Source organism: Desmodus rotundus, chromosome 7, assembly GCF_022682495.2.
Source record: "Desmodus rotundus isolate HL8 chromosome 7, HLdesRot8A.1, whole genome shotgun sequence".
Lineage (NCBI taxonomy): Eukaryota > Metazoa > Chordata > Mammalia > Chiroptera > Phyllostomidae > Desmodus > Desmodus rotundus.
This window is the reverse complement of record NC_071393.1, coordinates 79,248,676-79,392,854: the sequence shown is the minus strand read 5'-3', so window position 1 is coordinate 79,392,854 and position 144,179 is coordinate 79,248,676. Positions and strand designations below refer to the sequence as shown.

At 37.5% G+C, this 144,179-nt stretch overlaps 1 pseudogene; it reads right to left on the bottom strand.

Moving 5' to 3' along the window:
* Nucleotides 1-23,226: 23,226 nt before the first annotated feature.
* LOC112311293 (olfactory receptor 1f45-like) lies at nucleotides 23,227-24,018 on the bottom strand (annotated as a pseudogene).
* Between the last annotated feature and the right edge of the window lie 120,161 nt (nucleotides 24,019-144,179).

The following is a 144,179-nucleotide window of genomic DNA, read 5'->3' as shown; positions in this document are numbered from 1 at the left end:
CTATAAAAAGTAAAGTTTTTAATGTAAACAACATAACGTAACTATTACTTAAGTAGCAGTGGTCTCTATTGGGCTATAAATGAAATTGGACAAAGATGGTAATGGAGAATCTAAAGAAGTTTATTGACATGACAAATGGGAAGCTCTTGGAGCAAGGTACACTGCGTGTACAAACATTTGAGAAGGTGGTAGGTATGTGTGTGATTCATAGTAGCCTCTTGGCCTAGCCACCTTTGAGTTTATACCTAAGTTTCATGAAATTAGATTTTTGTAAGCAAAAAAGACAAAATTCTGTAAAATGTCAGTCTTAAACTAGAGTATTCAGAGTGCACTTTAATGTATGAACTTAAGAAGGTGGAAGCAGCCTTTACCTTTTTGCAAAAGAACACCATGACCACAGATATTTATCCTCTTGGTGGTGCCAATGACTAGGCTGTGGAAGGACATCACAGCATCTGGTGGACTAGGAGGTACTCAGTGATGACTGACAAGAGATGATAGGATCTTAGCAAATATATTGGCACCCTGATGATGCCAAGGAACTCAGCATCTGAATAATAAAATAGGACCTATTTCTGAGATCATATGACAGCTCTGGAATTCTCCCAGAAGCATGGAGAGAACTTTTTCATGGGGATGGAGCTCCTTTGCAAGAGAGGCAAGTAGGAACAACATTGGAATCATTGCTATTAATGTGATTTTATCTCTACTCAGAGGCTCTTTTGGCCGGAAAAAACTTGGGATATGTTTGCTTGGGATATAAAACTTGGGATAGTATTTTATATTATAAATATAACTTTTATTTTGAAATAAATACATATTTTTAATGTTGGAAAGTCAGCGCATGGTTAAAAGACAAATGCCTATGTGCAGTTAGATACCTTTTTCAAGTAGTTAATTTGGTTGTTTTCAAAATTTCTAACTCTCTCTAGCTTGTGATCTTTTGTCTTAAGTTCCAGATCAATATTACTGAATTTAATGTTTGTATTGACTATATCTAAGTAAGTTTCCTACATGGTATCTGTATGATGAAATTTCTGCCTCCTATTCTTAAAGCCAACAGAATCATTTTTATACAGTTTATTTTCTTCTAAAAAAAGAGTTCTACATGTCTACTTCTCATGTAGTGTAGAACAATTGACCAGTATAATTCCCCTTTACTGCACTTCTTTATTCGTGAGATTTTCATTGCGTATAGCTAACCACTTCTGTATTTGGGCCAGTTTTCTGTACTGTGAAGCTAGAACTATTTAAGTTTTAAATTACAGATAATTGTTTGTTATACACATTGGTTATTGCTTGCCTTTTCCCCCTTTAGCAAATGTGTATTCTCTCTGGCAGTGTTCCTTGAAGTGTGACACCCAGACCACCTGCGTCAGAGTCACTTCAGTTGCTTGTTAAATGCAGCTTTCTGACCCTATCACAGACTTCATAAATCAAGTTCCCTTTGGTTTTGCACACCAAAGTCTGAACCACTCCTGTTGTCTTCACTCTGAAGCTTCTGCTCCTACTGCTTTTAAAAGAGATTTTCCCCCTTTTGAAAAAAATACAATTTAAATCAGCCAATGCATTTGTTTTTCAAAGGATACAATGCTGAATGTTAAAATCTTATAGCCTAGTGGAAATTAGCAAGAAGCTCATATATAATATAAAGGCAAAAGGTGGAGTATGAAAAATGCAAGAAAGTCAATATTAATAAAGCAACATGAGGATTCAGCAAAGAGAGAGATACAGCACACACTAAGGAAGAATGAACAAGGATTTGTGAAGTAGGTGACTTTGACACAGGACTTGAATTGACTTGGAAATTTAGAGGTGAGCATGAGGAGAGTTTACCACAACAGCAGCAGCGCAAAGGCGCAGATGTGAAAAGATGAGGACAATAATCTATGTATGCCAACTCATAATTTAGCCCAGTTGAAGCATAAAATACACCTATGGGAGTTGTGGGTGATGAGACTGGAGATGTAGGGTAGAATGGTATTATGGAGCATCTTAAAGGTCATACTGAATAACTGGTATTTATTTTGACATCTTCTGAATGTCTGTAATATCTTAAGTGGGCTGTAGATTTAAAGTAGAAAGTCACACATTTGTGTATTGCAAGATGACATTTCTGATTTAATTAGCCATACATGCAAAGTCAAATCAGAAGTGAAGTGGCCACATATAGTAGAAAGTTGCAGCAAATCTTGTTGTAAATTCTTGGTCTCCAGAAAACTTAATGGGACACACAGCATGTGGGCAACATTCTCTCTACCATATAGGATCTTACAAGTCCTGATAAGTTCAATTCTTACTGTGTAACATTTATTCTCTACTTTGACATTATAGCATAATACAGCAAGAACATATATAATCTATGTGTTTCCATTAAATAGTACAGGTGAGACACAGAATATCTTCTTCTGAGTCAAAATAAGGGTCAGCAAGGCCATGTTGTCATCCTGGGTCCATAAAAGGAATGCTTCATAGGGAGAAAGCCAGCTAAGGCACAGGATGTCTGAAAATATCTCTGCTTACCACCTTCCCACATGATGGAAAACAAATTTCTGTTTGGCCCATTGCCTAACACATTTAACAACTTATCTGTGATTTGTGATCCTGACTTTAGTCAAAGATCTGTAGTAGAGCCACTTACCTATAATGTGTTATGAGATATCTGGGACCAGTGGGATATTTAGGGAGCTGGTTAGGAGGAACAGAGAAGTAGGGCAGGTCATCCTTTCCTGGGAGACAGTGCTACAGTCCAGAGGGGCTGGCTGAGGACTTCAGAATGCTTGTTAAGCACTGAATAAACAAACATCAGCCAGCCAAGAGGGAAGCATCTAAGAAAACCTCAAGTTGCTGCCCGTCACTCAGGAGTGGGGTTCATCTTTGAAAGATAGGCACAGAATCCTATTGGGGATATTGAGACCTTAAAGTCACAAAGAGAACTCAAATACAGGTGTAAGAACAACAGCTAGAGTGTGAGCTCAGAGCAAGGAAGATCTGTTTTTAAGCTTAGCTGGAATTTGCACATTTTAAAGTTCAGTCTGGGCTGACTTGCTCTCTCACAGGTCAGAGGTAATATAGACCTGAGTTAGAATGAAAATTATAAAGTGATTGTTAAAGGACACATTTTCTAATCGGGTGTACATATGTCAAGGGCTGGGAGGGAGAAGTGGAATTCAGTGAGCACACTGATTTTGAATATTTTTTAGAGGAGCTAGGTACTGGGAGAGAGATTTGGACTACAGATATAAACTTGTAATGAAATCTCTAAATTGTAAAATACACTGAAACCTGTCATCTTCTGTTTATAAAAAGTCAAAAAGGTAATAATTTTTAGATCACTGTAGGTAAAAATACCATACTGTCTACCCTAAATATAACCATATTTGTGGGGGTGGGGGGTTATTCTGTGGATAATCCATAACACAGGACATTTGTTGTTTTTTCTAAAACTAAAACCATAATAAATGATTCCTCCTCATCAGAATGCTGTACCTGAAGGCAGGGCAGAGTGCTGCTGGAACACAACTCCCTGTTAATGGCTGAGAGCTGTCACCTTGGCCTGTACTCCTAGTCACAGTAAACGAATTTGGTATCCCTCTCACAGCTACATTTCTTTCCATGATCCCCTCACACAGTGAGAAAATGATGAGTAAACTTCCCTGACAGCCAGTCTCTCATAGGATTCCTTATACACTGATGTATTTGACAGCATCAACCACCTCACTGAAGTTCAAATACACAATCCACTGATCACCATGTTCTGCCTGTCACTGCTCCATTGCTGTCTAAGGGAGGTTCTCTAGCTGCCATGGAAGTATTTCTGCATTGGCCAATGCGGGCCACTGGAATGATGACTTAATACTTTGCTGCAATCAGAAGGCAGAAATGAAGGATACACTAACTGACATGAAGAATAATTTACAGTGAATCAACAATAGGGTAGATGAAGCTGAAAATCAATAATTTGGATTATAAGGAAGCAAAAAACACCCAATCAGAACTGAAAATAAAAGAATTTAGAAAGATGAGGATGAGTCCCTGGTCTAGCTGGAGAGGTGGGCTATGTGAGAGGACAGGCCCTTCCTTGTTTGAAGTGGCAGGATTGAGCAGTAGGATTTTCTCAAACAGAAAAAGACACTTGGTGGCACCTCAGGGAATTCTCCTGTAGCAGCAACTCCAGTCTCCTCTCCACATGACCACCCACCCGGCACTCCCGTGGAGGTGTGGGGGGCAGCGAGGCCAAATCTGAAGCACAGGGAGAGTGCAACTCGGAGAGACCTGAGACCACAGGCACTACAGACAGTGCAAAAAATGAAAGGCCCCACACACGCACCCATAGCCTGGAGGAGGAGTAGGTAGAAGCTGTGAACACCAGGATACCTCCTGGAAGAGGAAACCCACCAACAAAGGATCCACCAAGAGCTAAGAACAGAAGAAGGTGAAAGAGGGAGTGGAAGTCACACTAACTCAACCCAGGACCTATCTGGAAATACAACTAAATAGTGAAGAAGTTACTCAGAACAAACAACTGAACAAGGACAAGAGAAAAGCCTCAAAACCTTGTACACACAGAAGGACCAGCTCCAACACAACCTGCCCACACCTGAACAACAGAAAACAAGAGGTGGAGGACAGACTGACCCTCAGCTAACAAGCTGGTGGGAAGGACCCACCAAAGAAAGACCCAACAAAACCAAAAACCAAAGACATATACAGAGCCAACATAAACCACAGCCCAACATCATTAAGCTCAGGAGATCAAGGAGACTGTACCACTGAATCTCACAGGTATTCTACCACAGAAGTTTACACCATACACTCAGGGGGTCAGAACAGAGCAACTTAAAAGGCAGAGGATAACAAGAATATTCTCACAAACAATGGAAGACAAAGAAACAATCCCCAAATGAAAGGAAAGGAGGAAGTCTCAGAAACAATGCTAAATGAAAAAGAGGCAAGTCAACTATCAGATGTTGAGATCAAAGAATTGGTTATCAGAAAGCTCAATGAGCTCACAGAAAATTACCAGAAACTACAGGGAAACTACAAAGAACTCACTGGGAACTATATCAACATGAAAAAGGAAATAGAAACTATCAACAAGGGCCAAGAGAAAATGAAGAATACAATTTCTAAACCGAAGAACACAGTAGAAGGAATCAAAAGTAGGCTCCATGAAGCAGAGGATCAGATCAGTGAACTGGAGGGCAAGGTAGAAAAAACCACCCAGAATGAGCAAGAAAAGGAAAAGAGGCTCAGAAAGAATGAAGAGGGGTTAAGGGAAATGCAGGACAACATGAAACGTAGTAATATCCGTAAAATAGGGATACCAGAAGGAGAAGAAGAAGAGCAAGGGATAGAAAATCTGTTTGAAAAAGTAATGATGGAAAATTTCCCTAATTTGATGAGAGAAAAAGTCACATAAATCCAGGAAACACAGACAGTCCCAAGCAAGAGGAACCCAAACAGGCCCACTTCAAGACACATCAAAATTAAAATGGCAAAATTCCAAGACAAAGAGAGGATCTTAAAGGCAGCAAGGGAGAAAAAGGAAGTAACACACAAGGGAGCCCCAATAAGGTTAGCAACTGACTTCTCAATGGAAACGCTCCAAGCCAGAAAGAAGAGAATGGCAAAAAATACTCCAAGTAATGAGAACCAGAGGCCTGCAACCAAGGCTACTTACCCAGCAAGGCTCTCAATCAAGATACAAGGCCAAATAAGGAGCTTCCCAGACAAAAGAAATCTAAAAAATATACCTCCACCAAACCAGCTCTGCAAGAGATGCTAAAGGGACTGCTTTAAGGAAAGGAAGGAAAAGAGAGAGAGAGAGAGAGGAATGTAGGTACCAAAAAATGGCAAGGGATAAGTACCTATCAATAATAACCTTAAATGTAAATGGATTAAATGCTCCAATCAAAAGACATAGAATAGCTGAATGGATAAGAATGCATGACCCATACATATGCTGCCTACAAGGGACACACCTCAGGACAAAAGACCTACACAGATTGAAAGTGAAGGCCTGGAAACAAATTTTCCAAGCAAATGGACAGGAAAAAAATAGCTGGGGTAGCAATACCCACATCAGACAAAATAGACTTCAAAAAAACGGGCCATAAAGAGAGACCTAGAAGGTCACTTCATAATACTCAAAGGAAGAATCCACCAAGAAGACATAAACATTGTAAATATATATGCACCCAATGTAGGAGCACCCAAATACATAAAGAAAATCTTGGAGGATTTCAAGAAAGATATTGACAGCAACACAATTACAGTAGGGGATTTTAACACCCCACTGTCAAAAATGGACAGATCTTCCAAACAAATGTCAACAAAGATATGTGGCATTGAACAATGCCCTGGATGAAATGGACTTAACTGATATATAGAGAGAGCCTTTCATCCCAAAGAAGCAAATGACACATTCTTTTCAAATGCACATGGAACATTTTCAAAGATAGACAACATGATAGGACACAAAACAAGCCTCTCAAGTTCAAGAAAATTGAAATCATATCAAGCATTTTCTCTGAACACAAGGGACTGAAACTAGAAACAAATTTGTAGGAAAAATACCCCAAAACACTGGAATCATGGAGATTGAATAGCATGCTATTAAAAAATGAACAAGTCAAGAATGAGATTAGGGAAGAAATCAAAAACTTTCTGGAAACAAATGAAAATGAACTCACAACAATCCAAAACCTATGGGACACAGCAAAGGCAGCCCTGAAAGGGAAGTTCATAGTGATACAGGCCTACCTAAAATGAATAGCAACATTTCAAATAAACAACCTAACCCTACACCTACAAGAACTTGAGGAACAACAACAAAGACAACCCAGAGCAAGTACAAGGAAGGAAATAACCAAGATCAGAGAGGAATTAAATGACATAGAGACTAAAAGCACAATTTTAAGGATCAGTGATTCCAGGAGCTGGTTCTTTGAAAAGATAAACAACATTGACAAGCCCTTAAGCAGGCTCATCAAGAAAAAAAGAGAGAAGATCCAACTAAACATAATCAGAAATGAAAGAAGAGAGATTACAACTGATACCACAGAAATACAAAGGATCGTAATAAATTACTATGAAAAACTACATGCCAAGAAATATGAAAACCTAGATGAAATGGACATGTTTCTAGAAATATATAGTCTTCCAAAACTCAATGAAGCAGAAGCAGAAAACCTGAACAGACAAATAACACCTGATGAAACCAAAACAGTCATCAAAAACTTTCTGACACACAAAAGCCCTGACCAGACAGTTTCACAGGAGAATTCTACAGAGCATTTAAGGGAGAGCTAGCCCCCATCCTCCACGGATTATTTCAAAAAATTTCAGGAGGATGGAAGACTCCCAAACTGGTTTTATGAAGCCAACATCATCCTAATCCCAAAACCAGATAAAGACACAACAAAGAAAGAAAACTTCAGGCCAATATCACTGATGAACATAGATGCTAAAATCCTCAACAAAATATTGGCAAATGGCATTCAGCAATACATTAAAAAGATCATACACCATGATCAAGTGGGGTTCATCCCAGGGATGCAAGGATGGTACAATATTCACAAATCAATAAACATAATACACCACATAAACAAAAGCAAAGACAAAAACCATTTGATAATATCAATAGATGTGGAAAAAGCATTTTATAAGGTACAGCGCCCATTTATGATAAAAACACTCAGCAAAGTGCTAATAGAGGGAGCATTCCTCAACATAATAAAGGCCATATATGAGAGACCTACAGCCAACATCATACTCAATGGACAAAAACTTAGAGCATTCCCACCAAGATCAGGAACAAGACAAGGATGCCCTCTCTCACCACTCCTATTCACCATAGTATCGGAAGTCCTAGCCACAGCAATCAGATAAGAAAAAGACATAAAAGGCGTCCAAATTGGAAAGGAGGAAATGAAACTATCATTGTTTGCAGATGACATGATAGTGTACATGGAAAGTCATATAGACTCCACCAAAAAAGATCTAATTATTACTTGATCTAATAAATGAATTTGTCAAAACATCTGGATACAATGTCAATACTCAGAAATCAAAGGCATTCCTGTACACCAACAATGAAACATCAGAAACAGAAGTCAGGAAAAAAATCCCATTTGATATAGCAACAAAAAAAATAAAGTACCTAGGAATAAACCTAACCAAGGAGGTAAAAGACCTGTACTCAGAAATCTACACAACACTGAAGAAAGAAATTAAGGAAGACACAAACAAATGGAAGCATGCACCATGCTCATGGATTGGAAGAATTAACATCATCAAAATGGCCATACTGCCCAAAGTGATTTATAGATTCAATGCAATCCCTATTAAAGTACCCATGACATATTTCACAGATATAGAACAAACATTTCAGAAATTCATATGGAACCATAAATGACCCTGAATAGCCGCAGTGATTTTGAGAAACAAGAACAGAGCAGGAGGGATCACAACACCTGATATCTAACTGTACTACAAGTCCACTGTAATCAAAACAGCCTGGTACTGGCATAAAAACAGGCACATAGACAGACCAATGGAACAGAACAGAGAGCCCAGAAATAAACCCAAGTCTCTACAGTCCATTAATATTTGACAAAGGAGGCAGGAGCATAAAATGGAGCAAAAATAGCCTCTTCAACCAATGGTGTTGGGAGATCTGGACAGCTATGTGCAAAGAAAGTGACACTTGTTCACCAACTTACACCATACACAAAAATAAACTCAAGATGGATAAAAGACTTAAATATAAGTTGTAACACCATAAAAGTCCTTGAGGAAAACATTGGCAGGAAAATCTCAGACATTCCACGCAGCAACATCCTCACAGACATGTCCCCTAAAGCAAGATACATAAAGGAAAGAATAAACAAATGGGACCTCATCAAAATAAAAAGCTTCAGCATGGCTAAAGAAAACAGCACCAAATTACAAAGAGAACCAACAGTATGGGAAAACATATTTACCAATGATACCTCAAACAAGGGTCTGACCTCCAAAATATATAAAGAAATCACACGACTCCACTCCAGGAAGACAAACAACCCAATTAAAACATGGGCAAAGGACTTGAACAGACACTTCTCCAAGGAAGATATACAGAGGGCCCAGAGACATATGAAAAGATGCTCAGCATCACTAGCCATCAGAGAGATGCAAATTAAAACCACAGTGAGGTACCATCTCACACCGGTCAGAGTGGCCAACATAAGCAAATCAACAAACAAGTGTTGGAAAGGATGTGGAGAAAAGGGAACCCTAGCTCATTGTTGGTGGGAATGCAGACTGGTGAGGCCACTGTGGAAAACAGTATGGAATTTCCTCAGAAAACTAAAAATGGAACTGCCCTTTGACACAGCAGTTCCACTGCTGGGATTTTTTACCCTAGGAGCCCTGAAACACCAATCCAAAAGAAACTATACTCCCCAATGTTCATAGCAGCACAATTACAATAGCCAAGTACTGGAAGCAACCTAAGTACCCATCAGCAAATGAGTGGATCAAAAAACTATGGTACATTTACACAATGGAATTCTACACAGCAGAGAGAAAGAAGGAGCTTATACCCTTTGCAACAGCATGGATGGAACTGGAGAGCATTATGCTAAATGAAATAGGCCAGGCAGTGAGGGACAAGTACCGTATGATCTCACCTTTAACTGGAACATAATCAATAGAAGAAAAAAGCAAACAAAATATAACCAGAGACATTGAAGTTAAGAACAATCTAACAATGGCCAGATGGGAGGGTGGAAGGGATAGTTTGGAGAAGAGTTTTCAGGAACTACTATAAAGGACACATGGACAAACCAAGGGCGAGGGTGGAAGCAGGGGAGGGAGGTGGTTTTGGCTGGGGTGGCATAGAGAGGTGGGGAGAAAATGCAGACAACTGTAATTGAACAACAATAAAATAATTTAAAAATTGAAATAAGAAAGATGAGGATAATGTAAGGAGCCTCTGGGAAAAATTCAAGTGTACCAATATTTGATCATGTGGGTGCTGGAAAGAGAAGAGGAAGGGCACAGAATTGAAAACCTGGTTGAAAAAATAATGACAGAAAACTTTCCTAAAATACAAGTCCAGAAAGCACAGAGAGTCCAAAACAAGATGAACCCAAAGAAGCCCATACCAAGACTCATAGTAATTAAAATACAAAAGTTTAAGTACAAAGAGATAATCTTAAAAGCAGCAATAGAGAAGCAGTGAGTTACTTACAAGGGAGTTCCCATAAGACCATCATATGATATTTCAACAACTTTGCAGACCAGAAGGGATTGGTAAAAAATGCTCATCCTGGTTAGGTGACTCAATGGCTTGGAGCATTGTCCTATACACCAAAAGGTTCAAGCCCCAGTCAGGGCACATACCTAGGTTGTGGGTCTGATCCCTGCTTGGGGGCATGTATGGGAGACAACAGGTCTATTTTTTTCTTACATTGATATATATATATCTCCACCGCCTCCCACATACACCATTCCTCTCTCTCTAAAAATCAATAAACATATCCTCAGATAAGGGTTAAAAAAAGAATAGAATAGAGAAAAGAAAGGAAATATTCAAAGTGATGAAAAGCAAGGGCCTACAACCAAGATTACTTCACCCAGCAAAGCTATTAGAATTGCAGGACAGATAAAGAGCTTCCCAGACAAGAAAAACCTAAAGGAGTTCATCGCCATCAAAACAGTATTACATGAAATGTTAAAGGGTTTTCTGAAGAAGAAGAAGGAGAAGGAGGAGGAGGAGAGGAAGAAGAAGAAGGAGAAGAAGGAAGAAGAGGAGGAGAAGGAGAAGAAAATGAACAATAAAATAGCAATGAATACATATTAACAACTGAATCTAAAAAACAATATAAACCAACAAGCAGAAGAGAAATAGACTCATAGATACAGAGAACATATTGATGGTTGCCAGGTGGAAGTGGGGTTGGGGAAACGGGGATAAAAGGTGAAAGGATTAAGAAGTACAATTGGTTGTTACAGAATAGTCATGAGGATGTAAAGTACAGCATAGGGAATATAATCAATAACAATGTAATGACTACATATGGTGTCAAATGGATATGAGATCAGGTTGATCACTTAGGAAGTTTTATAATGTCTAATCACAGGTGTACATCTGAGACTAATATAATGTATGTTCACTGTAATTGAAAATTTTTAAAAATGATTTAAAGTAACAGTTATATAATTAAAAGGGAAAATAATAGTGATGGGTAACTTAGGATCTGATTGTTCTGCTTCCATTTTTCTTTCCTTCAGCAAGTCAAGAAGTACCCAAAGTTCTGAAAACATAGTTTAACAAAGTCTTCATTTTTAATACTCCTATGGTCTTTTGTGAGAAATGAAGTGGTCCAGAAATACAGTGTTGGAGGTTAGCAGGCAGTATAAGGGACAATGTCAGGAGGTATTTAGGAATTAAAATCAACACTGCTTTGTGTGAGCATTATGGAAAAGGCAGAAATCTGGGATGTTTTTTCAGGCCAGAGGATTAATTGATGGTGCCATTTCTTGAGAAGGTATTACAAATTGACATTATATTTGAGACTATTGAAAAGTTTTTGGCTTATTCAGGCCGTGATGTACAATGGGGCTAGAGCTCAAGAGAGAGGTCTTCTGTACAAACACTTCAGTTATTGCAAAAATTTGTCAGTTCTAGATTAGGAAGAATAGATTGAGAAGAGCTCAGGCACAAATGCTAACTCTGATAATTAGCAACATTATTGTGGTCATAAAGGCAAGGAACACTTGAGTTGCCATAAACATAGGAGAACAAGGAAAGAAGAACCAATGGGCTATAAAGAGGGGGAGTATTTCAATGAATGGCTGATTAATAGCATGAAATGTAAAGCACGACAAGGTCATAAAACATTCTTTAAATTTAACAATTATAAAATTATTGAGTAGCATATGAGGAGTAAGAGGGAAAGAGGAGTTGACTTAAGGAATAAATGAGAGGGAAGTTCATGGAGGCAGTGAGTGCTTTGTGAAGGAGAATAATAAGAGACAAGAGATACAAAGGGATGTGGAGTAAAGGACATGATTTTTTAAGGCAGCAACTTGTAGATAATTAAAGATAATTTATTGCATATTAATCTCAGTATTTTATTTTCATAATTCATATTGCATTACATCTATTAATAAATATGTCCTCTGATATTTTCCTGTCTTCTTAAATAGAGGAAAACTCTTTCTTTATAGCTACAAAGTATTATATTCAAACCTGTAAAGTACAGCACATATTGACCTTGCCCTTAAGTTGTGCCACTTACTAAAGTGAAACTGGGCTCCTCAATGTCCATAGCTCCTGCAGGTCCCATACTTAATGACCTCAGTTCCCAACTGTGGTTGCCCTCCCTTTCTAGCCCCTGCTCCTGGGCTCCATATTTTCCTTCATTGAGTGAGCTAGCTAGGGATTTTTCTAGAATGTGGCACCTGGTTACCAGGGTTCCAAGTTCTGTTGGGTTCTATTGTCAGGAAGTGAGGAGACACTAGCGGTAGAGGCACCAGGCAGTGACCTCACTTCCTGATGATAGAACCCAACACAACTTGGAATCCTGGTTGCCAGGCAGTCACTTGGTTGGAGACACTTGAGAGAGCAACCTGTTCTTTTGTTGCATCCCCATGTCCCACAGCTGTGGCCTCAGAAGAGCCTTCAATGACAGCATCTTTAGATGCTGAAGACACTGGGTAAGGTCTCAGCCCATCTGCCTCTGGTCCTTTTCCCATAGGGACCTAAAGGTAACACAGGAAGATCCAGGGTAGTTCTAGTTCAGGCCAGGCCACCACACGGATCCCACGTGGGCAGTCCCATATTCCTCCCAATGTGTATGTGGAAAGGGGACTCACACTTGTGGAGGAACTTCCCAGTGCAGGAACAGGCTGAAGTAGGTGAGAAGCCTGGTGGAGACCCATCATGTTCATACCCCAGGTCAAGGCTGGCTGGGTGGACATGCAGTGTGAGGGCTGCCTTCTACCCAGATTTATTCTGAGCCATGAAGGTGAATCTCATTGCCCCTAGATGGAGGTCTGTGCAGACACAGGGCCTGATCTGGGAGCAGACGGTCAAGTTGCAGAATGTTTCATGGCCCCAAAAGGAAACCCTACACCAAAAGTACTCACTCCTCATTCCTCCCACCCTAGCAACCCTGATCTGCTTCATGTCTCTGCTCCTTTACCTATTCTGGACATTTCCTATAAATGGAACCTTATAATACATGCATTTTGTATCTGCTCACATATATTTGTTTGGTTTTATTTGAAATGGAATTTCTGTTATTTGAAAGGAAAATACTTTCCTTTACATGAAAAAACACAGTTTGAAAACAAACAACCAAAGACATACCATTATTATTTTTTCTTTTTCCGATTTTATAAAGGGTGAGTTCTTGATGCCATCTTTAAAATGATCACTTAACATTCATCTATTTCACATTAGACACTCTGCTTTTGTATTTTTATCTCATTACAACAACCCCATATAAGAGGTATTATTTTAGCATTTTTATAGAAGGTGAATGAGTCTCAAAGTCGTTAAGATTTCAAATATACAAAATTTACAAATATCAATACAAGAATTAAAATTCACTAGTTATAATAATGTTAGCACAATGTCTGGCACATACCAAGCCTTGGAGACCATGTTTTATTGTTAATACCATTTCAAATATTTTTTATAATCCTTATCCAGTGTTCTTATATTATGACACAGTTTTATCCTGTTCCCACACAATTAATTCAAAAGGATACTGAAGAATCACATGATATCACCACATAATAATGCAGTTAACTAATAATCTGAAATTAACACAATTGAATGACAAAATGTCCGGCATCACAAAGAATGTCTGGGATAGGATAAAAAAAAATAGTATTGGGACATAGTGATAGATGCCCTTCATACCAGGACTAAAATTGAGTTAGAGGTTAGTTACCTGTAGTAGATTTAATATGAAATCGACTACTTCTCACCTTTGGTTGATGGATGGTGATGAATTTTGTGGTAATGTATTTAAGAAAATATGAGAAAAACAGGCTTTTGAAATTTCTCTAATCATTTCCTGAATGTGAGGGGTCTCAATTCAATTGCTTTTAAAACCCTTTGTCTACAAGATTTCTTCTAGGTATTTTGTTTGTATTTGAAGGAAAAAATGAGAAAAGAATAGAGAGGCAAAGAAAGGAAACAAGGTGTTAAAACACATTATAATGTTGTATATTATGAATGGATGAAAAAGGTTTAGGAAGAGACTCTAGATTTTCAAGATATTTTAACTGTTACATGGAGGAAATGATTTTGATCAATTCTGTCAGGATATATAATGCATTTCAAGCACATCTCTGAAAACAAAAGAACATAAAACATAATAGTTTTAAGATTTCACAATCAGTAAATAAAAGGCACAATGCTCTATGACTGGAATCCAGTTCGTTTGATTCTGAGGATGGCTGTGGACCATTACTGCCCTGCGTTTTCAGTCCTTCAACAATCAATTCTGAGACAGCAATCACCTTCTGGCTCCCTATTAATTATCGTTTTAGCGGCCGTAGACAGGAGCAGTATGCCGTTATGGTTTTCACAGCACGCATGATTGCCTTGATGCTTTCTGTCCTGAGCAGTTCTTTATCCTGCAGCAGATTCTTTTCTTCCATCTGCAGCTGAGTGGTTTTAGAAATCCCCACGAGAACTGTTGGCCACAGGATTTGTGGATGTCAGTAATTAAGCCATCTACTCCAGCTGCAAGCTGTTGGACGATGCCGGTAGTAGAAGGGCACAGGCCTGCTGCAAAGCCAGCTTTCAGAGAACACAGACCAGTGATCTCTGGTTAGTTAGCCATGCACTGGGAGCCCGTTTTTCCTGGGTTCACCCATGATTTTTTCATCAGTCTTGCATCATTTTTACAACAGGGTGGTATTTGCCACAAGCCACCTGGCCTGCAAGTTGCTTTTTAGGATTTTATAGTGTCTAAAGAACAACAGTTTTCTGTCTCAGCCATCAAGTAGTCCATGCCATAGAATTACACTGGGCACATGCTGATTCTATAGAATATTATAGGCCTGAAATTTTATAGCGTGTCCCTGACATGGACTGTGGTTGGTTTCATGTCACTCATAATTAATTATGCAGTTCCATGGTTTCTGGCAAAATCATTTGTCTGTACTTTTTGCAATAAAGAGCATTTGTTGCACATTTTCAAATTCCTGCTCTGCTTAATCATTGAAGCATAGCTACAGGTGACACTTTACTTTCTGTAAAGTATCACCTAGAATTATTTCACAGTGTATGAGCCTGCCTGCATGCATCCTGTTCGCCTATTCGTTTTAGGTGATTTTGATCATGTACTCCTCAGTCACAGTTGCAATGTGCTGATTTGACTAGCAACCAGAGCTGATTGTGTCTTATTATCATTGTTTCTCCAACATCTAGTATATATCTACATATGTGCATATAGTAGGTGCTAAATAATGTATACTGGATGAATGAATGAATGAATGAATTGATCCAATATCACTGTTTTTATGATGCCTTTCTTTCTAAGTAGTACTGACTTTCTGGTCTTTTCATTTTGCCATTTAGATCCTTCTTTCATTTATTGAAAAAAATGTATTTTGTATTTATTATGTGACAGTAAATTCCTCAAAGGGATCACATGGCATCTAGTGTGTGTGTGTGTGTGTGTGTGTGTGTGTAAGAGAGAGTGTGTGTGAGAGAGAGAGAGAGAGAAAGTATTGAAAATAAGCACAGACAGGATATCAAATGCAAACCCAGGCCTATGGATGACTTCCTATCAGAGATGATTCTTTAACTATGCTCTTTAAAGAGGTGACCTGTCTAGGATAGGGCATGTGGAGGAAAGAAATTACCAGCATAGCATGCAAGTAGTGAGGCATGGCTGGTGGAGGATAGGTGTTGAGTGAGGCCTGAGTATTGCCAATTCTTAACATTACTGATTCCACCATATACCAAAACACTATCATTTCCTTGGCTATAATAAATAGCCTCCTACGTGGTCCCTCTGCTTCCTAATAGTCTCTTAGCACAACGGCTGCCTTAGAGACCTTTTTAAAATGCAAATCATGTCACCACTCTGCTCAAAACTTTAAGTGGCTGACCATCTCATTGGAAAGAAATCAAATGTCCTTAAAATATCCTATAAATCTCTAAATGCTCTGGTTCCTGGCTTGCCCTCTGCTCTTGCTTTCTGTCAATCTTCCCATGTTTCTTTCCAGCCACACAAGGGATTCCTATTCACTCTTAAGAGCATCGAATGCTCTCCCACTTCTGGATTTTTGTAGTTGTTACTCCCTCTTTTTAGAATATTCTTTCCCAAAATATTACCAAGACCATGTTTCATGCTCAGGTGTCACTCATAGAAGTCTTTCCTGACCATATTGTCTAAAATCATACCTATCTCCTCCCCTTCATCTTCTTTGAAAGCCTACCGGCATACCACTACCTGAACTGCACTCAGTACGTACTTGTTTATCGTCTGCACTGCCCAGCTAGAAGTATGGCGCATAAGGATAGGCAGTCCACGTGCTTTGCTCGTCATCTTTACCTGCACGCTGTCCTGGAACAGTGTTTGCCATATAGTAGACCCTCACCACATATTTGTTGAATTAATAAACCCATGTGTATTGGGAATTTGTTTTTTAAAGAACCTCTCCATATATGATTACTTCTATGTTGACTAAACAGTAAATGTTCAATTAATAAGCATGTGTATGGAATATGTTATACTGTGTTCTGTTTAGTAATTATAAATAGGCCAAGTATTACTTACCAATTGTCAAAATACATTAACAAATATAGGAAAAGTATAATAATCACAACTTAAACCTCACTGGTAAAAATAGAAGGCAAGATGAACAAAATTTTTTTAATGTGTTGAGTATCCACAGCTTTGTGGACAGTGCGCTAGACAGTTTTGACACAGAGGGTCCTAAAGGGGTTTAAGTTGTGACAAAACAGTGATAAATTCTTCACTCTTTTAACTGTATGAAACTGACATTTCTCTACAAATGTCAACAAGAGATTTTTCTGAAATAGTAAAATAATACTGAAGGAAACTGGTGACTTCCCAAAAGCATCTCAGTGGCTTGGATGATTTGGAACGTTCAAGTCCAAATGCCCTTCCCATGGACAGCATTGGCTTTTTACACAGAGCGGTTGGGTTGGGCAGGAGTTCAACAGAGAATGCTGACTCTCCGATGTCATGTAGAGAAAAGCATGATAAAATGGAAGATCTTAGAAGCAAAATGTCTTTGGCTGTGTACAGAGTTTTCAGACAGTGTTTTGCCTTCTTTGTCCCCAGGCTAATTTCTTAGAAGCACAGACACATTTCTGTCAAGGTAATGGCTCAAATTCATGAGTCACTCAACACATACTCATTGAATGTCACTATGGGCGGCACACAGCACATCACTGCTGTCGCGATGCCGCACAGGAAACCAACTGTCACGTTTTTTGGCCGTGTGTTCATTTTCTTTTCTGGGAAGAGAAACATAATTCTATATGAAAAATTTACCTACATAGCTCTAAGCTATGTAATACACTCCATTACTAATTTTCAGTTTCCTCAGTGAAATGAGGTATTAAAGGTAAACATTAATTACATAGCAGCTGAATTTTTTTATTTTGGCCTGGAGGAGCTGAAAAAAAATCCAGAGAAATCCATATACTATATAGTGAAAATGTCAATCCAATGTTTTCAAATATTTACAATCTTTTTTTTAAGGAAATGATTAGAGTGGAAATACCTGAGGCACTTAAAGAAGTCTTAAAATTGCAGGCAAAAATACAGGACTAAAAACAATGCTGTCTCAAAGGCAATGTGAGAATATAAAGCAAGTTTTCTACCATTACCTAATTAGATTCATAATTTTTTCCCAGATTGATTCAAGGCTCCTTTGTTGTCCAAGCATGAAGGTCAATTTTAGGACTTGGCAATGAGAGCTCTTACATAAGATTGTTCCAGAAACACAAAGGTGTTACTCCAGGAACCAGGGTGTGGTAGAGAGAGTCAAAATATTTAAAAATAGGTTTTCATGGTAGTTTTCTCCATTTGTAACTATCAAGATCCCTGCTTCTGTTTACATTAAGCTAGGATGTTATTTTTAGGGGAATACAACAAAAGTGTATCATTTTCTTTGTATATGTGTTTTGCTGATTAACTAACAACCTTACTGAAAACTATTTGTTTTCAAAGACTCCCTTTCTCCCCTGTACAATTCACAATATTTTCATCATTCAAAAATAGATCTCAAATATCATTACTTTTATGAAGATCTGGAACGTCTCCAATGTTCCATCAATACACTGTCCCACTAAGCTCCTATAACATTCTGCATCCATCTCTACCAAAGCTAACTCACTGTATTGTACATACAAGACTGTCTCCCCTCATATACTGGGTGGCCCTGCAAGTCAAGAACCACTAGAGCAGTCACCTAAAACTATATGATGCTACACAAACGGAAGTGAACTTATCACCCAGTTCATTAGTTCATTGCACGTATGTTCTTATATCTCCCTTAAATTGGGCTTTCTCTCAAAGGCTCTGCTTCCTAGGCTGCACATGGTTTATCACATACATCAGGAAATTAGATACATTAGCAGGTGACAAATATCAACAATGAACTGGGATTTATTGTAATCAACCAATATGCTCAGCCTTGTAATTGCTCAGAGCTTTTTGCTCCATAATTATATGGTTGCCTCATTGTAGCCATTTAATGATGTTATAATTAGTGAGTAATTAACTAAAGCTTTTGCTGAGATGCTGCTAAGCACGATACATGTGTGCAGGTTGAAAACATGAGGATTGATAAAGTACTTAGTCAACAATTTTCAGAGAACACTTCAGCAGATCCTCTTCAAACCTCAGTAATTGTAAACCATTTCCCAGCTTACAGAGTCAGCGCCTTACTCCTTAGGTTGTTTTGCAGGCCCTCCCAAGTCTGGAACGGGAGCTCTAAGCCCTGCCATACTGCCTCTCCCACCCCACCCTTCCGCACTTCCACACATTCCCTTTTCCATTTCCACCATGCCTTAAATTTAAAGCAATTGCCAGTTTACATTTGTGACTGTATTTGATGTGTGAGGTGGGTTATGAAGAGCATAGTGTTCAACTTAGAGATGGAAAATGCCTTAGTTTAAAAGGCTGTTAGTAAAACAGACTTGTCTCAGAGTTGAGTCTCTTAAGACTCCATATCAAGTGCTCTTTACAACCTAGTTTGTGTAAATGGGGCGTCAGAAGCAGAACAGAATGCATTTGGGAGAGAAATACAGGGGTAGAATAAAAAGTAAAAGTGAGAGTCAATGTTGAATGAAATGATAGGATGTGCTGTTGATACCTAAGAAAATACTCCAAACCACTAACCAATACATAAAAAAAAAAATGGTGGAATACCCTCTTACACAGCAGCTTCCCTCTGGAAGAGGGCAATGCTACTAGTGCCTAAGTCACAAGGCCACTTGGAAGATTAACTAAGAAGATAAAGCATGTTAAGCTCTTTGGCAATGTGCCAGATGCACAGTAACCACCTATGACTGGGAGTTATTAGGGAGAGACAGACAGACAGACAGGAGTCTGAGGAGTTTGAGAGCAGAAACGGGCCTGGCCTCAGTGCTGCCCAGGGGAAGCATGACTGGACTCCCCAGCTCAGCAAGGCAAGGGGCCAGGGTGCGTATTCTCTGGTGTGCAGATGGTTCCCCTGCTTGCCCAGCCTGAAGTCATTCTATATTGGAATCCAATGGGTCAGGTGCCCTCTTGTTCTGATCCATCTTTACTAAGTAATCTTTTACGATTTGTTTTCCCTCAGAGTCAGTGAGACAGTATCCTCCAAAGGCCAACACATGCATCTCAGTCCAGAAGAACTCAATTTCACCGCTGTAAATTTTTAAAATATCATTCTGGATTGTGCATTATCCACAGCAGTAACTGGTTCTATCACTTTCCCTTCATTGCCTTCCTTTTCTTCCCTGGGTCACTATCACACTCCCCTATGGGTGTTCCTTTTACTTGCCAAATAAACCAGCTTCCCTGGCATCCTGGTCTCAGGGTCTGTCCCTGGGGGAACCCAATATGTTGGTTACTCTGCATGGTAGGAAGCGTAACCACCAGTGCAACTCAGTTCGTGTATGTATAGGTCAGATGTCTGGGAAGAATAGAGGCCACCCACTCAATTCTAATTCTGGAAAGTCTTGGGAAGAATCCTTGCCTGTCATAGGGTAGGTATCAAGGGAGGTGTAGTGTTTTGCTTTTCCCCTCTGAGCGCTAAGCCTAGACAGGAGACAGGCTACTATGACTAGCAGCCCTGTCGGAAACGTGGAGAGTCAATGAGGGGCAATTCCCAAAAGGAAGGAAAAGAGAACTACTGCTTCTCAGAGAAAAGATCAAGTGTGCTAAGCAGGCAGAAACAATCCATGCACAGTAAAGATATATATTAACAAGTCTCACTCACCAAATATAAATCAGCAGTAATAATATCATGTCCCTCTACCACACCAAGAGGAGCAACTGCCCAGACAGTCCGTCCATTCCCACTGTACTGCTTGCTAGATGAGTCCCCAAACCCTGGCCTCCAGTCATCCTCCTCCTGGGCCTTGACCCAGAGCATCAGCATGAAATGCAGCCCTGCGGTCAGTCCTCATTTCTGCCTAATTGGCAGGTGCTGTTGGTGAAAGAGCACTGGATCAGGAGTCACGAACACTGGTTATTATCTCCTGCTCATCTTGAAGCCACGACTTTACCCCTTTAGGCTTTAGCCTCCTGTTTGTAAAGATGTTCCAATTGGATCTCTAAAATCTCAGCCTTAATATGCTTTCATTCCTGGGAACTTTGTAATGCCCGTGTGGTAGAAATCAAAACTAACCCCATTGAGGACCAGATATGTAAAAATCTTCGTGTTGTCATTTTTAAAAAATAGTTTATTTCTATTGTCTGTCTTCCCAACTCCACATTCCCTATTGTAGTAAGAGTGATCTTTTAACAAGTAAATAAAAGTGCCTTTGGCTGGTGTGGCTCAGTGGATTGAGTGATGGCCTGTGAACGGAAAGGTAGCAACCTTAATTCCCAGTCCAGATATATGCCTGGGTTGTAGGCCAGGTCCCCAGCTGGGGGCGTGCGAGGGGCAACCGATCTATGTATCTCTTGTACATCGATGTTTCTCTCCCTCTCCTCCTCCCTTTCTTCCCCTCTCTCTAAAAATAAATAAATGAAATCTTTTAAAAAAGTAAAAAGGCTTTAAAATTTTTTTTTAAATAAAAGTGAAACTAAGAAATAGTCATACTGTTTTCCTACTGAAACCCACTCTGCCTATTTGGTTCCAGAATAGAAAATAACCTTGCTAGCTCGTCATTAAAAATAACAAAAACAAATAAATAAAACCTTCACGAACTGACCCCAAGCTGCCTCTCCAGACTCCTACACTCCCTTAACCAAGCTTCCCCTAATGTTTACATCTTACTTAACCACGATACATTTATCACAATTTAAAAAATTAATATTTGTACAATACTATTAACTAAACCACAGACTTTATTCAGATTTTGCCATGTTTCCCCCTAATGTTCTTTCTGTGCTCCAGAATCCAATCCAGGAGACTACGTATTGAATTTACTCATCCTGTCTCTTTAGCATCCTCCATTCTTACACTTGCGGTCTTTCCTTGCCTTTCATGATCTTGGCACTTTTAAATGTACTTAAAAATGTATTTAACAATACATTCAATCACTAAAAATGTATTTTACAGACACTTTTCCCCACTTTTGCTTATAATATCTTGGCAAAACAAGGGTTTTCAAAGTGTTTTATGTCACCTCCTTTCTTCTCACCGTCTTCAGGGAGGTTATGTCATACATTTATAATACAGGCACATTTAAACAATCTGCATCTGATTCTGGCTTCTTCCAACACCTTATGGGATTTTTTCAAATTTTGTATATAGGGAAGGTTGCTCTTAGTGACGTGCAGTTCTGCAGATTTTGATATTGAGAGGCAAGCGTGCGCCACCACCGCAGTACCATGTGGAACAGTTCCATTACCCTGAAAATTTGCAACAGCCAATATGTTTCCCATCAGTATCGTTTTTCCTTTTCCAGAATTCCATACAAATAGAATCATATAAAATTTAGGTGTATATGTCTGTGTTCTTTTACTAATAAAAACCACTTAAGATTCACCTATTTTGGTACATGAATCAATAGTCGGTTCTTTTTTATTCTAAGTAGCAGGGCATGAGGTGGGAGTACCATAGTTTATCAATTTTCCTGTTCAGGGATATTTGAGTTGTTTTTAGTTATTGGCAGTTATAATAATGGTGCTAAAAAACATTGGTGTATAAGTTTTTGTGCCAACATAAATCTCCAGTTCATGTAGGTAATTTTCTAATAGAAGAAATGCTCAATTATGTAGTAAGTGTAACCTTAAATTTATAAGAAACTGGCAGCAATATTTTGTGTTCTGATCAGCAGTGGATGGGAGGTCCTATTGCTCTATTTTCTTACTACCACCTAAAATTATCAGATTATTTATTTTAGCAATTCTAATAAGTGTATGAGATCTGTGCCAGAAAAGTCAAGCCATTGTTAATATAATGAGGGCAGTTTGTGCAAATTGATGTGACTTGGCAGCCAAGGGGAGTAGACTGGAATGAGCAGGTGTGAACAATGACGACTTCACTGTACCAGTCAGTGGGGGTGGTAGATGCCACTGAGTGAACTTGTGTACTGTGTGTATGTAGCGTTCAGAATGACTGAGCAAGTATAGCACAAATCTGTATCAAATTTTGTGTTAAGCTTGAACATTCCTCCACGGAAACTATTTGTGTGATTCAGAAGGCCGCAGCTGTGGGCAACTGGTGATTGGCAGCTTCATCACGACAAGGTGCCTGCTCATGCATCACATCTTGTGCAGTTTTTTTTGTGAAACATCAAATCACCCAGGTGTCTCAGCCCCCCTACAGCCCAGATTTGGTGCCCTGTGACTTCTGGCTTTTCCCCAAACTAAAATCACCTTTGAAAGGGAAGACATTTCAGACCATCGATGAGATTCAGGAAAATACAATAGGGCAGCTGATGGTGATTGGGAGAACTGTGTGAGGTCCCAAGGTGCCTACATTGAAGGGATCTGAGGAGTCATTGTTCTATGTACAATGTTTCTTAATTCTTCTTCAATAAATGTCTCTATTTTCAGATTACATGGCTGGATACCTTCTGGACAGGCCTCATGTAGTGGTATATAATAATTCTATTTACAGAGAGACCACAGAAAAATGGGAGGTACAGTTGGCAAAGGCCCTTTGCTTACCCTTTGGGGACTCAATTCTTAGAACAGCCAATGCAATGTAAAAGTAAGATGTAAGGATGCAGACAGAGGGTCCAATTAGCAGTGTTCCTGACACAAGGAGGAGCATCAGGTTATTGACGTAAGTCTGGAGAAGGCCAGCTTCGGGAGGGGGACCAGATCACAGTAGAATGGGGGATGATATCGGGGCCACAGAAGGAAAGCCTGGTCACTAGGAGGGCATGCACTAGGGCATGGAGGGTAGTGACCACCCATGACCCAGCTACCAACAGGATACAGCACTGGGAGTTCACGGGCATGGCATAATGGAGGGGGTGGCTGACGGCCACAAAGCAGTCAAGTGCCATCACAGCCAGGATAAAGTTGTCCAGATCTGCAAATAGGTCAAAGAAGTAGAGTTGTGTAAGACCATCATAAGAAGTCAGTTTACTTCCTGAGCCAATGTTATCTAGCATCTTGAGAATTATTGTAGAGATGAAGCCAATGTCAGAGAAGGACAAGTTGACCAGGAAGATATGCCTGGGGGTGTGGAAGTGCATGTCAGAGCCAATGGCCAGGATGATGAGCAGGTTTTCCAGCATAGTGACCGGGGACCTGCCCAGAAAGAGCGCAAATAGGAGAGGCTGCTCCTCTGGCCACTCAGAGAGGCCCATGAGAAGAACTCATAGATGTTGGTCTGGTTTCTTCTGTCCATGTCTGGAATTCTGTATGAAATAAATTATATTAACTATAAATAGCAAAAATAATGATAATTCTGTTTTAAATTTGTGATTTTTAGTAACTAATGATTAGTGCATCTTTTCATGTGTTTATTTTCAAATTATATATCTTTTTGGTGGTTAGCCAATTCAGATTTACAGTTTTATTAGGTTGTTTTCTATTGTTGAGTTTTAAGTATTCTTTATATTTTCTGGATATACGTCTTTCAGCAGATGTGTAATTTACAAACACTTTCTTAATGCCTGTGTCTTGTCTTTTTGTTCTCTTAAAAATGTCTTTCACAGATCAAAGCTTTGGTAAAGTATAATTAATTACTATGTTCTTTTATGAATATGCTTTTGAAATGATATCTAAAAACTTGTAGATTTTCTGCTGTTTTCTTCCAGAGGTGTTTCAGTATTACATTTTACCCTTAGGGCTATAATCTGTATTGACTCTGTATTAATTAAGGTGTGAGACATATCTCAAGGGTTATTCTTTTGTAAATGGTGTCCAATATTTTTAGCACAATTAGGTGGAAAGATTATTCTGGCTGTATTAAATTATATTTTTACTTTTGTAAGAAGATCAGTTCACTGTATTTGATTTTTTTTATTGTGGTCAATGTTTCTCAAATATTTTTTTTATTTCCATCTCTCCCTCTACTTTGGGGATTTCACTTCAAGGTGCATCAGGACATTAGAAGTTGTCATACAGCTGAACTCAATGAACGACACTCTTGATTTCATTAGTTGGTTTTTCTCTGTGTGTGCTTCCTACTGAATAGTTCCCATATTATACTTTAAAGTTTATTATCCTTTATTTATGCAATGTATAATCTGCCATCAGTTCCATCCAGTGTAATTTTCATCTTAAACATTGTAGTTCTCATCTCTCAAATTTTGATTTATTTTATATCTTTGATGTATCTACTTAAGTTTTTAAACGTATGAAACACAATTATTGTAACTTTTGAAATGTTCTCTAGTAATTCTGATGTCTGCTTTAGTTCTACATTAGTTTTGATTTGTTAATTATTCTTGTTATGGGTTATGCTTGGTTGCCTCTCTGGCATGACTAGTAAACTTTGATTGGATGTCAGACATAATGAATTTTACCTGCTGGTGTCATGTTTTTTTATGTATTCTTATGAATCTTCTTGAGCTTTGATATAGGATGCAGTTAAGTTCCTTGGAAAAGTTTTTTTTTTTTTTTTCCCAAGTCTGTGGTACTTTTTTAATACAATTATTTTACAGATAATTATTTCTCACTACTGAAGCAAGATTCTTCTTTGCATTTCCCACTGTCCCATTAATCTTCAAGTTATCCAGTATGGCTTATAGGAATAGGTGCTGTTTTTGACTCCGTGGGCACCAGGCACTGTTACCTTTGCCCTCTTTTAAAATTTTTTTTCTTTGTTAATGTTCAGTTACAGTTGCCGCACCTTTTTCCCCATTGCTCTCCCATGACCCATTCCCCCTACTCCCACAGTTAATCCATCCCATTCTCTGTGCCCAGGAGTCCTCTATTCATGTTCTTTAGCTTGCCCCTTCACCTTCTTTCCCCCGTTACCCACCTCCCTTACCCCCCTCTGATTACTGTCAGTTTGTTCTTTATTTCCAAGTCTCTGATTCTATTTTGTTCATTTGTTTGTTTTGTGGATTAGTTTCCACTTATAGGTGAGATCATATGGTATTTTTCTTTCACTGCCTGGTTTATTTCACTTAACATAATGCTCTCCAGTTCCACCCATGCTGTTGTGAAGGGTAGGAGTTCCTTCTTTCTTTCTGCTGCATAGTATTCCACTGTGAAAATGTACAACAATTTTTTGATCCACTTATTTAGTGATGGGCATTTAGGCTGTTGCCAACACTTGGCTATTATAAAAAACGCTGCTTTAAACATTGAGGTATATAGGATTTTTTGAATTGGTGGCTCAGGATTCTTAGAGTATAAACCCAGCAGTAGGATTGCTGGATCAAAAGGCAGTTCCATCTTTAGTTTTTGAGGAAATTCCATACTGTTTTCCACAGTGGCTGCACCAGTCTGCATTCCCTCCAACAGTGTACTAGGGTTCCCTTTTCTCTACAACCTAAACAACACTTGTTGTTTACTGATTTATTAGTGATGGCCATTCTGACTGGTGTGGAGTGGTATCTCATTGTGGCTTTAATTTTCATCTCTCTAATGGCTAATGATGTTGAGCATTTTTTTCATGTGTCTATGGGCCCTCTGTATGTCCTCCTTAGAGAAGTGTCTGTTCAGGTCCTTTGCCCATTTTTTAATTGGATTGTTTGTTTTCCTGGTGGGCACTTGTGTGAGTTCTTTATATATCTTGAAGATCGAACCCTTTTCTGAGGTATCAATTGCAAATATGTTTTCCCATATGGTTTGTTCCTTTTCTATTTTGTTAATGTTTTCTTTAGCAGTGCAGAAGCTTTTTGAATTGTTGTAGTCCCATTAGTTTATTCTTTCCTTTATATCCTAGCCTCATAAAAAGAATTTGGGAGACTTTCCTCTTCTTGGATTTTTTGGAATAATTTGAGAAGGATAGGGATTAGCTCTTCCCTAAATATTTGGTAGAATACTCCTGTGAAGCCTTCTGGCCCAGGTATTTTTTGTGCTGGGAAGTTTTTGATTACTGCTTCAATTTCACTAGCTGATATTCAGGCTTTCTGCTTCTCCTTGACTCAGTTTTGGAGGATTATGTTTCTAAAAATTTGCCCATTTCACTCAGGTTTTCTTATGATCCTTTGTATTTCTGTAGTATCAGTTGTAATTTCTCTTTCATTTCTGATTTTATTGATTTGGGTCCTCTCTTTTTTTCCTGATGAGTCTGCTTAAAGGCTTGTTGATTTTGTTTATCTTTTCAAAGGATCAGCTCCTGGATTTATTGATTCTTTGAATTGTTCTTTTAATCTCTATGTCATTTAATTCTTCTCTGATCTGGATTATTTCCTTCCTCCTACTCATTCCAGGCTTTTTGTTGTTGTTGTTGTTGTTGTTTCTCTAGTTTTTGAATATGTAAGGTTAGGTCATTTATTTGAAATTTTTCTGTCTTCTTTAGGTAGGCCTGTATTGTTATGAACTTCTCTCTCAGGACTGCCTTGCTATGTCCCATAGGTTTTAGGTTGTTTGTTCATTCTCATTTGTTTCCAGAAACATTTTGACTTCTTCCATTAATTGTTATTCAGTTTCAATGGATTTGGTTGTTTTTGAGATTTTTCCTTGAGGTTGGTTTCTTGTTTCAAGCCATTGTGATCTGAGAAAATGCTTGATATGATTTCAATATCAATATTCAATATTTGAATTTGTTGGGGCTGCTTTTGTGTCCTATCTTGTGGTCTATCTTTCCATAACTCTTAATTATGTGGTCCTTTGTCTGCCTCTAAGTGGTTTTCTCACACACATGGGCCAATTAATACTCTGCTGATTACTTGAGGACACTTATCTAACAGATTTCCAGAGTTTTCTCTCTGTGTTGTGCTTTCTTCTATATTACTGTATTCTGTAAACCCTGGCCTCCTGTTCTCCCTAAAATCTCAGCTCCATCTTGTCAAGCCAGGTAATCTTGTCACTCTACCTGAGTGCCTCTTCCATGCACTGCAGCCTGGAAACTCTCTCAAGGCTGTAAGGTATAGCAATCACAGTAGCTGTGCTCATCTCTTTTGTTTCCAGTGAGTGCAAACTCTTATTTGTTGTTTTTTTGTGCTTTTTAAAACTTTTTATTGTTATTCAATTACAGTTGTATGCCTTTTCTCCCCATCCCTCCACCCCACCCCAGCCGAACCCCCCTCCCTCCCCCACCTCCACCCTCCCCCATGATTTTGTCCATGTGTCCTTTATAGTAATGTCATCTTCCTGCCTCCCTCTCTCCCCTTCTTCCTTCTCTCTCTTTTTTCTTTTGTAGTTTCATTAGGGAATTAGTCTATCTTTGTCAGAAGTAAACTTGCAAGAAACCACTATCAATTATTACGTTTGAAATGTACCACATGATGACTTGATAATACGTGCACATAGTGATGTGATTACTGTAGCCTGGAGATCATTGTGCTAAGTGAAATAAGCCAGATGCAGAGAGAAAAACACTGCATGATCTCACTCATATGTGAAATCTTACAAATGTCTAATACAAAGAAGCAGAGAGGAGAACTAGGATTCTAACAGAGGTGAGAATGTAGAGGAAATGGGAGCTCTTGATCAAAGGGCAAAAAGTTGCAGTTACGTAGGATGAATAAGTCCAGGGATCTCATATACAGCATGGTGACTATAGTTAATAATACTGTATTGAATATTGGGACTTTGCCAAGAGAGTATATTGCAGGAGATAACACACACACAAAAATAATTGTTATTATTTGTTTTTGATCTTCTCTAATGTGTATTATTGTTTTTAAGATTTTATTTATTTTTAGACAGAGGGGGAGGGAGGGAAGAAGGGAGGGAGAGAAACATCAATGGGTGGTTGCCTCTTGTGTACTCTGCACTGGGGAACCCCATCTGCACTCAGGCATGTGCCCTAACTGGGAATTGAACCAGAGACCCTTTGGTTGGCAGGCTGAGGCTCAATCCACTGAGCCACACCAGCCAGGGCAAACATTGCATTATTTCTTAGGGCAGTACTTTATGCTTCTTTCTTTGTATTACTTTGGTCAGCTAATTCTCTTCTTATTTTCTTAACTTCATGACATGGATACTTGACTCATTGATCCTTAGTTTTTCTTTATTAAATGTAAGTATTCAATAATTTTAATTAGTTTTATAAACCATGTTTTAAATGCTGTTCAATACCAAATATTTTGTAATTTTTGTTTTGATTTTCTGTTTGAATAGTGAGTTATTTTGAATATTATTTTTTAATTTTCAAATATATGAGTTAAATATAGTTTTGATATTGATTTCTAATTTAAATACATTTTTAACAAAAAACAGACCACATTCTATATGATTGAAAAATTTTGGTAATGATTGAGATTTTATTTATGACCTAGTCTTGTTTTCTTTGTGGATCTTTGATAAACATTTCATTGATATGAATTATTTGGTGTTGAATATTTGGTTAAATAAAACTAAACACTGTAAACTTTAGATCATATGTTTTCATATGATACTCTGAGCTCTCATGAAACATTACATAATCATGCAGTAAGATAAATGATAAAAGAGACTGATCTCCTTATTTCAATAAAAGCACCCTTTACTTACTCTATTGAATCATTTTCAATTGTTACATTAATTTTCATTACAAAAAGCAAATTTGCCAACAGACAGAAAATAAGATACAATTATAGATACTATAATAATAGAATAACTTTAAAATTCTTACTGTATATACATTCTTACTATATATGTACTTTCTCTATTGGGCATACAGCAAATCTTTTTGGAGTAAGGGTTCAAAAAATTAAAGTTATCTTTAAAATATATCAGATTAAGTATTTAAGTTTCAGTTCACATTTATGTTAGTTTACTTAGACCCTCCTTTTCTTTCATTCCCACGAAGTCTTGAAGAACTTGAGTGACTTTTGTAGAGTCACCTATGCTTAGTGACATGAGATCTTGGACAGGTCTGTGAACTCAGAATCAGTTTCCATGTAAGAAAAATAGTTTACATTTCATAATGATAATGCCTAAAGTTTTTCTATTGTTACTATTAGGTAAAATTTAGACTTCATATCCACAGTGAGTCTGTCAGGTTGAATTTGACATGACCAGCTAGCTAGTATGATCTCCTCCAGAGCTTGAAAAATACTGCCTCTTTGAGACATGGTGAAAAATTGTGAAGAACCAAAAACTGCATCTAGGTCTTCTAAATAAAGATCTGTTCTTTTTTGGGAGGGGCATGCAAATAGTGAATGGATTGGTATTAATTCATTGTAGCATAGCAGAAAGAAATAAAAAATTCTCTTGGTTTTGGGGGGAACTAATCAGAATAAATACACTACATCTTAGCTGGCATATTGGTGCCCTGCGCAGCTTGATCCATACCACCCATCTCTTTTATTTTGGGATACAGCTAAAAAAAAAAGTTCATAAAAAAACCCTACTTTCTGAGTCGGCAACATAATTAACCAACATTTAATACTTTAGTTCTGGAGTGGACAAAAAGGAAATAACAATTAAGAAGCTACAAGTTATTTTAATGAATGATTTGAGAATAACACATTGGGTAATTAAATTCACTTTCCTATTGGGATCATATATAAATTTCATGGCTTTTCCTGGGTGGCTAGAAACTGAGTATCCAGGATGGGTAAAAGAAATGAAGACTAGAGATAGATGTTTAAATATAGCCTGCCACTGAGGTCAGAAGGAGAATGTATTCAGCTTCTCGGTAGTGGACCTGAGGATATAAAGTCTGCCCATCTTCCAGACAGATTCTCTACTTCTTAGTCTCCATGTTTGGTCCCTACTTGAGGAAAAGAAACCAAAGATCTAGCTCATATGTCATCTACCATATTGCTCTATAAGCTTCTTGAATTAAAAGATTGCCTGTTTATTTGTGGTCCCCTCATTTCCCACAATTGTTCCAGTCATAGAATAGATTTTAGCATATATGTTTTTTACCTTAAATTACTACAGCAGCCCCATACTAACATTGTCCTTAAAACAATTCTTACTGTTTACATGTGCTGTTCCTGTTCATTCAAACTCCTTAGACAAATTGATTATGAATACGTCAATTGTTTTTGCAAACTTTTCATGAGAGAAGAGGCTCCTTTAAAAAAGTATATTCAAAGGTTTCTGTCCTGGAAAGATATTTCATAGGAAAGAATAATTGCTAGATAATTATTTTTAGAATATATTAAAACACATATATCTCTGTTAAAATATTTTATGAGTTTTACTGAGCTGGACAGGCAACCTTAACTTCTCAGAGTCTCTTAATCTCATTTAGGTATATCAAAAATTACTCAAGTGTTTTATTAGAAATAATAATAACTTCCTAGACATGAATATGTCAAGCAAAAACATTGTCTCAGTCCAGGTTTGGGAAACACTCCTTTCTCATTAATTTCTTTGTAAAGTACACTAAAACAGAGGTAGGTTACCATTGCTATAGTATTCTCAAGTTAAAATGAATTCGGATATAACTTTCTTGATGGTTGGTTCCTTTCCTCTGACCAGCCCTTTTTCTTTTCTTTTTTTATATTTATTGTTATTCAGTTACAGTTGTCTGCCTTTTCTCCCCATCCCTCCACCCCACCCCAGGCTTTTCCATCCATAATCTCTAAGCAGGCAGCTACCATCTTTGGTGGAGTAGGAGAGAGGATATGTGGAGGGAAGGTCATGGGGATGCAGAATTGGTGAGCAACACCCAGGGCAACAGGAGGCAGAGCAGCGGTCCCCAAGTCCCCAGTATTTACTTACTTTTCCTTTAGTTTTGTTAATTTTATTTCATTATATGTATATGTATATACACACACATACACACATATGTATATACACACCATTAGGAGTTTATCTTTGTGGTTGGTAGTAGATAAAGATCAAATTTTGTGTTGCTTTCTTCTAATGAGTCAATGTAACCACCCTCTACAGTCTGTCTCATCCCAATTGATTAGGAACACCATCTGGGTGGTATGTTAACACCTGTACGGGTGAGTCTCGCTAAAGGCTTTCTATTTAAAAAAATAATCTATTTGTCTTTGCTGTGTTAATAAAATAATGCTTTTGTCACTATTCTTTGAATTATGTCTTAATAACTTGTGGATCAAGTCCTCATCTTTAATATTTTTAAGGGTTATCTTTATATTTAGGTCTTCTTTATTCTATATAAGTACTGGAAAAAATTTTATTGATTTTATAAAAATTATGAAATAGATGCAACAAAATGGTTGAGATTACACTGAATTTTTACACAGATTTGGAAATAATTGATTTTTTTTATAGTAGGATGCCCTAAAAATTGAGGACTTTTCCTCAAATGATTTAGATCACCTATGACTTTATTGCTGTTTCAGTTTTTTCTTCCCACAAATATTACATGTTCTGGAGTAAATTAATTTATTTAATTACTCCAAATATTACATGTTCTGGAATAATTTATTTATTCATAAAATTAATATATTTATGCCTATCTAATGTAATATGTACTTTTATTATAATTTCCTATTAGTTTATGTTGTGTGAACAAATGCAAGTTAAAATCGTATCCAGCAAATTGCTAAATTCTTCAAAAAATTTTGTTTTCTTGTTGATCTGTTCAGTGTTTAGATGATCATATCATCTGACTACAGTGACAAGTTTTCAAGTTTTCTCACAATCTCTCTCTCTCTGTCTCTGTTTCCTCTGTTTAAAAAAAAATGTATTTTCTTATAGCACTGGTTAGCACCACTGGACCTTTGGTAAAGAGTAGTAGGAAAAAATTACATCATTTTATATTTCCTGATTTTAAAAGGAATCCATCACAGGTTATTTCAGGTATTTGAGATATAACTTTACATAATTAAGAAAATACACTTGTATTCATATATTGTTGTGGTTTATCATCATAGGTGTTAAACTTTACCAAGTGATTTTTAACAGTTGAGATAATGATTAAAATTTTCCCTTTCAGTCTCTTTGAATGGTGAATTATAGGTTCTGTTCCTCTCAGCACCCAGCTCAATGTCCAGCATATCATAGGCAATGATCAGTATATATTGAATAAATTTCATAGTGCTCCAGTGGCTAACCCTCACCAAGAATGTAAAAAAAACTTAAAAAATAGTTGCATTACTACTAGGTTAATTCAATCATCACAAAAGGGAAATGTAAGTGATTATCTTTCTGACCCTTAGGTGAAGAAGGATCTCCAAAATAAACTTTAGTAGTGAAAATATAAATTAATAATAAAAATACAATGATTGCAATTATATTTGACTTCATCAAAATTAAAGATTTCTACTTAATGAACAAAGTATAGACAGTTAATTGATAAATTACAGAATGGGGAAATGCAATTTATAAATTAATAAGTGATTAATAATGCCTAGCATAAACATGAACAGAGAACTCTTACAAATAAGAGTAAAGACAACATCCCTACCAGCAAAATGGGCAAAGATATTATGAGAAATTTATAGAAGAAAAGCTCTAAAGGCTATAAAGTATAAGGAGACATGTTCAAAACCATTACTAATCAGAAAAATGAAGCTTAAATATTATTGAAATATCACTTTAAACATATTTGTCTTCTAAAAAAGTTATCTGGATACATCGAGTGTTATCCACTACAAGAACCCTCTTGAACTCGTGTCTGAAATGTTGATTGGTGTAACTATTCTGAGAAAAATGTGGCACACTTAGTTAAAATTTGTGCCTATGAAGTATACACACATACACACATACTATGACCTAGGAATCTCACTGTGAAACAAGCTTTCATACTGTTGTATAAGGGGATGGATACAAGCATATTTATTGCAATTTTTTGTTGTCTTGTTTTGGTAAAGGAGGGATATCAGAGACAGTCTAGCTATTGAGTTGGGTAAAATAATGGATGCACAACACAGAGTTCGCCTGAGAAATTAGAGGAATAGTAGACGTGCACAGCAGAGCTGAGTGAGCAAAGTAAGGAGCAGAATGAGACAGAGAACATCCATTTTATGCAGCTTTTACAATACTTACAAGCAAGTAACAGATTATTCACATGAAATATATATATATAGGGTAGGAGAATGAGAATGGAAATGGGAATAAAAATAAATAATTTATAAAAAAGAGTTCTCGTGGGACAATTGATAACAAAGTTTCATTATAACTATTACAACACCCTCTGCCATCTGAGGTCCAATAAAGAAAATTAAATAATTTGACATCAACCACATTGTCTTTTCTTTATAGGAATTCTGTTTTGCCTTCATGACTACTTTAAAGAATTCTTTCTTGTTGGTTTTCTTCAGTTTCACTATAATGTTTCTACATTGACTTTTTTTTCCTATCTTCCTCAGTCTAAGAATTGGAGCCTTTACAGTTTTCTCAGATATTACTTTTTGGCCATTTTCTCTGTTATCACAATTTGTACTTAATATGTTGGAACATCTTAGCCTTTTCTACATGTTTCTTGTATCTTTGTAATGTTTACTATCTTTTCATATCTCTAGGTTGCATTCTGAACAATTTATTCATATTTATATTCTGGTTCATAAATTCTTTTGAAATATATCCAATCTGGTGCTTAACCCAATTGTTACATTACTATTTTCTATTATTAACTCTTTTTTCAAATCTGTCTGGTCAAATTTGATAGTTCCTTGTGCCTTCATTATTCTTGCAATTCCTTTTTTATCTTGTTAGAAATATTAAAATAATTTCTTTATTTTATTTCTTTATTTTCTTTAATTCTGAATTTGAATATTCTATCATCTTTGGTATTAGGGGGTCTGATATTAAGGAGTCTGCTGCCCTGTTCTTTATGTTCTTAGTTCTTGTGACCTTCTATGCTTAGTGTTTTGTTTTTGAATTTGTACTTTAAAACATTAATGTAATTGTTTGTGGTCTTGTAGAGGATTTGTTTACTTCTTCCAAGGACCTAATATAAACCTCAACTTGGGATCAGTTAAAACTAAATTTCTGCCCTGGCTGGTGTGGCTCAGTGGAATGAGTGCCATCCTGTGAACCAAAGGGTCACAGGTTCAATTCCCCATGTAGGGCACATGCCCAGATTGTAAGCCAGGTCCCAAGTTGGGGGCACACAAGAGGCAACCACACATTGATGTTTCTCTCCCTTTCTTTCTCCTCCCCTTCCCCTCTATAAAAATAAATAAGTAAAAATCTTAAAAAGAAAAGAAAAGAAAATCCTTTTAAAAAACCTAAATTTCTTCCTTGGGCTTTACCAGAATGCAAAGGATATGTGAATTATTTCCTTAGCTCACTTAAGTGTGAGCTTGTGATCATCATTTTCAGGGGAGACTCATTTTTAATCTTACTTAGAGCAAAGGTTAACGCAGTACTTCTGTTTTCTACCCCTATGGAGTGTGTTTTAGTTCACCTGCTGACAGTGCTGCCCTTCAGGAATCTTGGCTTCATACAGATCTTTCTATTCAGACCTCTCTTCTTTCCCGAAGCTTAGAATTTGTCCCCTGTCTATGACAATAGCCAAATTGAGGCTATGGGTCATATGCATGACAGATGCCCCTAGTGCTCTGGTCCCCATTTTGGGCTCATGTAGTCTTACCATTTCTGATTGACACCAACTAACCATATTATTTATAAAAAACACACACAATATTGATTTTGTTTAGGATCACTACTTTGGAGCACTTTTTTCTAAACATCTAGTCAGCCTTATTGCTAGAAATAGAAACAATGATAATTTACTTTTATCTATTCTCAAGCATCATGTAATCTTCCTTGAGGAGCCACGCCTCCTTTGCTTTACCCAGCACTATAACCACCCCTAGCGCACAGTACCATAAAATCATTGGCAGTCTGATGGACACATTGGTGAGTGAATAGGTGAACAAATAAAAGAAAATATTGTTCTACAAGACTTATACATTATTTTTATTGATTTTACAGAGAGGAGGATAGACAAAGAGAGAGAAACATCACTTGGTTGTTACACCTACTTATGCATCCATTGGTTAATTCTTGTATGTGCCCTAAAGGGAGATAGAACCCATAACCTTGACGTACAGGACAACACTCTAACCAACTGAGCTACCCTGCCAGGGCTAGGTATATATAATTTTTGACGTAGGATACCTGAAAAAGTATTCGTGAAAGATCTGAGGTTGATGATATACATTATATTTTACTTTGATGAAGAATTTAATTAATATACTGTTTCTACTCACATGTGTGTTCTGCTGAAGTTTTCAGGAATAGGGAAATATAAATAGTCAATTCTGCAATTCCTAGAAGAAAGAAACCAAATACTCTTAGTGTTTTATCTACAGGAAGTGGTAAAGTAACTTACTATTTAGCAATGATTAGTGACATGTTGAACTTAAATTTTATATTTTGTATAGGATATAGAAAAAAGTAATCACATTAATATCAAGTGAACTATTTAATTTCAAAATTTGATATTACATAATTGGCTTTCTAATGAAATATAAATATATTATCCTCTTGCTCTTAAGTACTTCTTTCATAAAAGCCTTTTTCAACAATTTAATTTGCGAGTTTATCATTGGAAATAGAAATAATACATTATTTCTAAAATTTTATGATAATGTTACCATTGCTATTTTCTTATTTTTCTTATTTTTGTTTTACCTACAACCTTGCAATTTTATGTAACAGGTAGAGCTTAGGCTAAGCCTGGTAAAACCAATATTCATGGAAAACATCAGATTCTGCACATAAATGAAAGTTTTATTATAATTCTGGGTTGTATAACCATGCTCCACACCCTGGGTTGGGAAAGTCTGAGAGAGCTGGAAATACTTTGAAGGTGTCATGCTATTGACACATGTAAGTAGGCATTAGTGCAGGCATAATTCAGGGTATCGGGCAGCATTCGTGAGACAGAATGCAGAATGCTTTCTAGGAACGGAAGAAATGCTTTCTCTCGTTTTATTCACTATGTCTAATGCATGGAAGCATTATCGGTGTCTTATAAGAATCAAATAAAATAGGAACATTACCTTTCTTAAAAATTATGTTTGTACAAACTCAATTTTTCAGAAAAATCAAGTCATTTCATCTTTTTCTAAGGACTCATGAGCCAAGAAGTCTTGGTGCTATCCGCTTGTAGAGCCACCAATAATACTGTGTCATTCTGTCCACCAACTTTTATTAAAAATTGTACACTTGAGACATATGATTTTATTTATCAATGTAAGCCCAATAAATTTAATAAAATTAAAAATTTTAAAGAAAATTCTATATACCTAATGTCATAGTAGGGATTTAGAGAAGAAAAGCATACCTAGGTGACACTATTTGCCTGAGGAAGTTGGTAGGGAAGCAGAAAACCATTCTAAAGACAGGGTAAGATACAAGCTCTAACACGAATAGAAACAGCTCAAACAAGACATTGGAAAACCATAAAGGGCGGCATAATCCATTCTGGTGCCAGGCATAGGGAAAGCTTCAGGGAAATTGCTGAGTTTCAGCCAAGTCTTGAAATAAAACTAACATGTCATTCTGCAGGCACAAGGGTCGGGACATGGCAGGCTGAGTGCTAAGCCCAAGCAACGGCATGGAGGCTTGTGTGTAGGCAGTGCGCTTAGCATCCGCCAGGAGTCTGACACAGTGGAGGAGGGCTGTGTTTGAAAGTTAGAGCTGTAAGTGAGGAGGCCCATCTACCATCAGCCTGGAATTTTCTGTTATGCCCTAAAGTTGGCCATTGATAATGAGTGACTTCATCCCAAGACACATCTGGATCAGCCCTTCTTATTTCCAGAATGTTCCCTGATTGCACTACAGGTTCTATTTAAATTCACTGTGGAAACTAATCACTTTACAAGTAAAGAAAATGAGACTTACAGAGTTTGAGCATTCAGGTCAGCCACTTTGTCCCACTTCATTGTAGCTACACCCACAGTGGACTCAGAGTCTCCTGAGTGGCTATGAAGTCTTCAGCCGATTTGGAACACATGGAAACATTCATTACTTCTGAGGCAAAGGGCAGATCTAACACTGGGGATGAAACCAATGGCTTTTGACAACACAATGTACAGATAGGTGTGGAGAGGACAGCTCAAAATAAACCAAGCATCCTAATCTGGATCAGAATTGGGCCCTGCCATTACTATTTTTCTCTGCAGAAAACTGAATAATGAAATAGAGAGTGAGCTGTGAAATTGAGTTACACAGAGTTACAAACATCAGGACAACTTTTGGGTTAGGGCCCCATAAACGGAAAATGTGGACCCAATAGAGATGACAACATGGACTAAATATACACAGGAAGGAAAAGGCCATCCTATGTTGACATTCATCACTTACTTAAAGCCACACTTAATAGCATTTCTCTAAATACTGGAATACTGTTTTGGAAAAATATGCAGAACACACAGGTATGGAACATATATTTATTTATTCCTTATTTTAAAAATCTTTAAAAGCTATCTGAGTAGATGCTTATCATTTTTCTCAGTGTATACTTAATTACTATTTACATTAATAATAATGGAAACCATTAAAATTTAAATAAGGATTAAAACATTAATTAAATAATATGTTTACTTGCTGAAATAGTATACTATCCTTTAATGACAATATTAAAGGCAATGTACAATAGCAACGTAGATAAACATTCTTGAAAAATATGATGAAATAAAATAGAAATTGATATTTGCATTGAGATAACCAAGATGAAAGCATACAAAATAATGAAAAGAAACTAGAAAATAAAAGTTCATGTGCTATTTGACAGGAAATGGCATGCTTCATTTCCATTTTTATTTTATCCTATTTTTGCAATCAACATTGTAAAATCAATCCTTGTTTAAAATATAGTGAAAATGTCTGCATTTGATGTAGGATGTCTGAGACACTGTATCACAATTTTAATCAAACAAGATCTCCCCTTTTCTTGGAATTTAGTTTACTTTCACCTGGAAATCTGCCTAAGTAGTTGCCATGAGAGGGAGATACTAGGGTAATACAGAAAGCTATGTAAGTGGATGCTGGGTAGGCAGGGGGTGGGATCAATGCACTACAAAAGAATTCAAGAAGTTCTCTAGACAGAGGGCTTACACTACCTGTGTTAAAATGTAAATTGTAGTATTTTATAGATTTCAAGCATTGTAGTGGAAATCTATGAAGTTATTGTTTAAAATGTTGATGTATGTCATAAAGCACTGGGGGGAAAGAGAGATGATATCAAGGCTGGAGGCCAAAGGAATATTCCTCTCCATCAGATATCTGAGGTGGTGATAGCCAGGCATTAAATTGTAGAAAAAGAATGAAAAGCTTTTTTTTTTCCTTTTAAGCAGAGAAAAGCCACTGAGTTATGATTGGAAGGGGTGAAGATGCAGGGAGGGCAAGAAATGAGAAGGGGTTATCTAAATAATGGATTCCAGAAAGAAAACAGGGGCAAAACTGAAAAAGTCAATGGGGGAGAAAATAAGGAGACATACAAGAGAAAATAATAATAGCAGAATAAAGGTGAAGAATTGATTATCTGTGATTTGGGGGTGAGAAAAGAGGCCAAAATCATAGAATAAAAGAGTGAGGATAAACAGGGATCCCTAGTGCAGGAGAAACATGAGCCACAGGTCATTAAAAGTGACCACAACAAATAACCCTACACTTCCAGTGGAGAAATTTCCAAATATACTTTATGCAAATTACTGTGTTAAATGTTTTCACAGATGTGAGCTCCCAGATTCTACTGCTGCCATCCAGAAGGATAAAAAGGGTGTGGATGCATGTGAGCACATGCATGTGTGTGTTGGGAGGTTATTGCCCAACAGCAGACATGTAATTTCAGCTCTGTGACAATCATAGAGTAACACACTGTTCCTCTAAAACACTTTACAATTATGATGTTCGCTGGAATAGGAAAAATACCCCTCATATCTGTATGGTGATTCGCAGGTGAGAAAATCCCCCCAAGCCATAGGTAAATTCACTATGACTGCCCTGGAGTAAAAAATGTAGCAGTTGCTCTTTGAACACTGCTAAAAACAATGACCAAGTTCAGTGCTAGATGGAGAGTAAATATGAATTAAAAGCAGTTGTTTCATTTCAGAACTCACAATCTAGCTTCTAGAACGGTGCAATAAACTGTTGGAAGCAGCACCTGGTGGCTTTAACCTGCTATCGCTGCTGCTTCTAGTTTATGGATTGAGGTTGAACTTGCACCTGGGGCATTAGTGAGTCAACTGTACAGACATCGATTGTCCTCGTGCTCTGCTCCAAAATGTCCCTCTCGTTTGATTACAGGAAGGTTGGTTGTTTTCTTTCTTGCAGTGCTATACCTGAGACAGCTCTTACAAGGCATAGCAGGTGGCGTAGGTGCCCCTGCCAAATCCATTTAGCCCACCTGACAGCAGAGCTCCAGCAGGCATTCCATCGGGCTGCCAGCCTCCCTCAAGTGTGCTGTCTTCCACCTTTCTCTCAGGCTCTCCCCCGCTTTACTGAGACCTTTAGTGACACCAAATAGGCTATCATGCCATCTCAAACTCCAAACCTGCCCTTGGCCATTAGTCAAGCTATGAAGCAGGGTTTGAAAGTTACATCCAAAGAGACTTTGCCTTCAAAGATTATAAAATAATCAATTAGATATATGACCAAACAGGCAATAATAATATTATTATTAATAATAATATTAAAAATAATAATATATAACAGGCAATAATATCTAACCATAATGTTTGTATAATATGAATGAGGGGGGTTATAAGTAAAAACTTTATTTCTGACATAAACAAACCTGGGAAAAGCTCAGACATTTATTATTAAAAATAACACAGGTAAACAAAATAAGTTTCCATTCCCAAGTGTCAAGAGGATTCAATATTCAGAAATAAAAAGGCAGATTGTCACAAAATGATTCTTAGAATGCTTGGAATCATGAAGTAATAGTTGTATTGATGCTGAAAATAGGTATTAGAAAAATAGAAGGCAGACATCAACACAAGGGAGAAATGACCAGAATGAGAAAAATGTCAAAAGACACACAAAAATACAAGAATGGTGGGAAGATACTGAAGAAAAGGTGAAGGGAATCAAAGAGGACAAAAGAAAACAGGGAAATAGGGAAAGAAAACATTTAAGGCTATTAAAACCAAGGTTTAATTTTTTTTTAAATCTGTAAACCTACTATATTAACAGATCAGCAAGCAGCCATATGCAGCTGGTTTATTGAGCCTGGTGAACCCTGAAGGTCTCAGGCAAAAAGATTTTTTTTTTTTGGTGCAAGGTAAATGTATGTTATTTTATTTTATTTATTTTATTTTTATTCAGTTACAATTGTCTGCATTTTCTCCCCATCCCTCCACCCAACCCCAGCCAGTCCCACCTCCCTCCCCCACCTCTACCCTCCCCCTTGATCTTGTCCTTGTGTCCTTTATAGTAGCTCCTATAGACCCCTCTCCCCACGATCCCCTCCCCACTCCCCTCTGGCTATTGTTACATTGTTCTTAATTTCAATGTCTCTTTCAGTCAACGCCTGTTACACAGGCTCTGCTGACTGTTCTTCTGAACACCTGAATGAAGTCGTTAGCGAATCCCACTCTGACAGTGGTTCTGGCTCCGGCTTGATCCTAATCACCTGGAGGGCCTGTGAAAACCAGATTTCTAGGCTGTGCCCTCCAGTCTCTTATTCAGGGGACTTGGGTAGCCCTGAGAATTTATATTTCTAACAAGTTTCCAGATGATCCTGATGCTGACAGGGGGCGGGCCACTCTTTGAGAACCATTGCACTAAGGTTTCTGGTTACTCACAAGTAACAAGTAGTCACATTTTTTAGGTACTAAAATGTAAAGGATTGTCTGTAATGATAGCTTTATTTCTCCATTTGATTCATAGCTTTTTTATCCATCCCACAGCAACCTTTCCCCCTCCACCAATAAATAAATAAATAAACTGCTTTAGCTTGGGCTTTGGCATGAAAGCTTACAGCTGGGAAGAAGCACCTGTCAGTTTTCTTGTTTCTTCTGGATACAACCTTATGCTACTTATTACCTACTTTTGCCCCTTCAGTCTTGGTAAGGGAAGGGTGGAGGTAGTTTTATGTGCTAATACATTGTTAATGGAGTCTATTGTATGTTGAATGTCAGATATTGATGGCTTTTCACCTGGAAACCACAGGGGACTCTCGGAGCACATTCAGTAGTGAGTGATGTCTACATAGTGTAGCCGTATCAGCTACTCAGTTCCTGCCTCCTGCCGAGGGGACCCACTGATTTTCTTTGCTGGTCACATTTCATCTCTAGGCAGTCCTGTTTCATCGCTGGAAGGTGGGGTGAGAAATAAACTAGGGCTCAAACTGGTCCACAAGTATCTAGTCAGTCCAGTCCTGTGCTGCCTTCTAGTGTTTCAGACCCTGGGGATGCTTCTGAAACTCCAAAACATTAGGAAAAGGTGAATTTAACATCTTTTACTAAAAATATAAAATTATTACATATATTCTGTATGTTAAGGCCAACGACTCTCCAAAATTTCAATTCTGTATCTCCCATGTATTAAAATCTGGCACCAAACCTTCATTTTGCAGTTGTTGGGATTCTACTCCCTCTCAGGATGGACCAATATTTAGGAAGAACAGGAGAGTAAAACTTCTATATGAGAACAGGACTTTGAATCTCTACTTCACAAGGATTGCCGCTGATACCCTAACTGTCCGAGATCCCAGAGGCACCTTTCTTCCGGTAGTCCTTTGATTCTAGATGCCACATATTGGACAGTGAAGGGCTGTTTGACACTGTTGGGAATTTGAGGCAGCTGCTCCTTAGCAGTGATCACTTTCCTGAGACACTGCCGCATAGGAAACAGAGGCACCTTGGGCAATAAAATGACATCACAATTAGTCAAATACGAAGGGGATCCCTCAAAACAGAAATTATTCATAAAAAATGTGTGTTTATTCTTACATGTTTAAACATCAGTCACCTTCAAAGTACACTATATTTGATGCAATACACCTATTGAGATGTTTTGTCCACTGCTCAAAACAGTTTTTTAATTTGTCAATTTTGAGGCCTTTGAGTGCTTCTGCCATTTTTTGTTTCACCTCTTCCACATCGGCAAAATGTTTCCCTTTGAGGACTTTTTCCAATCTGGGGAAACAAAAATAGTTGCTCAGGGTGAAGATTGGGTGAATAGGGAGGGTGGGGCATATGGATCCTGTCATTTTTGGTCAAAAACTGCTGAACACTCAGCACAGTGTGGGCAGGTACAGTCATAAATTCCACATCACGAAATGGGCAAACGCATTGAAAGAGTCTTCACAGAAATTCACTGAAGCTGAACTCAGCCTCTCACAACACCACCAGATGATACACTGATACAGACGAGTTCCTAGAACACTCACCGAGCAGAGGAAGCCTGTACTACAAGGGGCCCACCCTCCAGAAGATAATTCTAGGTTTTTCGGGGTCTGTTCTGGTAATTGCACGTGTTAGTGGAGGATGAAGTGCTAGTGGATGGTAAGGGGCGGGGCCATCAAAGAACATGGTTCTGACAATGGTGACGATAAAGAGTTTAGGTAACTGTGACTACCCCAGAGAGCTCACCAAGTGAAAATACCAATCTAAAGTCCTTGTACTCCCAACTCAAGGATGGAGAATCAGAATGCCTCTAGGCTGTTGCTAAAGGAATCCCTTATTACCTGTAGCTGCAAGGCAGACATGGCCAAGGGTTAGATCCAGAACTTGACTGTACACGTTTCCATGTTGTAAAATCATTTAAATCTATACCCCACCAGGCCTCTTATGCCCAAATAAGATAAACAAAAAATAGTGGGATCCTGAGACTTGGGATAAAGACAAATTTGGGCATACTCAAACATGGCTGAGAAAATAAACCAAGAGGTATTACAAAATATTCCTTATCTGTGAAAGTTACTCCTCTCCTACTTAAGTGATGGAACCAGACTTCTGTTGCAGACAAATTTTTCAAGGACTTCAAATGGGTATCGAGCTTTATGAAGAGATTCAGATTGTCTTCAGGACCCACACTCACCATGTATTATTGACTCTAGACCCATAGCGACTTCTATTCCAGCAGAGCCCCATGAGAGATTATCTCAAGAAGCACAAGTTCAGGAATGGGGACAATGAAATAGGGAACTATACCATTTTAATGTGCATTAATGTGGTGAGGTTATCTCTATAAGTAGCCAGGATTCAATTTTCCTGGGAAGCCTTTGAGGGACCATATGACTTACAACTGTCCACCAGGGGATTGGGAAGCTGGTGTGTTTATCTTTGATTTCTGCCCTTCCATGATTGAGATTTGCCTTTGGTGACCTTGTCTCTGGCACATGAAGGCTGACCTATGCTTGGATTGAGCAAGTTCTCACATTCCCAGCAAAAGCACTCAGGCCGAGAAGCGGAGAGATGCATGTGTTTGACTCAGAAGCCCTGTGTCCACAAAAACTGCAGCTACATGGAACCTGAATGGAGAGAGAAGAGGATAAAATATGGGGTATGAGTAACATCTGTTACTGTTGAGGATGCCAATAAAACTTCCCCAGCCTCTGGTATGCAGCATGTATATTATGGTATAACATGGCAAATATGTTTTCTATTTCACTCAAAAAGACACTTGGGACCTAACTGATACACTAACTTCCAAGGATTTCTCCTCTTTGCTCCTCTCTCTTTTGTCCTTACTGACAATCCTGTCACTCCCCAATGACTGTTGGACACCTATACTAATCTCATCAATTTATTTAGGATTTTACAAAACAAAGCAAAACCCCAAACTCTTCTGAATTTTAGAATCTTTTGATTTTTGCCTTACAAAATAAATCAACAAGCAATTAAACACCCACAGCTCTAAAGCAAGTAATTATATGACTACCATATTTTAAAAAAATGGAAACATATTAGATGAATCTACCCAGGTTAATATATTACATGTTATTCTATTATACATTTTACCCCTAATATCCTCCTAAGAATGGTCTTCACTGATCCCTTGAGATTTGGCTGGGCACGATTTTCACATGATCAGTAGTAAATGAATAGAAAAGCCTTTGGGAAAACAGGAAAATCTCACCAGCTGAACATTGGGAACATGTTCAGGGGGGTTAATGACAGAATAAAAATAAGAGTCCCCACTTCTTAAATGTTCGCTCTGTTCCAGGCAATATACTACGAACTTTGCATGCAACTAGCTGTTTAATCCCTGCAAAAATTCTATGAGACCGCTGCTATTATTTAAGTCTAGAAAACTGCAGATCAGACTGATCAAGTAGTTCATGAAAGGCCACATAATTTGAAAGGCCACATAATTTGAAAGTGGTAGAATGGGTGCTTGGATCAAATTGTCTGTCTCCAGAATCATGTCCCTTCATTCTGCTACACCTATGCAAATGCCCACCAGTTGAAAGTGGCTGTCGGCACCAAAAATTAAGACACTTCACCAGATGGTGTTTAAGTGATGAAAAGCTTAAGGGAAGTTTAAGCTAGTGTGTGGGTGGTACTGGTGTTGTGTGTGTGTCTGTGTGTGTTTGTGAGAATCAGGAAGACATAGTCAAGCCATACAAGTTATCAGGGGCACAGGCTAGGATTCAGGCATGGGATGATTTCTTTACATACTCTTTTCCCACCCTGGCATTGGGCATGCTGGCAGTGTAAGCAGAACTGGGGGCAAGCAGATTTCTATCCTCTTCACCTATGTCTACAAGGTCTTGGGACATTCTTTTAAAGACAGAAAGAATCGATCAAAGAGACCCTGATACAGGGTAATAGAAGCCAGGATTATATAAGGAGTCACTGAACATCCTCCAAATTCACCTTACTCCAGCACACCCCAGATAAAGAAAAGGAAATGTATTAGGGCTTTAGAAACATGCAGAACATATATAAACTATATGAATTTTAGAAAATATTCTTGAACAAAATATTAATATTATAAAGAGATGAAGTCTTCCAAAATTAATTTATAAATACAGTTCAATATTATAAAATATATTTGGTAGGGAGGAGGACTTCTGGTTATGGTCATAAGAGGTTGGTAATACTGCCCCAAAAGTAAATATGTAAGTTAGCCACGATACTCCAAAGCAGTCATTCCAAGGCCCAGGAAATTGAGCATAAGCAGTCAACAAATAGAAAAATGTTTATTTTTTAAAAATTGCTGGAGCTTCAAGTCAGGACAGTGAGAATCTGTGGCATTTTGACTGGCTGATCTCCTCTGACAGCTGCTGCCTCCACATCACCCAGCACTCACCCACCTCCATGTTTGGCTGGTGAGAACGGCAATTTTACCAACATGGACTTCACCATAAAAATGAAAAACTGTATTGCCAATGAAATGGGCTAAAAACTGGAATAGAGGACAAAGACACATACTTTTGCAAGATAAAAATGGTAGAATACATATGGTAATGCTGCCGTCCCCCGTTTAGGAGAAGCACAAATCAGCCAGGTGTTTTTTAGCGGGAAAGCCTGGAAATGAAAGAGCCTCAGGAAGGCTGGTATAAGCAGCATCCCAGGCTGACTGGAAAACCACGCATACACAGGAAAGAACCAAGCAATTGCAGGGAAAGTGAAAACAAAGGCAGACCTGAAAACTGGATGCAGAATCAAATGTATTCCCCAAACCCTGCACAGGTTGTTTGGCAGAGTAAGGAAGGTTTAGAGCAGAACACAATGCACCAAAATTGTTGGCTGATTACTAAGCTATGCTCGCACGTGGTGACCCCTAGGAAGCCTCGTTAAAAAGTAAAAATAGGGCATTTTTTAAAGTAACTGAGCAGAGGCATAAGTGGCCAAATACCATGGGGGAAATAGATCCCAAAGTTTAAGTCTAGTCAGTTACCAAAACAAAACCAACAAACTTCACACAAATAAAACGCAATCCAGTGTGGCTATAATATATTCTAAAATGTCTAGCTTTCAGCAATAGCAACAACAAAAATAGTAGGCATGCTAAGAAATAGGAATTTATGTCCCATACTTGGGAAAAAATAAGTTAAATAAAAACTGACTGAATTAAAGGAAAATATATGATAATTACTCAATAAATAGGAGAGATTAATTGGAAAATTGAAGCTATAAAAAAGGATAATGTGCTGGCTTGTGTGGCTCAGTGGATTGAGTGCCAGCCTGTGAACCAAAAAAGGATAATGTGGAAATTCTAGAGTTAAAAACTACAACAACCAAAGTAAAAAATGTAGTAGATGGACTCGGCAATGAATTTTACATGTCATAAAAAATAATCAATTAATTTGAAGATGGAACACTAGAAAGTTTCCAGTACAGAAAATACAGAAAAACAATTGAAAGAAAATAAACAGAATCTCAGAAACTCATCACACAGTCATAAGAATCCCAACACACATATAAAAGGAATATCAGCATGAGAAAAGTAATTAAACGGTGCAGGAAAAACTATTTGAAGAAAAAAAAATAGCTGAAGCTTCCAAACTTGATTTTTGAAAAATTAACATTCTAATTCAAGATGTTTGAAAGAAATTCTAGTAGGAAGAACACAAAGCAAACTACATCCAGATAAATCAAAGCCATACCACTTAAAGACAAAGACAAAATGAAATTTATTAATCTGGGTTTATGCTTTAGGAAATTATAAAAAAAAGCAAATCAAATTCAAAGGAGAATAAGAAAATTAAGATCAGAATATAAATCAATAAAATAAAAAACAATCAAATTTGAAGAAAGAGTGAAACAAAAGTTGTTTCTATGATCAATGAAATTTGATAATATTTTAGCTAGTTAGAACAAGGAAGAAAAGAATGCAAAAATTGCATCTATATGAAAACTGTCAAAATTAATAGATTTGAAGGGAATGTTATAAACAACTTTATACCAACATTTTACATAACTTAGAAGAAATAGATTTCTAGAAAGACATGTTACCCAAATTAATTTCTTAAATAGAAAATTGACAGAGTAGACTTCTGTCAAGCAAAGTTATTGAAGCTTTTTATGTCTTCATTTTAAAAATGGCCAAAATGACTCTGTTGGTGAATTCTGTCAAAATAAAGGAAGTGCTAATACCAGCACTATGCAAATTTATTCAGAAATAGAGAAGGGATAATTTTCTAGCTCATTTATGAGATCAGTAGGAATCTACAATTTAAAAAAAACTAGCAATATATCACAAGAAAATAAAATATTACCCTCTATGCTTCATCAACATTGACGCCAATTTTTTTTTCTTTTTTCTTTTTTGTTTTTATTATTATTATTTTTTTTTATTGTTATTTAATTACAGTTGTATGCCTTTTCTCCCCATCCCTCTACCCCACCCCAGGTGAAACCACCTCCCTCCCCCCTCTCCACCCTCCCCCTTGGTTTTGTCCATGTGTCCTTTATAGTAGTTCCTGTAATCCCCTCTTCCCACTATCCCCGCCCCCACCCCCCACCCCCGCCCTGGCTATTGTTAGATTGTTCTTAACTTCAATGTCTCTGGTTATATTTTGTTTGCTTTTTTCTTCTATTGCTTATGTTCCAGTTAAAGGTGAGATCATATGGTACTTGTCCCTCACTTCCTGGCTTATTTCACCTAGCATAATGCTCTCCATTTCCATCCATGCTGTTGCAAAGGGTATAAGCTCCTTCTTTCTCTCTGCTGCGTAGAATTCCATTGTGTAAATATACCATAGTTTTTGGATCCACTCGTTTGCTGATGGGCACTTCGGTTGCTTCCAGTACTTGGCTATTGTAAATTGTGCTGCTATGAACATTGGGGTGCACAGATTCTTTTGGATTGGTGTTTCAGTGTTCTTAGGGTATACTCCCAGCAGCGGAATTACTGGGTCAAAGGGCAGTTCCATTTTTAGTTTTCTGAGGAAATTCCATATTGTTTTCCACAGTGGCCTCACCAGTCTGCATTCCCACCAACAGTGCACAAGGGTTCCCTTTTCTCCACATCCTCTCCAACATTTGTTTGTGGATTTGTTTATGTTGGCCATTCTGACTGGTGTGAGATGATACCTCATTGTGGTTTTAATTTGCATCTCTCTGATGGCTAGTGATGCTGAGCATCTTTTCATATGTCTCTGGGCCCTCTGTATGTCTTCCTTGGAGAAGTGTCTGTTCAGGTCCTTTGCCCATTTTTTAATTGGGTTGTTTGTCTTCCTGGAGTAGAGTCGTGTGAGTTCTTTATATATTTTGGAGATCAGGCCCTTGTCTGAGGTATCATTGGCAAATATGTTTTCCCATACTGTTGGTACTCTTTGTAATTTGGTGCTGTTTTCTTTAGCCATGCAGAAGCTTTTTATTTTGATGAGGTCCCATTTGTTTATTCTTTCCTTTATGTCCCTTGCTTTAGGGGATGTGTCTGTGAGGATGTTGCTGCGTGGAATGTCTGAGATTTTCCTGCCAATGTTTTCCTCAAGGACTTTTATGGTGTTACGGCTTATATTTAAGTCTTTTATCCATCTTGAGTTTATTTTCGTGTATGGCGTAAGTTGGTGATCGAGTTTCATTTTTTTGCACGTAGCTGTCCAGATCTCCCAACACCATCTGTTGAAGAGACTGTTTTTGCTCCATTTTATGCTCCTGCCTCCTTTGTCAAATATTAATTGATCGTATAGACTTGAGTTTATTTCTGGGCTCTCTATTCTGTTCCATTGGTCTATGTGCCTGTTTTTATGCCAGTACCAGGCTGTTTTGATTACAGTGGCCTTGTAATACAGTTTTATATCAGGTATTGTGATCCCTCCTGCTCTGTTCTTCTTTCTCAAAATTGCTGCAGCTATTTGAGGTCGTTTATGGTTCCATATGAATTTCTGCAATGTTTGTTCTATATCTGTGAAATATGTCATGGGTACTCTAATAGGGATTGCATTGAATCTATAAATTGCTTTGGGTAGTATGGCCATTTTGATAATGTTGATTCTTCCAATCCATGAACATGGTACATGCTTCCATTTGTTTGTATCTTCCTTAATTTCTTTCTTCAGTGTTGTGTAGTTTTCTGAGTACAGGTCTTTTACCTCCTTGGTTAGGTTTATTCCTAGGTACTTTATTTTTCTAGTTGCTATATCGAATGGGATTTTTTCCTGATTTCTGTTTCTGCAGTTTCGTTGCTGGTGTACAGGAATGCCTTTGATTTCTGGGTATTGACTCTGTATCCAGCTGTTTTGCCAAATTCATTTATTAGGTCGAGTAGTTTTTGAGTGGAGTCTATAGGGTTTTCCATGTACACTATCATGTCGTCTGCAAACAGTGACAGTTTCATTTCCTCCGTTCCAATTTGGATGCCTTTTATTGCTTTTTCTTGTCTGATTGCTGTGGCTAGGACTTCCAATACTATGTTGAATAGGAGTGGTGAGAGAGGGCATCCTTGTCTTGTTCCTGATCTTAGTGGGAAAGCTCTAAGTTTTTGTCCATTGAGTGTGATGTTGGCTGTAGGTCTCTCATATATGGCCTTAATTATGTTGAGGACTGCTCCCTTTATTCCCACTTTGCTGAGTGTTTTTATCAGAAATGGGTGCTGTATCTTATCAAATGCTTTTTCCGCATCTATTGATATGATCATGTGATTTTTGTCTTTGCTGTTGTTGATGTGATGTATTATGTTTATTGATTTGCGAATATTGTACCATCCTTGCATCCCTGGGATGAATCCCACTTGGTCATGGTGGATGATCTTTTTAATATATTGCTGGATGCGGTTTGCTAATATTTTGTTGAGAATTTTAGCGTCTATGTTCATCAGCGATATTGGCCTGAAGTTTTCTTTCTTCGTTGTGTCTTTATCTGGTTTTGGGATTAGGATGATGTTGGCTTCATAAAAAGAGTTTGGGAGTCTTCCATCAGTTTGGATTTTTTCGAATAGTCTGTGAAGGATAGGGGTTAGTTCTTCCTTAAATGCTTTGTAGAAATCTCCTGTGAAACCATCTGGTCCAGGGCTTTTGTGTGATGGGAGTTTCTTGATGACTGCTTCAATTTCCTTTGCTGATATTGGTCTGTTCAGGTTTTCTGCTTCTTCTTCATTCAGTTTTGGAAGATTATATTTTTCTAGAAATGTGTCCATTTCATCTAGGTTTTCAAATTTCTTAGCATACAGGTCTTCATAGTAATTTCTTACGATCCTTTGTATTTCTGTGGTATCAGTTGTAATCTCTCCACTTTCATTTCTAATTCTGTTTATTTGGATCCTCTCTCTTTTCTTTTTGATGAGCCTATTTAAAGGCTTGTCGATTTTGTTTATCTTTTCAAAGAACCAGCTCCTGGATTCATTGATCCTTACAATTGTGCTTTTAGTCTCTATGTCATTTAGTTCTGCTCTGATCTTGGTTATTTCTTCCTTCTGCTTGTTCTGGGCTGTCTTTGTTGTTGTTCCTCCAGTTCTTGTAGGCATAGGGTTAGGTTGTTTGTTTGAACTGTTTCTAACTTCTTAAGGTAGGCCTGTATTGCTATGAACTTCCCTCTCAGGACTGCCTTTGCTGTGTCCCATAGGTTTTGGGTTGTTGTGAGTTCGTTTTCATTTGTTTCCAGGAAGTTTTTGATTTCTTCCCTAATCTTGTTCTTGACCCATTCATTGTTTAATAGCATGCTATTCAGTCTCCATGATTTTGAGTGTTTTGGGTTTTTACCCTTGGCGTTGGTTTCTAGTTTCAGACCCTTGTGGTCAGAGAAGATGCTTGATATGATTTCAATTTTCTTGAATTTGTTGAGGCTTGCTTTGTGTCCTATCATGTGGTCTATCTTTGAAAAAGTTCCATGGACACTTGAAAAGAACGTGTATTTTGCTTCTTTGGGATGAAAAGCTCTGTATATATCAGTTAAGTTCATTTCCTCTAAGGTATTGTTAAGTGACACAATATCTTTGTTGATCTTTTGTTTGGAAGACCTGTCCACTTTTGATAGTGGGGTGTTAAAATCCCCTACTATAATTGTGTTGCTGTCAATATCTTTCTTGAAATCCTCCAAGATTTTCTTTATGTATTTGGGTGCTCCTATGTTGGGTGCATATATATTTACAATGTTTATGTCTTCTTGGTGGATTCTTCCTTTGAGTATTATGAAGTGACCTTCTGGGTCTCTCTTTATGGCCCTTCTTTGGAAGTCTATTTTGTCAGATATGAGTATTGCTACCCCTGCTTTTTTTTCCTGTCCGTTTGCTTGGAAAATTTGTTTCCAGCCCTTCACTTTCAGTCTGTGTAAGTCTTTTGTCCTGAGATGGGTCTCTTGTAGGCAGCATATGTGTGGGTCATGTTTTCTTATCCATTCAGCTGTTCTATGTCTTTTGATTGGAGCATTTAATCCATTTATGTTTAAGGTTATTATCGATAGGTAGTTATTCATTGCCATTATTTCCTACCTGTGTTCCTCTGTCTTTCTCTTTTCCTTCCTTTCCTTAAAGCAGTCCCTTTAGCATCTCTTGCAGAGCTGGTTTGGTGGAGCTGTATTCTTTTAGACTTCTTTTGTCTGGGAAACTCTTTATTTGGTCTTCTATCTTGATTGAGAGCCTTGCTGGGTAAAGTAGTCTTGGTTGCAGGCCTCTGGTTCTCAGTACTTGGAATATTTTTTGCCATTCTCTTCTGGCTTGGAGCGTTTCCATTGAGAAGTCAGTTGCTAACCTTATTGGGGCTCCCTTGTATGTTACTTCCTTTTTCTCCCTTGCTGCCTTTAAGATCCTCTCTTTGTCTTGGAATTTTGCCATTTTAATTATGATGTGTCTTGCAGTGGGTCTCTTTGGGTTCCTCTTGCTTGGGACTCTCTGTGTTTCCTGGATTTGGGTGACTTTTCCTCTCCTCAGATTAGGGAAATTTTCCATCATTACTTTTTCAAACAGGTTTTCTATCCCTTGCTCTTCTTCTTCTCCTTCTGGTATTCCTATTATACGGATATTGTTATGTTTCATGTTGTCCTGCATTTCCCTTATTGCCTCTTCATTCTTTCTGAGCCTCTTTTCCTTTTCTTGCTCCTTCTGGGTGTTTTTTTCTACTTTATCCTCCAGCTCGCTGATCCGATCCTCTGCTTCATCAAGTCTGCTTTTCATTCCTTCTACTGTGTTCTTCAATTCAGAAATTGTATTCTTCATTTCCTCTTGGCTCTTGTTGATATTTTCTATTTCCTTTTTCATGTTGATATAGTTTGCAGTGAGTTCATTGTAGTTTCCTTGTAGTTTCTGGTAGTTCTCTTTGAGCTCAGAGAGCTCAGTGAGCTTCCTGATGACCATTGCTTTGAACTCAGTATCTGATAGTTGACTTGCCTCTTTTTCGGTTAGTATTCTTTCTGAGACTTCCTCCTTTCCTTTCATTTGGGAATTGTTTCTTTGTCTTCCCATTGTTTGTGAGGCTCTTCTTGTTGGCCTCTGCTTCTTAAATTGCTTTGTTCTGACTCCCTGGATTTATGATATGAACTTCTATGGTAGAATGCCAATGGGATTCGGTGGTGCTGTCTCCTTACTCTCCTGTGCTCACTGGTCTTGAGCTGACGTTTATGTGTTTAACACGGTCTAACTCTAGTCTTTTCAGCACTCCAGGTTTTGTTGTCTCACCTGTGGGAAAAAGAGAAGGGGGGGCGAAAGAAAAGAAAACACACACACACACACACACACAAAACAAACCAAAAGAAAGATGGGAAGGAGGGAAAAAGGAAATAGGAAAGGAGGAAAGGAAGGAAGGAGGGAAGAAGGAATAAAGAAAGATCGGAGGCAAAATAAGAAGGAATTTTAACAAAAATTAAAACATAGAAATAGATAAAAGAAGGCAGGAAGAAGACATAAAAATGGTAAAGGATGGGAGGAAGAAGGAATGAAAAAAAAGAAAAAAAGAGAGAGGAAGAAGGAATTCAGGGGGAAAGGAAAAAAAAAGAAAAAGGATAAAAAAAAAATCTTCTGTTGGCTTTAAACCGGTCAGGTTATTTCTGCTGGTGTCCTGTCTGTGCAACGGGAGAGGGTGGTTGGAAGGATTGGTTTCACTTTTCTCCCTTCCTGGGTCACACTCTTCGCTGTTTTGTAGATGTGGTCCCTGGCAGTCAATCAGGCCGTTGATCAGCCAATCCAACAGCTTTGTTCTTGGGACACGCAAGCCGCGGCTCCAGCCGCTTTGGCTTGGGACGCGTGCGCGCGCAGCAGGGGAATCCAGCCGCTTTGGGTCTGTGACGTTATTCTGTGCCCTGAGCTCGCAGCCGGCCGACCGATCGAGCCGCCCGGGCTTGGGACGCTGGTGCGCAGGCAGCGGATTCAGCCGCCTTGGGGTTAGGACACTAGCCAGTAGCTTTGTATTTGGAAAACGCGCACCCAGCCGGCCCTGCGCTTGGTGAGCGTGCGCAGCCCGCTGAGCCAGAGGCTCTGTGCTTGGGGGCCCGATCCAGCCGCCCTGGGCTTGAGTCTCTCGGGCGGGCGGGGCCGCCCTGGGACTGAATCACACGGCACTCGGTTCCCAGGTTTTGGGCCTGTGGGTGGAGCAGCTAGTCTCTGCTCCAAATTATCTCAGAGGTTTCAGGTGTGGGCGCCCCTCCGGGGTTTCAAGTATGGGCCCCGTTCGCTAATCTGCTCGCGCGCGGGACCGGACCTCAGGTGAGCGTCGCAGTCCCGGGGCGGAGGGGGGAGGGGCGCCAGGGGCCTCGGCTACTACCGAGTGTTGTCTAATTAGCCCCTGAGTGTCTCTATTTTCTTTTTCTTTTTGAGAAATTCCACCTTTTCAAGCCCCCCCTGGTCTAATCAAGCACTTGGCTGCTCACAGCGTAGCCTGGCCCTCTCCCAAGACTCCTGCCGCAGCCCCTGCGCCAGGGTTGGCGCTGTTGGCGCTTCTGCCGCCCTTGTACCGCGCGGTCCTGGGTCCCGTGGACCTTATTGTCCTTGAGCACTCTTCTTACCATCAGATCTTTCAAAGTCCTCTATCTTTGGTCTCTGATCTTCGTATATGCTGGAGTACTGTTGGCTGTTCGCTCTGCTCCTCAGATCAGCTAGGTATTTCCCTGGTGTTGAGGGGAAGTGGACTCCGCTCCCACCTATGTTGCCGCCATCTTCCCCACATCTCCCAATTTTTTTTTAAATAGCAAACTAAATCAATCAACATATAACCAAAACAATTATTCATAATGTCCAAGAGGTGTTTAACTGAAGACTGCAAAATTTTTTAACATCTAAAAATAAACAAAACACACTATTTTAGTATAATGAAGATTAAAAGCAGTTGAATTATTGTAGATACTGAAACAGCATTGGACAAAATCAAACATTCATTTATGTTCAAAACTCAACAAAATATGAGTAGAAGGAAGTGGTTGATAGAACATCGTCTATAGGTCTCTTGTATTTCTGTATGTCTCACAAGCAAGGTATTGATAGAACTTGTGTTCCAGACTATCTTGGCGAGGATATTTGTAGAACAATAGGCTTGGAACATAGAGAAAGTGTCTCCCTTCAGAATAAACATGGAAAAATGTTATATCATTAAGTAAACAAAGAAGAATAGAAAATGATAAATTTCATCCAGAGTTAAATTTACTTGGGTTACTTACTAAAAATATAGACTACAATTCTCACCATCCAAATGCTACTAAATTAAAAATTCAGGGTACAGGGCCCAGAATTCTGTGTCATTAATAAATATTCCCAGTGACTCAGATATGTATAGATAATTCACAATAAGCTCCGGTTCTATAATAAAACACGTATGTGTGTATATATATGAAAAATTTAAAATAATACACTTCTAGAGTAGTGAATTCAATAATTTTCAATAAACTCTTTTACTCTCTGATTATCATACCTATCTCTCAATTTAACATAAGATTTGACAGGATCCTATGAATGATGTAAGGAATTCATCAAATTATTTCTACTTCAGTATTAATAGGCAATTTAAAATGTCTTTTTTAATTTATTTTTTATATTTTCTTATTTATACTATTATAGTTGTCCCAATTTGTCCCCCTTTATGCCCCTTCCCAAGTCAATCCCTATACCATGTTCATGTCCATGGGTGCTGCATACATATGTCCTTTGTCTAGTCCCTTCACCTTCTTGGAAAGAAGAAGTTGAAAATGTCTTTTAAATCTTTAATTCTTTTAAGCAGCAGCATAAGGTTGTGGTATGGGCGGGGGGGGGGGGGGCGCTGTTTTTGAATGACAGTAGTTCTGTTAATGTGAGAAAGAGATGGGCCTTGTGGGAGAGGGACTGTATTGCTGATTGAGGGTGGAATCAACAAAACTCACTTAAAACTTAAGTTCAGCTAAATAATTTGTGAGGCCCAGTGCAAAATGAAAATATGATGCTTTTTGTACAAAAGCTGTGAAGAATTTTAAGAGAGCGACAGCAGAGCCTTTGCAACACGGAGTCCCTGGAGACTGCCCAGCTTGCGCAGCTGTAAAGGCAGCTCCACACTTACTACTGTAAGAGCAAGTTACAATGGAAAACCTAAGTGTAGTCTCTCCTTTTCATGTACTCACTGTCATTTACGGGAACTATTATGCATAGAGTTCTGAGTAAGACTGCAAAAGGCAAATCTTTATAAAAGACATTCATTTTTCAAACTCTCTTTCCTCAGGTGACCTAATTACTATATTTCTTTTTCAAAAATAAGTCATTTCTTGTATAGTGATTTAAATTCAACCCATGAAGCTTTTTGCCTCTCTGAATAAATAATCTTTTAAAAATACCTTAATGTGCCTATCTAGTAAAATCCTTGTAAATAATAAATAAATACATATGAAGGTAATGACAAATATTTTAGAATGTGACTTTAAAAAAATATCTTTAGTTATTGTAGGAAACATAGAGTTTTTTGCTCCCTCAGAAATATTCATCTTAAGAGGTTAAACAAGCAGGCTCCTTTCACTATAGGATTGCTTCCAGTGAAGGGGTGCATTCCTTGTCCACTATAATGGTATTGTCGAAGTTTTGTCATTTGAACTCTCATCACTAGTAGCAAATCCTGGTGCCTTTTGAGTAATAAGGGAAATAGAATTAAAATGTTATAGTAAGGCCTTTTTTGTAATTTTATTTTTAGCCTTCTGAATTTTAGTTTGGTGGGGTTGTGGAGAAAAGGGAATCCTTGTGCACTGTTGGTGGGAATGCAGACTGGTGAGGCCACTGTGGAAAACAGTATGGAATTTCCTGAGAAAACTAAAAATGGAACTGCCCTTTGACCCAGCAATTCTGCTGCTGGGATTATACCCTAAGAACCCTGAAACACCCATCCAAAAGAACCTGTGCACCCCAATGTTCATAGCAGCACAATTTACAATAGCCAAGTACTAGAAGTAACCTAAGTGCCCATCAGCAAACGAGTGGATCCAAAAACTATGGTATATTTACACAATGGAATTCTATGCAGCAGAGAGAAAGAAGGAGCTCCTACCCTTCATGACAACATGGATGGAACTGGAGAGTATTATGCTAAATGAAGTCAGCCAGGTGGTGAAAGACAAATAAATACCATATGATCTTACCTATATGTGGAACCTAATTAACAAAACAAACTGGCCAGCAAAATATAGCCAGAGGCATTGAAATCAACAACAAACTGACAGTAACCAGAGGGGAGAGGGAAATAATATGGGAAAGAAGGGAAAGGCAGGTAAATGAACATGAATGAGGGACCCATGGCCAGAGCCAAGCAAGGGTGGGTGGGTTTGAGGGTGGGAGGTGGGACTGGGTAGGGCTAAGGCAGGGGAAAGTGGTGGTGGGAAAAATGAAGACAACTGTATTCAAATATCAATAAAAAACATAGAAAAAAAGAAAAAAAATTATTGATTTAAAAAAAAAAGGCACTCTCTCACCTACCTGCCAACCCTATCCCCAGCATATTCACTGTCAGACTAGTAGAGTCTGTTTTTTTATTGTAATGAACATTGCTGTATCCGTGAGTGTTCAAAGAGAGTCTCATCTAATGGAAATTTATGATGGAGTCCTGTAAATTATCTTAAGCCACATCTCTAAAGTCACACCATAAAAAAATTCCGGTTGTCTTGTGGTAGTGTATTACACAGCCCATTCTGTCTCTTTCTTACAAATTGTATTCAGCAATAGGAGTATTCTTTGTGTGTGTGTAATTGTTTCTATTTTCATTTGTTTACTGAATGTAGTAATGTAAAAAATGAAGGCATATATTAAGCAAAAATAAATTGTAAAATAATTCTTCAGTCATACATTTGTATCTACACAGGCAGCAAGAACTAACACTTTTAAGGCATTATATTTAAATAACATTAAAACCTCCTTGCAGTTGTCCCATGAAATGAGTATTACTCCCATTATACTGAATAGGAAGCAGGCTCAGAGAGGGCAGCATGGCCTTTGGTAAGGCAGGAATACTTTTCTTGAACATGATTCTTTAGCCTCCAAATCCCAGGATTGTTTCCACACACCACAGTAGTATAGGATCAAATTGTATAATGCTTTGTCCATATTTTTCACTAGTTCCATCACTGCTCCTTATCGACAACTTTGCTGCCCAAAGAACTGGATAGTTCACCTTAGTTTTCTTTAATTTAGTAGTCTGGCTGTTTATTTATGTCTATTAACTATTATTACCATATTCAAAGCCCAAGTAAAGTTTCACCTCTAGAAATATTCTCTAAATTCAAACCGCGTAGATTTCTAGTAACATATAAAAACATGGTTTGTATTAAGTGCTGGGCTGGCAGTCAGTTGTATGGGGAAATAAAAGGAATACAGGCACAGATACCTGGGTTTATGACTTAAAAGTTGTGTGATATTCTAAAAGAGGTGCTATATTTCAGTTTTTTCAACCTTTAATGGAGCTCATAGCTAACACATAGTTTGTGAAGATTAAATTTAAAAAATCATGTCTAAACTACCACACACAGTAATCAGTACATGGTAAGTCATTTAAAATATTATTTACTTTTTTATATTTTTCCATTGTACATCAGTGAACTCTATCTTTAATCAACACAATTGATAGATTCAAACCACCTGTTATCTTTGTCCAGCACTTTAACAATTGCTGTTCACCAAGTGCTACAGCAACACCACTAGATCCTGGAGTAATTTCAGGTGGAAAAAAAACTTACACATGTAATTTACAATAATCTCTTTCTTCTAAAACTTCATGTAAAGCAATGTCAACCTTCTTACCAAATCAATACAGCATACAGAATGGGGCAAAAGTAGATTTCCAGTTGTTTGTGTGGAAAACAGTACAATAATGAATAAATAATAATACAAGAGTAAACCCTGTATTTTGGGTACTCACAACTGTAAACTTACTTTGTCCCACCCTGTATATATTTTGTTGGGATGACAGTACTTTTAAATTTTTAACATTAATGATTAGGGTATTTCCAATTTATCTTAAAACATCTTAAAAATTTATAACACTAGTGCTGCATTCCTTTTGGGCAGAAATCAACCAGAACTTCTAAGTAGCTACTGCCCATTTGGGACATGCCTCTTCCATTTCTCTATGTTCCCACTTCTGCCTCTTTTTCTGTACCCAGGCATGTTCATTCAATTACATGCTAGATAATTCTTCCGAGTCCACAATAGCAGAATTATTAATATCCATAAATCTACTAACAGTCTGTTCGAGGCAATCTCAGTGTTTTTTCCACCATGCTCTAATATTCTTTCAGCCCCTTCACTCTGTCCAGTACAAAGCCACTTACACATTGTTAGGTAATTGTTATAGTGGCACTCCACTTTCAGGTACCAAAATCTGCATTATTTTCCTGTTGCTATTGTAAGAAATTACTACAATTTTACTGGCTTGAAATAACACAAATTTGTTATCCTTCAATACTAGACATCAGAAATTGGAAATAAGCTTCACTAAGCTAAAATCAACTTTTCAGTTGAATCACATTCCTTTTGGGAGCTCTAGTGGAAAAATTTATTTCCTTTTTCTAGTTTCTTTGATCATCCTACATTCCTTGTGTCATAGCCCAATTTCAGCAATTGAATCACTTCAACCTCTGTTTCCTTCATCGTATCTTCTCTGGGTCTGACCCTTCTGCCTCCCTCTTATAATGACCCTTGGAATTATATTGAGTCTACCTAGATAATTTAGTATAATTCCTCCATCTCAAAACCTTCAACACAATCACATCCTTTTTGCTATATAAGTAACATATTGGGTTGGCCAAAAAGTTCATATTTTTCCATAAAATAAAAGACACATTTATGTTTCACCAATAACTTTATTGATTTGGATATTTTTAGTATGTTGGCTATCTCCCGTGTGGTATAATGTTGATTGTTCTCAGTTAATGTCTACATTTGATCACTATGAACTTCAACTGGTCTACCCAACTGTGGAGCATCATCCAGCAAGAAATCTCCAGCATGAAACTTTACAAACCACTTTTGACACATTCCATCAGTCACAGTACCTTCTCTATACACTGCACAAATCATTGTTTTGCATTTCAGTTGCAATTTTACCTTTCTTGAAACAATAAAGGATAATATGCCAAAAATGCAGCTCAGGATGGCTCTGAATGCGGCCCACACAAAATTGTAAATTCACTTAAAACAGCATGAGATTTTTTTGTGATTACCTGTCACAATGTATTTAATGTGTGGCCCAAGACAACTCTTCTTCTGTTGTAGCACAGAGATACCAAAAGGTTAGACACCCCTGTTTTAAAGGGAGTATACCTCAACAAAATAAAGGCAATTCCTATCAAAATGCCAATGAATTTTTTCATTATGCAACAACTAATCCTAAAATTAGTATGGAACCAAAAAAGACCTCACATACCCCCACCAAAAAAAAAAAAAAAAAGCTTTGGTAAAGAATGATAAAAGAAGCAATAATAGAAAGCTATAATGATCAAAACACTAAGAATAATAGAAACTATAAAACAAAGCTATACTGATCAAAACAGTAAGGACTAGTATAAAAACAGATACATAGATCAATGGAATAGAATGGAGAGCCCAGATATAAAACCTCATTATATGGTCATTTAACATATAGGCAACAAAGGCAAGGATATACAGTCAGATAAAGATTGTCTCTTCAATAAATGGTGTTTGGAACAGTGGACAAATTTATGCAAAAATTAAATTAAACCAGTTTCTTATACCATATACAAAAATAAACTCATCTTTAATCATAAATGTAAAACCTGAAACCATGAAACTCCTAGAAGAAAATATAGGCAGCGAGCTCTTTGAAATCAGTCTTAGCAATATTCTTCTTGGATATGTCTCTTCAGGCAAAGACAATGAAAATAAAAATGAACAAATGGCACTACATCAAAGTGAAAAGGAAACCCACCAACAAAATGAAAAGACAACCGACTGGTAGAAGACACTTGTTAATGATGCATCTGATAAGGGGTTAATATCAAAATATATACAGAATTCATACAACACCACCAAAAACAAAGCATTTTAAAAATGGGCAGAGGACTGAATAGACAGTTCTCCAGAGAGGACATACAAATGGCCAACAGACATGAAAATATGTTCAATGTCACTAATCATCAGAGAAATGCAAATCAAAACCACAGTGAGATATCACCTTACACATGTCTGATGGCTATCATCAAAATACCAACAAATAGCAAGTGCTGGTGAGGATTTGGAGAAAAGAGAACCTTCTTACACTGCTGGTAGGATTGTAAATTAGTGCAGTCAATATGAAAAACAGTAGGGAGATTCCTCAAAAAATTAAAATGGAGCTTCTATGTGACCCAGAAATTCCACTTTAGGATATTTATCCAAAGATAACACAAGGCACTAATTTGAAAAGATATATGCATCCCTATGTTCATTGCAGCATCACTTAACAATAGTCAAGATATGGAAGTAACCTAGGTGTCCAATGATAGATGAGTGGATAAAGGAGATATATATATAACATACGTTATATATATATATATATATATATATATATATATATATATAACGTATGTTATATATAATATTACTCAGCAATAAAAAGAATGAAATATGAAATCTTGTCATTAGGTCAATATGGAAGGATGTGTAGGGTATTATGCTAAGTGAAATGACAGAGAAGGCAAGTACTGTAGGATTTCACTAGTATGTGTTATCTAAAAATATAAATATGCAAAAATGCAACAGAAACAAACCCATAGAGAACAAGGTAATGGCTGCCTAGGAGGAGGGGGTGGGGGCTTGGCAATATAGAAATAAATTTAAAAAATTTAAAAAGCAGGAAAGAAATATCAAATCTAAAATCAGATCAGTTGGCCAGAAAATAATTTTGCTTTAATTAAAAATATTGGTGCAAAATCTATTAATGAAGGTACTTTCTTAAAACACACCGCATTGAGAGATATATCACTGTTACCATTAGGAGTAAAATATACTGTAAGAGGCATGTATTGTAAGATGTGGGAATGCATTCATGTCACATGGCATGTCACACTTGCTGAAATCTCTCTAGAGAGACTGCCTGTGTCTCACAGACTTGAGGCCTTGGGGTGATCATTGGATTCCCTGACTCTAACAATTCCATTCTGTGAGATGTTCCCTCTCAGCCTCACTTTTGTCTTGGTCTAACTTCAAGAAGCATGAACTTAAGGTAATATGATTTTTTAAAGATACCTTCTCCACTTATACTAACTCAGCAGTTGAGCAGAACCTTCATTTGCCAGGACACACCATTACACATCAGGGAATATCCAAATATGAGACTGATTTTACTTTTGAAGAGAATCTGGGTGGAATTCTAAAGATTAGAAGCATAAGTGAAGCTAACCACTGAAAATATTTGTGAAGGGACTTAGTGAAAATAAATCCTTCCAAGAAAAACAATTAATACCATCAATCATGTTCTCTTTATAGCCTATGGATACAGATTTCTAATCTAGCCCATGTTTATTTAAAAGTGTTTTAGGTTTTTTAAATTTTAATTCATTAATTTTTTTGAGAAAGAGGGAGAAGTAAATAGACAGAGACAATATAAAATAATCTACCGTTAACTAACAAAGGAAATAATAACTCTGTCCAGGATTATTTCAAAATTGTGTCCTTACTAATGTTTTAATATAATAAAATCATAGCAGAAACAATAAAATTGCTCTTGGTCTAGCCACGGGATGAATTGAAAAGCATTATCTCTCTGTAGTGTAGTACAGACATTAGCACTGAAAGTTAAAAAGTAAAGAAACAATAAAACCATAACTTAAGATAATATGAGAGAACCTCAGTTGTTTTCAGCTGCTCTGTGCATTGAGATAAGGATCCTTAAGCACACCCACACGACAGTGGCAGCAGCTAAAGAGACCAGATACTTGACACATGAAAAAGTGTTTAGAATTACTTAGTAAAGAAAATTTTATAAAAGTTGTTAGGGACATGAAGAATATTATTATTTCTCTAAATACAGTGAAACAAAAGAATCTGTCTTTCTACCAGAAAAAGAATAACAATAATTTTGAGAGTAGATTTATAATATTACCTTAGTATTACTTTAAGCATAGAGAAAGTCTAGTGTTCTGGGCATCTTTCCTTTGCACCTTCAAATCTCTTTTCTATTCATTACCCAGCCCAGTGCTGACCTATAAAGATGGCATTAATAGGTTCTCTTTCTCTCTGGCTTGCAGACGGGTTTTGTGAAAGAGAATAAAGGGAGGGTCACATGTAGATAATAGGAAGAGTGATATCAGTAGATTTGTTCTCTTGGCTCCCTCCCTACATGGTTACTTTATGCTGGTTGGGTATCTCCACCATAAATCTGAGCTTCATAGTCCCTCCACCCAGCCCTCTCTCTCCTCATGTTTTGGTTACTCTCCTTTCCTTTTCCCTTCATGTCTAAGAATGATATTGGCATCTAATGTTACTAGCCTGCTAGCCCAAGAATGGAACTCTTCTTTTTTCTTTACCTATTTCCCATGAATGTTCAAATATACCCTCTATTAAACTCCCCTCATATTACCTTGAGTGTTCCATCTATTTTTTCCTGAAACTAGGTCTGATACATCAAGTATATGGTCTCAGATTCTCACAAACAATTAAAAATAAGGATGGCATGGTTCACCTTAATTGTCTGAGTCACCAGATCAGAAATTTATAAGGCCCTGGAAGGGTAGCTCAGTTGGTAGGAGTTTCATTCCCTTTGTTACAAAGGTTGCTGGTCCATCACCAGTTGAGGTGCACAAGAGAAGCAACCAATGAATGTATAAATCGGTGGAACAAACCAAATCAATTATTTCTTTCTCTGTCTTCTCTCTGTGTGTCTCTCTCTCCCTTCCTCCTTCTCCCCCTCATTCTTTTCCTCCCTCCCTTCCTCTCTCTCTCTAAGATTAATGAATAAAAAAAATACAAGAACAAGAGTGAACTGGTAAAAAGTTACTTCAACTTTTTATATAACTATTTCTACATGCTTATAGTCTAAGCAAGAATATTTGCACATATATCATATGACCTACTTAAAAATATTCCAAAGCTCCTGTCAACAATGCTGGTTGAAATATATGTGAAAAATAGCCCTGTGGCCGCTCTCAAGTATCAGGCTGGAAGTACAACCATAATTTGGTCTGAGGGGTAAGACTGATGACAACACACACATACCATGGACCTGTAGAAGGCTTATTATTACATAATTGGGGCTTTTCTCAGAAAACAAAGTAGGCCTCCCAAGAAGTTCCAAAAGTGGCTTGAGAAGGCAAAGGGAGGAGACTGGCTAGAGGTTTTTCATGTAGTTAGGAGGTGGGGCCAGGGTGAGCAGGTCCCAGGCAATCTGACAAGGGGCTTAAGTAGTTTGAGTCTTCCTTCCAGGCCAAAGCATTTCTTGATCCTGTCAGAGAACTGAGGGCTACGAACCAACCTGAAATCTGAAGAAATACAGAAAGTTTCAAGGAAGAAGGACAGAGCACTTGCTTCTGGGTTCATCAGTAGAATCCAGCTAATCTCTTCTAACACATTGGTAAAGGATAAGTGTGCTAGTCGGATAATATAGAATATCTGAGGCACACCTACTTGATGGGAATTCACTAATTTTAAACCTACTTACAAGCCATTCTTCTCATCGGGTGCTCATATGAAGCATTTGTCAATAGTCCTGAGATCACCTTCTTGAGGGTGCAGGCAGGCCTTGGAGAGGATGAGCTACCATTACAGAGAAAGCACAAAACTGCACCCAGATTCTTCTCCACTACGTCCCTTATAGAACAAGAGTTTTAACTGTCTAAGGAAGGGAAACAAACAAGTAAACAAAAACCTGTAACACTTAGGGAAATAATGAAAAAATAGCTACTGATCAAAAAAAGAATAGAATAGGATCCTCTATCTTGTGGGGGGATAGGAATGTTTGCGGGTCCCAAACCAGTAGAGGTCTACTACAGCTGAAGCGAGGATAGAACCGCTGAGAATGACCAACCTCCAAGAGCCAGGGACCCAGTGCCCTCCTGAGACTTAGACTAATCAGTATAGGAGTGGACACCCCTCCCTGCACCCCACCAGCAGGCTAACAAGCATCAAGTAATAAGACAGCAATTTTTGCTAGGCATAGGCCAGGAGCATGCGGAGACACTTTCTGGCTAAAGCACAGTACGAAGGGAAGACCTAAAGAAGAGGATGAACAGGTATTGAAATAATACCATTGGCAAACCAACTCCTAAGAAAGAGGTGATACTAATGGAATTTGAACCCTGTGCTACACTGAAGGAAACCATAGTAACAACAGAATCCTAAACACTATCAACTGCTGAGTAGTTTGACTCACTTCCCATGCTAATAGCTTAGTGGAAGGAAAGCAACACCATTTCTAATCCAATGAAGAAGAACAAAACTATTTATCTCTGTCTAATTTATTCTCTAGGACCCTATACAAGATATCCAACTATCGAAAAAATTTCCAAGGATACAACAAAAGAAAGTTGAAAACAACATGCTGTCAAATAAGACAAAAATCAATAGAACTAAACTCAGATAAGACATAAATTTTGGAACTTTCAGACAGGAAATTTAAAATCACTGAGTTTAATCTGCTAAATATGCCAATTAAAAAGACAGAGAAAATGAAATATCAGATGAGTACTGTGATAGTTCTATGTGTAAACTTGGCTAGGTTCTAGTCCCCAATTATTCAATCAAATACTACTCTAGGTATTACTATGAAGGTATGCTGTAAATGTAGATGTAAATGTTCAGGGAACACTAACCAGGATGGATATAAACAAAACAAAATACCTGGACACTAATACCTAATATCATAATCTAATTACTGAAAACCAAAGACAAAACTCTTGAAAGAAAAAGAACACATGACATACAGAGGAACAGAGAAAAGAATATAGCACACTTCTCATCAGAAACTACTCAAGTCAAATGATGTGGGAGGGATTTACTCAAAACACTGAAGGGCAAAGGAAAACTATCAAACTAAGCATAATATACCCAACAAAAAATACCTTGCAAAATTGAAAAGCAAACATTTACTTTCACAAAATCATTTAAAGGATTTAATGTCAGGTAACCTATAAGAAATGTCAAAGGGAGCTTTTCAGACAGAAGGAATTTATTCAGTGAACAAGGAAAATTTTTGGAGATACAGAAAGCTATTACATAAAAATAAATGGGTCAATGTTTGTATGGTGTATCATTTTCCATTCTTTTACTTTTAACCTACCTTTATGATTGTTCTTAAAATAAATTGCTTGTGTATACCATATAATTAGATCTTGTATTGCTTTTTAAAAAAAATACCTTTTCACATATTGTCTTTTGACATGATTATATCACTTATTTAATGTGATTATTGACATGTTTTTATTTAGGATACAATTATATTATTTACTTTGTTCCACTGCCCTCCTTTCCTATCCCTTATTATGTTAAATAAATATTTTTAGTATTCCATTGTAACATACCATTTTACCCATTGTGATTTTGACTATATTTTTGTTACCTTTTTACTGATGGCTTTAGAAATTAAACATACACTCTACTTAGAATTAATATTTTATCACTTCAAATGCAATGTAGAAACCTTACCACCACATAACTGGGAATAATCTTTACCGTCCCACATTACATTGTAGTTGTCACATATATATGTCATATATACATAGCAAAAAATATAACATTGTTTGGTAAGGTTTGATGCATACACACATTTTAGCAAAAATAGTTAATTTTACTTATCCATATATTTATAATTTCTGTTTTATTTCCTACATCCCCAAAGTTCTCCAGATCTTCCTTATTCCTGATAGGAAACCTGTCCTCTGAATCATCATACTATTTACAATGTGGCATTGTCTCTGGGTTCTCAAGTTTATTTTCTTTATCTTTAGTTTTGAATATTTACATCATGATGTATATGTAGGCATAGCATCTTTTAAAAAATTCTGCCTTGGAGTTCATTGGATTTCTTCAATCTGTAAAAGGATTTACAAATTTTTTTCAAAATTTAAGAAACATTTAGTTATTCTTTATATATTTATTTGGTACCATAGTCTTCCTCCTTATGTTTTGGGACTCTAATAACATAAATGTTAGACATGTCTTTACTGTTTAATAGACTCCTGAGTTTCTATTTACATTTTCTATAGTCTTTTCCTCTTTATTGTTCAGATTGGATAATTTATATTAATCTACATACAAGTTCAAGTTCACAGACCCTTTCCTCTGTCACCTCCATTTTACTATTGAGCCCATCCAGTGAATTTTTGTCTCAATTATTTCATTTTTTTCAGTTAAAATTTATATTTGGTAATGTTGTTCATTCCCCTGATGAGATTTTCTCTTCCTATTTATTTCGAGAATAGTCATCCTCACATCTTTTTAAAAAAAAAATATTTTATTGTTGTTCAATTACAGTTGTTTGCATTTTCTCCCCACCCCTCTACCTCACTCTAGCCAAACCCACCTCCCTCTCCTGCTTCCACCCTCCCCCTTGGTTTTGTCTATGTGTCCTTTATAGTGGTTCCTCAAAACCCTTCTCCGCAATGTCCCTTCCTCCCTACCCTCTGGCTATTGTTAGATTTTTCTTAACTTCAATGTCTCTGGTTATATTTTGTTTGCTTTTTTCTTCTATTGATTATGTTCCAGTTAAAAGTAAGATCATATGGTATTTGTCCCTCACTGCCTGGCTTATTTCACTTAGCTTAATGCTCTCCAGTTCCATCCATGCTGTCACAAAGGGCTCCTTCTTTCTCTCTGCTGTGTAGAATTCCATTGTGTAAATGTACCATAGTTTTTTGATCCACTCATTTGCTGATGGGCACTTAGGTTGCTTCCAGTACTTGGCTATTGTCAATTATGCTCTTATGACCATTGGGGTGCACAGGTTCTTTTGGATTGGTGTTTCAGGGTTCTTAGGATACAATCCTAGAAGTGGAATTGCCGAGTCAAAAGGCAGATCAATTTTTAGTTTTCTGAGGAAATTTCATACTGTTTTCCACAGTAGCCTCACCGATCTGCATTTGCACCAACATTGTACTAGGGTTCCCTTTTCTCCACATCCTCTCCAACACTTGTTTGTTGATTTGCTTATGTTGGCCACTCTGACTGGTGTGAGATGGCACCTCACTGTGGTTTTAATTTGCATCTCTCTGATGGCTAGTGATGCTGAGCATCTTTTCATATGTCTCTGGGCCCTCTGTATGTCATCCCTGGAGAAGTGTCTGTTCAAGTCCTTTGCCCATGTTTTAATTGGGTTGTTTGTCTTCCTGGAGTGGAGTCGTGTGAATTCTTTATGAAATTCACATTTTGGAGATCAGAACCTTGTCTAAGGTATCATTAGCAAATATGTTTTCCCATACTGTGGATTCTCTTTTTATTTTAATGCTGTTTTCTTTAGTCATGCAGAAGCTTTTTTATTTTGATGAGGTCCCATTTGTTTATTCTTTCCTTTATGTCCCTTGCTTTAGGGGACATGTCTGTGAGGATGTTGCTGTGTAGAATGTCTGAGATTTTCCTGCCAATGTTTTCCTCTAGGACTTTTATGGTGTCACGACTTATATTTAAGTCTCTTATCCACCTTGAATTTATTTTTGTGTATGGTGTAAGTTGGTGATTGAGTTTCATTTTTTTGCACATAGCTGTCCCGATCTCCCAACACCATTGGTTGAAGAGGCTATTTTTGCTCCATTTTATGCTCCTGCCTCCTTTGTCAAGTATTAATTGACTATAGAGACTTGGGTTTATTTCTGGCCTCTCTCTCCTGTTCCAATGGTCTCTGTGCCTGTTTTTATGCCAGCACCAGGCTGTTTTGATTACAGTGGCCTTGTAATACACTTTGATATCAGGTATTGTGATCCCTCCTGCTCTGTTCTTCTTTCTCAAAATTGCTGCAGCTATTCAGGGTCATTTATGGTTCCATATAAATTTCTGAAATGTTTGTTCTATATCTGTGAAATATGTCATGGGTACTTTAATAGGGATTGCATTGAATCTATAAATCGCTTTGGGTAGTATGGCCATTTTGATCATGTTAATTCTTCCAATCCATGAGCATGGTGCATGCTTCCATTTGTTTGTGTCTTCCTTCATTTCTTTCTTCAGTGTTGTGTAGTTTTCTGAGTACAGGTCTTTTACCTCCTTGGTTAGGTTTATTCCTAGATACTTTATTCTTCTTGTTGCTATATCAAATGGGATTTTTTTCCTGACTTCTGTTTCTGATGTTTCATTGTTGGTGTACAAGAATGCCTTTGATTTCTAAGTATTGACTTTGTATTTGCCAAATTCATTTATTAGAACGAGTAGTTTTTTGGTGGAATCTATATGATTTTCCATGTACACTATCATGTCATCTGCAAACAATGACAGTTTCGTTTCCTCCTTTCCAATTTGGATGCCTTTTATTGCTTTTTCTTGTCTGATTGCTGTGGCTAGGACTTCCGATAATATGTTGAATAGGAGTGGTGAGGGAGGGCATCCTTGTCTTGTTCCTGATCTTGGTGGGAATGCTCTAAGTTTTTGTCCATTGAGTATGATGTTGGCTGTAGGTCTCTCATATATGGCCTTTATTATGTTGAGGACTGCTCCCTTTATTCCCACTTTGCTGAGTGTTTTTATCAGAAATGGGTGCTGTATCTTATCAAATGCTTTTTCTGCATCTATTGATATGATCATGTGATTTTTGTCTTTGCTTTTGTTTATGTAGTGTATTATGGTTTTTGATTTGTGAATATTGTACCATCCTTGCATCCCTGGGATGAATCCCACTTGATCATAGTGTATGATCTTTTTGACATATTGCTGGATGCCATTTCAATATTTTCTTGAGGATTTTAGTGTCTATGTTCATCAGCAATATGGGCCTGAAATTTTCTTTCTTTGTTGTGTCTTTATCTGGTTTTGGGAATAGGATGATGTTGGCTTCATAAATGAGTTTGGGAATCTTCCATCTTCCTGAAATTTTTGAAATAATCTGTGGAGGATGGGGGTTTGTTCTGCCTTAAATGCTCTGTAGAATTCTCCTGTAAAACTGTCTGGTCTAGGGCTTTTGTGTGTTGGAAACTTTTTGATTACTATTTCAATTTCATCAGGTGTTATTTGTCTGTTCAGGCTTTCTGCTTCTTCTTCATTCAGTTTTGGAAGATTATTATATTTTTCTAGAAATTTGTCCATTTCATCTCGATTTTCACATTTCTTGGTATATAGTTCTTCATAGTAATTTATTACAATCCTTTGTATTTCTGTGGTATCAGTTGTAATCTCTCCTCTTTCATTTCTAATTGTGTTTCTTTAGATCCTCTTTTTTTCTTGATGAGCCTGCTTAAAGGCTTGTCAATTTTGTTTCTTTTGAGAGAACCAGCTCCTGGATTCACTGATCCTTAGAATTGTATTTTTAGTCTCTATGTAATTTAATTCTGCTCTGATCTTGGTTACTTCCTTCCTTGTACTTGCTCTGGGTTGTCTTTATTGTTGTTCCTCAAGTTCTTATAGGTGTATGGTTAGGTTGTTTATTTGAAATATTTCTATTCTTTTTAGGTAGGCCTGTATCACTATGAACTTCCCTCTCAGGACTGCCTTTGCTGTGTCCCATAGGTTTTGGGTTGTTGTGAGTTTACTTACTTTTTGTTTCCAGAAAGTTTTTGATTTCTTCCCTAATCTCGATCTGGACCCATTCATTGTTTAATAGCATGCTATTCAATCTCCATGATTCCAGTGTTTTGGGTTTTTTTTCCTTCAAATTTGTTTCTAGTTTCAGTCCCTTGTGTTCAGAGAAAATGCTTGATATGATTTCCATTTTCTTGAACTTGTTGAGTCTTGCTTTGTGTCCTATCATGTGGTCTATCTTTGAAAATGTTCCATGTGCACTTGAAAAGAATGTGTCTTTTGTTTCTTTGGGATGAAAGGCTCTCTATATATATCACTTAAGTCCATTGCATCTATGGTATTCTTCAATGCCACAATATCTTTGTTGATATTTTATTTGGAAAATCTGTCCATATTTGACAGTGGGGTGTTAAAATCCCCTACTATAATTGTGTTGCTGTAAATATCTTCTTGATGTCCTCCAAGATTTTCTTTCTGTATTTGGGTGCTCCTATGCTGGGTGCATATATATTTACAATGTTTATGTCTTCTTGGTGGATTCTTCCTTTGAGTATTATGAAGTCATTTTCTGGGTCTCTCTTTATGGGCCTTTTTTTGAAGTCTATTTTGTCTGATATGAGTATTGCTCTGCCTGGGTTTTTTTTTTTCCTGTCCATTAGCTTGGAATATTTGTTTCCAGCCCTTCACTTTCAGTCTGTGTAGGTCTTTTGTCCTGAGGTGGATCTCTTGTAGGCAGCATATGTGTGGGTCATGCTTTCTTATCCATTCAGCTATTCTATGTCTTTTGATTGGAGCATTTAATCCATTTACATTTAAGGTTATTATTGATAAGTACTTATACATTGCCATTTTTTCGGACCTGTGTTCCTCTCTCTCTCTCTCTTTTCCTTCCTTTCCTTAAAGCAGTCCCTTTAGCATCTCTTGCAGAGCTGGTTTGGTGGAGGTGTATTCTTTTAGACTTCTTTTGTCTGGGAAGCTCCTTATTTGGCCTTCTATCTTGATTGAGAGCCCTGCTGGGTAAAGTAGTCTTGGTTGCAGGCCTCTGGTTCTCATTACTTGGAATATTTTTTTGCCATTCTCTTCTGGCTTGGAGGGTTTGCATTAAGAAGTCAGTTGCTAACCTTATTGGGGCTCCCTTGTATGTTACTTCCTTTTTCTCCCTTGCTGCCTTTAAGATCCTCTCTTTGTCTTGGAAATTTGCCATTTTAATTATGATGTGTCTTGCAGTGGGTCTCTTTGGGTTCCTCTTGCTTGGGACTCTCTGTGTTTCCTGGATTTGGGTGACTTTTCCTCTCCTCAGATTAGGGAAATTTTCCATCATTACTTTTTCAAACAGGTTTTCTATCCCTTGCTCTTCTTCTTCTCCTTCTGGTATCCCTATTATACGGATATTATTACGTTTCATGTTGTCCTGCATTTCCCTTAACCCTCTTCATTCTTTCTGAGCCTCTTTTCCTTTTCTTGCTCATTCTGGGTGGATTTTCTACCTTGTCATCAAGTACACTGATCTGATCCTCTGCTTCATGGAGCCAGCTTTTGATTCCTTCTACTGTGTTCTTCAGTTTGGAAATTGTATTCTTCATTTTCTCTTGGCCCTTGTTGATAGTTTCTATTTCCTTTTTCATGTTGATATAGTTCCCAGTGAGTTCTTTGTAGTTTCCCTGTAGTTTCTGGTAATTCTCTGTGTTTTCATTGACCTTCCTGATAACTAATTCTTTGAACTTAACATCTGATAGTTGACTTGCCTCTTTTTCATTTGGTATTGTTTCTGACACTTCCTCCTTCCTTTATTTGGGGATTGTTTCTTTGTCTTCCATTGTTTGTGAGAATATTCTTGTTATCCTCTGCCTTTTAAGTTGCTCTGTTCTGACCCCCTGAGTTTATGGTGTAAACTTCTGTGGTAGAATACCTGTGAGATTCAGTGGTACAGTCTCCTTGATCTCCCGAGCCTACTGATATTGGGTTGTGGTTTATGTTGGCTCTGTGTATGTCTTTGGTTTTTTGTCTTGTTGGGTCTTTCTTTGGTTTCATTGGTGGGACCTTCCCACCAGCTTGTTAGCTGAGGGTCAGTCTGTCCCCCACCTCTTGTTTTCTGTTGTTCAGGTGTGGGCAGGTTGTGTTGGAGCTGGTCCTTCTGTGTGTACAAGGTTTTGAGGCTTTTCTCTTGTCCTTGTTCAGGTGTTTGTTCTGAGTAATTTCTCCATTATTTAGTTGTATTTCCTGGTAGGTCCTGGGTTGAGTTAGTGTGACTTCCACTCCCTCCTTCACCTTCTTCTGTTCTTATCTGTTGGTGGTTCATTTTTTGGTGGGTTTCCTCTTCCCAGTGGTATCCTAGTGTTCAAAGCTTCTATCTACTCTTGCCAGCCCAAACCAAAACACACCCCTCAAAAGATTGGATTCCAGTGCAGTCTCTGGGACTTGCAGTTCCTTTCCAAACTCAAACTATCCTTGGCTGTCACCATTTTCCACTGGCTGGTTTCTGCTCACCACCAAAGGCGCTTCCAAACCGGTTGTCTCATCCTCACATCTTGTGCATAATTACAGCACCTATTGTAGACTCTTTGTCTGACAATTACAACACTTAGGTTGTGCCAGAGTGTGCCTGTATTGATTTGAGAGTTCGTAAGACTTTTTCTTTTGAGAGTTAGTAAGACTTCCCCAGTTCTTTGTCATGTAAATCTAGATTACATCCTGAATATTTGAATATTATGTCATAACATTCTTGTTGTCACTTAGTTGCCAAGGAGAATGTCTTATTTTAGCTGGAAATCAATCCAGTTAGGTTAACCCACTAGTTCTCACCCATGTTCTGTAATTCTGTTTTCTGTTTGCCATATGATTTACATCTGTACTGTATGAACATCATTCAATAGTCCAGGATCTGGGTAGTCATGTTAATAACCTTCTCAACACCTTTGATATGCTGTTTAAGTCAAAAACATGCAAACAAAAACAAAGCACCCGTGAATGCTGTTGGGGATTCCAGGTGTTTTTATGTAGCATCATAGTGTCTCATTCCTGAGATCCCTCCTCTCTGTGATTTCCTGACACTTTCTAGCTTCCAGAGCCCCCTTTCTAGGTCTCATTGTCTTTTAGTTTCTTCACTCGTTCATACAATTTCTACTACTGTGTCTAACTCTAGGGCCAAGAAACAATAGTACATGTAGAGAAATAAAGCAGCCTGGCTGTCAGCACCACAGTTCCTGCAGTCACAGAAAACAAATATCCTCTCTCAGAGTTGGAGGCCCTTTGCCTAATGTGTTGCCATCATTTTGTTGCTGCATCTACCCTAGGAGGCTAATATAGAGTGGAAAAGCAAGAATAAAAAATGCAATGAAATATGTGAAAATTATTTTAACTCCAATAAAAGGAAACATTTTAAACACTCACAGAGAAGACATAATTTAGGAATAATGTTTAAATTAGAAATGATAAGAATAATATTTGTTTTTCTTTTATCACTTGCACCTTTAATTGAGCTCAAGAATCTGTGCCTTCTAAAAAATCGGGCAGACATTTATAAAAGGAAAATGTAAAATAAAGGAAAGGAACAAAAGAAGATACTTGATAAGAATACAATGCTGTAGCAAAAGACAAATTCCAAGACCAAATTAAAATTCATTTTGGAATGAATTAGAAAAGGAAATTATATCAATGCAAATCATATCAGTTAAATATTTGGCCTTAAAAAAAAATCAAGACTCAAGAAATAATGAGAGAAGATAACAGATAAGATACTAAAAGGGAACAAATATAAATATTTTGGTTCTTCAAAAGAAGAAAGTGATTGAATAACTAAACACAATCAACAATGACAGATTTATTTGAAGAAAATGTTATAAGCTGAATAGATATTTTTAAAAACCTATGCATACTGAGAAATATTAACACATTTTAATGTTAATTTCAGATAAAGTAGAATTTGAGAGAATACTACTTCATGATACAAATAAAGATCTTTTCTATGGACATCAAGTAAAATATCACAAAACAATTATCACACTATGACACACATATACAAACAGTGGCAGTAAAATGCAAAGAAAGAAAATTCTGATTTCAACCATCGATGGTATTAGATTTTTTCTCATCCTACATAGAGGTATCAAACTGGACACACTGTATAATTTTTTTCAGATATTGCATAGCAGAAAGATAAGGATTGATATACATAAGAGAAGGGAAAGCTAAAGTTGTTTTCATTACACCTTGCTTTCTGCCTGGAGGTGATTTCTAAGCCATGGAGCAGAGTGGTGGAGTCCAAAAAAATAATTTATCACATATAGTAAAAGAAACATGACATAGGCAAAGGAAGAAGGTGGAATTAAAGCCACACACACACACACACAAATTGAAATTTGTAGGACAAAGTTATTAGAAAGGAAAGAGCTCCTACAATCTGAACGGGGGGTCGCCCTCAGGTCCCGGCCAAAGCGTAAGCTGCACAATCGCAGGGCAAGACTGACTGTGTTCTAGCAAATGATGACTTCTAGAGACTTAAAGTGGAAGAAATAGGAGAGTACGCACTCACTGCTGGAGATGTATCAGAGCTTAAATCCTGCTAGAGAAGAAATAACTTTCCGAACAACTTTGGCATTCAGTTTAGGCTTCAGAAAGACCATGCATGGAGTAAGGACCGCATTGTAGATTAAGGCTATGGTGAAGAACAAAGGGCACAACAAAATAGTCCTCAAACCAGGCTTCACAAAATCAGTACGGTCCTCTATTAACAGAACAAAAGTCAGTATGCTTTCAGCAAGATAAGACAATCAAGAAGAAACTCTGCAATGAATTTGTCATACTGCCCAACATACAATCAAAATTTGAAAGATATGCAAATAAGGAAAAGTGACTCTTAATTAAGAAAAAGAAAGACAGTAAGAACAATCCCACAGATGACTCAAATATTAGAAATAAAAGGACTTTAAGTCACTCATTTGTAAGTTTAGCATATAGCAGAAAATTATGTACAGAATGTAAATAGATAAGTTTAGAAAGAAAAATGCAAGTTTTCAAATAAAGCAAGTAGAAATTCTAGAGCTAAAAAATTAAAACTTGAAATAAAAAATTTACTAAAAGCACTTAGAAGCAGACTGGCATAACAGAAAATAAATCAACATATCAGTAAACTCAAATTATACAAACTGAAACACATGAGAAAAAGAAATAAAAACTTAAAAATCATCCAAGACCTGCAGAGAAACAATTAATAGTACAATATATGTTTAATTAATATCTAGTAAAGAGACAAGAAAATAGAAAATAATGTGATAAAACTATGCAAAAATAATACACATTTTTTCATAACTGATGAAATATGTCAATCTACAGATTCCAGAAACAGCAAACTCCCAGCAACATAAAAATAAAAATGTCCAATAATGCCTAAGACAAAACTAAGTTTGAGACAAAATTAACAAATACTATCAATTCATAAACTCATGGCAAGAAAACAGATCTGCCACCATTTTCATCACATCAGGGGTTCAAAAATATTAGAAAGATTTATAAGTTTTATAGACTAAAAAAAGGAGAACTAAGATGGTCATGAATTGGCAAACAGTCTATTAAAGTGAGATTTTTAGAAATGGGGAGACTTTCCAGCTGGTCTTCAGGTACATTTGTCAATTACTATTGGCTACAAGAGGGCAAACAAATAGTTTGGGAACATTTCAAAAGAGAAAGGAATAATAATATAATACCAGGGGTGAAGGATTTGATTTTCTGTGGCTAGCCATGCCCTGGACCATGAGTGATCAGATATTTTTCCTGTAGTCAAACTGTCACTGTCATTATGGTTCTTATGTGGGGATGTCTGCCATGGCAGGCACTTTCTCAATGGAAAACTGGTGAAATCTGAAAAAAAGTCATGAGTTCAGTTAGCAGTAATTTGCCAACCTCAGTGTTGTCAAAGAGAACCGCCCTGCCTGGTTTCAGAAGCTGTAACCCCCATGGCTAAGGCTGAGTAAAAAGAGCTTGGGACCATAAACCACTGAGAGACAAAACTTATCCTCTCGGCAGAGGCACAGCCTCTGCCCCCTTTACTTCACCCTGCTTGGCCCCTGGAGGATGGCTGGATAGTCAATGATGAGTAAGATTCCTGAATGGAGGAACAACCTAAGACAGGCACAGTCACAAAGGGACCAGTCCTAAGGGAAGGACTTAGCGGACTGTAGAAAAGCAGTGATGGACCCTCACCCCTCAGCTTTGTCATAGCCTGAGTCCTCATTCTACCTCTAAAAATTCTCCTAATCTCCTGGTTGCCCAAATCCTCCACCTGATTCAGGCCTGAAACAATGTCAGAGGGTGGTGCAGGCCTGTGCAGGAATGGGTGGTTCCTGGGGGCGATCAGACCTAAGAAAGAATGCATAAAATCCTGTGAAACCCGCTTTGCTAAGAATGCCCTCAGTTTAAATGTTAAGGGTTCAAGCATAAAATGAGTTTGTTTCCCAAAGTTTTATGGCCCTTTGGCATGACTGTATCTATCTGACCCGGACACAGAATAAGCCCTTATAGTTCTTTGAATGTTATCTATTCCTTGATCACTCCTGCCTGACAATGACTGATGAGCTTTATGTATATGCACGCCCTGTATTCCTATGCAAACTAAACTCAATAAAAGCCCATTGAGAAAGAGGTTCAAGGCCTTTCTCCTCTGAAAGACTGGTCAGCCTTTCCTCCCCAAGCAGATCATGTCTTGGTAGAATTATTCTCATCCATGGCAGCCAGGGGAACTCTGCAGGATGGAGCCCTCCCCCCACCTCAGTTGGGTACATTGATGGGAGCAAGTGGGAGAAAGGGGTATGCAGGAACTCCATACTATCTCTGCAAATCTTTTGTAAATCTATAATTATTCCAAAATAAAAACTTTATTTACAAAAATGGCCTATTCTTGCTTCAGCCAAGGCACAAGAGGTATATCTAATTAGTAATTGCCTCCATCCACACTTTTCCTTATCTCACAAAAGAGTAAATCCAAGGCTTTAAATGTAAGGATTCTCTTAGGGAAGAGAATTGCATACCTTAACTCTTGAGGGGAAAGGATTGAAGACTGACAAAACTGTGTGAGGAGACACTGGCAAAGGCAATATGGGAGTGTTCCACTCGCCTCTCAGTGCAACCCACCAAACTAGCCCTAGAATTTTCTGCTCAAATTCTTCCATTTTGTACCCCCCCCAAAAAAAGAAGGAAGGATTTTTTTTTTGCTGGTTTTGTCAATCTACATGATAAAATACTAAGCAGAAGGAAATGGTCAGTAATGAAGATGAAAGGGGCAGAAGGAAAACAGAAAACCAGAAAGACTAGAAAGACTGATAGTAGAAGGAGTGGTTTTGTTGAGTGTTAGAAAAATGCAGCTGAAAAAGATTTGAAGTGTGAGAGGATACATAGAAGAGGAAAGGTATTTTGTAACAATGTCTTTTAGAAACTATATCTTTAAATCTCCCTAATGACCTAGAGCTCAGTGTTTTTTTTAAATATCCCCCAGTAATTCTAAAGTACAACCAAGACTGAGAATCACTGAATACTAGGTGGATGCAGAGGTGACAGCAAGGGATAATCCATTTCTGCTCACAAATTATTGATTGCTGTGTGTGCAGGAGGTTAGGAGTGGTCCTTGGACACCTTCTTATGAAGTAGCTGCTGTCTTGCAAAGATGAGAGAAGCAGGGCTAACAGTACATATTCCAGATTGCCTTTCCTCTGTAGCCATCTCTGTCTGCTCCCTCAGGAGTCCCACTTTCCCCCCACCAGGGTCATGCTCAGTAACACAGAGAAGGAGGGTGCTGCAATGGCAGGCAGCATGGAATTCAGGAATGTGAGGACTGACTAAATAAAGCTTTTCTTTTACCCAGCTGATGAAATAAATACTTAACAGGCGACTTCTCAAGATTGTAGCTAATACACAAAACAAGATTGAAGTATATTTCATAATTACATAGTGTTTATTTTATTACTTTAACATGGTCTGAAAATATCCAATAGCATTTTATGTGATCCTTTTGACTCTGTTTGTGGAGAAGCAATGAAACGGTGGATGTCCTGCTGACGGTCATCCAGGCCAGATGAGAAATATGTGTAAAGCTGAGAGCAGTTTCAAAGTGATGAGGGGGAGTATTCCCGCTCCTATACGCAAATAATGGAACTTGTGCGTCCTTTGTAACTACAGAGGAACCTGCCCATGTGTCTGTTTTTCACTACAGATTTCCCTTTTCATTCCTTTGAAACCTTTGGAAAGCTGAAATAGCATAAAGGGAAGACACAACTACCATTAATGTACATATAAAAACAAAGTGGAGCATTCCCTAATCCCCAAAATAACCTACTAAATCACACTGTGCTTAATTATGTCTGGTTTTACACTACGTATAACAGCATTATGAGCTCTTTCAGGCTCTTCTGATACCTTAGGACACATCTTGCTAATGGATGCGCAAAATAAATCAAGACAGACGCAGACGCTCACAGACACAGTCCAAAGCTACGGCAGCCTGATGCCCAGTGTAGCTCCCGGGGAAGGAGCCTGGAGGTGCCACCCTGGCTGCGTAGGTTTCTGCTGCCTCCACAACGGCTCATTGGAACACAAACACAATGCTTTTTTTGTTATTTGCCCTTTTTCATAAAAGTGAAAATCCTCTTCAGATATCTTTTGGTTGACAAAGCAGATACTCATACAGGGCTTTTGTAAACGTGAAGTGGTGAAATGCGACTTTCCAGAAGCAGGGGATGCCTTTACTTGTTTTCACTTAAAAGGTTGTTATCACTCTTGGAACAGAGCACATCCTCTCATTGTGCTCATTACCAGCCACGATAAATAGATTTGAGCTCAGAGACTCAGACACTCTAATTGCCACTCTGCACTTTTCTCAAGTAATAAAAAGAAAATATCAACTTTTATGGGCCCCCTTTGATATGGTCTATGTGCAGCACCGCCTCTGCAGTCCCCCAAAGACGTGCTCTCTGGAAAGGAAGTCTGGTCTGATGGTCTTCTTTGCCTTTAAAGAAAATCAATAGTCAAACTTAAAACAGTAATCTCATTTGAAATAAAACATAGTGGCCATTCCACATATAAAATAGATACACATGGGCATCAGTTTGTCTCCTTGGGTTATAAATGATGTAAGAAAGAAGTTACTGAAACAAGATGGAGAAAGGCCTAACTGTAACAGTTGAATGACTTTACCAGCCTGCTGTAGACATAACCAATGTCAGGGTTTGACTGTATTACATGGCATAAAGAGCGTACACCTTAATGTAAAGAAAATAGGAGTTTGGGTCTTGACTTCATCATTTACAAGTTGCGTGACATTGGTGTAATTACCTAACCTTTCTGTGCTCGTTTCTACAGGTCTAAAATAAGAATAACAGTATCTAGTGTACATTACTGTTATATTATTAAGGGACACCATGATTTTATTGCCTAACCTAACATACTGTAGGCACATAACAATACATAAGAGGTAAAAATTTTTGTTCTGCATCACTTTATTTCCTATATTATACAAGCAATGCCAAAGGCCTTGGGATTTGTGTGTGTTTGTGTGTCTTCAATGGCACAACTTAATTTTTTACAAGTTGTGAACTTTGAAAATGGGCTGAGTACAATAAATTCTTCCTCCATAGCCAACTTTTATATATACATTATACTTTATATACAAATTCATTAAAAGCTGTTGTCCACAGCTATTCGTCTGTCCTCCAAATCCAATAAGACTCATTTTTCAGAAAGTACCCTGGGTGCTGTTACTAGGAAAAAATAAGGACTAAAGGGTCAATAGAAGTGATTTCCATTTGAGCGAAGTGCTCAATAGTGTTCTCCCTGATTGAAAAGGAAAGGTCAGTCTGATGATTTCCATAGGACATTTCATAGGGACTATGATTTGTTATCCTGTACAGTAGACTTTAGAAGCTTAAAATGACAAAAAACATCACTTGAATTACTAGGCTTCATTCAATGTGTGATTATTATGCTTGGAATATGTTCTCAGTTGATCAATATCTGACATATCCAGCAATTTCTAGGAATATAATGCTGTGACTAAATGCTTCACTTTTGTGTATTAATAATCATTTATCAGAGTTGTGCAATAATAAAGTTAAAAGCAATGGGAATATTTGGTCCATAAAAGATAGTCATGAACCAATAAACGAGAACTGAGATAAGTGATGCACACTATAGTCTTTCTGATTGCTATTGTTTGAAGAAAAGGTCTTTTCAATTTACTTCTCTCTTAACTACAGCCCCTAAGGCAACAGCATGCTGAGGGAGGGACTAGGCTCTGCCGACTTGTATCTTGCATTTAGTTACCACTCCTTTATTATATTACTGTGTTTTAAAATTGGGATTGAATTAACTGTGTGAAGTGGACTTGGTACTAAATGAAAAGTATAATCTACTATTCATGCAATTATTAAAAACTTAAGTATGTCTACACTTGTTTGGTCTTGCATCTGGCCAGTCTTGCATCATCTGTGCAATTGACATTATGGGATGCTTCTTTTGAAAGGATAAATTTGTGTTAATGACATAACAAATAGGTCAAAGTTATCTCGATTTCCCTTTATATCTGATTGCAAATATATTACCTTGTTTGGTTACAATAACATAGCCCTAACAGTACATATTTATTGAGCCACTTACTTGTTCCTTGAAAATACAGGAACTGAACTAGATAGAAAGGAGTTCCACTGCTTTTAGAAAACCCTCAGGCTAATAGAAAATAATTACATAATGTCATATAATACATATATATCACAGTATTTATAATTATAATACATGCTATTTATGGTGTGTTTAATGTGCTATAGTACTCAATTTAATTATTTTTTTCTTTTGGTTTTTACCCTGACTCCTGAATCCTTGTTTCTCTAAAATCAACAGAATATTTTATAGCAAAAAAGGGCATCACTTCAAATTATGTTTCTAAAGGGCTCCAGGAGAGGAATGTTTTTTAGCATTTATACTACAGCTATGGATTAAGGGAAGCATTGGTCAAGTACTCCGTAGTAAATATTTGGAGTGAAATGGGCAATGCAACAAAGAAAAGCCACTGCTGTTTTATGACCATTTCTTTCTGCTTCTCTAAACTATAATTTAACTAATCTGCTATTATACTCAGTTCAGGGATGCTTAATAACTGACTCATTATCTTAAACCGACCCTCAGAATTCCTATATAATACTTTAGAGCAGTGATTTTCAAGCTTTTTTATGTCATGACACAAAATCTAATCACTAAAATTCTGCAGCACACCAAAAAATATATTTTCACCCATATGACAAAAATAAGCATAATTTTGATTCATCACCAAAGATTGCTATTTTGTTGGCTTTTGTCATTTTTTTTTTATTTGAAAGTCTAAGGGAAAAGAGGTCAGTGCTCCCAACTAAATAATCAAGTATTGCATGTTTTAAAAATTCTTGCAACACACCAGTTGAAAATCACTGCCTTAGAGGAACCAGAGTTATTTTCAAAATAGCTTGCATTTGTAAAACAAAGTCCTTTCTGTGTATCTAACTAGTCATTTGAAGTGCATATCAGGTCACTCTTCATCAAGTCTGCTACTCTATCTCCTTCATTAATAAAAACTGACATTTCAAATTTCAGCTGTTATGCACCTAAACAGATATGCATTATGCAAACAAAAGAGCAACTGCAGAAACCTCTGGGATCCATTCTTCCATGTGTGGTTTTCTAAAAACATTTTATTTTGACTTTATTTTACTTGGCTTCTCAGACATGATTATGCAGAAGTTTTTTTTTTTCATATCACCTTAAGAATATTAAAAGTAAGAAGGCAGTATTCATCTACAGATTTAAATTCTAGGGAAACATCTGTGGAGGCTGTGATCAGTAATGTGTGATCAGTGCTTGGCCTTTTGCCTTCCCTGTGGAATGGCATTAATTTGATATAGACTGGGGAGAGATCTGTTTGCAAAACTTCACACCACTCAGTGGAACTTCCTTCTTCTGCGATGTGACTTACTCTAAAGAGTTTCTTATTAATGACAGTAGGTTCATTTCATAAATAGCAAATAAAAAGTACGATAAAATAAATGAGAAAATGGCTGTAGAAATTAGTATCCAAGTTCAGAGGAAGAAGATATAAAAGTCCTATGTGGATTAGAAATGATTTAATATTCATTCATGTATTCAGTCACTACACAAATGTGAATTGCCTATAATGTGCCAGGAAACGAAGGAGTTAGGTGGGATATTCAAAGAAAAATACTTGCTTTGTGCATTAGAAAGGGGACTGCTCTAAGTATTCAGAAACCAATCAATGTGCTAAAGTCTACCAGGAGGAAAGAACCAGGAGCTTGGAGGCCTTAGGAGGAGCATGTAGTTTATAATTTTCCCGGGGGAGCCAGAGAACAAGCCCAGGAAGGAAATAAAATATTTGCAAAGGGGAGTAAGTGGTCAGAGAATGCAGTAATATAGATACAAGAGAAGACAGGGCATGTAAAAAAAAATAGAAACCATGCAGGATGATTAGAGCCATAGTATGAAACACACATATGATAAAGTTGGAACTCAAGTGATTTCAAGGCTTCATATTTCATGTTAGAATTTGCCTTAAGTCCCTGGAAACTGGTAAGAAGTTCTAAGCAGAGGTGGACTGTGATCAGATTAACACTTTAGAAAAATCACTTTGTACACTGTATGGGGAACTGACAATGGGGTGAGAGGAACTGGGTACTTAGTCAGGAGGGTATTACAGAAGTCTGGGCAAAGAGTAATGTGGAATGCAATTATGACAATGGCATCATGAATGCAATGGATGAATCAAGAGCTAAAGAATATAAAATGGTGGAGTGAAAATGGAGACAATTGCACTTGGATAACAATTAAAAAAGAATATAAGATGGTATAGAACTTGGCTTATGAAATGTACTGGACGAGATAGAAGAAAATGCCCATGCTTACATTTTGGCTAGGTAATGGGGTAGTTGGTGGAATGAGTCAATGAAATAGATAAAAAGAAAATGTAAAAATGAAGGGATACATTGTGTTTCTAGCATCAATAGAATAATCCAAAAGTGAAGTCTCGAGGCAATTAGATATTAGGGCCAAGGGCTCAGAGTGAGAACTGGGCTGGAAACCTACTTTTGAGAATCAGGAACATGGAAGAGAATATAAAATGTGTAGTGAAAAGGATGAAACTGTGGAGAACAATATGTTTTAAGAAGCAAGCCTTAGAAAAATGACTCATGATGGAAAATTAGAGGAATGTGGAATTCACAAAAGCCAAAGAAATAGCAGTAGAGAAAGTCAACTCTGCCCGATTCTAGTTAGAAGTTCTATAACATTGAGCCCAAAGCTGTCATTTTCGGTGTGAGTACTGTGAGAGCAGTTTAAGTGCAGAGATGTAAATGGCAGAAACCATAGACAGCACTTTGAATAATAGAGTCGATATACACCTTCAGGAATGGCTAACATATTTGAATATGAAATGTTCAACAGCCTAAGACTTGTGAGTAGCCTAAGCAATGCAGAGGCATTGACAGGGTGTGCTACAAGAGCAGTGAGTGTTCTTTGACTGGAACAGAATCCATGAAGGTAAAGAGAGATTCAAAGCCATCCATATTCCCATGCATGCAATTGCTTCTGCACTTGATTCCAAGCTTCAAAGAAACCATTCATTGGTAACCTTAGGAACTTCTTAGTGGGTATAATTTGAAACTGGCCAAGTATCTGGACAGCAGGGAGACACCAAAGGAAGGCAGAGTACTCCAGATTGATAGGTAGCAGGTTTAATGAGCAAGGGAAGGGACATATGAAGCTTGTCTTGGATGGTCACAAGAGGAGTAGATCTCCACATGCACCCACCAGAATCTTAAATTTTATATAATGGCTTTAACTGGGTTCATCACATGTACCATCTAAATGGTCTCAGTACCACATTCTGGTGCTAGTTCAGGGTGTGTTCTTGGGCAGCTTCTACTGTGGGGAAGGTTAAGTGGAGTGTACATTCCAAAGTGAGGAGTTTCCTATTTATTGCCTGGGTCAAGCTCGTGGGTCAAGCAGTGGCCACGCCCTCTCGATGACCTCCAACAGAAGTGCCTCTGATTGTCAAAGCCTAGGTCAGTCACATAACCACACAGAACGATGTCTGGGTAAGTGGGTGAGTTTTCTAGCTTCTCTCTCAGAAAGCAGGACTCATAATCTAGGCAATCTTCCCAAATATTCCAAGATGATGACCAAAAATATAAAAATATTCATTATAACCCCTATTATTTGAGACTACATTTGGAGTGCTATGAGCCAAATCAGAAGTAAAAACCAACTTAGAAACTATTCTTACAGAAGCTCAATTTAGTTTGGGATATGCTGAATCTGAAAGTTGAACTCAGGAAAAAATAGAGTCTCAAATATAAATTTCAGGAATATGGGGTACAGGATTAGGAGTCCTTTAGTAGAAAAGGATGATTAAAACTATGGACATGGGTGACATCAAGAAAGGAGAGAGTAGCCTTGGCTGGTGTGGCTCAGGGAATTGAGTACTGGCCTGCAAACCAAAGGGTCATTGGTTCAACTCCCAGTCAGGGCACATGCCTGGGTTGCAGGCCAGGTCTCCAGTAGGGGGCATGTGAGAGGCAACCACAAATTGATGTTTTTCTCCCTCTCTTTCTCTCTCCCTGCCCCTCTTTCTAAAAACAAATAAATATTTTTTTTTAAATAAGAGAGTAGAAAATGACAAGAAAAATATCTCAAGGTATTCCAATGCTTTTGCTTAAAGGATAAGGTGAAACAAAATAGGAATCAGGAAAATTATAGTGAGAAATATAGATAGGATAAATAGGTTCCAAACCAAAAGAGGACAGTGTTTTAGGATAGACAAATGCTTAAAGTTTGACTACTCTATACAGCAGTCAAAAGAATGAGGAGTTCATATGGTTCTCCAGAAGTTGTTGGTGACTTTAGAGAAAACATCCTGATTACAGCACTAAAGAGTAAGGACTTGGGTTATCAGGTCCTTCAAGCTGTAGACACAAACAGGATTAAATATCCATGGATTATATTTGAGGAAATATCTGTGAAAGATAATGGGGATGGAGCAAGTAAAAGCAAGTCTGACTCCAAGTGAAGGAGAAAAGGAAGCAAGGTAAGTAGATGCTCTCAGATGAATGTGCAACTTAATGAAAATTCAGAAACATCATCAGAGAGTCCTTGAGCTAAAATCAAAGGAATATTGTGTCTCCCAGGAAAGAGCCTGTCTTAGCATCCCTATTGCACTCCGTTATTGCCTGAAAGCAGCTCATAGGAAACTTGATCGCTGTGCCAGTGTGGCATTAGATTTCAGAGCATAGCAACTGGGGCCCTTGATCAGTTTTGCTGCATGTTCTTAGAGGCCTCTAAAGCAATTCTTATGAGCAGCACAGCAGCAGTAAATGAGGATACAGGGTGAAATTGGCACTACAGCACATCTAAAAGTAAAGCAAAGGGGAAAGATGAGAAGCTTGCTGAAGAAAGTTGAGCAGGCAAAGTATATTATGTGATACAAAATGATATGGTATCACATGTCTTATTCATTAGGATAACGAGGATGTGAAAATATTTATAGGTGTTTGCATATAGTCTATAGAGTGTAGTAATTGCAAACATAAGTGCTAGCAGATAATAAAATATAGTCCCATAATTGACAGGAGGGCACAATGACAAAGTTATAGATGGAGGGCTTAGTTTGGGCAAGTAAGAGAAATAGTTCAGCCTCAAAAAACAAAGTGAGAAAAATATAGAAGGGGAAATACTGAGAGGTCTTAAAAGAAGAAGAGAGAAAACAAGTTAACTTCTCTAAATTAAGAAGCAGGGTCATCTAGTAGAAGAAAAGTGAAGATGGGATCACGTTGCGGTGGGGCCCAGAGATTACAATTTGCTTTTACAATGTTGGGGGATCTACTCGGTACCAATGATCGGTTAATGAAGGAGTTTCTGTGAAGCCACATGACGTGGCCAGAAAATATTTTTCAAATGATGTGTGGCACTTCATCAAACAGTATACAATTCTCCAGTAGAGTTCAGCAGCCTGGGATTTGAAGGACAAAGAATAAAATTTTGAAGAAGCAAATAGTTGGAGAAGTTACAACGATCCCTGCAATGATATTGAACATAGGCATGAAATGATTCTAAATGTGAGAAGGCAAGTGAGAGGCAGCCAGAGGGGCGGACTCTCATCGCGTGAATTTTGGAAACTTCTATAAAATTAGAGGACTCTGACTATTCAAAATATACAACAAACAGAAGGTTCTGACTAAAAAATGCACCTTCCACTCCAGTGAGGCTCTCTGCTGCCTCCTTGACACAATGTTAGGCATAGGCAAAAACGTTGGAACTTCCATTAATTTTTAGAATTTTTTAAAATTTTACTGCAATTATTGGAATGACATCGGTTAATAAATTACATAGGTTTCGGGTGTACAGTTCCATAATGCATCATCTGTATGTTACATTGTGTGACCCCCGCCCAAAGTCAAGTCTCCTTCTGCCACCACTTATCCCCCTTTACCCTCTTCTACCTCTCTCCCCACCCCTTTCCCTCTGGTAATAACCTTATTGTTGCCTCTGTCTATGAGTTTTTTATTTGTTTGTTTGTTTATTTGTTGCTCAATCCCTTCACCTTTTTCACCCACCCCGACCCCCTCCTCTCTGACATCTGTCAGTCTGTTTTCTGTATCTATGAGTTTCCTTCTATTTTGTTTGTTTATTTATTTTGTTCACGAGATTCCATATGTAAGTGAAATCATATAGTAGTTGTCTTCCTCTGACTGGCTTATTTCACTCAGGATAATATTCTCCAAGTCCATTCATGCTAAAGTTAAGATCCCCTTCTTTTTTATGGCTGAGTAGTATTCACTTCTATAAATGTACCACAGATCTTTTATCCATTCACCTACTGATGGGCTGCTTCCAGACCAGACAACGTGAGAGACAAAGACAGACACCACACAATGAGAAAGGGAGCAGTCCCACAAGAGGACAATAAGCCTTGTAAACATGTAAGCACCCAACATAGGAGCACTTAAATATGTAAAGCAAATCTTAATGGACATAAAGGGAGAGATTGACAGTAAAAGTGTTGCAACTTTAAAACATTTTCTAGATTCCCTGTTAATCCCTCACCCTATTTTTTTATTTATAAATGTATTTTGCCTCATTACTATATCATTCTCTAACATTTTTCACTTTATGCATTCTGTTGGAAGTTATTTTAGTGAAATATCTACCAATTGTCCTCAGAAAGTTTCTGTAGCTACTGACATCCCTCAGAACATTAAGATAAGTGTTTTCCAGGAGGTCAAACTTCAAGCTTCCTCCTGTCCCCATTTCACTTAATCTCTGCCCACAATAAGGTCTAGAATCCATTATCCGAGTAGGTCACCTCTGGCAATAGTCAATGTTGTATTCAATTTTCTCCTGATCTGTTCAAATCGCCACTAAAGGATGTCATCAAAGATGGTTTGATGCAGAAGTTCCCTGATAAAAATCACTGCTACTAGTGAAAGTGATAATAATTATTATTGCTGAAATTTAGAGAGCATGGTTTATATGCCACGTTTTGTGCATTGCACTTAGAACTGGAAGAGCCAGAATTCACCCCCGGATATGTTGAATTTCATCACCTGCACTTCATGCTCCTGCCACCCGGAAGAGGACATCAAAAATAAACAGTGATGAGAATGCTGCCACACACCCTGCACTGGGAGAAAATCACTCAAGAAATACCATCTTTTGCATATCTATGCAAATCTGTTTTTTTGAAATATCATATCTTGGGGATTCTAATTAATTTTGATTTTTGAAAGGTAGAAACATGTTTAGGAAAGAAACAATTCTTATCATTCAAGTTAATGACCCTGGTAAAGAGAGGGCCCCCAGCTTCTGTGTTTTAGTTTCTTGGTCTCCCAACAAACCTGGGTTTTATTCTGTTGTAAAATCCTGTCTCAGCTCTTCTTGTCTAAACTGTCTTTATTTATTTGGAAATAGTACCATCTTAACTATCACACTTGTCTGAATTTCTATGAAAAAACCCTAGTGTATTCCTGCCTCTCCTCAAACATTTCCAATAGAGAACCCTGCATTGATGGCAACTGATACGTAGCACAATATGCTTAAACCAAGCATAGTTTTGTTGGTTTACTTGGCTGTTGACTTTTTAAGTCTTTTTGAGTCTCTGTACTCTATTTAAGCAATAAGGTTTGATAAAATGGTCATGAGGGTGACTCCTGGGGAACAACAGAGATTCACGAAGAAAAGAAAAACTGAAGTCAGGGAAGCTTTACCCCCCAAGGAGCACAACAATAACTTTCCCATACAGAATGGAGGGCTTCACAATATCATTACAGAATGGAATTCCCACTGACAAAGTGGCCAGTCAGAAAAGGGGCTTGGCGGGGTTCCAGTATGTGACCCTGATGCCCTGCTAGACCAAACGAAAGGTCTGTTTCTATCTGGATGCTCTATCTGAATTTCTATGCCACAATCTTTCAAACATTCCACCTAATGAAACAACTCTATATGATAAATTTTCTGCAGATACTGAAAATGATGCCTGTTTTCTTTCTGGCACTCACTAATGTTTTTAAAACGTTAATAACAGCATGAAAGAGAGAAAGGCCCAGCTGTGCTTTGTTTCCTTCTCAATCTTCTCCAATTCTATATGAAAATATCTCCTCGATGTCCAGGAACAATAGACTGACATCTACAGTCGGGACGAAATCAAGCAAGAAGATGGAAATAGAATTGTAAAAGAAAGGCAATATTGACCTTAAACTATTTTGTTAAAAACAAAACATTTTTCCCAGAAGTTTTCATTTAAACTACCTTATTGACAAAACTGGAAATACCTTCTTTAAAGCTATCCTTAGAACTCATGTTTAGCAGGCCTGTCACAAATCCTCTGTAATTTTGTGCAGCCCGCGCATCTCACAGCAGGGTCAGGCTCAGCAGGCCTGTCAATACAGTCCCAGCTTCGCCCGAGCCATAGCAAATTGATTTATAACTTTAAGTGTGGCCTTCAAATTTAGCTTTGAAAATAGAGATGTACAGAGATGCTTGACTCATGAATTAGTTAATAATCCTGTCTTTAGGTTTCAGCTTGTAATCCCTTTATGTGAACGTCAAAATAAAGAATAAAATAAGAAAAATAAGATAAAATCGAATATTTAGCTAAGAATAATGTAGTATGGTCATTTTCTAGAAAAAAAATATTTAGTAAATATTTAGTAATTTGGGAGGAATATTTTTGAAGAGCCAGGTAGGGGATACAAATTTTCTTTTAAGAAGGATAGCTTCAAAGTCATCTAAAGTTATTTAATTTTTAATAGGAGACTGGAGAAAGGATGGGAGAGGCTAAGGTTTAGCAACTGTCAATAAGCTGGTAAAATTGTGGCCCCATTTTTTCTTGATTTGATCTTTTTGGCGGTCTTCTACATATCAACCATGCCAAAAAGTGTTTTTCTGGTTTGTTTGTTTTTTTTAAGGACTTGGTAGCTGAGTCTGCTTAGGGAAAGGAGGGAGGTAGGTAAAAGGAAAAAAAAAAAAGAGGACTTCTGTTTTAATTTGACTCTCTGCTGAACCTACTTTGAATTCAGAAACTCAGTAACTTAAAGCAGCATTATAACTAGTTCGTTTGATATTCTTTGTTCTTATGTGGGATAGTGATTCATTCATTAAAAATACTATCTATTTCTACCAAAGCACTCCTGTGGATTTGGTAGCAAGTGTGAAGACCAATGAGAAATAGAGACAAAGTTTTTACCTCATAGGAATTTATAGTAGAATAGAGAAGTAAAGGAATAAACAAATACATAGTAGTACATGGTAGTAAGTAAAAAATGCCATCAAAGTTTGCCCCAAATGTGCTCTGAGTGTTCAGAGATCAAGAGACTAAGAGAAGTGTATAAAGAATTTATAGGGCATACCATAAGACTGAATAAAATGAAGTCAATAAAAATAATATTGTGTATGTGTGTTTACAGTAGCAGTAGTTACATGATGTATTGTCAAATAAAATACAGTTTCAAAAGTAGCAATTAGAATATAATCCAATTTGTTTAAAAAATGCACGTATTTGAATTTATTTACAAGGCATATCCAATGGGAATTTATGTATAAAATGATGTAGGTCAAGAAGAATGGTATCCAAAAGGTTAATGGTAGATGTATCTAAATAGTGGGGCTCAACCAAGGTGGCTTTTAAAAGTTCCCTCCAGCTTGACAAAACTTTAGACAGGTTTCCTTTTGAATGTAGGCCCTAGAGCTCCCTTTTCTTAGAGCACTTACCTTAGAAAATTGTAAATTCTTTCCCTCCACCCTTACGAATGTAAATTTCCTCCTAGCTTTTTACCTGTTTTACAACCCAGGCCTTTCTTCCTCGAACACCTGGGAACCATCCTTTTTTTTTTAATAGTAAAATAATCCTGACTTGAGTTTTTTGCTTTATTTTTTTTAGTATAGAGGCTAACACTTTTTATCTACCTTGTTTCTTTTCATATTCATTTCTGAATTCAAGCAGTTTTTAATAAAAAATAAAAAGGATATTTAACTTTTTTTTTCTCTTCTGTAATTTTATTGTTATTCAAGTGCAGTTCTCTGCCTTTTAAATGTAATCACCAAGGCGCTAGAGACCCTGTCTCTCAGTCTCAGCAGTAGGATTGGAGCCTCACTTCCCTACTGTCCAAACAGCAAACACAGATGGCCTGATCACACAGACCAGCCTCCCCTTAGCACCCCCAGTCCTTCCCACCGCTCAGTCCACTGCTCAGAAATTCCCTGCCTTTTGTGTCCACAACATTCGGCTCAAACTCTCCCAGCCATTGCAAAGTCTTGACCCCTATTGCAAGTCTTAAATGAAGTCTGTCTGAACTCCACATGATACAATTTTCTTTGACAGGTGTCAAATATGTATTTTTATATCTGTGCTTTATAAATTGTTATAAGTATCATGTTACAACTTTTGCAGTGAACAAAACCCCTCAAAACAGCAAAACAAACAAGCAAACCTCTCATCATTGGTGACATCATCATTGGAATTCACTGAAAATGTTCACCTTCTAAGTTTTACACAAGATTTTTCTGTTCAGTTTCTTCAAGGGTGTAACATCGGAGCACATTTTATATATATATATATATATATTTTTTTCTTTTCTAGACTTCTCTAGTACTTACTCTCCAAACTCCTCCTAGCAGTTACTTCTCCTTCCAACATGCCGTTTTCCTTGTGTTCATGTCTTGTTTGGCAATTGAAATTGTCCCTTGACAAATAATACATACCACATCTGACCTACTTTACATTTAATTTTTTAAAATTGTCTAGTCCTTTGATATATATATCCTAAAGGTATGATAAATGACAGTAAGCATTAATGCATTATTTTACTAGAATTCTTTTTTTTACTTTTATTCTTTTTTTCTAATTAAATTTATTGGGGTGACATTAGTTAATAAAACCATACAGGTTTCAAGTGTACAATTCCATAACTCATCATCTGAATACTGCATCATGTGCTCACCCCCCAAAGTCAAGTCTCTGACCACAAAATCTCAATTGCTTAATGCAGGTTCATTTTCCTTAACAATGCAATCTCATGTCTCTCTCATCGGTTATAAAAACATCTTCCAGCTATTGCTTTTCTTCCCTGGTCCGTGTCACTCACTTTGTGGTTGGTAATACTGCGAATCAAATAGCAATCAGAATAATGAGCTGCCACTTCTTGGAGTCATAGTTGGTGTTACATGTTGTCAAAGAGTGTTCACACTAATCAACTAATAATGACATTGCTGCTTCTATAGCTAAACAGAATTCCCACAGTTGTATGACACAGTTACTACTAATAACCTCGGAAACCTTTGCGTGTTTAAGGAGGCTGTTTCAGAGATCATCTGGAGACCTACCAGAGCATAAACCAGGGAAGACAGAATCTACCAGGTGAGGATTACTCTCTAGTAATTAACTAGACATTGTTCCTTTGGGTCCATAACATTTTCTAACATTGTAAGGCATTTCCTTTAGCATACTGATGCATCTATATTAATATATTAGGTTGGGAGCAGCTAGGAAATAGTGTTAAATATTAAACATTTCACACATGAATTATATTATTAATAGTCTTTCTTTAGCTTGAAAAAGGTATGCTTAAGTGGCAGTCAATAAACAATTTAGAGGCATTAATATTAAAGGGGAACCAATGAATTCAGAATCATGACAAAATGCATATTTGTTCATTTCTCAAGAGATACATACCTTCATGATTATTAATATAGCAGTTAGAGATTTACTTTGAAATGGAAAAGCTGAAAATACTTTAAGTAGAGTTAAGACAATGAGTTACATGTTCAAAGCATTAGAATTCACTATCTGAAAGAGCTATTCTGTTCCCATGTGGGTACCCGGCTGCTCAGGGGTTCGAGGTTAGATGACAAATGAGCCATGACATCCTCTGTGACACAGACATTGTACATCTTGTTTCAGAAAACATTTGGGCGGTATGTGGACCTCTCGGAGGTGGTGAGAGTTTTATTAGGTTAAAGAAGCCATGCCTCCATTTGTCACTGTTAAAAATTGTGGTGAAAAGCGTTAAAACACATTTAGGTTCAAGCTGAATGATCTCTGACAGGCTAACAGGCAGCTGTCTTTTCTGGTTTTGAAATGCAGATTCATGGTGATACAATGCGGAGTCCTACATTCAGGTCTTATAAGGCATTTTGACTAATTGACAGCCATTTGCCTCAAGGTGGTATTATTAATTGTCCAAGGAGAGGGCCTTGGTAATGCCTAAAGCTCTGCATTGCTAGTTAACCCTTAAATACTGGCAGGGAATTTGCAATATTTTAATCACAATTACTTGGAATATTTAACTGTCAAAACTATTCCACAAGTGGAAAGTTGAGACTTAAGTAAAACTGCTGCAGGGAAAATCACATTAGAGATGGTGGACAGATGTCTGAATCATGCCCCTCTCACCAAAGTATTTCTTAACCGAGGATCTGTTGCACATCAGACACTGGGGGTTTAATTGAATTACCACATTCACTTCTTTTCAGCAACACAAAGGGTGTTTCCAGTCTCTGCTAGAAACTGGAAACGGAGCCCTGGCAATCTCATGGGACTTGTCCTAGGGACTTGCAACTAGTGGCATGGGCACCGCCTGTTAGCTTGTGAGAAATGTAGAACCTCAGGGCCATCCACAAACTTACTGAGTTATAATCTGCATTTGAACAAGATTCCTAAGTGATTGGTATGCACCCAAGATTGATAATCGCTCTCTTGGGATACATAGATTTCAGATCCAGCCTGGCTCAGTAACATACAAATCCCATTCTGTTTTCAGTGTCATGCCATTTGTTACCACATGTCGTTCTGTTACTACATTTTGTTCTTGTTTTTTGTTTGTTTGTTTTAAGATTTTATCTATTTATTTTTTGAGAGAAGGAAAGGGAGGAAGAGAGAGAGGTAGAGAAACATCAATCAGTTGTCTCTTGCACATCCCAACTGGGGACATAGCCCACAACCCAGGCCTGTGCCCTGACCAGGAATGGAACTGGTGACCTTTTGGTTTGTGGGATGATACCCAACGCACTGAGCCGCACCAGTCAGGGCTGTTTCATTTTGTTTTTATGTATCTGTTGTTCAATGAGGCATGGACTAGAATCAAAGCACTTTATGCCTCCTGGAGACCAGGTTAAGTTTAGATCCTTTCAGGTCCTTTTCCCTTCTCCACTGCCAAAAATGTTTAAGTACATTTTATGGATTATGTTATTACGATTGTCCCAATTTTCCACCTTTGTGCCCCCTCTTCCCCCCTTTCCTCCAACAATCCCCCCTTAGTTCATGTCCATAGGTCTTGCATAAAAGTTCTTTGGCTTCTACATTTCCTATGCTATCCTTAACATCTCCCTATTTATTTTGTACCTATCAATTATGTGTTTTAATCCCTGAACCTTTCCCCCATTCTCCCCTTCCCCTTCCCAGCTGAGAACCCTCCAAACCATCTCCACACCTATGGATCTGTTCCTGTTCCAGATGTTTCCTTAGGTTTTGGGTGGTGTTTAGTTAGATTCAGTCGTTGATCATTGTGAACTTGTTGCCTTTTTAATGCTCATAGTTTTTATCCTCTTTTTCTTTAAAAAAAGTCCCTTTAACATTTCATGTAATAATGTATTGGTGATGATGAACTCCATTAGTTTTACCTTGTCTGGGAGGCACTTTATCTGCCCTTCCATTCTAGATGATAGCTTTGCTGGATAGAATAGTCTAGGTTCACTATCTCTGTTTCATTTAGTTCTATTCCTAGGGTTTTGTTCTGTTTTGTTTTGTTTTTTCATTTGGGCCATATTTCTTTGTCTCCTTAATTTGGCAGTTTCCCTGTGTTTGTTTCTGTGTATTAGGTAGAGCTGCTTTGACTCCCTTTGTTAGCACACCTGTTGTGTTGTAAGGGGTGGAGCCTTAGGTAATCACCAGGGTGGGGCGATCTGCTTCACCACTTTGTGGCTCTGTATGGGGAGAGGGCTTTGAGAGGGGATTGTGCCACTGCCTGTCTTCTGGGGGATTTCCAGTACTCACCCCATTTCCAGTCACTTCACCCACTCCCCATATGCAACTAGCACCCTTCTAGCTGTTGCCCTGGTGTTGAATCCCAGAGTGGGTGAGTTTGTGTACTTTTTAAGACCATGTGGGCTCTTTAAGCAGAGTTTCCTGAAAATCTAGCAGTTTCTTCTACCGCCCCAGCCCCCACTTGTTTTTAGTGCCAGAAGTTATAGAGATTATCTTCCTGGCACTGGAACCCTGGGCTGTGCAGCTGGGTCTAGGGCTGGGATCACACACTCCCAAGGTATCCTTCCTGATTTTTATCCACCACACACGAACGTGGAGCCACCCATGCTCATTCCACCGTTACCTCTGCACCACACTACATCTCCTATCCTCTCTGCCCCATCTCCACATCTCCACCCTTCCTCACCATCTGGATGAATGTGGTTTATTTAAATCCTTGGTTATCATATTTCCATACAATTTCATTTCCTGACAGTTCTGGGTGCTATTTGTTTTGAGATTTAGTTGTAATTCTTTTTGTGGTTGTGTGAGGAGGCAAAGCCTGTCTACCTATGCCTCCATCTTGACTGGAAGTCCTCCACTGCCGAATTTTCATGTTGCAGATATCTGGAATCAATGAAATACAGAGTTAGACTTAGTAACTAGAGGTTTAAAACATAGCTCTACTAAATTATTTGCCAGTTAAGATCATATGTGCATGTGTAAGTGACTCTGTATGGGTCAGGAACATAATTACAAATGCAAGGAAATTAAATGTGAATGTTAATATATATTACAATATCGAATGGGATATGGGAGATAAATATTAGTTGAAACCATTGAAAAAATTCCTGACAATCAATAAACCTTATTGTGTGCTTTATGCTTTTTTTAATGTCATCTTTTCTTTTTCTCCTTCTTTTGCCTCCCTCTCTCTCCCTAATTATGACTTATTTGTTTATAAATTTGAGAACCATTTGCCATACTTATCTACACATAGGGCCTAATAGCTCAACTAGATATAAAGGTCTGTTAAGAATCAGGCTTAAAAATGTTATGTACTTTTAAATGTGGCTTTCATGTAAAGAAAAAATGTGCATGAAGCAATGAAACATTTTATGCAACAATATCATCTTTAGAAAATCTTATATATTATAAATAAACATGAATTAAAAACTATCTGAACAGCAATTATTTAAACATTATAATTATTTGACTAGGTATATTTCAACATAAACATTTATTTGACTTGAATGAAGTATAGTAAATACTTTTAACTTGTCATTTTGTGTTATAGCCAAAACATGATTAGATATTACATATTATTACTTTTAAAAACAAATCAACTATTGTTTAAAGAAAAGAGTGCCCTTTTCTTTACAATGTTGTTATGGACTGAATGTTTGTGTCTTCCTACCCCCCAAATTACATATGTTGAAATCCTAACTCCTAAGGTGATGGGAGAAAGAGATGAGGCCTTGGGAAGTGATTTGGTCAGGACGGTGGAGCCCTGAAGAATGGGATTTGTGCTTTATAAAAGAGCATCCTAGAAAGCTCTCTCACCCTTTTCTCTGTAGGAGGACACAGCAAGAAGATGGTCCTCTAAGAATCAGGGCGCTGGCCCTTAGGAGACATATTTTAATAATGTATTTTTCTGAAAAGAAACTAAGTCCCCTAAGATCAGAAACCTTATACCTTTTTTGGTCACTCTAAGTACGGCTCATGGAGCTGGGAACTCGTAACCCACAGATATTTATTGAAAAAAGATTTCTCCAGCCATAGGGGAGCTTATAAGATGAGAATATGTTCTTTCAGTCTGTGATAATTCAGAAAACAGCTGCATCTCTCTTGTAGCCCTTTGTTATTAGTCACTTGGACAGAACATATGCTAAAAATTGTTATTAATAGCTCGAGATATTGAAAAAATGTCCTGGCCAAGTAGTATAGAGAAAAGAATGACAATTATGGCTTTGCTTCTTACCAGCTTTGTGACTTTACAAGTTTCTTAACATTTCTAATGCTCAAATGTATCATACACAATGGTGCTAATGGCAATCAATACCTTTATGATGGTTTTTGGATAGTAAATAAAGAGGCATGAACAATGACTTGGTGTAATGTCTTGTAAAGGGTGGGTACTCAATGAATATTTTTGCCGAACAGTGTGAGTGCTGTCTGTATTCAAGTCCAGGGAATACTGTAAACTGTATCTTAATCATAGTGAGAGCTCCATGTGAGCTAAAAATTGTCTAGTAGGTACTATTTATTTCACCATTATTATCACTCAGACACAGTGTTAGATAATGTAAATAATAATGTTTCTTGTAATTTTAAAAATATTTGACTCTTCATAACAATATTACAAAGCACTAATATTTAACTTTACAGATGAGGAATTAAGAGTTTGAGTAACTTGCTTAAGGCCATAAACCTCATGGAATTAATAAAGCAAAACTCACAAGGTCTAAACATAAAAAGTAATTTTATTTTGTTTCCTAATGTTTCTTTAATCTGTCTCAGTGGACATAGTCCTTGCATTGCCCCAGGAAAAAAAAAAAACTTGGATAAAAATGAGATTTTTTGGTCACTGGTAGATAGAGGACAGTCCAGGTGAATTTGTTTCACAAACAATTTAATTTATTAATTAAAAATTCCCACCTCCACATAATCATCAAAGCTTCTAACTTGATCAAAGGTAAAGCTTCTTTTCACCTTCTCTGGCTAGAGCCAATCACCTCAAGGAAGGGGCCATGTGGTCAGCTTCATCTCTTGTTCACGCCCCCCCACCATGTAGCTATAGCCTTGGACCCCTTGCAGATGACAAGGAACAAGCTGGACTGGAGAGTTAAAGGTGCAGAGGAATTTTTTTTTTGACTGGTTCTGTTGTAAACTAGCTTTCCGCTCTCTTGCCTGGGAGCTGTTTGAAGCTCCTTTTCGTCTGGCACTTCCATGGAGCCTTTGGAGATCACCTCTACCACTCCCACTTGTTGATGATTTCTTACCCACAGTTTCCTAAATCTGGGCAAGTACACTCTACGCTGAAGGTCACTTACTCCTTTCTCAGGCTCTAGGAATCCGGTCATTTAACTCATCATTAGCTGCATCAACTGTGGATTGTGCTGGCTTATCTTACCACATCAGCAACTCTCCTTCACACTGCCTTCAGAGCTGCTAGCTAGCCCACCCTCACCATGCAGATTTCCTAGGCAGGAGCAAGATGTTAATTTAGTGGGTCTTACAACTACTTGGGATACATATCAAACCTGAATGATCCCACTGAAGACTCTCTTACTAAGCTTAAAGACAAGTGCCTACTCCCACCGGTTCAGTGTGTGTGTGCGTGCAGTGGGGTGGGATGAGAGGGAGGTGTTATTAACAGTGTATCAGCAGCTGTATCCAAGATTATCTACATACAAATCCTCTCCACTACATCCATTTTACAACATCGCAACACTTTTATAATCTTAATGTGGGTGTACTATTTAAAAGCTGCTAAGCTATTTTAGTCTTTCTTTTCAAAATTTATATATGGTTAGACACTTTTTTAAAGTGGAAATTTTAAGGCAAGGAGTTTAAATTGAACACACGTATCTGTCTGTGGTCATGCTCCTTCCACTTTCTAGAGAAATCAGGTTAAAGGATAGTTTAATTATTCAGTTGAGGACCAGAATGATTTTTGAAATATATGCATCAATTAACCAGTTAGAGAAGGCAGCAAGAATCCTTTTTGTATCTTCTTTGGTCAAATTCAATTATACTTTGTTATCTCCAGTACCATTATATAACTAGAAACAATACATTCTTCAAAGAGATCAATGAAAGAAATTGCAGAAATGGAATCATCCAAAGCACAGGATTTCAGAAGTATAAGAACATCAAAACACAAAAGCCACAAGGTTTGTAAATTAAACAATAATATGGAAGAATGGGCTGCATTCCTGAGAAGATGCCATATGGGTGAATCCGTAGCTGGGACAGAAAAAAAAATAGAGAAAGAAAAAAGTAAAATAAAATACACAATGGTGCACTTAGGATAGATTTTTAAACTGTTCAGGGAAATATTTCTCCTATTATTAGGTAATCTAATTTGACATATGCCAGAGGCATTAAGAATAAGAACATAAGTGATTTAAGAATTTCACTAGATCTCCTGAAAGCTGCCAATTTACAAAGACAGCAGGTGAAAGAATAAGTAAAGGAAATGAAGAATATTGGGAGAAGAGGAAGGAAATGTGTGACATTTTGGTACACTTGTGCATATTTAAAAGGCATAATGGCACCACTTAAACTTCAAATCTGAGAGTTGGGTCATGGTCAGTCCTCCAGGTTTCCCGTTGGTGTGCTCAGATTATTCAGTGTCTGAAAAGAAGCAAATGAAAAACAGCTCCGTTTCTGTTTCTATTATAATTTTGAAGTCACTGTATTGAGCATTGCTTCAAGCTATTGTTATTATTCTTTTTTCTTCATCATCTTCTTTTTAATTGTGAAGAGAGATTTATAGATTAGGCCTACTCACAGGTTTCATAGCCAGCATCACATTTTAAAAATATTTGTGTGCAGTAACTTCATATTTTACAGTTCAGTTTTTTTATTTTTATTAAAATATATTTGTCATATAAAATTATATTAGCTTCAAGTATACAATATAATTATTTGATATTTGTACATATTTCAAAATGATCACCACAATAAATCTAATTAACATCTATCACCAAATATAGTTACAAATTTTTTTCATGGGAAGAGAACTTCTAAGGTCTACTGTCAACAACTTTCAAGTATACAACACAGGATTATTAATTATAGTCATCATGCCGTATATTACATTTCATGCCTTATTTATTTTATAACTGGAAGTTTATACCTTGTGACCCCTTTACCCACTGTGCCCACCCCTACTCCTGCCTTTGGCAAGGACCAATCTCTTGTTTTCAGCATCTCAATATCTATGAGCAATTATTTTTTATGACTTCACATATAATTGAAATCATACTGTATTTGTCTTTCTCTGACTTACTTCATTTAGCATAATACTGTTAAGGCCCATCCATGTTGTCAGAAATGTCGAGATTCTCTTCTTTATGGCTTAATAATATTTCCTTGTACCTGTGTACCACATCATTCGCATCAGTTCGCCCATCGGTGGCCTCGTGGGTTGCTTCTTCGACATTTGTGAATAATGCTGCACTAAATATAGGGGTGCATATATATTTTTGAATTAGTTTTTTTTATTTTGTTTTCTTCAGATAAGTACCCAGAAGTAAATTTACTAGGTTGTATGGTAGTTCCATTTTTAATTTTTTGAGAATCTTCATATCGTTTCCCACAGTGGCTGCACCAATTTTTAATCCCACCAACAGTGCATGAGGGGTCCTTTTTCTTTTCATTTTCACCAACACTGGTTATCTGTTATTTTGTGGATGATAGCCACATATATGAGGTGATATCTCCTTGTGAATTTGATTTGCATTTCCCTGATGATTGTGATGTTGAGCATCTTTTCATATATCTGTATGTCTTCTCTGGAGAAAAGTCTATTCATGTCCTCTGCCCACTGTTTCATGTTTGTTTTTTATATTGAGTTATGTGATTTTTAAATACGTTTTGGATATTAACCCCTTATCATATGTATTATTTGATCTGGTTAGTTTTTGGTTTGTTTGTTAGTGTTTTCTTTTTCTGTGCAAAATCTTTTTAGTTTGATGTAGTACTATTTGTTTATTTTGCTTGTGTTTTCCTTGTCTGAGGAGCCATATCCGGAAAGATAATACTCAGACTGATGTCAAAGTGCTTACTACCTATATATTTTTCAAGGAGTTACATGGTTTCTGGTCTTACATTTAAGTATTTAACCATTTTGAGCTTTTTTTTATATGCAGTGTATGAGAGTGGTTAGTTTCATTTATTCTTTTTAATTACATCAGAACTTCGTGTTGTGCCTTTTCGTTTTGTTGATAGTTTCCTTTGCTGTGCACAAACTTATTTTGTTTGATGTAGTCCCACTTGTTTAATTTTGCTTTTGTTGCCTTGGCTTTTGTTGTCAAATCCAAAAAGTCACCACTAAAGTCAATGTCAAGGAGCTTACCACCTCATTTCTTCTACAAGTTTTATGGTTTTAGGTCTGAAGTTCAAATCTTCAATGCATTTTGAGTTGATTTTCGTGTATGGTATAAGATAGTGGTCCAGTTTTATTCTTTTGCATTTGGCTTTCCAGTTTTCTCAACACTGTTTATTGAAGAGGCTGTTCTTTCTCCATCATATATTTTTGGCTCCTTTGTCATAAATTAATTGACCATAAGTGTGTGTGTTTGTTTCTGGATTCTCTCTTCTTTCCTTTGATCTATGAGTGTTTTCATGTCAATACCTACTGTTTTGACTATGACATCCCTCCAGCTTTGTTCATCTTTCTCAAGTTGGTTTTGGCTGCTTGAGTTCCTTTGTGGTTCCATATAAATTTCAGGATTGTGTGTAATGTTACCGTGAAAAATGTCATATATATTTTGATAGGGATTACATTGAATCTGCAGATATCTTTGTGTAGCACATGCATTTTAATAATATTAATCTTTCCAATCCATGAGCATGGAATATCTTTCTACTTATTTCTGTTAGCTTCAATTTCTTTCATCAATGTCTTATAGTTTTCACCACTTTGGTTAAATTTATTCCTAGGTTTTTTATTCTTTTTGATGCAACTGTGAATATCATTGTTTTCTTAACTTCTCTTTTTTATAGTTCATTTTTAGTACATAGAAATGCAATAGATTTTTGTTGATTTTGTATACTGCAACTTCATTGAATTTTTTTCATTAGTTCTAGTAGTTTTCTGATTGAGTCTTTTAAGGTGTTTTATGTATAATACATTTTCTGAAAATAATGATAGTTTTACTTCTTCTTTTCTGATTTCTTTTTCTTACCTAATTGTTGTGTCTAGGACTTCCAATGCTATGTTGGAAAACAGGGACAAGAGTGGTTACTTTTTATCTTGTTTCTGGTCTTAGAAGAAAAGTTTTCAGCTTTTCAGCATTGAATATGATATTAGTTGTGAGATTGTCATATAAGGCTTTTATTATGTTGAGGTATGTTCTCTCTATAGCCACTTTGTTGAGAGTTTTTATCATAAATAGGTATTGAATTTTGTTAAATGCTTTTTCTGCATTTGTTGAGATGGTCATATGATTTTGGTACTTTATTCTTTTAATGTCATTTATCACATTGATTGATTTATGGATATTAAACCATCCTTGCATACCTAGAATAAATCCTTCTTGATTATGGTATATGATTCTTTTAATTTATTGTTGAATTATATTTGCTAGTACTTTACTGAGAATTTTTTAATCTATGTTCATCATGGATATTGGCTTGTATTTTTTTTCTTGTGAGATTCTTGTCTGGCTTAGTGTCAAGGTATTGCTGGCCATGAAATGAATTTGTAAGTATTCCCTCCTATTCTATTTCTTTTTGAAGAGTTTAAAAAAGAATTGGTATTAACTCATCTTTAAATATTTGGTAGAATTTACTATTGACATCATCTGGTCCTGGAATTTTATGTATACATTTTTATATGCAAATCATACCTCAATAAATTGGTTTAACAAAGTTGGAAAAAAAATTTGAATAGACAGCTCACCAAAGAAGCTGAATAAATGGCAAATAAATGTATGAGATGATAATTAATGTATATGTCATTAGAAAATTATAAATTAAAACACATTATAACACTGCTATACACCTATTAGAGTGGGTATGAATCCAAAATACTGACAAGGCCATATGCTGGAGAGGGTGTGTAGCAACAAGAATTCTCGGCCATTGTTGGTGGACATGGGGCTTGGTATAGCCACTTTGTAAGATAGTTGGTATTTTCCTACAAAGCTGAAGAGGCTTATTACCCTATCATTCAGTAATTGTGTTCCTAAGAATTTATTCAATTGAATTGAAAACTTATATCCACAAAATATCTGCATACTACTGTTCATAGTAAATATATTCAAAATCACTTAATGGTATAAGTAAGCATGATGTTCTTCAAAAGATGACTGGATAACCAAACTGTGGTAAATCCATAAAATTAAATATTATTCAAGAATGAAAGACAATGAGCTATCAAGCCACCAAAAGACTGAGGAGCCTTTAATGCATTATAATAACTCAAATAAACCAGTCTGAAAGTGGAATGGCTACATACTGTATGAATCCAGTATGGCATTCTGGAAATGGCAAAAATTTAAAAACAGTAAAAAGATCAGTGGTTGCTGGTGTTCTGGGGGAAGGAGGGGAGGGATGAATAGGTGGGGTAAAGGGTATTTTTAGGGCTGTGAGACTATTATGTATGTCACGTAATGGCTGAAACATGGTATTAGGCACTTGTGAAAATCCATGGAACTGTACAACATAAAGGATAAGCCCTGAAGTAGACTACAGACTTTAGTTAATAATAATGTATCAATGTTGGTTCATCAGTGGTAACAAATATACCACATTAACGCAATGTGTTAATAATTGGGGAAACTGTGAGCAGGGGAGAGAGGGGGTATATGGCAAATCTGTTATCTGCTGCATTATTTGCAAACTTAAAACTCTCTAATGACTAAAGTCTATTAATTTAAAAAAGATTTAAAAATAGGAGATGCTGTACCAGTAAAATATTAAAAAGCCAATATAAATTCTATAAAATATTAACATACTTGTTTTCCTGCTTTATCTGCCCACAACTGATTTGAAGCAATTGATTAGAAATAAGATTTTATTACATAGGTGTAAATAAAGTTGTAGGCAATTATACACACACACATACATATTCCTATATATTGTATATGTGTATATATACATACATATATACACACATACATATACATATATACATATATACATAGAGAGAGAGACTACCGTTATGTATATATATGTAGCTACATAACACACACATGCATATGCAGATAGCAGCCCGAATGACTTAGTATAGGGAAATTAATCCTATATGCTTTTGATGGCTATTAAGAGAGTGTGCCCCTGGCTCGTGTGGCTAAGTGGGTTGAGCACCAGCCTGCAAACCAAAGGGTCACTGGTTGGATTTCCAGTTAGGGCACATGCCTGGGTTTCAGGCCAGGTCCCAAGTATGGGGCATGTGAGAGGCAATCACACATTGATGTTTCTGTCCTTCTCTTTCTCCCTCCCTTCCCCTCTCTAAAAATAAATAAATAAAATCTTTAAAAAATGGAAGAGTTTGTAATTTAGGATACTTTTTATCAGTGAGTGAAAGAATATTCAGAATTCAATCTGCCTAAAGTTTATGAAAACCTTTACTCACATAAGAAATATTAAAGGAGTATACCTATGATTTTCTTTTTTTAATATATTTATTGATTATGCTATTACAGTTGTTCCATTCCCCCCCCACTCCACTCCATCCTGCCCACCCCCTCCCTCCCATATTCCCCCCCTACAGTTCATGTCCATGGGTCATACTTATAAGTTCTTTGGCTTCTACGTTTCCTACACTATTCTTACCCTCCCCCTATTTTCCACCTATCATCTATGCTACTTATTCTCTGTACCTTTCCCCCCTCTCTCCCCCTCCCACTCCCCTATTGACAACCCTCCATGTGATCCCCATCTCTATGGCTCTGTTCCTGTTGTAGTTGTTTGCCTAGTTTGCTCTTGTTTTTGTTTTAGGTGTGGTCGTTAATAACTGTGAGTTTGCTGTCATTTTTACTGTTCCTATTTTTGATCTTCTTTTTCTTAGGTAACTCCCTTTAACATTTCATATAATAAGGGCTTGGTGATGATGAACTTCTTGAACTTGACCTTATCTGAGAAGCACTTTATCTTCCCTTCCATTCTAAATGATAGCTTTGCTGGATACAGTAATCTTGGATGTAGGTCCTTGCGTTTAATCTTGGGTAATGTAATTATGATGTGCCTTGGTGTGTTCCTCCTTGGGTCCAGCTTCTTTGGGACTCTCTGAGCTTCCTGGACTTCCCAGAAGTCTATTTCCTTTGCCAGATGAGGGAAGTTCTCCTTCATTATTTGTTCAAATAAGTTTTCAATTTTTTGTTCTTCCTCTTCTCCTTCTGGCACCCCTATAATTCGGATGTTGGAACGTTTCAAGATGTCCTGGAGGTTCCTAAGCCTCTCCTCATTTTTCTGAGTTCTTGTTTCTTCATTCTTTTCTGGTTGGATGTTTCTTTCTTCCTTCTGGTCCACACTGCTGATTTGAGTCCCAGTTTCCTTCGCATCACTATTGGTTCCCTGTACATTTTCCTTTGTTTCTCTTAGCATAGGCTTCATTTTTTCATCTGGTTTTCGAACAGATTCAACCAATTCTGTGAGCATCTTGATAACCAGTGTTTTGAACTGTGGATCTGATAGGCTGGCTATCTCTTCCTTGCTTAGTTGTATTTTTTCTGGAGCTTTGAAGTGTTCTGTCATTTGGGCCATTTTTTTTTTTTTTTGTCTTGGTGCATCTGTTACTTTAAGGGGCGGAGCCTTAGGTGTTCACCAGGGTGAGATAGCGCTGGTCGCTGCGCTGTGATGCTATACGTGGGGGAGGGGCCGAGCGGGAGCAATGGCGCCCGCCTCACTCTCCTCCGGATTCCAATCCTTCACTCTGCTACCCACAATCAAACTGGGCCCCTCTGGTGCTGGTTCCTGAGTGGGTGGGCCTGTGCACACTCTAGGCCCCTGTGGGTCTCTCCAACCACCTCTCCTGTGAGGCTGGGAGTCTCTCCTGCTGCTGCCCCAACCCCCAGGGGCGCTTTCAATCAGAGGTTTGAGGCTTTATTTCCCCCGTGCTGGAGCCCTGGGTTTCATGGTCTGCTTCGCTCCCTGCTGTTCGTCCGGTTTATCTGTGGGCGAATGTGGTGCCTTGGGGTGCTACCCACTGCTCTTCCTGCCCCACTCTCTGCCACTCTGAGTCCAGCCCTCTCGGTGTATCGGTCTGGATGAATGTTTATTTTTTATTTCCTTATTGTCGGACCCCCTTGCCCTTCGATTCTCTGTCAATCTGGTTGTGCGAGGAGGTGCAGTGTGTCTACCTACACCGCCGTCTTGGTTCTCCAGAAGTATACCTATGATTTTCACTTAGTGGTTTTCAGTTAGGAATGCTTTTGTCTCTAATGATAGAAACATCACAAAATAATGATTTCAACAAAATAAAGGTTTTAATTTTCTTCTCATAATGAAACATCTAGGGTCTAGAGTTTGGCGGTTGTTAGACATTGATTGATTCGGGGTCTCAGTGAGGTCATAGTTAAGGTCTCTGTTAATCTCTTGTCCTGTTTCTCATGTTTGCCTCTGTGTGAAACGGCTTCTCCACCTGAAGATTCCCATGACTTTTCCAGTCAGGAATAGGGACGGGCCAGAAGAAAAGGGTACATTTCGTGTGAATCTGTTTCCCTGTTAAAAAGCATTCCTGGATGCTTCACCCACCAGCCCTTCAACTTACATCTCACTTGCCACAAGAACACGGTCTTCCATTTGCAAAGAATGCCGGAGAGAATACTTTTTTTTTTTTTAGTTCATCCCATCCATGGCACAAAGTCAGTGAGTAGGGAGGGAGGAATGGACATTGTGCACCCACCTTGTGCTGGAAGTTTTCAGCACAAGATCCTCATCTCTCAGCTCTGCCACCCTCAACACCTCAACTTTGCCATTGACTTGACTCCATAATAGCAAATTCACTATAACAGTTTCCAAAATTAATCATATCCAGGCGTGAGAAATTTCAGAGTCTGAAAGAAATGTTTGCACTGGTTACAGTCTCTCTCAGAGCCAGGAAGAATTTTCCAAATGCCCCAACCCTCACCAGATTTTTATTTATTCACTAGAAGAGACTAAAATCAGCTTTCCCAGTGATTTCTCTAGCATGATTAAGATTCACAAAGATCTAAATTCTAGCATCAAAGAATTGAGGAAAATTTGCTAGATGGGTATCCAAAAATGTTTGCTAGAGTGTTACTGTACCATACAATACATAATTTTCTAAATATCAGCACTGGGTAAGTCAAACATATGACTTTTTTGATAACTTTTTTTTTTAATTTAGAAAATGTACTTCTGTGAAACTCCTCCTTCCCTGATGAAAAATGAATCCGTCACTCCCATATTTAAAAGTCCTTTTATGTTTTCTCACAAGGTTGCTCTGAGGGGAAATGACAGATGGGACATTTGGGGCACAGGGTCGTTGTCAGAATGAAACACCATCACTCATGCTGAATGGCTGCCTTTGCTGTTGTAGAATGTGCCGCTTACTCTGAGCTCCTAGGTTAGTGTAGTAAGGGCAATAATTGGTTCGTGTCATAACATAATAAAAGTCAATCTTGTATATCATTGACTGAACATTTGCTAATCATGTTACATATGTTATTGCATTTAATTTGCTTTATAAGTATGTGAGATAAGTGCCACATACTTTTTACTGCCTCAAAAATTTGTCCAAGATCATACACCTAGGGAGTGGCAAGTTCAAGATTTGAATCCAGCCTGGACTCCATATGTTTCTGTGTTCTTACACGCTTGATATCCTCCCTCCTTCATTTATGACAGGTGGTTTCTGATGCTCAGCAAAGAAGCTAGTGCATACTAAATTGATCCAAGGATCAGAGTTCCCATGTAGAGATACTACTTTGTATAATACATCAAACAAACTTTGAGTTTTAATTGATAGCAATTGTGTAATCTTTCATTTCTTCTTATCTCTTTGCCCTTTTTTTCTCTGAGGGTGTGTAAAAATAAAAATTCTTTGAAGGTAAATTGTGGAGGAGACAACTTATGCCTAGCAATGTAGTGTTTTGTTTTGCTTTGACAAGTTGCCTCCAATAGTGTGGACCTCGAGAGACATATGAAGGCAAATAACTTTCCTAGTACAGAATCAGAGTTAGGGGCAAACAAGCATATCAAAAGCTCAGCTATTTTATAAAGTGGCTGGGAAAACTGTCACCCACCAAAAGCAGCACCAAGCGCTGGTCTTACTTCAAGGCCATGAAAATCTTGCCTGAAGTTAGTAGACAAGACTTGGGAATTGATGTGTAGGGAACCTGGTTGGAAGTGAGATGTTGCAGTTTGAGGAAAGGTGGCAGGAATAAACACAAGTCGAACCAGAATTATCAGAAACAAAAACAAAATACCTAGAAAATTAGAAGAAGGTCTAATAATAAACACAGAGTAACAGCAACAAAGCAGAGGGATTAGTTAATTCCTCACAGAAAGCTTCCTCACTAGCAGAAACTTCGTCCTTCATTTGTAAATTCATCGCAGTCTTGCGGTGTGAATGGGTTGGGTCCTCCAGCATAGCCTTTGGTTAAAATAAAATATCTAATGTAATCATTTTGTTGCTTATCTGTTCTTCCTTTTCTCTCCTCCATTTTCTATTTAACACATGAATTTTAGCTTTAACACATGAATTTTAACATCTTTAAAATATTTTAATACTACAAAGTTCAAGACAATTTGCAGAATATTGAAGAAATCACCGTTGATGTTAGAATATCAAAGTAACACTGACGTCCACTGGCATATCTTTTGCTCAGACATTTTGTAAAGATATAAAATAATGACCATATCTAGTGTGGGCAAGGATCAAGAGAAATAATCATCACCATTCTTGTTCTAAAAGATATTTTGGCAATATATTTCAAAAGCCTCAAAAATTTGCCAATCCATTGATCTAAGAATTGTATTAGTAGGAGTTTAACTTAAAAAATAATCACATAAATACGTAAAAACATTTGAGTAAAGTTTAAGCACTGTGATAGTAACATTTGTGTTTTGTAATATTAACATTTTTGGTAACACATGTCCAATAATATGGCTTATTTAAAAGAATCATATATATTCAAAAATAGGAATTCTATAAAACCAGTAAACACTGAGCTTGATTCTCTTTGAGTGATGTGGAAAGATTATTGTAATAGATTAAGTGGCAATTAACATGTTTCTCCAGACTGTGGCTAGAGCTTTCACCCTATTAAAAAGGGTGATACCATTTGCAAGCTTTTCTTTATATCTTTTGTCAACCAATTTTAATCTATATTAATTGCCTTTCTTATAGTTTGGTATTATAAATTATTTCTAAACTTTTCCTACATGATTTGCCACCTTTGATTGATACCCTCTTGACTCTGAAACATTACAGAAGTGGCAATCAGCAACTTCTTTTTTGTCTCGCCTTTTTTGCCCCTTCCCAAATATTGGTTGGCTATAGCATTTCTATGGTGTCTGGGCATATAACACTTTTATTGACTCTTTCAACTTGATCTTCATTTATTCTACTCTTTGTTCTAAAATTAAATATAATTTATGCATGCCACCCATCCTTCCCTGGTAAGATTTAAAGTCACATGTTGGTTTATGAAGTTTATTCTTCAGTAATTTCCTCAAGGAAGAACTCATAAAAAAAATATTCCCTGACTTGTCACAAAGTCAAACACCTTTCCTTTAGCCTTTCTACATAAATGTTGGCTTGGGTGAATATACAATTCTTGGTTAACATTTTCTTTTCTGAAGTATTTTGAAGTTAATCTCCCCGTTTTTTTTCTGGTGTTGAATGTTGTTGTGAGGAAATCTGAACCAATTTATTTTCTTTTTAACAAAAATGTTAACTAGAACCCTCTGCTTAACCAAAAGATTCCCTTTTATTTCTTAAATTCAACAAATTGCCAGAATGTCTTGTTTTTAAAAGTTTTGTGTTGATTTTTCCTGAGATATTTTTTCATGGTCTTCACTTTTAATTTGAATAGTCAGTTTGTTTGTGTGTTTGTTTTTAGGAAAGCTTTGAAAATATTTTCTTTAAACATTTACATGGTTATATTGTTTTGATTTTCTTTTTGTAGTGTTTCATTTTTGCATTTATCTTTTTTCTGTCTAGATTTTTAACTTTGTTTTACTTTATTTTGGCCACTTTTTATACTTTATCCTAGAGGTTCCATGAGGGATATAATATCTTTTTTCTTTCCTTCAATTTTGTCATCCTTTCTGTGATTAATTTCCTACTTCTTTTCTGCATCTTGTCAACTTATACTTCCTCATCTCCTATTGCCTCATCATCTTATCTATAAATTTATTTTCTTTATTTGTAGTCCTTCACAGAAGCAGCTACTTTATAAAGGTACTGATGGTATTTTTTTGTATTTAACTTCTGTTGTTCTTTTTCTTCCTTTTTTCTTACAATATCTTTGTATTAATGCTATAGCAGTTTATTTTTTATTATTCATCATTTAATACTCATCATTTATTATTCATCATCATATTATATATTTCTAGAATAAGAATATGTAGGAGTTCCTCTGTATAAGGAGGTCCCTTTGGAGTCTTTTAGGCTTCACCTCCACAAGGACTGTTCCTTTCTTACTACCACGAGAGCACGTAGCTTCCTCCAAACATGGCTTTATTTTTTATCCTGCCTGTGTAAACTGTCCCCCTCGGCTTTTTTTTAATAAAATGGACTTACTGACAGCTTTTGCTGTTAGTCTATCCCAGTCTTGTTCCTGCCTCTATTATTACAATGAAGGATAAACTTTTGCAATCCAGAGTCCCTCACTTTCTTTTTTTCCCCTTTTTTATTTTGTTGTTGTTCAATTGCAGTTGTCCTGATTTTCCCCACTGCGGTCCTCTGCCCCCCTCCCTCAGTCAGTCCCCACCCTCAGTCAGTGCCCACCCTGTTGTCCATGACCAAGGGTCCTTTATACATGTTCCTTGACTAGGCCCTTCCCCTGCTTTCCCCATTATCCTCCTCGCCCCTGCCCTCTGGTCACTGTCAGTTTGTTCCTTATTTCCTTTTTATTTTATTTTATTTTTAAAATATTTTTTATTGTTCAAGTTCAGTTGTCTCCATTTCCCCCCATTACCCCCCCCCACCCCAGCCATCCCCACTCCCCACTCTTGATCCTACCCCGCTTTGGTTTTGTCCATGTGCCCTTTGTATGTGTTCCTGAAAATCCTTCCCCCCCCACCCCGCCCCATTATCCCTTCACTTTCAAAAAATGTAGTTGTTTTCTATCCTAGTGTTTTCTGAGATCTTCCATCACTGGAGCAACCTTTGCTCACCATCTTTTCATTTTGTCCATTCTTAACACATCCAGGTATTTAAAGTCCATAGATAAAATATTTCTGAGTTTCCCAATTCTTTAGTTCTGGGTAGATTTTTATGTAATGTCTTGTAGCAAAAGAGAAAAGATGCTGAATTATACAGGATTATTTATGCTATAATTCCTTGATAGCTTTCTGTTTAACAAGGATTTATCAACTACTTATTTAAATTTACATTTGCTGGATTTAATACAGTTGATCCACCAAAAAGCAGTTAAATACAGATTAATATTATATTCCATGAAAGATAAAATGAAAAATTTCAAGTTCCCATATTGCAAGTGGGACCGTGAGCATTTAAACGACCTAGCAAAAGCACTCCTGGCTGTAAGACGCGAGCATTGCAATATGCAGGTGAGGTGCAAACCTGACACGAGGGCTCCTCAGGTAACATGGCTCACGGATATTTCTTTATTGTTTGCAAGTCAATCTCCTCCAAAAATCCCCACCTTTTATTTTTACTAATAATCTTGTAGATGACAGAGCAGCTCCAAATAGTATGTTCTCGTAGCTCTCATGTACTTCCTGAAGAACCCACTAGTAACTGATAATTAGATATTTACAGTTTAGGGCCAGTCATGGTTAGACTAGTAGGGAGAATATAGAGTTTTTATATTTTTATTTTCTGGATGTGATTCTAAGTGCTCAGTAAAAATCTTTGGAATCACATCCCCTTCCCCCACCCCCCAAAAAAGAATACATGGTTTTTAGATATGAAAACCTCAATCAAAGAATGTAGGGTTTAAAACTTTACATTAAAAAAATTACATTTTTTTCCACCTTGGGATTGAATCCAGCAATGAATATGAATCTGGCAGAAAGAAGGAAGACCATAGTTATTATTGCTTCTATTATGTATATCGTCATCACTAGTGTCATTCAGTACGAAATAAATATAAAGGCTATTTTTTCCAAAAAAATTTTTCTGAAAATGTGAATATAGTAAAAACAAAAAAATTCATGCCAAATGTCCACAATTTTTTATAAAAAAGAAAGCTATGTATAATTAGGGTTTTTTTTTTTACTTCAAAGCTTTAGAAAATGGTAGAATTTGATAAAAACAGAATAGTGGCTGAATGAAACCAGGATCTGAGTTTAAAATAATATTTTTGATTTATATTCATTTCCAGAATATATGACACAGAATAAAGTAAAAAAGTGCTATTAGCAAACATATGTAAATTTGGAATACATGTATCTCTTCATAGCAGCCAAAATATATAGTGAGATGAGATTTGTGTGACTATTTAGGGGAGTATAAATTTTGATGTTGTCTATAAAGCAAATTGGTAAATTATGGCAAGAATCTTTAAAGTGTCCATATTACTTTGACTAGTAATGTTACATACATACATACATACATACATACATATATACATACATATATGCTCACAAAAAGGTTATGGAGAAGATGCTGATTTAAAATATTTACAATTAAAAAGTAAGAAAAAAAACTAAGTCTGAATAATAAATTCCTAAGAATATATAGCATATACATGTAATAGAATATTATGTAGTCAATGACAAAAATAATTTTAAAGCTTTTTCAGTGTCATGGATAATGTTTCATATTATAATTTTAAGTAAAATACAGTACATATAATTATTGATAGTATGTTGAAATTTAGTTAATACAGTATGTTAATTATTTATAGTATGTAAAATTTATTTACAAAGAGAAAACATATTAAAGAAAATCCAGTAAAATAGGACTGATAGTCACTTCTAGATTGTGAGAATAATTATAGTATTTTGTTTTTTATTGTGAAATTTTTCTAAAATTTCTATAATTGACATGTATTTAAATTATGATTTTAATATTTTTGTAATGATAAAATAAGTATAATTTAAATTATTTTAGACTGAAAGGAAAGTTGTCCTCGTGTTAAGCCTTCTTTCTTTATAAATATTAAGATGCTTAATATTATTAAACATTCCTTAAATGAAATTTGTATTTTTCAAATATCTCATTTAACTCTGAGATCAAATATCTCCCATTCTCTGAGTTATTAAGCTCAATCACTATCAGGTGCTGGGCAGTAAAAAAGCCATTAAAGCTGTGGTATGACCTCCTGTCCTGTAACAGTAAACAGACCTCCCGTTATCTTTGAGGCATAATCCGCCTTGCCTAGCGAACTGATCAGATTCTTACATGTAATGTATCCGCATATTAGCATCCTTAAAGTAGTACTGCATAGGAAGAGACTTTGACTTGCTCTATGCACCTTTCAACCTGCTTATCAGGGTGTATGAAGTCTTTTCCCCCATTATGTTCTTTCCCTAACATTTTCAAAATTTTTTTTATTTTTAAATATTTACTATTTTAAATTTATCCAGATATATGCAGCAAGTTATAGTGGACCCTATTTCTGCTGGAAGATTTGCCATCTCCTGACTCATCACCCGTAAAGTTCCAAGTGCTTTATTTCCTTCTCTTAAAGGGATATCAATATTATTAGTCACTTATTTATTACTTGTAAAACATTAATTACATATATTGCATAAGCACTAGTAGATTCTATAAAAACTACAAAGTGAATAAGACACAGGAGCAGATTCTCAAAAGCACATAAACCAGGAGAAACATACAGTTAACACAAATCCGAGATGAACTGTGATGGGCACTGTAATGAAAGAACCAATGAGTTGTTTTGCAAATATAGGGATGAAATGGATTATTTCTGGTGGATACATACAGACTTCTTTAATAGCCAAGATGCCTCCGGAAGGTGATCATGACACAGTGCGTCTGAGACTTAGGCTAGAGAACAGTCTGGGTATAGACCAGTTAATTTTGCTCTGCTTAGCAACCTGCATTCTAATCCTAGCAATCCCTTTAGCAAAAGATGGTTCTAGTCACAAAGAAAGAGCCTCAAGTCATCTCCACTGCTGGGAAAAAACACAAAGATCACCTTTTGTTAATTGGGGGATAGTAGCTTCAGCTCCACTATGCAGGGTGCCAGTTACTTACCAGGGCGATGGCTCCATATGTCCTGCTGTATTGGCAATATCGCATTGACCTAATTACAGTCTTTTGTAATTATATCGCTCAGAAAGTCACCATACTTAAGTTTTCTGAAAGTTAAAGTAGACAATATTCAGTAATAAATGTTACATTGAATGGACAGATCTAATTAAATTACCCTTGCTGAATAGAGGTTGTCTTTGTACTGATTAGATCATTTCTGGAGTCAGATCTCTCAGTTAATCATTATGCTGACACTGAGCAGAGACCTGAGGGTGACGACTCTTTCCCAGGTTTTTTGGAATTCATTGCTAAGGATGCATTCTCAGGTGCCCTTTTTTTCCCTTTTATTCTGCTTCACATTTAGCTCTAGGATATGTGCGTAAGAGTTTTGCTCATTTCTCCAAACATAGCTATAATCAGTTAATATAATCTGGCCAGAACCAGCTAAATGAAAGTTCAAGAAAAAAAGGAAAAAGGGGTTTCAGAAAAGAGCTGACTCCAGGAAATCTGAAGTTAAAGGAAATGCATTTATTCTGAAAAGCATCTATTAATCAGGACTCTGTCTGCTTGATTTAAAGTTCTTTCAGTAAAAAGCAACAGAAATCCATTTAATTTAACTTATGTATAAAAAGTAATTCATTATAAGAACAAGGAAGTATGTCCTGGGCTCCATGGAAAAGTCACACCAGGACTGATCCCAGGAAATGGGAAAATCAGGCACCAAGGCAAACAGTCTCAATCTGAATGTCTCTCTGCATCTCTTCCTCATTGTCTCTCGGTTTCGCCTTTGGTACTCAGGTGCTGGTGTGTTTTTGTTCATGGGATTTGACATGCATAGGATGAAAGTGGGGCATACTGCAGTGAGAGTATCTGTTTTACATTTTTCTTCCAAGGTCAAGTGTTACTAGACATTGACACACGTGACTTAATCCCAAATATCTGGAAGAACAACGTTAATTGGCACAGTGTAAATCAGGTATCCATCCCATGTGCTTTTCAGACGTGGCCAGCTATGCTCACCTGATGGAAGCACAGCTGAACATGTGTGGAGTTTCTTTCAAAAGTCCTCCTTGAGAAATCGTGATTGAAAGTGTCTACCACAGTGCTCTAGAAAGGACTTGACTTGAGGAGGAGGATGAGTTTCCAGGAGCTGTTTAACATCATACAGCACATGACTGGCAAAACTGAAATTTAACCTTAGGTCTGCCTGTCTTATTTCAAAGCCCCATTCTATTGCCAAATTCACAGATAAAAGAAATATATTAAAGTTTGTTCTTCTCTGCTAATTTTAAGAGAAAGTGTACAGGTAAAGAGGTTCACAGGGTATAGGTAACAGAGACAGTTCAAGAGAAATTTCAGTGTGAGGAAGACATTTCTGAATATCTTTGGAAGTGATATGAAGACTAGTCTCGTAGTAAAACTGTGGCAGCCTTGGAGATGCACCACCCAGAATCCTGCAGAAGGGAGTGCAGGTGACCAACGTTTGTCCCTGAATTTATCTCTGAGTTTTCACAGGGACCAGGCTTTTCCCTTGCTACTCCCTTCAATGAGCACAAGAGGCAGGGAACCAGTGGTAACCATTGCTACAGGAGTGGGGGGGGGGCTCCTCTAATGGGCAGCGTTGACTTCACGCACCCCATCAGCTGACTGTGTGCTGCAGCTGGACACTCCCCCACCTGGTACTCCTTCCAGTCCTCTTCGTTCACAGGTATCAAACCCGAATCTCATCTGAAGCTCCTGCCTGCCTCCTCCCTTTTCTCTTCACGCTTCATAGGTGTTTCCCTCAATCAATCTATTGTACGTATATTCTAGGCACATACTTACTAGGAGACAGGATGACACAGACATTTTAGAGGATGTTTTTAAAAATGAAAGAAAAGGAAGCTGTATTAAAATAAAAGATGGAAGCAATTGGAAAAAAAGAATTAAAATAGATTTCTTGCCATATTGTCTGTGGGAAGTTATAAGACTTTCCACTGATTTTATTTGAATTTTCAGAAGAGCATTTACTATTTTTCCCTCTCAAGGGAAACACACACATAGCATATATATCACATGTTAAAATAATAAAAGTGAAGAACATTAAAGCTACAAAATAAAATTAACTTGTGAATTATTATTATTAAATTTTGATATATTCTCCAGTCTTTCGGCTATGACATGTTTTCTACATTAGGGTTAAACTAAACTATTCAGATTTTCTGTTTTCTCTAAGCTTACGTTGTCAATACTTCCCATTGTCATTAAATCTATATTTTCTTTTTAATTAACACAAATTTAATTAATACAAATTTTTGTCCCTCTGGACAAAAGGGACAAGCATGGACTGATTGTAAAAAGTGAAGATATAGCTGCCCGAATGGTGTTGTTGGTGTCAAAGGGAACATCATGTCCCAGCACCATGAAGTTGGTTGGGGTAAGGGTGTTCTGAAGACCACTAAAAATATGGAAATGTGGAGGAGGGCAAGGCATTAGCAATCTTTGTCTTTTGGAACTTCCCTAAAGCTTCCCTCCCAAGGAAAATGTCCTGGTGAGGCTCTCTCAAACCAGAGAAGTGCCTTATGCTATTTATAACTGGTTGTTTGGTCTGCCGTCCTCCACCAGACGGCTCTGACCACGATTTGATCACCATTTCCCTTTACTGTGCTGAGAAGCCATGGGAAATAGCAGGGGCAGCCCCAGTTTCTTTACTGCCCACACCTCTGGGTGATTTTCCCACCCTCAGATGCATCATTCTGTGAAGCCAGCAAATGTCTCGTCCTTGTTGGGGAGAATTAACAGAATGGATTAGACTGACTATCCTTAGGTGGTCCCTCCAAAAATAAGGACTGGACTCAATTATTGGAAAGGATTTGGGAACTCAAGCCAGTCAGGAGGCCACACTGGAGGCATTGTCAACCTGTACATTCCTCTACTGAGGCAGGAGCCACTTGGGTCAGGGTACTTATAAACAACACCTTCCTTCCCCAGGGACCATGAGTGCCTGGGAGGTTTTATTTGCTGCGAGGGAACCCGGCAGTATCTTGCCTCCCTCCAGAGAATAGAGTGATTTCTACCTTCCTAGGCCCTGGAAAGCGTTCAGGTCATCCTCAGTGATTGGGCTTGTAACAGGTGATAGAATTGCCTAGACTTTCTCCTTGGGAGCCAAGATAGATTCTGTGTTGTTCCTAACATCCTACTGTATGTAGATTAATGCCCCTGACTAGTGGAAAAGTACATGTGGAAATTTATGGAGAAATATCCTTGGTTTTCTGAGGTGGACACTCATGTTTTATCGGATTTGTTCAGCTGGGGCCCTGGGTGGTGGGGCTGAGGTCAGTACTGGTCCACTTTTTTAAATAAGAAGTTAGTCTCAAGTACTAAGGTGCTTACCTGTTTGATGCAAACTTATATAAGCAGTGTAGGGTGAAACAGCTTAAGGCTTTTGATAGGTAGTTTGTTGTTTCAGTTGTGGAGTTTTACTTTTCTACCTTGAAGACACTGCTATTCCAGAGCCAGCTGTTGTTTGACATCCATTTGTGTGGGGTACATTCGGAACTGGTTCATTCTATGGCTATGTCTAGATAGCTTTCTGACTGGTGCCCACACATCAGGAAAATCCCTATTACATCAAAAAGAAGCCAGTTTTTTTCTTAGGGTAATAACTTTAAAGCCAGGAACTTCCCAGATAAATCAGTACTCTCAAACGAAACCAATCTCCAGCTGTCAAAGTGGTTTCAAGTGATGAATGATGCTTCTAAGCTTTCTGGGCCCTGGAATGAGGCCTTATCCATGGGTTTCTACCAATAGTTTGCTTAGCTGTCTTTTTAGGGGTAAGTTTGGGGGTTTTCAAATATTTCTTCATTTTGTCAACCCCTTGATCATTTATATGGGGTTCTGGAGGTTAGAAAGGAAGCATCAAGTTGTCTGTTGACAAGTTCCACTTTAGGCAGAGCTGTGTTGTTCTATGAATCACACCATGTCTCTGCACACCGCAGGATGCAAAGGAAGCCAGTAGAACGTAAGGTCCTGTGAAGTCGTGTCCTGTGTGAGTAAGGACCTCTGCCAACATAGTCACTTTTCAGTTCATTCGGCAGTGGCGTGGCATTCGGGATCTCCAGCAGGCTGCTGAAGTGAGACTTATCAGAGCTGTGACAGACTCAGTGAACTGAGAACCACAGCACGTTCTGTTACAGAGGGTGCTCTACCTCCCCCAGGGTTTGTCATGATAAGCGCTATTTACTGAGTCCCTCATCCTTCCCTGTTTCTACAGTAATCAAATTACGCATTATCATTTTTTCATTCACACATGATCCCTGTTTTTCACAGAAAGAGGTAGGCTCAGAAATAAGTCACTTATTCAAATCATACAGCTTGAAAGTGGTACAGCTATGATTAGAATAAGAAACTGTATGGCTCTTAGGTCCATGTTATTTCTACAGGATAATGTGAAAAAAATATGTAAACTCCTAATGATCTAGCCAAAGATCTCCTTTTTAAAAAATTTTATTTAGTCTTTACCATCATCCTGTAAAATATTTATTTTTCATTTTATAGATAAGGAAACTGTAGTTCAGAAAGAGCTAATATGCTATAACTCATAAAAGTAGAAATCAAATTTTGTTTCACTTAATTCTTAAGTGAATTCTTAATACTTAGCCAAGTAAGTATTCCTATTATTTTAGCATAATAATTTTCAATCATTGTTCTCATATTTGTTATGGGGAATTCTCAATGGTGTGCTCATTATCTGACCCTGAGAAAGGCGAGCGGGAGAGCCAGTGTCAGGATGCTTTCTGAACAGTAAGAACACTGGTAAGTCCATAAGAATAATCTTAGAAGGTAAGACTGAGCAGCCAGGGTGTTTTAAAATTTATAATGTGAGGTAAAGCATTATCTCTTTAAGAAATAAAATATAAAGCCATTGAGATTCTTTTGATTGTGTCTTAAAAACAAATATGTTAATGAGAATTAAGGTACCACTTTTGATAAGAAGAGAACCAGTCAGGAGTAGGCAGTATTTTCAAAGAGAAGTGGAGGAGAAACAATCTAAAAGGACGTTCCATCCTATTGGGTAAGTTCTTGTTCTCTCTCTCTCTCTCTCTCTCTCTCTCTCTCTTTCTCTCTCTCTCTCACTATCATAATATAATATCATAAAAGCCAGTTCTAAGAACCGTTATTCAGTTTTCAGTTACAACTGTGTCACCAATTCCTTTAAAGTGAAGTCCAGCATGTCAAACACACACCTTGAAATAAGGCTTTTAAAAGATATTGGGAAAAGAAAACGTGGCCTTTCAAGGAAGGTATGAAGGATGTTTCGGTTCAGAACAAATACTGAGTTGCCCATGCTATGCCTCAATCATATGATTTATTGTTCTATCAAATGATAATATATGCATCTTCTTTAACTTTTTCAGTGGTAACTGAGCCTAATCTGAGGAGAATAATCTATTTAGATAAAGCTTGACTACTTACGTGATGAACTACATGGGCCTTCTAAATTACTTTGCAGGCAGTCATGATATATTGCTCAAATTAATATATTGCTAAAAATGGCTTGCTCAGTCTAAACATATATGTAAACAAAATTGAATCCAGAATTCTTTCTGAAAAAAATTTTCCTTGTTGAGAAAAGTTTTGAAGCCAGTAGAGAAAGACTTCATTTCTCTTTGATCATTCTGCGTCACTCTAATTCATTAAAAACCTAGTGTTGGTTATTACATCATAATTCATGTTCTCCTTTAAATTATTTTTATTTTTAATATTATCATAAAGTAAATTTGAAGGTTTTTTGGTGTATTGTTCTATGAAGTTAACACACACACACATGCACACACAAGCACATATTCAAATTATCATCAACACAGGATGTAGAATACATTCATCCCTCCCAAAAAAATCCTGGTACTGTCCCTTTCCCTTTATAGCTACACTCTGCCCCCAGGAATACTCTCCCATATTAGGCAGTACATGGCTGTGGTTGCTTATTAAATGCAGGATTGATATGCCAGTTATATGATAGAACAATGATTCTTTTGTTTGTTTGTTTGTTTGTTTCATAAATTCCCTGATATTGATTCTGGTAAAAACTCTCTCTCTCTTTGGAGGAGCAAAATCTTTTGCCTCGTCTATTTGAAAATCAAATAGAAGCAATTGTTGAATACCACTATCTGTGAAAATATATAATATTCCTCAGGTATATTTTGGAGAATAGAAAAGTAGAAGTTTAGGAAACAATGGTTTTGAGAAAAAACAATTTTGGCATTAAAGGTACCTCTTTAAGGTCCATACTGGAAAGGCCTCATAAAACTTGTGGCACCTGGATGAAATTCTCAGGAGAGTATTTCATGACTTAGCATCTCAACTTCTAGGTATATACCCAAGAAATCTGATAACATAAGTTTACTCAAAAACATATATGCATGTTTGTTACAGCATTATTTATAATAACCAAAAAGTAGAAACAATCCAAATAACCATCAACTGGTGAATGAATGAATAAATGTGGTATATACATATGATGGAATATTATTCAGCCTTAGAATAAAATTTTGATGTATGCTACAACATGGGCGAACCTTGAAAATATCTCATATGAAAGAAGGCAGACATAATAGGCCACACATGGTATGATTTCATTTATATTAAATGTCCAGAATGGTCAAAATAAATAAAGTCTTAAGAAAATAAATGGTTACCAGGGGTTGGAAGGAGAGAGAAATATAGAGTTACTAATATGTAGTATGGGTTTTGTAGTTTCTTTCTGAGGTGACAAAAATTTTGTGGAATTGGATAGTGATGACAGTTGTACCCCACTAAATTTTATAAATTTTAAAAAGTAAATTTTGTAGTACAAAAAGTGTATCTTAGTAAAAAAGAAAGGTATCACATTAGTAGTGGGACTAAATTATACCTGCACTAATGGGAGTCTTGATTCATTCTAACAAAACCCCATAACAAATCTGGGGCTACAGCAGTTGAAGAGAGTAAGGAAAAATAATAAGTGAATTGATAGTAATAGAAATTATCTAATCTAAGAGAAAGAAGCAATAATAAAGATATTTTCCCAACTTGATATGTAAATTTAATGCAATTTCTGCAAAAACAAAACAAAACAAAACAAAACTGGGTTTTTTGGTAGACAAAAAAAACCCACTTATTTTAACATTTATATGAAAAGCATAGGCTTTAGAATTGTTAGAAAATCTTTTTCAGGAAGAATGAAGTGGAAAGAATTATATTTTTCTCTATTAAAGACTCATTATGTAGCGGTAAGAGTGTGTTATTGGCAAAGAGATAGACACATAGATCCACAGAACTGAACAAAAAACCCAGATATAGATCGAAAGCAATAAACCCAGCTGATATTTGACACAGGTGGGAAAAGCAATTCAATGAAGCAAAGATAGACTTTTCAACAAATGATGCTGGAACATTGGATATGAATTGCCTCTCCCCTCTACCAAAAAAATAAAACTAAATTAAAATAACCTCAGCCAAACCTAACACCTTACACCAATATTAACTCAAAATGAAATATAGACTTAAAGGTAAAGCTATAAAACTTTTAGAAAACATGACATGGGAGAATATCTTTAGGTCTAGTCTAGACAAAGAATCCTTACACCTGATGCTAAAACTTCAATGCACAAAAGTAAAATGGATGGCTTGAACTGCATCAAAATGAAAACCTTTAGCTTTCTGAAACTATGTGAAGAACAAAACAAGATCAGCTATAAACCGGAATAAAACATTTGTAAACTACATATCTAGGATGCATGAGAAATTATAATAACTCAACAGGAATAAAACTAATACCTAATTGGAACATAACCAAAAGGCAAGAGACCTTTCACTGATGGAAACATACAGATGGAGAAGAAGCATACACTAAGATGTTCAACATCATTAGCTGTAAGGAAAATGAAGATTAAGACCACAATAAAACACTACTACTTACCTATCAGAATGGATAAAATACAACAATGTCTCACCAAATAAACAATATCAATAGATAAAAATTATAAAAATGAACTAAATACATTCTGGAGTTGAAAAGTACAATAATGGAAATGAAAAAGTTATTAGAGCAGGTCAATGGAAAATTTAAAATGACAGGAAAAAAGAATTAGTGAGCTTGAAGACAGATCTACTGAGATCGTGGAATAGAAAGAACAAGAGAAAAAAGAAACAGAAACATGAATGATCTTCAGAGACCTTGGGGAAACCATTAAATACCACTAGTGGGTTTATAGTTGTTTGTATGTGAAATAATACAATAATAAATAGTAATACAAGAAATAATGGCTGAAAACTTCACAGATTTGATGGGAAAATTTATATGCATACTCAATAAGCTCAACAAACTCCAAAGTAGGGTAAACTCAAAGAGATGGACATCTGTATGTATCACTGCCGAACTGTCAAAAGCCAAAGCCAAAAATAGAAAAATAGAATCTTAAAAGCAGAGAGAGAAAATTAACTAATCCTGTACCAGTACTTAATAAAATTAGTGGCTAGCTGCCTTCTCATTATAAATCATAGACAACAGAAATCAGTAGAATAATATATTTTTTAGAATAATATATTTAAAGTGATGACAGAAAAAGACTGTCAACCAAAAATCACGTATCTAGCAAAAAAAATAATAATAAAGTTGAATTGCATATCTATCAAAAATAGTTGAAATACATTCCCTGATGAACAAAAGCCAAAACTTAAAAAAGAATTTGCCTCTAGCAGACCTTCCTTGCAAGAAATAATAAAGTTCTTATGGCTGAAATGAAAAGCAACCAACAAAAACTTTAACCCACAGGAAGAAATGAAGAGCACTGGTAACAGTAAACACATATGTAAATAAAAAGAGTATACATGTAATTTCTGTAACTTGTTTCTTTTCCTGTCATACTTAAAAAACAACTGCTGTAATAGCCAAAATAATAAAATGAACTTATAATATGTAAATGTATATTTGTAATATGCTATAATAGTACAGAGGAGGGTTGAAGGGACAGACTCTATGAAAAACTTTTCATATACCTTTTAAATTAAGTTGATATCATTTTAAGGAAAGATGTTAGTTGTAAGTACAGGTCAACCAATAAGAAAATTGCTCAAAAACTTACAATAAAAGAAACAAGAAATGCCCTAGCTGGTGTGGCTCAGTGGATTGAGCACTGGCCTGTGAACCAAAGGGCCGCCAGTTCGACTCCCAGTCAGGGCACATGCCTGGGTTGCAGGCCAGGTCCCCAGTAGAGGGTGTGTGAGAGGCAACCACACACTAATATTTCTCTCCCTCTCTTTCTCCCTACCTTCCCCTCGGTCTAAAAATACATAAATAAAATCTTTTTTAAAAAAAGAAAAAGAAACAAGAGAAATAAAATGGTAATTTGGACATGTCTTTTTGACACAAAAGGCAGTGGTAATGGAGGAATGGAAATCAAGAAAGACATAAGGCACACTAAAAACAAATAGATAAATGATGAATGTAAATCTTATGTTATTACCAGTTACAGTAATGTAAATGGACTAAATTTTCTGATCAAAAGATTGGCAGAATGAGTTAAATAAGACCCAATGAGTTTTTAAAATTATTTTATTGTTGTTCAAGTACAGTTGTCTGCATTTACCCCCCACCACTCCCCACCACCCCAGCCATCCCCACCTCCCTCCCCTGCTTCCATCCCACCTTAGTTTTGTCCATGTGTCCTTTATTGTTGTTCCTGAAAACCTTTCCCCCCATTATCCCCTCTGGTTACTGTCAGATTGTTCTTAATTTCAATGTCTCTAGTTGTATTTTGCTTGCTTGTTTGTTTTATTGATTAGGTGCCACTTAAAGGTGACATCATATTAAGTTATATACTATCTACAAGGGAAACACTTTAGATTCAAACACACAAGTTGAAAGGAAAAGGAAGAAAAAAGTATATTAAGCAAACAGTACCCAAAGAGAGTCGGAGTGACGATAATAATAGCAAATAAAATCAACTATAAGACAAAGATTTTCACTAAAGAAAAAGAAGAACATATAGTAGTAATATGGTCAAACATTAAACAAGTATAATAGTTGTACATGTATGCAACTGTCAACAGAGCCCCAGATATATGAGGCAAAAACTGGTATTTTTCAATAATCAATATCATATTAAGAAAACAATTCTATTTACATTATTGTCACAAATATTAATATTTAGGAATAAATTGAACTAATTACTGTAAGACTTTATGCTGAAAGTTATAAAACATTTTGGAAATAAACAAGAACTAAGTAATTAGCACGATAAGCCATGTTCATGGTTAGAGGGTTAAACATCTGAGAGTGGCAATACTCCCCAAATGAAAATGCCAACTGCCTGATTTTGCAGAAATGGACAACGGGATCCTAAATTCATGTAGGAATTCAAGAAACCCAGAATAGTCAAAACGATCTTGGAAAAGAAGTACAAAACTGGAGAGTTAACGTTTTCCAATTTCAGAACACTAGAAAGCTATATTAATCAAGATATGTGGGATTGGCTTACAGGTATAAATATAGATCATTGAAATTGGAACTGAAAATGCAGAAGCAATTTACACTATGATCAATAGATTTTGACAGAGGTCCCCAGAAAATTCAGTGGGGAAAGAGTCATGTTTTCAACAAACAGTGCCAAGAAAAACAGATACCCACAAGTGAATGAAGTCAGACCCCTACCACAAACAATATGCAATATTTAACTCAAGCACATTAGAGAAATAAATTTGAGAGCTCTACGTATGAAATTCTTCAAAGAAAATAGGAATAAATCATTGTAGCCTTGGATTATGGATTGATTTCTTAGAGATGACACCAAGATCTCACTCAACACATGAAAAAAAAAGGAATTAATCAAAATAAGAAAAAAAAACTTAAAAAAGAGACAAGCCACAGAATGGGAGAATATTTGCACATCTTATGTATGATAAAGGACTCGTATCTCGATTTAATGAATTCTTACCACTCAACAATGAAAAGACATATAACCTAATTAGTAGTTAGACAAAGGATTTGAATAGACCTTTGTCCAAAGAAGACAAACAAATAGCCAATTACCACATGAAAAGATGTTCAACATCATTAATCTTCATGGAAATGCAAACAAAACCACAATGAAATACCACTTCATACACCCTATGATGGTTACAATTAAAAAAATATGGAAAATAATGTGGTGGTGAGAGTGTGGAAGACACCCATACGTTGCGGATGGGAACGTGCAGTGGGGCTGTATCCACTGTAAAAACCAATTAGCAGTCCCTCAAAATGTTAATCAGGGAGTTACCGCATGACCCAGCAATTCCACAGCTAGGGCTATACCCAATAGAATTAAAAACCTAATTTCACATATAAAAACTTGTACATGAATGCTTATATGATCCTCATGTATTGTAGACAAAAAGTGGAAATAACCCAAATGTCCATAAACTGGTAACTGGATACATAAAACGTGGTTCATCCATACGATATCATTCGGCCCTAGGAGCAATGCAGTACTTACACGTGCTTCAGGACGGCTGAATCTTGAAAAAGTGTGCTAAATGAAAGAAGGCAGACACAAAATGCCACATCTCATGTGATTTCATTTACACGAAATATTCCAAACAACAAAATCCATATAAGGAAGGAAGGTTACTGGTTGCCTTAGGCTGGGGTAATGAAACATTCTAGAATTACATAGTGTTGATTGCTGTAAAACCTTGTAAATGTACTAAAAACCACTGCATTGCACACTTTAAAAGGTGAGCAATATGTATGTGAATTATATCTCAATCAGGCTATTTTTAAATGTGAATGAATTAAACATTCTAATCAAAATGCAGAGTTTGTCAGACTAGATTAAAAAACAATATCCAACTGCATGCTGTCCAGAGGACACACATATCGGGTACAAATGATAACCTACTCAATAAATCTCAATGTGAGGGCTCCGTAATGGTCCTAAAAGTGGGGACTGATGGGGATTATAGAGGTGAATTACACAGTAGTTCTGTAGTCATAGAAGTAAGGTTGATGCATTACTTAGTGAGAATAAAAAACACTTAACTGATTTGATAAACACTTGAAAATTACGAGCATAGTGACAGACAAAACGTGGGTCTGTAATTCCCCAAATGGCACATATAAGAAGCCTGCTTAAAATGTACCCTAAGGAAAAGGCGCATGTCCTAGCCATTTTATTCCCCCTAATTGGGTTGCCTTCGGTCAATCCTTCAGCTGACTTTTCTCACATAAAATTTTTAATAAAATAATTTGGGCAGCATTTTATGAAAGTGATATGTGTAAATTTACCATAGTTTTTTGATCCATTCATTTACTGATGGGCACTTAGGTTGCTTCCACCACTTGGCTATTGTAAATTGTGCTGCTGTGAACATTGGGGTGCATAGGTTCTTTTGAATTGGTGTTTCAGGGTTCTTAGGATATAATCCCAACAGTGGAATTGCTGGGTCAAAAGGCAGTTCCATTTCTAGTTTTCTGAGGAAATTCCATACTGTTCTCCATAGTGGCTGCACCAATCTGCAATCCCACCAACAGTGCACTAGGGTTCCCTTTTCTCCACATCTTCTCCAACACTTGTTGTTTGTTGCTTTGTTTATGATGGCCATTCTCAGTGGAATTCTACGCAGCAGAAAGAAAGAAGGAGGTCCTACCCTTTGCAACAGCATGGATGGAACTGGAATGCATTATGCTAAGTGAAATAAGCCAGGTGGTGAAAGACAAATACCATATGATCTCACCTCTAACTGGAACCTAATCAACAAGACAAACAAGCAAGCAAAATATAACCAAAGACATTGAAATTAAGAACAAACTGACAATAACCACAGGGGGGAGGAAAAGGGATAATGGCGAGAAAAGGATGAAGTGTTTACAGGAACAACTATAAAGGACAGACACATGGACAAAAACAAGGGGGAGTGGAAACAGGGGAGGGATGTGGGGATGCTGGGGTGATGGGGAGTAGTGGGGGGGAAAGGCAGAAAACTGTACTTAAACAACAATAAAATTCAAAACAATAATAAATAAATCTAAATTTAAAAAAAGAAAGTGTCATGTGGATTATAACTCTCCCTGAGTCTGTATCAGGAAGAAAGTTGTATTTGGAAAGAGCTAAAATATTGACTACCAGCTTTTCTCTCTAGCCATACTGAGTATCCTATTTGTGCTTATGAAATTCCTGATAGGAAGCTTTAAGATAAGTTAAATAACCTGAAAATGGAAGCCCGTGAATCTGAGTAGTATGAGTCAATTGTACTCAAGTCATATTTGCCTGAAAATATCCAGACTATGTAGGAAAAACATAATAACCTGCCCCTCACTTACTTACAAAATGTTCCCGACCCATCGCTTGCAGTCTTTCGGACAGGCAGAGCAAAAGGAAAAATCTGAGTAGTGAATGGAGGCTAGAGTCATTAGGTTTCAATTTGTAATCCGACTTCAGAGTCTGGGCTGTGGAACAAATTTTCTAGGTCTAAACCTTGTATGACCTTGGGCTAGTGCCTAACTCTTCAAACTCCATCAATGTAACCGGGATGATAATAAAAGTGCCTGGTAGGTTGTGGGAGGTTGAATTGATGTAATCACATCTACTACACCACAGGGCCTGGACCACAGTAAATACTCGGTTAGATATTGTTGCTGGTGTTGTGTTTTTGTTATTATGCTGAATCCCTAATTTAGAGTTCTGATATTTTAAAAAATCTGAAAACAGAAATCTTTTTTCATACATTTGGCACAAACTCATTTAGTAGCAAAGCCTGAACTGAAAAGATGTGAAGCTATGTATAGATTTTTTTAATTTTAATTGTTATTCAGTTACAGTTGTCTGTATTTTCTCCCCATCCCTCCACCCCACCCCAGCCAATCCCACCTCCCTCCCCCACCTCCACCCTCCCCCTTGGTTTTGTCCATGTGTCCTTTATAGTAGTTCCTGTAATCCCCTCTCCCCACTGTCCCCTCCCCACTCCCTTCTGGCTATTGTTAGATTGTTCTTAACTTCAATGTCTCTGGTTATATTTTGTTTGCTTTTTTTCTTTTGTTGATTATGTTCCAGTTAAAGGTGAGATCATATGGTATTTGTCCCTTACCGCCTGGCTTATTTCACTTAGCATAATGCTCTCCAGTTCCATCCATGCCATTGCAAAGGGTATAAGCTCCTTCTTCCTCTCTGCTGCATAGAATTCCATTGTGTAAATATACCATAGTTTTTGGATCCACTCATTTACTGATGGGCACTTAGGTTGCTTCCAGTACTTGGCTATTGTAAATTGTGCTGCTATGAACATTGGGGTGCATAGGTTCTTTTGGATTGGTGTTTCAGGGTTCTTAGGGTATAATCCCAGCAGTAGAATTGCTGGGTCAAAGGGCAGTTCCATTTTTATAGATTGTTTTATTCCCATTTGATGTGTACGTCCATTTGCTTAGCTGCAGAAATATTAAACTGTTTGATTACAGAATGCTGCCCCAGAGGTTGGCTGTGAATGTCTAGTAATATGAACCATATCAGCTGCCTGAAATTTTAAAAATTCTGTATTTGGAAGGCTGCTTATCTTTGAGAGATTTAGATACAGGATTGGTGACCTATGTCTTCATTGTCGTTACTATCAGCAAAGGTCACAAAGTTCATAATCTTTTCTGTGTACTCAGTATGGAGAAATTAGAGGGGACGTAGTCCTATTGGGAAATGGTACCACTAATAAGTGAGAGGTGAATAGCCAACTCTGAATTTAATTATAGTCCTTGCCTACCATTGTCACATTCTGACACAAATGTATAGGGCAGGATTAAATATAAAACAGTTAAAATCTAAAAGGAGTGGATTAAAAATGGCCATTCACAATTTGCTGCATCCTTTGAAAAATGTGTATTATTTGCAAAGATATAGTCAAATTTGTAGTTTTTCCTACTGAGGTAATGATGGAGCATAGTGAGAAGCAGAACTGAACAGAAAATCAGCGGGGGGCGGGGGGGCGGAGTAGCAGTAGAGGGCTTGTACCATGAAACTCCCCATCCAGAATCCCTGCCTGGAGTCTTAAGTAAGATAGCCCAGTCAAAGGACACTCAAAGGTAGGGGCCAGTGACAGCTGAGAGGAGAACCAGTGATCTCTTTTGCCCATTTGCAACTTTTGTAAAAATTTTGACAAGTCTTGATGTCGTTAGAGCAGCACTACTGGACCCTCAGTAGCCCTATGACAACACCTGGAAACATGTTTAATTGTCCTGACTGTGGTGGGGGGGGGTGCCACACGATAGGGATGCTGGCAACACCCTAGAAGGCACAAGGCAGCCCCACAACAAAGCGTGTCATCCCACAATGGACAGCGCCGGCCAGTTTGAGAAGCCCTGCCCTAGGCGAGAAGTTAACTTAAACGTTTGTGTCCAACAGAAGAGAAAATAATTTCTTATAGTCGGGAAAAACACCCTCAGAATTAACAGTTGAATCCCCTGTTGGATATTAACTAACTTTTTTGTCCAACACTGCAGTGGATCCTTACAGTTGTTCATTACAGTGCCTGTAAATCTCTATATTCCTCCAGTGCATTTGGAACTGGTTTATTGCTGTTTTTTTATTGCTTAAAATCTTTGACAGGTGCTCATTTTATACTTATTAGTTAGTTATGTTTTTTAACCTTTGGAAAATTATACTTTAATAATTGACTGGGAACTAGCTAGAAGAGTGGATACTTTCGGACAATTTCATGTGTGAAGTGAATTTGTTCTTTGGCTTTCACGGAAAGGGTGGAACGTCAGGCATTGACCGGCCGTGGCGGCGCCCCATCAAGCTCCTGTAGCTGCTTCATCGCCCGGTCAGGTGTCAGGCTAGGGCCTCAGTGACGCCATTGCTAATTAGATTCCACAGTTCCTTGCCCCTGATTGAGCTCACCTGCTCACTCGAGTAACCACCCCACCCTTCGTGCTATAAAGATGTCTTTTGTTTTCAATGCTTTTCTTTTTAACTCTAAGCTGATGCTCAACTAAAATTGGAACTCATTCCTATATTCTGTTCCTCCCTATCTTGGTGTCCTGAGAAAATAATTTTTGCAAAGATGTGAAATCCCTTTGTCTGTAAAAGAGAGAGAAAAAAAGACCCAGTTGTCTAATGTGTGTGCAGGTCTTGGTGTTGTCTGGGGCCTTTATCTGGGCCTTCAGAGGAAGAGTGTCAACTGCACAATAGGCCTTAATTAGGACCCAATCTGCTGAGCTGGAGCTTCTGCCACCTGGAAGCTGCAGGGATTTTATATGACAAAATTAACAAAAGGAACCCACATGAATGCATTTGGATATTTGGAGAAGTGGAAAGAACTTGATTGTTTTCCCAAACCATTTCCAATCCTGGCTCCACCCTTTACTCGGTCTTTGGCATCCAGTGAACTACAGATGGCCTCCGAATCTCTGTTTCCTGCCTGCAGAACTTTTCCAGCAGGTCGCTATGATAATAAACAATAAGGTCAAATGTGCATTATATGTAATAAAGCCTAATTAATGTATGTTGGTATTTATTAGGCAAAGATAGCTACATTTTTTGTTCACTACATCTTTGATTTTTATGAATGATAGATTTTCTGAAATGCTGCAAACAAGGCCACACTACAGAATACAATTGTTGCCATATAATATTACAATAAGTATTTGAAAGAGCTATATTAAATGTAGACATTGGATGTATAGTAGATGAGGTACACTCTCTCATTAAGACTCTTATTTACAAGGCTAGTGATTAAAATGCATAACTCAAAAAATTATTATGCAAAATGCAATGGACTTTCCAGATTTTAGCAAATAGTTATAACTGTGAAAGTCAAATATGTAAAATACAAGTGGCCGTTGCACAGCCTCCTAGTGGTGGAGTAATATTCTTGTGAAATTCTTGCAGCAGAGGGAAGGGAAAGGGTAGAAGTGAGGCTGTGGAGGGTTTACTCAGGTACGAGTATGCTGTGCTACAGCGTAGAATGGGGGCAAGTGCAGGTGTGGTATGTAGACTGCCAATGTCACCTCGCCCCTCAAAAAGAGAAGTCCATGCCATGGTCCCTGGAACCAGTGGATGTCACCTTACGTAGGGTATAACTACAGAAGTGGAGGTCAGGAGGATTCAATCTGAGAAGGGTTCAACCTGCCTTTTCTGGCTTTGAAGATGAAAGAAGAGGGCCTGGAACCAAGCATTGTAGGCAGCTTCTAAAAGTTGGAAAAAGGCAAATAAATGGATTCTCTTCATGAGCTTCCAGATGGAACACAGCCCTACTGGCACCTCAATTTTAGCTTACTGAGGTCCATTTTGTACTGCTGACTCAATAACGATAAGGTAATAATTTTCTGTTGTTTAAGCCACCAAGTTTGTGATAATTTGTTGCAGCAATGATAGGAACATTGTACAACAGAGAACCTTTTTTTTCATGGACTACATAAGGAGAACATGGAAGAGGAACACCTCCTTTCTTAATCCCTGGGAGTTAAAAGAAGAAGGGATGCCTGCCATACATAAACCACAGGGAGGTCTAGGCCTGGATGGGTCATCAAGGGAAGTGAGCTCCCGCACACCCTACGATCAGCCATAAAAGACGGAAGGTGTACATCTCATTCATTAAACGGGTTGCGATGTTTTGTTTCAGATGTTGGAGTGGAGAAAAGAATCACATGATTAATTGATTCACTCATTTACTCACTTGACATCTATTTAAGAGGGATCACTATGTTTCAAGCTCTAGGCGAAAGACCAGTATTGAATATAGTGGGCACTATCTCTGTCCTTGAGGAGCCTACAGTCTTCTGAAGAAAAAATACACTTAACAAATAAAACACAGTTAGATACACATGTCAAACTTCAATGGTGGTGTAAAGGAAAAGAATGCATCGTTATAGAAAGGAGTAGTTACTGAGAGTCTAATTTAGATTGAGTCAGGAGAGCCTCCCCGAGAAAGTGACATTTGTTATGGAGGATAGCCAGGCAAGGCCTGTGCAAGCGCCTTGCAGAAGGAGGAAATAGAATATGTAATGACCTTGTGTCAGAGAAAAGCTGGAACTATGGAGAATATGTCGAGCAAGAAGGAGAATGTCCAGAAATGAGCTGACTAGGTACAGAAAATGAGCAGAAACAAGAATACAGAAGAATTGTGGGCTTTCATTCTAACACTTGGATATTCGAATTCTTGACTACTCTGATTTCCCACATTTAAACTTTAGATTTAAATGACAGGATAATAAAATGGCAGAGATGGAAGGGTCTTGAGGTCTCATCTGACCTAACTGCTTTAATTTCAAGTGGCAGAAAGGGAGGTACAAGGAGGTAACCTAGCTAGGTTAAAGTTGCACTAGGCAGCTCTGACTCAATAACCACGTTCCCCCGACTCTCTCAATCACTATCCTGCACACGTGGCATTGACAACCAGTGAGACTCCAGAAAGGACTGCTTCCAGAAGCGACAGGCTGACAAATGGCCTATCAGATGTTCTGTGACGAATCTCCCAGCCCACCCACCCTCAGACGTGTGCTAGCCAGGCCTCTGCAACACAGAGCAACTCCACCCTCTAGGACAGTGGCTTTCAACCTTGTTCATCTCAAGACACGTATAAACTGATGACTAAAATTGTACGGCACACCCAAACATATATGTTTGATGATCTGACAAAAAATAGGTATGATTTTGATCCTTTCATCCCAGATGGAAATGGATTCCGGAATAGGATTGTTGTGTTGGCTGTTGTCATTTTTTATTTGACAATCTAAGGGAAAAGAGGTCAGTGCCCCTGACTAAATAGTCAGGTCTGGCATAAAAATTCTTGTGGCACACCAGTGTGCCTGCCACGCCACGCGGGTTGAAAATCACTGCTCTGGGAGAAAAGTGCCCTCTTGTGGAGAGAAACTTCAAACTTACCCTTCAGGAGCCAGAGTGCGTACACTGGAGTCTTCACAATGCTTGTCATCGCCAGGAAAGAATCTGTATCAATTATTTCTCACTTTTATGTTTTTTCCATTCTAAACTTTCCAACCTCTTCAAGGATTTCTGAAGGTGGAAATTTTACTGCTAAGAAAAATAATAAGAATGACCAAGAGGCTATCTAATTCCCTCTAGTTAATGAATAAAAATACTATCATTTAAAAATAAACTAATTTCTTATTTTGGTGGTTTATGTATATTTCCTCAGTTGTTGTCATTTTGTAAGCTAGCTAGAAGTTTTTCTGTGAGTTCAGTGACTTTTCTTTCCTGCTGAACATAGATATAAGAAATCCTACAAATACATGTTAAGGGAGCTGTTACTGTGTCCTTTAGTTGCATTATGTTGTTACCTTGTATTATAGAATCCACTGATGTTCGTTGTCTAAATGGTAAGATGTAGGCTCTCAGAGCTGACATTGAGGTGGAGAAACACTTTTTTTGCTAAATATCTATTCCGAATGACACAAGTTTCATTGCCTCAGGAGAGTGTGAGGTAAAAAACACCAAAAATGCCTCCAGCCCCCGCACCCCTCCCCAACATCACTATAGCCTAGGCGCCAATGACCTTTACCTAGATCACTATAGCCACCAAATTTGCCTGCTATCTTTTAGAAGAGCATTTTTCAAAGTATGCGGTCAAGACCAGATATCTACCTTATACCTTAGCCCCACCTCACCAGACGCTCTGTGTATGACACCCTACATTCCAAAGACCTCGGACCAATGCTCCAATCGTACTCACTTTCAAGCCTTATGAAAACAGCTGCTACCTTGCAGTTTCTGTGGGTTTCACATTAGAGTACATTGGCCTAGCTGAATTCTTTATAACCTTCCTACGTAGACTCATCCCTTTAAGCATTTAAAGTTATACTCTTACAATTGGAAAAACCGATGTAGTAGTCAGACAAGCATGCAGCGACAAGCATGCAGGTCTGCCTGCCCAGTACACAACCCTCGTCCCCCAGTCAAGACCCATTTGTAACTGTGGAAAAATGTAACAGTGAAAAACTGTAACCCACCTCACCATTCTTTTGACATTGTTTCTGTAGGTGCTGAGTCTGAGTAACATGTGGTTTGTGGATGAACAACACGTTTGTGTAAGAATCCTAGGAATTAACTTCAAAAGATACAGCCCCGACCTTCAAGCAACCCAGCTCCAGAAGACTTGCTGACCTTCATCCACGGAGCCAGGATGACGTGAATCCAGGATGATGCACACGGGACCATCACCTGCCTTATGAGAATGGACTGTGCTCGTCTGCATGTAGAGAATTTTTCAGCCCCCTCCCTTGATCTCTCTGTTCTGTCCCCTCTCCCTCCTTATGAAAACCTCTGCCTCCACTGAGAGGGGGAGATGGGCTTTGAGACATGAGTCCTCCATCTTCCAGATGGCCAGTGTCTGCAAATAACCACATTCCTTCCCATCAGCACCTGCCTCTCCAGGACTGGCTTTCATAGCTGCAGGCAGCCAGGCCTGGGCTGGATCACACAGTCACAGTCAGGTTTCTTCCTTGAAACCCTATGGTTCTGATGGATGTGGAGACTATGACCCCCAGAGGATGAGGTAATGTCATTAATTGGAGAAAACAAAGAGTCGATCCAGGATCAAGAATATCTTCAAAACCAGCAAGATGCCCACCTAAGTTTGCACCAGCCTATAACTATGGTTTAGCAGCCCCTCCTAACAGACATCAGGAGAAGGGGATATTTTCCACTGCTCCATCCTTCCTGTGTAAGGAGAGAAGGCCGCCTTTTCATTGGCTCAGTTACTCTGAAGACTTGCTCTTTAGAAGCAGGGGCCTAATTCTTATAGGCTGAACTGCTTAATTTAATTTAACAAACCAGGGTCTATTAGTGTCTAAAACACTGGAATAGTTTGTGATCTTTAATACAGAATTAGATAAGGCCACTACTTTTTTTAGTCTAATCACAATATTTGCTATTAATAAACAAGCTGATACTTGATCTCCTTGACTTAATTCCCAAGGAAAAGAAACCACAACAAGAAAATAAGAAAATTTCTCTAAAATTATATGTATTAAGTAGTCACATTTGAAGTTACTTTCAAATTGCAATTTACTTAATATTATCTGCAGAGGATAAATAAAAACCCTTCGAGTGAACTCTTCCTTGTTGCCATCAGAGAGGTTAAGTTGCTTACCTGAGGTTACACGGCTATGAAGAAGTAGAGTTAGGATTGGAACCTAAGTGGTCCAATTCTAGAATCTTACTCCAAAGTATTGCAACTCTCGTCCCCACAGGGCAAACAAATGCATGTAGGATAATGACAGCTAACTGTGAAGGGGCTCCTTTGTTGACGACTTTTTGTCTGACCTCAAGATAAATGCTAATGTGACCTCTAGGATTCCCACCCTGTGGTGTTCATGCCCCGTAAAGTCCCCTCCATCTGACTATGGTTAGGGCCAGTAAATCTGGAGGATTATTACGCCTACAATTAGATTACTAGCGAGTTGACTGAGTTAATCAAAAGGGAGATTATCGTGGACAGGCCTCAGGTGTGCTCTCTAAAGAAGGTGAAGTGTCAGAAAGACTCTCTTGCAGTCGCTGGAAGATGTCATACACTATGCATGACTTACAGCTTCTAGGAAAAGAATTCTGACGAGACACGTGACTTAGAAAAGGATCCCAAGCCTCCAGGTGGGGATCAGCCAGCCGACACCTTGATCGCATCCTTGTGATCAGTTAACCCCTCCTGGAGGCTGTGATAATTGGCTATGTGCAAAAGAAAATCAAGCTAGGCTGTTGCTTATTTCTTTAATATGTCACTCTGGCCCTCACCCCTCTGTCTGCTCCCAACATCCTATGTGCCGTCACTCACGGCCCACATTACCCAGTGAGGGTTCTTATAGAGCCCACCTCTGTAGCAACTCTGTGCCAGTAAATCATTTTCCAGTTTCTATACATTCTGACTCATCTTTACAGCATCTGGTTGCCACTGTTCAGTATATATTTTGCTAAACCATTATGCTTTTTATGTGCTGTGGTCTCTCTGCACATCTTACTGGTTCCGAGAACAAGAGGATTTCTCAGATTAGTTGTTGATCAACACAAAGCTTTGTGATCACATAGTAGACGCCTAAAAAGCATTTGTCAAATACATGACTGTATGTGGTGTCATACCGAGAAAAACGTGTGGTAGCTTAGCTAATTTATTTTTCTTTCAAGCAGCAGTTGCAGTGAGCAGATGAATCATGGTCATTTCATCGCTTTTATGGGCCCCGCTGTCCTCACAGTGTCAGATATAGATGTGCCTCTGCTAGATGCTCAGATGGTGTTGCTGAAAGACATCACAGTCGAAACTGCCTAGGCAAGTACAGGTTCATTTATGTGCACCCTTGGCTGGAAACTCAAAATAGCTGATTTAGCAGGTGGGTTTTGTTTTCAGACTTTTCTTTTCTCTTTATCTCTACTAAGCACAAATCAGATGGAACGACTGTGGTGCTCCGAATCTGTGCAAAATCAGGTGACATGGGCTAGCTGTTTTGTGCTAAGCTGCACAATTCTTTTCATGCCTATATCAGCAATCCAGGCCACACGGGGCCTCTGCAGAACCTCAGGGGTCAGCACGGCAAGATTTACCATTGATGCTCACGTGGCCAGTATTATAGTCTCCTCCACGCATTCTGCTCTACAGTCAGCGCACACGGTAACCGTATTTCACACCCACCCTTCTTTCTCCTCATCCCGGTACAATGCGCAGTGTGCAATTTACAGTCAATGTATAAAAAAGGGAACAACACAAGCAGGCATGGGGTGGACAGAAAGGGAACTGATAATTCCAGGGCACTAACTCTTGCAAAGTGTTGTGCCAGGCACTTCTTAAACATTAGTTCACTTGACACTCACATGAATCCACTTCAAAAGAGACATGTCATTCTGTCACAGAGATGACAAAATGGAGCCCTGTAGAGGGCCAAACTTCATATCCTATAGGCAGGAGGGATTTCGACCTAGGAGTATTCGAATGCCAGGCCAACCCTTGTTTAATGATGTTCAGTTTGTCAAAATACATCCAGGAACCAGGGCCTGCACCTGAGTTTGGTGGCTGAGATGCTGTTTGAGGGTGTCAGGTAGACCTGAAAAACTGGTTTATTGTCTGAAATACTCTGAAAAAGAGCACTTTCTAAGTGACACTTGGGATCTACAATACGAGGTGCACCTTTTCCAAAAGAAGTGGGTTCCTGCCTTATTCTCAGCCTGTCTAACATGTATACATTCTTTAATATGGAGCTTAAGTGCCCTATTTTGTGTAAGGATGTACTCCTTCCTTCCTTGATACTTCTAGAGAACACTATTGTCCTTCTATCTGTCATATTTATTCTTTATTACTGTTCATTCACTCAAATAAAACAACTTTTGTATACTTTTCCAGACATGGGGAATATAGGGAGGAACTGAACAAATAACTCAATCTATGGAGCAGAAAGACATGACTAGAAATTATTGTATATTATGTCAAAAGTGCTACACGGAAGCATCTGTAGATTGTGCTGAAATGAATTCGTGCAGGACTAACCGTCTTTGAGAGTGAGATGAGGGATAGTGAGGATATTTTAATTGAGTTTTGGTGGTTGAACAGGCTCTTCGCTAGGCAAATGAAAAGGTAGAAAAACATCCTTGGAAGAAATCAGAGCATCTGAAATCAGAGCACTTCAAGGTGTGTGAAATATTATGTTTTCGAGACTGCAAATATTACCATATGGCTGGAGTACAATGCATGGTGGGATTGGTAAGCAGATTGAATAAGGAAAAAATATGCCAAAGACAGATCTTCACAGGATTTGTAAACAAGTTAAAATGATTGGTCTTTTTTTTCTGAAGATAAAGCAAAGATATGGTTTGCTCTCAAGCAGACAAGTAAGTGACTAGTTAGGTTTGTATTTTAGAAAAGTCATGTTGGGAGGAGTAGTGAGAAAACAGTAAGGCAGAGAGGGTAGTCGTGAGGTCTGGAAGATAACTAGTTTGTATTTTCACCACCGATTTCCAAAAAACATTGATAATAACCTCCTGTATCAGTGCCAATAGTAGCAAAGAGTCAGGGAGAAACTCAAAAAACATTTAGGTAACTGATATCAGAGCTAGATAGTTAAAGAAATGAGGGAATGAGGAGAGAGAGAGAAAGAAGATGACCCAAAGCATTCTAAATGGGGAAGCCAAATAGGAAACAAAGGCGAAGGTGGATTGTGGGAAAGATAATTACGTTTTAGTTTTGTCTGTACTAATTCCATGTATGTAAAGTACAAAATCAAGCATAAACAACCTATGGTAATAGACATGAGAATATTAGTTACCCTTGGGGAGAGTATAATTGGTCACTCGGGTGGAGCAAAATGAGTTCTGGTGATGTTTTATTTCTTAAACTGAGTGGTGGTTCCATGTCTGGTCTCACCTAGTGAAAGTTCATCGATCTGCACACTTATAATTTGTACACTAGTCTACATATGATATACTTCAATAATATGTTTACTTAAAATAATTTAAAAATAAGCTGAATGGGTAATTTTAACAGCAGTGTAAATTCAACTGAAGAGAGAATCAGTTAATGGAGAATAAACTTGAAGAAATTATATTGAATGAAGCACAGTCTCTGCCTTTTACTTCATAGTAATCTTTCTAAGTTCTTCTGCCTTCCCTTTTTCATTGGCTTCTTCTTCTTCCTTAATTCTTGGTATTTTTTAGTATTCTATTACTGGCTTTCCTTTCTTAACCATAAATATTCTTCATATCTACTCAAAGAAATACAATACATTTATCTGAAGTATATGAGGTTGGTAAAAATAGTAATCAAATGGTATCGGTTTAGTATCAGACACAATTGACACACTGTGAAATAAGGCAGTCAGAGAAAGACAAATGCTATATGATCTCATTTATATGTGGAATCTAATGAACAAAATAAACTGATGAACAAGATAGAAACATAGGCATGGATTCATCGAGAAGATTTGCAGCTGTCAGAGGAGAAGTGGGAATGGTGCACTGGATGAAAAAAGGTGAAGGGATTAGCCAAAGGACATATATGCATGACCCGTGGACACAGACAACAGTGTGGGGATGGCCAGAGGGAAGGTGGGGCAAGGGCAGGGGAGAGGTAGGAAAAAGGAAGGAAACTGGGGACATTTGGAATCATGTTGATGATAAAAATGAAGTTAAGAAACTCACAAGAAGTTATGAAAACTAGAAAAAAAATTCCTAGTAAGTTTTTGCTTTAAGGTTTAAGAGACGATTTCTTCCAAAGAAATCCCCAAAATATTGATTCTACATAGAATTTATAAGAGAAAAATAGAGAAAGTCATATAAATATTGTCATATCAAGGTAGAGAAAATTAAGTCTTTTGGAATATGGTTAATGCAAGGTTTAATGAAATAATTTAGGAGAGAGAATGCAGTTACACTCTGCAACATAATTTTAATGAGAAATTTTGTCATTCTAGTCACTTGAATAGTTTCTTTTTACTTTGCTGTCCTAATTTGCTTATTCTGAACTATCCTAAACAAATTTGATTTTGACCAAACTTAACTTTAAATTTTGAGTTGACTATAGATTTACATACATTTGTAAGAAATTATTCAGAGGTTCTGTGTAATCTTTACCGTTTCTTCCAATGGTTGCACCTTTCAAAAGTACATCACAGCCCAGATGTTGAAATCAATAAACAGTCAAGATAAAGAACATTTTTATTACCACAATGATTCCTCATTTGGCCATTTTATTAAGTCACGCCTCTCCCCCTCCCCCCACCTCACCCAGATCCCAACCCCTGGAAATGGCTAGTACATTCTTCATGTCTAAATTTTTGTTATTTTAAGAATTTTATGTAAATGGAGTCATATAGCATGTAACCTTTAGAGATAGGCATGTTTCAATCCGCATAATTAATTTCCTGGAAATTTTCCCAGTATGTCAATAGTTTATTCTTTTTTGTTGCTAAGTATTATTCCATGGTATGTATGTACCACTGTTTCTTTAACTACTCACCTGTTAAAGGTCATTTGGATTGTTTTAAGTGCGGAGCTGCTACCGGTAATTTTTCTGCAATACGTATGCACTGCAGGGACCCCCAACGGGTGCCTGAAACTGTGTATAGTACCAAATCCTATACATACTATATTTTTTCTATATGTATGTACCTATTATAAAGTTTAACTTATAATTTCAGCACTGTAAGAAATTTACAGTAACTAATGATAAAATAGAACAATTATAACAATATATGACAATAAAAGTTATATGAATAGGGTCTCTTTATCTCAAAATAACTAATTGTACTACATACATCCTTCTTCTCTTGTGTGATGTGACAGGACACAATGCCTACGTGATGAGATGAAGTGAGGTGCTCAGAATGCGCACGATTTAAAACTCATGAATTCCTTTTTTCTGTACTTTTTTATTTCATATTTTTGGACCATGGTTGACGATAGGCAACTGAAACCATAGGAAATAAAGCCATGGATAAGGGGGAAGAAGATACTGTACAGGTTTTTGTATGAATATAATTTTTAATTTCTCTGGGGAAAATGTCCAAGAGTGAAATCTGGGTCATATGATAGTTGCATGTTTTGAAAAAATGTCAAATCATTTCCCAGAGTGGCTGTGCTATTTTGTATTCCCACAGCAATGTGTGAGTGATCTAGTTTCTCCACATCCTCACCAGCATTTGTTTTTTTCACTTTAGCCATTCCAATAGGTAGGTAGTGATAACTCAGTGTGCTTTTAATTTGTATTTACCTAATGCCCAATGGTGCTGAACCTATTTTCAATGTATATAGTTTGCCATAAATTTTATTTTGAAAATTTGAACATGTGGTGCTCATGGTCCTTTTGAATTGAGGTAGAGAGATGGCAATTATAAATAGAGTTCCCAGAGGAGAATAGAGTTATCTATAGATACAAATGTTGATGCAATGGACCATCATGGAGTTAGTGGTTGGATAGGATGAGGTAATTTAAAGAGAAAATCAGCATATGTATAAAGCTGGATGAGGAAAGAGAGATCTTTGATGTAGCCAGCAATTTAAGGGCTTGGAGACCCATAAAGTATCAAGAAGTGTAGCAGGGCTGGGGTGAGCTGTCATGGAAACACTAAAAAGGTAATGCTTTTCAAAGCTTCAAAATCCTGAAGCTTCAAAATCCATGGGAACGTAGAGGGACACAATTGGAAAGTAATTTTTGAGGAAGAGAGTCTGATGCTGGGATCACAAACACATGAAACAAATTCCAAGTGGGGCAGGCTTGAGAAAGGAGAAATGGGGCGGGTTGAAGTCCAATGCCAATGGAAGCAGTCGTCCGAATAAAGAGGGGGCCCTTTCAAGAAGTCAGTCGAGATGTATTTCCTGAATAGTAGATGCCATTTCATTTTGAAGGTCCAGAATTTCACGCCTGCAAATAGTTCATTAGGTTCAGCATTTTATAAAACTTGGGTTCTTGCAAGCTCTTGCAAGACCAAGGAGAGTCTAGGGGATAAGCCAAAATATATGCTTACCTGTACTCCTCTTGGTAAGAATGACCAAAGGGAGCCATTGGACTAGATTAATAAAAGTGCCCTGTTAACATTTATCTGAGAGAGTGGCTGTGGATTCTATTAACTCATTCCTGACTTGGAACACTGCTGAGGAGCCCCGCTGAGGAGCCGTGAGACTCAGTCCGAGTTCTGTTTATCTTGATTAGCCACTGCCTCTTCTTTCTGTTCATTTGTTCCTTCCTCTGAGAGGAAATCTAGCATATTTATGAGTTGCTTGCTGATGCAGGGAGAGATAGACAAATATAAACATGTGGAAAATTATTAAAGCTAGTTTATGAGCCTCAGAGATTGGACTGTGACAAAAAGGTAAAGTTAGAAATAGAAAGGTGACAATAAAAGTTCTTTCTACATGTGCATTTGAGCTGCTTAAATAATGCCACTGACTGTATCTGGGCACCTTTTTGCATGGGAGAAACAAACCATGATTTGCTTAAACCAGTCTCAGTAAGGTATTCTGCTACTTGCAAGGAATCTTTGAGAGAACTCCCAATTTATACAGACACTCTTGACTAATGACAGAGAAAGCTCATAACCCAACTTTTCTCCCTGCATTTGACGCTTGGCCTCCCAAGTGTTGACTTAGCTTTGAGAATATAGCAACGCAGGAGTGAACTAGGACATTACAACATGCTGTCTTACTGGATATTGGTTTGAGGTGAAACTCAAGATAATCTTTGCTGCTCTCTTAATCCTCCAACTAATGTTTTTGATCAAGGCATTATGGGGAACAGTTCCAAGCGTGGGAAATGTGGCCCAGCCCCGACTCGGAAAAGCCAGTGGGGAGCGAGTGGATAGGTTCTCCCCTGAGGGGAATCAGGCCTGCATTGTACCTAGACTGCTATGAGACTTGCTTTTGCTAAAACTCCCTCACCCTGATTTGAGGCAGCAAACGTTTGCTGCATATCTTTAAAGTAACTTCCTAAAATCTATGCTGAACTTTCCAAGGATGAGTGTAACCAGCTTAACCACTTTTCCCTTTACGTTTGCAAATATCCTTGGTCTTTTATGTAATTAGCAACACCCTCTCCTTTGTTTTCTGTAACCGCCTAAAGGGAACCTGTGCATAGTAAATGAGGATCATCCTCAATGTAATGTACCCAGAAAAGCAATAAAAGCTGTCCAGGCAAGGGTCAGGATGCTCTCCTCTTGAGAGAGTGGCCTTGTCATCCCTTTTCCTCCACAGGACTCGGTAGTCTGTGTGTATTTGTCTATTGCCGCCACAACGCAGGATCCTGCCGGCCGGGATCCACGCCAAGACATGTAACACATGTGTGATGAATTCATTTCTCTGTGTTTCAAAAATAATTATATTTCATTATAGGGGGTGGCTTAAGGTCAAGGGTGGAGAGAATTTTGAATGGAGAGATTATTTCTTCGTCATAGTGGAGCACTTGCTTTATGCAGGGTCAGAGGTTAGCCCAATATGGGCATGATAAAAATTACTATTAATGTTCTACTTATCTGTCTCCACATAAATTTTATTTAAGAAAAAATATGGCTGATTCATTGGGTAATGGATGTATTCCCAAGCAAATAACAAGCTTTTAAGAAGTTACCCTAATCGACATATACCTTTACTCCAAACTGCTCACAGTGAGTGGTACAGTGAATCAGAATCAATTTCCCTGTCCTCAAGCCATAATAAAAGCAGAAAACAAGCATGTGGCACTGAGCTTTTCTGCAGTTAATTTGGAAGAAACAGTTATACCTGATGGTGCTTAGTTGGTAGCGGCAGACATATGGTGTAAGTGTGTGATATTGAGGGAAAGCTGTTTGAATGTCTCTAAATATCCGTCATCAGGTCAAAGAGAGGTGAAACTCTTGCTCTGGATTTGGGCAGAGCAAGGTCTTTTAGCGTCTTCTATCTATCAGTCCTACACTTATATACCCGAAGTTGTTAGAAGAAAAGAAAAGAAAATGAAATTAGCTCACCAAGAGCTTCATTATATCCTCTTCAATGGGCGTCGATACTATTGGCAGCCCTCGCAGGGGTATTCCCTTGACAAATCAAGTTGTTGTCTGAGGCATGAAGTGTTAGATTATGATCGAGCCTGTGTGATGCTGTGATTCGTGGCTAATCTATTACCAAGGGGAAGTGGTATTTCTGTTTCATAATATCTTTGAATTTCTGGTGAGACAAGTGAATCCCTTTGTTCGACCTCGGGAGTTCATCTTCAGTATCTTAGAACAGAATTGTTTTACAGACTCAAACATGTGAAGACACAGAGGGGTATTAAATAATGATGTGGAGAATTTCTCCTCCAGCAATAGCCCCTTTGGAATTCTAAGAAGGGCTTAAAGTGAGCTGAGCAATCCAAACAACAAGTGATAAAGGCGGAATCGTGTAGAATTTCATTTTTTAATGGATATCTTCTAAGCATTCTGTTTTTCATGCCACCATTACTAGCCCACAGTAGTGCTAATTTGTTGATGGGGTAGTAGACATTTTATTAGAGAAAATTATCTGCTTAGCAGGTTTTCCCAAACCTCTGGTTATATAATTGCCATCGTTATTCCAGTATGACTTTTAAGACTATTTAGTTACTTCATATAAAATAATTTTCTAAAATAAAATATTTGATATAAAATATTTTAATAGCAAGAAAACACACAAAATAATTTTTAGAATAACTTCTTGGCACTGGGAGACATATTTTTAGT